General features: G+C 37.2%; 3 protein-coding genes across 9 annotated transcripts; 2 read left to right on the forward strand and 1 right to left on the reverse strand.

Moving 5' to 3' along the window:
• Positions 1-5,559: 5,559 nt before the first annotated feature.
• BDP1 (B double prime 1, subunit of RNA polymerase III transcription initiation factor IIIB) lies at positions 5,560-101,617 on the reverse strand. Of its 7 annotated transcripts, none has more exons than XM_045075236.1 (40): positions 101,174-101,617; positions 97,582-97,858; positions 94,782-94,891; positions 93,724-93,783; positions 91,835-91,963; positions 90,589-90,722; positions 89,375-89,469; positions 81,101-81,155; positions 76,849-76,992; positions 73,876-74,160; positions 71,539-71,683; positions 67,334-67,492; positions 64,266-64,425; positions 62,635-62,726; positions 61,553-61,751; positions 60,640-60,749; positions 57,746-58,484; positions 56,873-57,685; positions 55,678-55,862; positions 54,724-54,922; positions 52,748-52,926; positions 51,357-51,561; positions 50,007-50,146; positions 46,288-46,489; positions 45,839-46,029; positions 44,449-44,836; positions 40,671-40,790; positions 33,256-33,292; positions 32,689-32,781; positions 30,894-31,119; positions 29,730-29,887; positions 21,137-21,287; positions 20,723-20,900; positions 18,293-18,356; positions 17,749-17,935; positions 16,509-16,716; positions 13,110-13,149; positions 12,243-12,510; positions 11,502-11,748; positions 5,560-8,254 (listed from the first exon to the last, which is right to left on the reverse strand). In XM_045075236.1, the coding sequence occupies exons 1-40, from the start codon at positions 101,383-101,385 to the stop codon at positions 8,123-8,125; spliced, it is 7,716 nt and encodes a 2,571-aa protein (XP_044931171.1). In that variant the 5' UTR covers positions 101,386-101,617; the 3' UTR covers positions 5,560-8,122. The 7 variants fall into 7 exon arrangements, with proteins under 7 accessions (XP_044931171.1, XP_044931174.1, XP_044931173.1 ...); XM_045075239.1 differs by having other exon boundaries at positions 57,908-58,484; positions 101,174-101,616; XM_045075238.1 differs by having other exon boundaries at positions 56,873-57,700; positions 57,842-58,484; positions 101,174-101,616.
• Positions 24,817-30,231, forward strand: LOC101677619 (ubiquitin-like-conjugating enzyme ATG3). Its single transcript, XM_013062468.2, is given in 3 exon segments — positions 24,817-25,944; positions 26,155-26,326; positions 29,983-30,231. Coding segments are annotated over 3 exon segments (993 nt in total). The 5' UTR covers positions 24,817-25,225; the 3' UTR covers positions 30,085-30,231.
• Positions 101,618-105,905: 4,288 nt separating the features above from the next.
• LOC101677903 (small EDRK-rich factor 1) lies at positions 105,906-110,455 on the forward strand. The gene is made up of 3 exons (XM_004764488.3): positions 105,906-106,075; positions 106,868-106,976; positions 110,196-110,455. The coding sequence occupies exons 1-3, from the start codon at positions 106,069-106,071 to the stop codon at positions 110,266-110,268; spliced, it is 189 nt and encodes a 62-aa protein (XP_004764545.1). The 5' UTR covers positions 105,906-106,068; the 3' UTR covers positions 110,269-110,455.
• Positions 110,456-112,572: the final 2,117 nt, after the last annotated feature.

Consider the following 112,572-nt stretch of genomic DNA (forward strand, 5'->3'; position numbering starts at 1 on the left):
TCACTAGGGTTTTGATAGGGATTGTATTGAATCTGTTGCTCATCCTTGTATAGTATTGACATTGTAACAGTATTAAGTTTTACAATCCATGGACATGGGATGTGTTCCCATGTATGTGTGTCTCCTTTCTTTTAGCAGTGTTTCGTAGTTTTCATCGTACAAGTCTTTCACCTCCTTGGTTAATTCCTATTTTATTCTTTTTGTATTTTATTCTTTTTAATACTATTGTAAATGGAATTGTCTTTGTAGTTTCCTTTTCAACTGTTCGTTATTACTGTGTAAAAGTGCAACTAACTGATTTTTTAGTGTTGACTTTGTATCCTGCTAGTTTGTTGAATTCATTTATTAGTTCTAACAGGTTATTTTTTTTTGCGGGGGGGGGGGTGTCTTTAGAGTTTTCTACATATCCATCATCTGCAAAGTGATCGTTTTACTTCTTTCCTTCGGTTTGAGTGCCTTTTATTTCTCATTCTTTCCTAATTGCCCTGGCTAGGACTTCCAGGACTATGTTGAATAGCGGTGACAAGAGTGAGCATTCTTGCCTTGTTTCTGACCTTCGAAGGAAATGCTTTCAGTCTTTCATCACCAAGTATGGTGTTTGCTGAGCATTTTTCATGTGTGGCCTTTATGATGTTAAGGTAGTTTTCTTCTATTCCTAGTTGGTTGTTTTTATCATGAAAGAGTGTTGAATTTTGTGAAATGCTTTTTCTGCATTAACTGAGACAATCATGTGTGCCTTTTTCTTTCTTGTTAATGTAGCATATTTCAGTGATCATTCAGCATTTAATATGCCGCCTAATTCATTTCACCAGTATTTTATTGAGGATTTTTGCACCAATATGCATAAGGAATATTGGTCTATAAGGTTGTTGTATCTTTGGTATCAGGATTATGATGGCCTCAGAATGGGTCAGGAAGTGTTACCAACTTTTTGTAAAAGTTTGAGGAAAATTGGTATTAGTTCTTTAAATGTTTGGTAGAATTTACCAGTGAAGCCATAAAGTCCAGGGCTTTTCTTTGTCTGGAGGATTTTGTTTTGTTTTAGTTCTGGGTTTTTTTTAAATTACTGATTCAGTCCTCTCACTATAGATCAGTACAAGTTTTCTGTTTCTTTGAGATTAAGTCTTGGTAGGTTTTGTGTGGTAGGAATTTGTTTCATTGAGTTATCCAGTTTGTTGGTGCACATTGTTCCTAATGTTCAGTTTACTTTTTACTTTAGGGAATACAATATTTCAACTTTCGTGGTGGAAATAAAGATGTTTTTACTTGTTTCTGTCATAAATGATCCCAAGGCCACAAAAAAGAATTCATGTCCCACCTTCAATTCCAGTAGGAGAAATGGGGCATCTGGATGGCTCAGTTAGTTAAGCCACCGACAGACTCTTGATTTTAGCTCAGGTTACCACCCTTATTACCTCAGGATGGTAAAATTAAGCTCCACATCATGCTCTGCCCTGGGTGTGGAACATGCTTGGGATTTGCCCTCCTTCTCTCTCTGCACCCCTCCCCTAGCATGTGCACCCCATCTCTCTAAAAAAAAAAAAAAGGCAGAAAATATATGATAGACAGTAGGCAAAAATAGAAATAATAAATTTAGAAGAAAAAAAGGAAGCTGAAATCTAAGTGCTTGCAGTGGAAGATAAAAACAAGTAACAAGGGGTGCCTGGGTGGCTCAGTCATTAAGTGTCTGCCTTCAGCTCAGGTCATGATCCCAGGGTGCTGGTATCGAGCCCCACATCGGGCTCCCTGCTCAGTGGGGAGTCTGCTTCTCCCTATCTGTCTACCCTTTGCCCTGCTCATGCTCTCTCAAAGAAATAAAAGTCTTAAAACAAACAAACAAACAAAAGACTAGACTATGAATGGATGTTATGGAAAATGCCGTTATTAAAATTTTAATTGTAATACAAAAGCAGTTGCCTATTTCAGCAATAAACAATTAGAAAATGAACATTTTAAAAACCATATATAATGGTATCAAAGAACACCAAGTACTGGGGTACCTTTGTGTTTCAGTCAGGAAAGCATGCAACTTTTGATCCTTGGGTTGTGAGTTTGAGCCCCATGTTGCATGTAGAAATTACTTAAAATCTTTTTTAAAAAAGTACTTAAAAGTATATCTAACAAATGAGGTGACACTACTATGTATTTAAACATAGTATTTGTACAAGAATATTTACATAGCTTTATTGAAAACACCAAAATTTGCAAACACTCCTGTAGGAAAATGGACAGAAAATTAGGATGTATTCATATAATGTGGTATCCTCATAAAATGGAATAAAATTCAGCAACAAAAGCAAACAACTACTAACAGGGATGAATCCCAAAAACACGTTGAACAAAAATTACCAAACACAAAAAAAAAGAAAAAAGAAAAAAGCACAGTATGTGATTCCACAAAGTTTAAGGAACAGGCTAAACTACTCTTTGTGGATGAGAGAGGGGAAGGGGCTTAAGCGAACTTCCTAGGGTGATGGAAACGTTTTGTGGGGTTGTTACAGAGGCGTATGTATTGTCAGTCCTCAAACTGAATATATAAGATCTATTTATTTTATTAAATGCATACTATGCCTTAAAAACATTAACTGAAGAAAACAGTGTTGACTCAAAATTAGGAACCAAATCAAAGGATGATGGTTTTACATGATGACTCACATTCTGTGATTTGATTCTATCAATTTGTTAGAAGCATTAAAATTATCTAGGCCTTCCCTCTGCCAATCTTGTGACTAACAAAAGTCGCTTCTAAAAAGAAATAGATGCTTCAGTTTTTCTCCCCAAGTCAAAATTGAGACAATCTCCCTCTTCCCAAAACAAGAACAAAACAACAAAAGTGAAGAAAAGAAAGAGAAGGAGGGAGGAACAAAGAAATGGAAAGCAGTAGAGAAAAGGTAACTTAGGGAACCAATAAAAGTGGTAAAAAAATAAAATGATTAATAGAAGTTGCAGATATGAGAACAATGAAATCGGAAGGAACAAAATTATCAAAACAATAATACAAAAACATTTCCCAAAAGGGAAGTAGATGATGTTCCCTATTAAAAAGGTCCATTAAGTGTCCAGCAACATGAATGCAGGGGCAGGAAAGGAGGGCGGGCTTATACCAAAGTTCATTATTGTGCAGAATACCAGGTCAAAAAACTGTAAGTAGGTAAGCCACATCCAAAGGATAGAGAATCAGAAGGGCACCAAACTTTTAAACACTGAAAACTGGAAGACAATGGAGCATGCCTTCAAAATGATGTAAAAATTATTTTCAAATTATTCAGGAAATTCTATTCATAGCCCAACTGAGAGTAGAATAAAGAAATTTCAGACACATGAAGTTTTAAACAATGCTATCAGCCATGTATTCTTGCAGTAAACAGTGGAAGATATGCCAAAACAATCAAGAAAGGCAATGGCATGGGCTCAAGAAACAGAATCTAAACCAAGAAAGAGAGGTAGGAAATTCACAGAGTAATAGACAAGGGAAGTCTCATGACGACAGCTGTACTGCACACAGATATCTGTAAAGTCCCTGGTCCACTTTAAAGTAGGAAGAATGAGCTCCAGAAAGTGTTCCAGGAAAAAAAAAAAGAAAAGAAGAAAACAGTTTACCTTATAGTTTGACCATGTGGAAAATTATATGCAGAGGCATTTTAAACACTTGCTGGAGAGTGTGGAAAGTTAAGTCACAGGTTCAAAAACAAAACCCAAAGCAAATGAAAAAAGTGCAGCAATTATTAACTCCAAGAAAAACAAAAGCTTGTACCATGTCACCTTAGTACATAAAGAGATACAGCACTGAATAATTACAATTAATACAGTAACAATACTAAATATGGACTAAACCTTATGATTAACATAAGGGAAGATTAACAAGAGGGAAGCAAGGAGGGGAGTTTTAAGAAAGCTATTTAAGATTTTATTTAATTGGGGCGCCTGGGTGGCTCAGTGGGTTAAGCCGCTGCCTTCGGCTCAGGTCATGATCTCAAGGTCCTGGGATCGAGTCCCACATCAGGCTCTCTACTCAGCAGGGGGCCTGCTTCCCTTCCCCTCTCTGCCTGCTTCTCTGTCTACTTGTAATCTCTGTCTGTCAAATAAATAAATAAAATCTTAAAAAAAAAAAAAGATTTTATTTAATTTACTTGACAAAGAGAGAGAAAGAACACAAAGTGGGGGAACAGCAGGCAGAGGGAGAGGGAGAACCAGGTTCCTTGCTGAACAGGAAGCCCAATGGAGGACTCAGTTCCAGGACTCTGGGATCATGACCTGAGCTGAAGGCAGATGCTTAACTGAGTGAATCACCCAGGTGCCCAAAGAAAGCTAAAATTCTTAAGTACCAAGATGGAATGTCAGTTATCAATGTCTATCATTGTAAATTCTATAAATAACAATAACAATAGCAGAAGACACAGCTTGTTTGAAATGTAGCACTACTTGACTTTTTCAGCCATGTATAAATATTTTTTAAAATATGATATAATGCATACTAAAAGGTTAGTACCATGTCTAGCATAATAAATGGTAGCCTGTTGTTTTAAAAAAGTGAAAGTTTTAAAAATCTGCGGTGGTGGGGGGGGATGAGGGTAAAAAGGGTCAGAATGAGTTTAGTACAAAACTTGTGTGAATTACTGACCCCAAATTTAGCTTTGCATTGAAAAAGAAAATAATACAAGGGTTCACACAGCACATATACAAAAACAAAACAACAACAACAAAATCAAACCAGTCGAACAGAAGCCCAATTATTCCTGGTACTGAAGCCAAAGAGAAATTATCCTAAATAGGATTCTCATAGGTAGGATATTGGATGATATAACTATTTAAAACTCTCTAACACCATTACAGTAAAAATATCAATTTCTTTAGGCTTTTATTCGATTTCACATAATGTCTCTACACACAACCAGACCAAAAAATATAGGCAGCTCATATATAAAGCTCTTTGATAGTATGAGTAAATTCAAGATAAAAATTCCATCCTGGGCTTTAGATTATATGTCCAGGGTTATATTATGGCCAGGACAAAAGTTTCTCTACAAAGAAAACAAAGTGGGAAGAAAAAACAGTAAAAGAAACTGAGTTCTGATACCTAAAAATTCATTATATAAGGAATAAATAAACAAGAAAGCAACTCTTCACATGTCCTAAATGGGAGGAAGGGAGAAGTCTATACTTTAATCTTAAAAGATCAAAAAAATATCCTTCACAGCATACTTATAAGACAAAAGATTAATTATTCCACTTACATTTTTATGGATGTAAGAAAGTATATGCTGTAGGTGAAAAACTGACAAGTTTTGGTTAAACAATATCTTTAAGTCATGTGAAAAGAGGGATGCCTGGGTGTCTCAGTGGGTTGAGCCTCTGCTTTCGGCTCAGGTCATGATCTCAGGGTCCTGGGATCAAGCCCCATATTGGGCTCTCTGCTCAGCGGGGAGCTTGCTTCCCCCTCTCTCTCTGCCTGTCTCTCTGCCTACTTGTGATCTCTCTCTGTCAAATAAATAAAATATTAAAAAAAAAAAAAGACATCCTTTAAAAAAAAAGTCATGTGAAAAGAAAAAACAATAGAAGTAGTATAAAATAACTTTTATTTACATAATTTATATCTATAGAACATAACTGCTTTCTTTAGAACAAGAAAATTTACAAATGACAGGTATTGCTTTTTTGTCAAAAACTCCTTCAAGCAAGAGAGTATATATGGTCACTTCTAATTTGAATAACATGGTGGTAAGCAGCAGATACTCATATTTTTAACTGTGCCTCAATCATTTACCAACAGTTAGGCTTTTAAAATCATCATGTTGACCACTTGCTAAAATATAAGTATTCAGGAGGAAAAGTCAAGAAAATAAAGACCATTATTCATACCTCCTTTCAGATTTACAAAATAATTCTTCACAACATCATCTTTACAAGAATATAAACAAAGGGTGTGACTAATTCTTCCCACCTTGTAAGGTAAATACAATGATTAAGTTTCTTATTTTCCCAGATAAGTTTGAAGGATATTATAGTAGGACAATTTATCTTGGCTGACTTGATTCTCTTACACAATGAATACCCAAAGATAAAATTATTTTTTTATATAGTAAGAAGTTACACCTTCCATAAAATGAATTCATTATAGATGAACAAGAGACAGATGTTAACAAAGTTAAAAAATAAATATTACACAAGGGATAGAATAATAGTTTAACTGTGACAACCTAACATCCAAACTAAGATTAAATGAAAGAAACTGTTTCAAAATATGAGACTTTAAAAATTTTATAAAAACAGGGCATTAAAATAGCTATGTGATTGACAACCATGATTTTTGTGACATATTAATCACATGAAATAAATTAATGCATACCTACTGAGAATTTCCACTCAGATTTATAGATCCCCCTTGATGACACAAAAGTTAAATTATAAATTTCACTATAAAGCAATGAATAAGAAATGCTCTAATAGCAATTTTAGGATTACTGTTACATTTGCTGAACCACATCCTATTTTACTAATGAAGTTGAAAATTCGCCACTATTTTTTTCAATATACAACACAATTATCTAGACATTAAAATATCTTCCCAGTTGAAATACTGATCATTTTGTAATGCAATCATCACAGTTTTAATTGTGATGCACAACTAATAACTTCAATGAGAGATATGTCAAAGATAAAATGTCAGCACCTTAAGGTAAGAAAATTACTATCTAATATAGGGGTCAAATGAAAAGCCCATTACAGCCATGTCAATCCCTTCAGTATTGTCTGTGGCTGTTTTCACACTGAAACAGCTGCCACCGAATATTTTGCAAAAATGTTTTGCAGAAAATGTTTCTAACTCCTGCTCTGAGGCTTTTCAAGTAAAAGAACAAATTTGTTTTTGAGAAATTTGATTTGAACCACCGAAGATTTGCTTGGGTAGATAATGGAATTACATGTATAAAAAGCAAAATTTCAAAATCAAAAACAACCCTTAAATTAATACTGATGATAATCACTGACTAAATAAAGTCTTATTATCTTATTTTCTGTTTTAATATCACAATTATGTTCTGTGCTTAAAGGCCTAAGAGCCCCTTAAGCAAAATTTAATGGGGGGAAAAAGCTATCAAGAAATTAGTTTTTAAAAAAAGGAATGTATGTGAGTGTGTGTGTGTGTGTGTGTGTGTGTAAAAGGGACTGAATTTTGTAGGCAAATCTCCCTCATAAATTAAGGGTTTTTTCCCCATACAAATCCTGAGATTATCCAAAAAAATAAGAAAAACAAAAACTTCACAGTACAAATTCAATATACTAAACTATGAGAAAAAAATGTATTCAAAACATATATACTATCCAAATACTTTTAGTGATATAACTATAAATATCTTTAAAAATTAAAGGGAAAAGGGACAAACACAAATTTGTCAATGTTGTCTTTACCCATAATCTGAGTGGTGAAAATAATTAAAACTCAATATTCCTTTAAATAAAAAATTTAAAAATAAATAAACTTTTTGATGTTTCATTTTTATAAATAAGTTTAAATACTACTTGTTCAATTAGGACTAATGTTACATCAACATGAATTAGAAAAATACATATTTTCCAGTCAAATAGCTGATAATAGAAAAGTTTTTAAGATTTACCATACTAAAGTGGAGATTTCACAAGATGCTTTCATATACTCAGAGGCAACTGTAAAGGCCTTCAGCAAAACAAATAAAACACAAAAACAAACAAACAAATAAAAAAAAAAAAACAGAAAAAAGCCTTTACAAAATAAGTTCACTAAATGCTAAATACAATCTACCTCCAAATAAGTCGGCACTGTGATTTATACAGAGAGTTTACCCACAGCACTCCAAAATGTCCACGTGTGTTCAGCACAGTAAGAGTCAAAACGTGAACAAGAGAAGCTATTTCTGTCTCAGAAGCAGTCTTAATTGCTTTGTATTTCCAAAATGCTGAATCAATCAGAATGAAAGGAACCTCAGCTATGTTTTCCACTGATTATAAAAGCTTCAAATCAAGCTCTTAAATATTCAAAATCAATCTAAAGAAAAAAAGCCAGTGATGCTTTTTTCTAAATACTGCTTAGTTGATATTTGACTCTGGAAATCCTAGACTTAAAAAAATTAAAAAAAAAAAAAGACTTTTATTCTGTTTCATCTACTTCGATAAAGATATCACCGAAGAAATATTCTGAGACTGTGGTTGGCTCCTCCTCAGGTACCCGGTTTTGGCTACTTTTACATTCTTCTTTTGGTAAGGGACGATCACAAGAAGCCTAAAAAGATAATAAAAATAAGTATGCAATATAACATTTATATATTGGTAGTGGTCATCCAAATTGCCATCTCTTTGAAAAGCAATATAGTAATAAATATTAAGAGCTTTAAATATGTTCATACTCTTTGACCCAAAAGTTTCGTTTCTGTGCTGTTTTATTAGGGAAATAATACTAAACATAGTAAGAATTTTATGAGTAAGATAACCTTTGAAGTAGTTAAAATAATAAAATTGGACTCAACAAACACAACAGTGGGTATGATTAATTACAGTGTACATACGATCCATTATTTTACCGTAATTTCCATGAAAAAAGTTAATACAGAAAAGCATAACATCAAATCTATAATGAAACATTTTGATAACCTGCATAAGAATACAGATCCACAAAATAGAATAGTATTCCAAGGCAACTACAAATTAAAGCAATCCTATCAAAAGTTAGCATACTTACGAACTTACAAAAAATTAAGACATCGTATTGTCATTGAACAGACTTATATATCAACAAAAAGACTAGAAATATCCCCAACACATACTGCAAATTTAGTATGAGAAAAGTTGGATTATTTAATAAATGATGTTGGACAACTATATAACCATATTAGGAAAAAAAGAAGTCAAACCAAAATAAATTCAAGATAAATCAAATGATTTAAATGTGAAAATATTTTTTAAAACATCTATTCTAGGGACGCTTGGGTGGGTTAGTGTGTTAAACATCTGCCTTTAGCTCAGGCCATGATCTCAGGATCCTGAGACTGAGCCCCAAGTCAGCCCCCTGCTGCGCAGCCTCCTCCCCCCACTCCCCCACCCCCGCCACCTCCTGCTCATGCTCCCTCAAATAAATAAATAAAATCTTAAAAAACAATCTACTCTAAAATATCATGGGAAAACAATTTTTAATAATCCTGGATTGGGGGAGAGGGAGTTATCTTTTTAAATGACTCGAAATGCAGAAGTCATAAAAGAAAAGATTGATAAATTCACCTATGTAAAAATTTTTTAAATGTCCACATGGCAAAAACTACTGTACACAAAATCAAAAAACAAATGACATATAGGTTTTTTAAAATTAACAAATATACACATATAACCTTTATCCCAAAGGGTTTTCGTTAATGGAAGATCTTCTACAAATCAACATGAAAAATACTAATGATGCAATTTTTTTTAAAAACCAAACATGGAGTGCTTGGATGGCTTAGTCGGTTAAGCGTCTGCCTTCAGTGCATCATGATCCCAGAGTCCTGGGATTGAGTCCCTCAATCGGGCTCCCTGCTCAGTGGGGAGCCTGCTTCTCCCTCTCCCTCAGCTGCTCCCCCTGCTTGTGCTCACTCTCTCTCTGTGTCAATTAAATAAATAAATAAATAAAATCTTTTTTAAAAAATCAAACATGATTAGATGGTTCACAGAGAAAGCATAAATGATTCAAATACATGAAGAAGTGCTCAACCTCACTCATATGCTCATTAAATCTACAAAGAATTCCAAAAGTGAAAAAAATGATGACATCTAGTGTGAGGAAAAAGAACCTAGTCTCCTACACTGCTGCTAAAAACGGAAACTAATACGTTCCGTATGGAAGACACTCAAGCAATCTCTATCAAAAGAATAACCCCCTTTTGATCCAACAATTCTATTTCTTTTTTTTTTTTTTTTAAGATTTTATTTATTTATTTGACAGACAGAGATCACAAGTAGGCAGAGAGGCAGGCAGAGAGAGAGAGAGAGAGAGGGAAGCATGCTTCCTGCGGAGCAGAGAGCCCAATGCGGGGCTCGATCCCAGGACCCTGAGATCATGACCTGAGCCGAAGGCAGCAGCCCAAACCACTGAGCCACCCAGGTGCCCCCCAACAATTCTATTTCTAGGAATTCAACCTGTAGATAAATGTGTAAAATCACTCATTTATAAGTTAGCTATTACCCTATTATTTGAAGCAGCAAATCCATTAGGAATAACCTAAATGACTACCAGTGTGAGACCACTATTACTCTATGGTACATCAAAACAGTGGGACATGATCTAGTCATTAAAAATAATGGGGGCATGGGGCGCCTGGGTGGCTCAGTGGGTTGAGGCCTCTGCCTTTGGCTCAGGTCATGATCCTAGGGTCCTGTGATGGAGCCCCACACTGGGCTCTCTGCTAAGCAGGGAGCCTGCTTCCTCCTCTCTCTCTGCCTGCTTCTCTCTCTGTTCAGCAGGGAGCATGCTTCACTAATAACAAAAGAAATGCTAATTAAACAGATTAAATTACATTTCTACCCTCTACTGTCATATTAAATGAGAAAAAAATTTATTTTCAAGAGGTAATATCTAAAGCTGGCAAGACTAGGACCTTCACTGGCACAGTTACACTGCTGATAATTTTAACAACTGTTCTCCACAGTCATTTGGCTACAATAAAGATTCATAACATACTGGTTCCAGAAAATAATTCTAGGAAATATGAAGTATTTTTAAAAATTTTAAAGACAGTCTTTGCAAAAGTACTCCTTTTGAGACTCATGCTATCTAATAGGTCACCAGCCTTTTCTGTGTTGAAATCCTAAGTAACCAATCCCAATACTCTTCCAAAGTTTCTGATGTAAATTCATATATGTTTCCATCCCAGGACTTGCCATATGAACATCAATAGCATGAAGAGAAATGAAACATGCAAATAAATTCTAATTTTACTATTCCTTGAATTCTTATGGATTTCAGGACATTTCCCCCAAAACAAATAAAACACCAGCAACATTTTGTTTTGCTTCCACAGATCAAAAAGTTCTCTGCATTAAAGGAATGACAATTAAAGGGTCCATGTACAGCTGGCTTAAATGCCTCTGTACTAAAGGAGTTGTAACTTCTTAGTTTAATACCTTATCTTCCTTTCTTATAGTGAGGTATGATGGGGAGAAGACAGACAAGAGATGCTCTGAAACAATTTCTAATATCCAAATGAAAATAGCAATTGCCATGTTTTTCCTAGTTGAGTCTGATTTCTAACCCATTCTTTTTTTTTTTTTTTTTTAAGATTTTATTTGTTTATTTGACAGACAGAGATTACAAGTAGGCAGAGAGGCAGGCAGAGAGAGAGAGAGGAGGAAGCAGGCTCCCCGATGAGCAGAGAGCCTGATGCGGGACTCAATCCCAGGACCCAGGAATCATGATCCAAGCAGAGGTTTTAACCCACTGAGCCACCCAGGCACCTCTCTAACCCATTCTATACAAACAATAAAATATAACAGTTATCACATACCTGAGTTGCTGAACTGCCAGTATTCTCAGATTGAGTATCAACAACACTTGGAGATGGAGGCTGATCAGAGGACTCTTGGATTTTTTTCTGGCTTTCAGTGAGTAGATTTGATCTTTTCAGATTCTTTCTTGATACAGGTATAAGAGGTTTTAGACGTTTCTTATTATAAACCTGAGTAGGTTCATCAGACTCCAAACTATTCTTTGAACATATTAAAGACAAAAATCCCAGGGGTCTTCTGCCAGGTCTAGAAACGCAAATGTAAAGATATTCAAGAATATGCAAGAAGAGAAATTCCTAATACCAACTTCTTTCCATGAATACGAAAATGGCACATGCGATACCACATTAGTGGTATCAGCATATCTACTAAATATCTTTATTATTTTGATCATTATATACCAGTAGCTGGTATACCATCATACCATCGGGTGCCAATGCAGATTTTCTACCTAAAAAGTTAGTTTCAGCATTTAAAGTTAAGCTCCTGTTATATGGAATGTAACAAATTCCTACAATTCCATACTTATCTGAAGAGTCCTACAAAATGTTGACTACCGAACTTCCTTTGATAAAACTCCTTCCCTTTACATTACTGATAGAGAGATATGTTTATAAAACAGCATCCTTAGTAGTGAACTTAGTCTTTACATATATATCATATCTGTTGCATACAGGTTACATTTACCCTTTGAGAAAGAGAAATGGAGAGAATTTCTGTTAAAGAGCATCTCGTAGTACCTGGATAATGGGGTTTTTGAAGATGATGCAATGTTTTTCATTTGTTCAGACTTCGAAGCAGCACAAATTCCCTCCTCCTTAGCAGACACAATCCTCTCATCCTGAGGTAACTGAGATGTACTTTTTTCTATATGTGTATCTGTTATTTTATCAAGAGACCCAGATTCTATACTCTGAAAAGTTGGTTCAAGTTGCTCTTTCTGAGGTTCTGGAGTTGTATGTGTGCCTCCTGAGGTAGGGAAGATACCTTGTTCCTTGTAAGACTCTCCTTCAAAATATGAAGACAAATGATAAACACAGAGAACACATATTGAAATCTGTATATACAACATACCATTAACTTACTCTAATAAGAATAAACTAAATTATAAATTAATGTGTAAGTCATCTGGACTATTAAGAACTTTGTAGCTGGTTTAAAAAAAAAAGTATGAAAAAAAAAAGTATGGTTAGAATTTTTTCATTCAGATACAAAATAGTCCTACCAACATATTTTGACCTAGAAAATCTTTCTCCATAAATCTATCTTCAACTAACAAAATAAGAGTTAGTACCTGCTAATCCCTGGGTAGTAAACCAAAGAAACTATAAAAACTCTTTTATGCTCAGCTTCCTAATTCCTAAAATATAACTGTTCAGCTTTTATAGGACATCCTGTAGCCACATAGTTTTCTATTAATTACAGGATTAAAGCAGCTTTGTATGGCTATGAAAGTGCCAAATCCAAGATCTCAGCTGGGGAGAAAAACATAAGAATCAAAGCAAGATTCTTAGAGAAAGTGAGCAAGATCTCTTCTTCAATTCCAAATTTTAACAGATGCATTAAAAATAGCCAATTGTAATCATATTAAAATTTATTTCACTCACCTGTTTCCTCAGAAGCATTTATCATTTCCTTTGAACACACCTGTTTTAAGAAAATTAAGAAAAAAAAATTTATCAAGTAAAACGTCGTTCTTTTTTTTTTTTTAAATGAAGTAAGCATGTATCTCCCAGAAATCTTATGGAAATGCTACCAACATTTATGAAAAAGACATTGCTACTGTTACTAAATCTATTCCAGAGCACAGTAAAAGAGAAGTTTTCCAATGCTTTTAATAAACCAGTGTTAATATTAATTCAAATTCTGATTATAACCAGTACAAAAATATCAAATATAATAGTACAAACATAATTCAGCAACATATCAAAAGACTAACACAACATAATCAAGCAGAGTTTGTCTCAGGAATGCAAAGATGTTTGAGTATGTGAAATTTAGTATAAATCAACTGAACTGAGAAGAAAAATAATACCCCCATCTGTATGTTTACGGGGAAAGTATCCAATATTATTCATACTTTAAAAAAAGACATTTTCTTAACACCATAAACTGTAATTACTGCAATTCAAAACCAGCATCCCATTCATAAACACTGGAAATATTCTCATTTAAATCAGGAATAAGAAAAAGATGTCTACTATCAGGACTGTTTTCTGATATTTTTTGAGTTTTGTTAGCCTATATAGAAAAGAGAAAGAAATTAAGTGTATATGAAGTGTATGAGAAGAATGAGAAAACCCAACAGAATCAAGTGAAAAATTACTGTAGGTGGTAAGGGAAATTCAGTAAGTTCTCTAACGTTTTGTTGTCAATGATAATGACAACAAAAAAGATAAAATTCTTAGGGGATGATCTAATAAGAAACGGACCAGAATTTAAATGAAGAACTAAAAATACCACTGAGACATAAAAGAGTAATTAAACAAGTGGAAAGACATACTATGTTTTTGAATTAAAAAAAAAAAATCCAACGTAACAAAAATTCTGACACCAATTTTCCCTATGTTAACTGGTCCTATGATCCTAATTTAAGTATCAATAGTTTCTTTTTTTTTTTTTTTTTTTTTAAGCTCTAAACAAGTAAATTCTAAAATTAACATCAACTTTAGGACATATACCCAGCTAGGAAAAACTTGAAAAAAATAAAATAATGTGCAGGGGAGAGAGAAACTTTCCATTTAAGATAGCAAAGCATTTAAAAACTACAGTAATTTAAAACAGTGGGACACTGTTGCTCTAGAACAAACAGGTGGATCTCAAAGTAGAAGAAAATTCAGGGAGTACACTCAAATACATATGGGACTTCATACCCAGTAAGTGGAATTTTAAGTCAGTGGAGAAAAAATGAATTATTCAACAAATGGTGCTGGTACAACTAAGTAGGCACCTGGAAAACACTCTTCTAACACCAAAATAAATTCTAAACAAATCATCAATGTTAACTCTAAGAATTTATACTAAATCTCAAGGTAGACTTTCAATGTGTAACACAATCCCCAGAAGCCATACATAAAAAGACTGATAAATGGATTACATAAAAAAATGTCTACATGTCTCTGTGACTGCAGTATGTGTGCATTCTAAAATTTACAATTATAACTTCAACATTTTATAAGCATTTTTTTATTGTCAGAATGTTTTAAGTTTAAAAAATAAAAATCACAAATAAGATCAAAGAGGGGTCTGGCTGGCTCAGTCAGTTAAATATGTGCCTTTGGCTCAGGTCATGATCCCAGAGTCCTAGGACTGAGCCCCACACTGGGCTCCCTGCTCAGTGGGGAGCCTGTTTCTCACTATGCCTCAACTGCAACTCCCCCTGCTTGCGTGATGCTCTTCCTTTCTCTGTCAAATAAGTAAAATCTTATAATAAATAAGTAAAAAATTTTTTTAAAAACCACAATGTTTGAAAGGAATGCTAATGAACTAATGAAACTGGGTGACTGATACACAGGGATACATTATACTTCCTTACGTTTTTAAAGTCTTAAAAATTTTCGTATTAAAAAAAACTGGGGCACCTGGCTGGCTCAGTGTATAGAGCATGTGACTCCTGATCTTGGAGCTGTACATTTAAGCCCTGCATTGGGTGTAGAGATTATTTAAAAATAAAATCTTACCCCATACCCAAAAAATCAACCAAAAAGAGGTCTGCAAGAAAAAAAGAACACACACAAAAAGTAGAGTCAAAAGACAAAAAGTAGGGGAAAATATATGCAACTCCCTCAAAGACATAAACAACACAGAGTTCCTCCAAATCTCTAGGAAAAAGATCAACAACACAACCACAAAAATGGCTAAATAATACAAAGTCATTTCACAGAGAAAGGAATACAAAAGGCTTCTAAGTATATGAAAGATATTCAACCTTACTTGTCATAAGAGAAATTAAAACCATTCAGGGTGGTTGGGTTATGGACATTGGGGAGGGTATGTGCTATGGTGAATGCTGTGAAATGTGTAAGCCTGATGATTCATAGACCTGTACCCCTGGGGCAAATAATACATTATATGTTAATAAAAAAAAAATTCTGTGATACCATCTTCCACCCATAAGATATACAAGAATCCACTGCCAAAAAAAAAAAAAAAGAAGAAGAAATAGAATCCACTGCCTCTGTTGTCTGCCCTCACCTAAGGACTACTGGTCTTCAACTATCCCTTTGAGAAAAGAGATTCTATATCAACTTTCCCAAAAATAAATAAATTAACTCTTCCACAGTGTAGCTACACAGTTGAGATAAATTATCATGAGTATTGGAAACATAAACAAGTGGGTGCTAAGAAACCTTTAACATAGTGGCTGGTGATCAAATCCACATAGTATCTTCAGGCTTCCCAAAGACAGTGATGACTGAGCTAAAGAAGTTTCTATGTTTGGCAAGAAAATGTTTCATAAAAAGGTAATAAAAGAAATGCCCTGGGATGTGAAGAAAGATGGTGCTTTCTAGAAACTGAAAGATGGCCAATATAGTAACAGAGTGAGGCACACAGTGAGATCAGAGACAGAAATGGGCCAGACTAATAGAGGGCCTTTAAGGTTCTGGTTCTCTTCCTAAAAGCAATGGATAGCTTTATGCGTTATGGTAATACTGATGATGATACTACTATTACTATTTTACACAACGGGAAACTCATTCACAGAAATAAAAAATCCTAACTCGGGTCCCAAAACTGTTAAAGGGTACAGCCGGGATCCAAATCTGTAGGACAATTTTGGCTTATTTTTTTTAAGCCATTTACAAAGAACTATGAATGGGCTTCCTGACTAATGTCCATCAATTTTCATCTAGAACAGCTGAAAATGAGAATCCAAAACCAGTTTTAGCTGGATTGTTAATGGTGAAAAGTATTAGCACTATCTTTATATAAAGAGTCTAAAGAAAGAAACAGAAATGGATCTGTTGTAATATGGCCATCTTACTTGCTTGATGATTCTATCTTACCTCGGAAGTATAATTTTGACAATCATCTCCTGAAGTGAGCAAACTTTTTTTGGGAGGAGGAACCTGGTCACTTTCATCAAGCATACAGTGAAATCTCTTCCTAGATATAAGATCCAAATTAGCAGGAGGAAGCTTTTCAGAATCATCTTTTCCAGGATCAGATAAACAGATGGTATTCTGACCAACTGAAGTTACTGGAAAACTCACACTGTATAGAAAATGCATACATATGAAATTAGCAAATTAGAAGCTACTTAATGAGGTAAAAGGCTGAAATATTCCAGTGAAAACTGCCAAAAAACTTCCAAGTAACTAATATATATATAATATATATTATATATATATATATATAAAACATAAAAATGTTAGTTCTGAGATCCATTCATACTCAAAAACTCACAACTTAAATCCATAATACTAAATTAAATCCAAGGTATAAAAATAGTGTTTTCCTTATCTATAAAGTTAAAATTTTAATCTAAAATGCCTTTTACTTATATAAAAGGCTAACATCTAATGCTACTTGACAGAGAACTAAGCATCTTAACCAGTGACTGTTAAAATACATCAATTCTCTAGTAAGGAATTTAAAAAGCAGTATTAAAATATATAGAAATGGGGCGCCTAGGTGGCTCAGTTGGTTAAGTGTCTGACTCTGGATCTCAGCTCAGGTCTTGATCTCAGGGTTGTGAGTTCCAACCCCATGTTGAGCTCCACACTGGGCATGGAAGCCTACTTGAAAAAAAAATACACATACACACACAGAAACGTTATCCTTCTTGCAATTTCTGTGAATGTGTATTTATTTCAGAATTTAAAATATATAAGCTTACAAAGTAACCACACATCTTTGATAGACAACATTTTACAATCTGAACAGCTAAATTTTTTTAGCTTTCAAAACGCTTAGGATACCAAATAAGTTTCACACAAAAGTATTATACATTTAAATGGCAGCTTTATCAGGCATAAAATCAACAATTTCTTCTCTAACTTAACACATAATTATTAAATAAGAGCTTTGAGACAATTATAAATAATGCTGGTGAACAATTTACTCAGTTAATACTATTCAACTCATAAAGCACCTTTCCTCCTGGCAAAAAGAGTTCAGTTCCCAGGTGATGTATGGAAGTGTTGAATCACCATATTGTACACCAGAAACTAACACTGCACTGTATGATAAGTAACTGGAATTTAAATAAAAAGTAAAAAATAAATAGTTTAGCTTATTCATTACCTCATGTCACTCCTTTCTTCTGTATTCACGGATTTGATCAATATGGGTGCTGGCAGTAAAGGGTTTGGCATTAACTGTGCACTGGTATCACTAAATTCTTCTACAGCATTGGTTGGGATTTCCACCAGAGTTAAAATGAATGCTTGTTCATCCTCACCATCTTGATGTACATTAGCAACTAGATTCACTATCAAAGTTTGAAAGTTAATCATGAAAAGCTGAACTATGAAAATCATTAATTTATTAATTTATTACATGTCTTAAAAAGTCTCACTATAACTTATCCCATGAATAAAAAGCAAATTATACCCACAAAAATAAAAAGTAATTTCATAAAGGATAAAAAGACAGTTCACTATAGAGAAGATTTTTAATTTGGAATAACAAAACTTATACACAAAATACTTCAAGTTTTTCATTTGTTTTTAATTTAAGACTGTCATAGACTAAAAAACTATTTTGTTTTTCCCTAGTCAAATGGGGTAGGGGGATAAAAGCTATACTATTAGGTTTGGTGATACTTTATCGAAGAAGATTATCATACCTGTTAAGTCTTGAGAACTGATTACATTCTCTTGTTGGACTTCTGGCATACTAGTTAGTGTACCCTAAAAAAATTTAAAAAGTTAAAATACAAGAATGAAGTTAACCAAATTTTCATTTATTTATTTATTTATTAAGATTTTATTCATTTGACAGAGAGAGACAGACAATGAGAAAGGCAACAAAAGCAGGGGTAGTGGGAGAGAGAAACAGGTTTCTCGCTGAGCAGGGAGCCCAATGCAGGGCTTGTTCCCAGGGATCATGACCAGGGCTTGTTCCCTGGGATCATGACCTAAGCCCAAGGCATACAACTGAGCCACCAAGGCACCCCTAATTCTAGTTTTAAAAAGTTTTCCAGACAATTGGATATAAGAGTTACTGCTTCAAAACTCAACTTTTTAACCATAAACAATTTTTCAAATGTTCTGAAACTTTCAGTTATACAAATAACTTTTGATTATTTAAATAAATATATATGCACAAATGAATTCAGACTAAATTGTTAAATACATGAATTTTATAAAATTATTTTTTTTATAAAATTATTTTTAAAGTAACAGGAAAGGGAGACTCAAACCCCTCAACCTTCCCTCTATCCCCATTACAGCAGCTCTTGTCCTATCTGAATGGAAGCAAACTGCCTGTCTCCTCGCCACCAGCACAGCTCCTTCCAATCTGTTCTCCAGAAAACTGCCAACACTGTATTCTCTAAAATGCAATTCTTATTGTAATTCTTTACTGCTTAAAATTTTCAAACTCTCATTTTGTAACCAACGTCAGTAATCGATTCAGGCAAGCATCACCAATGGATACTAAAACTACTGGGGAGAAGGTGGCTGAGTCTGAAAATACTAACACAATGTACAGAAGATGCTGTTTAATGTAGAAATCTAGCAGACACCATGCTACCCAAGTAATTAGTCCACATCTCCAACAATGAAACAAGCTGACAGCACATGCCTGCTGAGGGGATACAAAAGGAAGAACACAACAACACCTAAGTAGTAATTGTGCCAAACACTGTTCAATCTGTATCTAAAATGAGGAACAAAGCACAAAAATCCAGATTATGAATTAGCTTGCAATGTCAAGCTCACGAAAGAGGGAAGAGTGCAGGGTCCAGATGAAAAGAGAGTAAAGAGAATGACAACTAAACGCAGTATGAGAGCCCTGGTTGAAACTATGTATTACATATAATTTTAGTATCAGTATTAGATAATATGGTAATACTGACTGTGACAACAGTATCATCATTTCTCTATTAAAAACATCCTTGATGGTATCGAATAAAAGCTGGAATATGCATGAATGAAGGCTCCTGTCTGCTCTCAAATGGTTCAGTTTCTTGAAAGTATCTATCTACAGAGATGGAGAGCATGACAGAAAAAGCAAATAAGCAAAATGTTATTAATTAATTAATCTAAGTAAAAGTTATATGAGAATTCTATTTAAGATCTTTACAACTCTTCAATGAGTTTGAAATTATTTCAAAATAAAAAGTAAAACAAGTTGGGGGCTAGGGAAAGTCCCATACATTTGGATATACTCCAAATCCTTGCAAGTCATAAAAACCCCTTTTATGATCCGCTCCCAGGTTGCCTACCTCACTCATCTTTAACTACTTCATTTATATCCTACTCATAACTACTTATCCCTGAACATGAAATGCTGTTTCATACTTATTCTTAACACACGTTCTTCTCCCTTCAACTGGCTAATTCATATCTGTTCTTCTAGATCAAGGGCTTTTTCAGTCCTGGCTACACATCAGAATAACCTGAGGAATTTTAACAACAGCAACAGAAAGCAAATGTCTAAACCCTATTTCCGAAGACTGGGTTGAGGACCACCCCTTTAGTGTCTTGTGCAACTTGCTTTCACAGCACCTACCAGAGTTTAACCATTCTTATCCTCAATGATTTCTCACAACTCTGTCCCTCCAGTATCTTACACGATACCAAACATGTAGTAATAACACCTCAAAAAAATACCTGCAACGTGAAAGTAGTTCTCAGATTCAGTGGCCCACAAGCAAGAGGTAAATACTCTGTACAAAACCCTTTTTCAAAACTTTCACAGCAAAGCTACGTATTGGCTGTTTTATCTGTGCTCAAAAGACTAAAAACACACTCAATAAAAAATTCTATCACAATACATTCTTGCAAAGGCAAAACTAAGGAAAGAAAACAGATAAGGGATCACCAAGTAGCCAGGGTGCTAAGGGGTGGGGGGGGTGTAAAAAAGGGCCCTGGGGAATCTGGGGGATGATGGAAATGCTCATATGTTGTTTACATGACTATATATGTTTGTCACAACTTGTACACGTACACACTTAAGAAGGTGAAGTCTATTGTATGTAAATTATACCTTATTTTTTTTTAATGGGGAATAAACACCCTGCCACCCCATGTTTTATTTTATCTTCTTTTACCTCTAACATATGAAGAGCAAGCACATTGTCTCCATTAGAGTCCTTCCCTTGGGGCTCTTCAACAGAACTCTCAGGGAGAACCACATCTGAACCAAGTATATGGGGCCTTGTCTCAAAGGAAACTGGAGCAACTGATGATATCTGAACCTTTTGAGATTCCTCTTCCTGATCATCATTTCTGAAAAAGAGATTAGTACATATTTGAATTTCAGAGTATGTATTAAAGTTCTGTACTGAAACCAAGTGGACAATTACAGAGTAATGTCTAGAGCTGTGAGTCAAAGATTTAATGGTGTTCAAGTTCTAAAATATATTTAATGCAACAGAACCCTCCTTTTCCAATCAGTTATAGCTATAGCTAATGACTATAGTTGAAACAGAATTTAAACTAAATCCCAGAATTTCTCTTTTTACCTTTCAGTTAGATTTGCTTCTTGAGAAATAGCAGTCTCTTCAATACCATGTTCACAAGCCAATTTGCACTGCTCCTTACTCTCTGCTGTTCTAAATGATCCAAAGTTTTCATCTTGTAATTCCGTTGCTTCAGAAATATTTTTCTCAGTTTCTTAAACAAAAAATACACTTAAGATATAGTCCAAAACAGCTAAAACCTCCATATTAGTTAGAAATATGTTCTCTCTTTAAAGACTGATCACTATATAGTAGCTCTTCCAAATTTCTCTTAATCCAAAAATCAAACTTACATGCAGCAGTAAGAGTGGTCTTGGCCAATGCGATTTTTGAGGCAGATGATTAACGAATCCTACACTATACATATTTCACTCATGGCTGCCATAGCAATTTTATGTCCACTCCATGGTGACAGCAGTGTAATTACAAACCCACATATAAAAGAATTTTAGAAGTGGGTACACATGAGGTCTGGCTAGTTCCACCTTGGGCAAAGTTGTTAGGGAGGGAGCTATTCTAAAAGCAATGTCACAAAGAAGAAGAAAATGACTTCTACATAAAAGAGTTACCTTCAAATCGCTATCAAAATACCAACAGCATTTATCACAAAACTACACCAAATAATACTAAAATTTGTATGGGACCACAAAAAAACTCTGAAGAATATACAATGTGTAAAAGACGTGTCTCTTCAATAAATGGTGCTTGGAAAACTAGACAGCTACCAAAGACTGAAATTGGACCACTTTCTAACTCCATAAACGAAATATAAACTCAAAATGGATTAGAGAGCTAAACATGAGACCAAACCATAAAAATCCTAGAAAAAAAACACGGGCAATAATTTCTCTGACATCAGCTGTAGCAACATTTTTCTAGATATGTCTCCAGAAGCAAGGGAAACAGAAGCAAAAATAAACTATTGGGACTGACAGCGAAGGAAACCATCCACAAAATGAAAAGGCAACCTACCAATTCAGAGAAAATATTTGCAAATGATACATCTGATAAGGGGTTTGTATCCAAAATATATACAGAACTTATACAACTCAACACCAAAAAACAAAACAATCTAATTAAAAAATTGCCACAGATGGGGCTCCTGGGTGGCTCAGTTAGTTAAATGTCTGAATCCTGATCTCGGGTCTTGATCTCAGAGTCATGAGTTCAAGCCCTGTACTGAGCTCCATGCTGGACATGGAACCTATTTAAAAACAAACAAACAACAACAACAAAAACAAAAAAAGGGGTCTTCCAAAGAAGATATACAGATGGGTAACAGACATGAAAAGATGCTCAACATAACTAATAACTAACTAACTAACTCAGGGAAATGCAAATCCAAGCTACAAGATATCACAACCAGAATGGCTAAATACAAAAACAAAAACAAAAACCCAAGAAATAACAAGTGTTAATGAGGATATAGAGAAAAAGGAACACTTGTGCACTAATGGTGGGAATGTAAATTGGTGTAGCCACTGTGGAAAACAGTAAGGATGTTTTTCCAAAAATCACAAATAAAAATACGTATGATAGGGCGCCTGGGTGGCTCAGTGGGTTAAGCCGCTGCCTTCGGCTCAGGTCATGATCCCAGGGTCCTGGGATGGAGCCCGGAGGGCTCTCTGCTCAGCAGGGAGTCTGCTTCCCTTCCTCTCTCTCTGCCTGCCTCTCTGCCTACTTGTGATCTCTCGCTGTCAAATAAATAAATAAAATCTTAAAAAAAAAAAATACGTATGATAAATTCTAGTACTAAGTATTTACACAAAGAAAATGAAAAGACCAAGATTCCAAGGATATATGTACCACCCCAAAATTTACTGCAGCATTATTTACAAGAGCCAAGATATGGAAGAAACCTAAGTGCCCATCGGTACATGAATGGATAAGGAAAATGTGTATGTATACACAATGGGATATTAAAAAGCCATTAAAAAAGTTGTAATTGGGCTGTTTGTGAACTGGATGGACCAAGAAGGTATTATGGTAAGTGAGCTAAGTCAAACTGAGAGAGACAAATACCATATGATTTCCCTCATATATGGAATCATAAGAAAGCAAATATACAAATGAAGAGAATAATCGATCTATAAATACAGAGAACAAACTAATGGTTTCCATAGCGGAGGGAGTAGGAAGACAGACAAAATAGGAGGACAGACAAAATAAGAAGACAGACAAAATGGGAGATACATGGTTCCAGTTATGGAATGAATAAATCACGGGAATAAAAGGCACAGCATAAGGAATAGTCAATGGTACTAGAATAGCATCATATAGTGAGAAATGGTAGCTCTACTTGTGGTGAGCACGGCACAATGAACAAACTTCTTGAATCACTATGTTGCACACCTGAAACTAATATAATACTGTGTGGGGACGCCTGGGTGGCTCAGTTGGTTAAGCAGCTGCCTTCAGCTCAGGTCATGATCCCAGCGTCCTGGGATCGAGTCCCACATCGGGCTCCTTGCTCAGCAGGGAGCCTGCTTCTCCCTCTGCCTCTGTCTGCCATTCTGTCTGCCTGTGCTCGCTCTCTCCCCTTCTCTCTCTCTGATAAATAAATAAAATCTTTTTAAAAAAAAAAAATATATATATATATATAAAATACTATGTGTCAACCACACTCAAATCAAAACAAATTTTTAATAAAAATAAAAAAGGTAACTTCAGCCTACACACTGAATTATCTTTTGGGTACTTCTGAACTCAAAGTAAGTAACAGAATTAACTAACTGAATCATTAAGCACTGCTGGCTGAAAGGAAATCCCAGAAATCAGGAACCCCAAAACAGGGCAAAGATGATGCTAACTATCCAGATCTTCTACCTACAGGGCTTAAGACAATCTAGACAGCCTACTATATACACTGTTTTCCTGCTCTTACTAGCATGTGAAGCAGATGGGCCCTTGGCAGGGAGGGAAGGTAGAAAAGGAAGTAGGAGTAGGATTCAACATGTACACCACAATCTAATGAGGCCATTAAAAAAAAAAAGGAAGAGAACACTAGGTAATCATATAGAAAGATTTTTTTCAATATACTAATCTTTAAAAAACAGAGTGCTACTGGGGGACCTGGGTGGTTTAGTCCATTATGTGTCTGCCTTTGGCTCAAGTCATGATCTCAGAGTCCTGGGATCGAGCCCTATATCAGGCTCCCTGCTTGGCAGGGAGTCTGCTTCTCCCTCTGCCTCTGCTCCTTCCCCCTGTTCATTCTCTCTCTCTCAAATAAATAAATAAAATCTTTAAAAACTCGGGGCATCTGGGTGGCTCAATGTGGTTAAAGCCTCTGCCTTTGGCTCAAGTCATGATCCCAGGATCCTGTACTCGAGCCCCGCATCAGGCTCTCTGCTCAGCAGGGAGCCTTCCCCTCTCTCTCTGCCTGCCTCTCCACCTACTTGTGATCTCTGTCAAATAAATAAATAAAATCTTCTAAAAAATAAAAATACATAAATAAAAACAGAGTGCTACAATATAAAGAACTCAGTAATAAAACAAGTTTCCCAATACAAAAATGAGCACAAATTTAGAGCACCTGGGTGGCTCAGTTGGTTAAGCATCCAACTCTTGATCTCAGCTCACGTCTTGATCTCAGGGTCATAAGCCCCGTGTTAAATTAAAAAAAAAAAAAAAATGAGCACAGATGTGAACACGTGTCTCTAAAGAAAATATAAAAATAAGCACATAAAAAGATATTCAGTATCAATGGTCATAAAAGAAATTCAAATCAAAACCAGGAGATACTTCAAACTGAGTAGACTATATAATAACAAGTGTCTGAGAGGATAAAGAGAAAGCAAAATCCTCACAAAATGTTGATGAAAGACACAATATTGGGCCGCCTGGCTGGCTCATTCAGTAGAACATGTGACTCTTGATCTCACGGTTATAAATTCAAGCCCCACATTGGGTACAGAGATTACTTAAAAATAGCCCCTCATCCGGTCCGTCCCATCACATCCTGTCTTGTCCCGTCCCCTCGGGTGCCAGTGCCGATGCGCACTGGTGGCAGCAGGGCTTTTTTCTGACTCCTGGTCCCTTCCCTGGCTGCCCTTCCTGACCTGTCGCAGGGCTGGCCACTTCTCTGGCCCCAGGATGCAGAATGTGATTAACACAGTGAAGGGAAAGGCACTGGAAGTAGCTGAGTACCTGACCCCAGTCTTCAAGGAATCAAAGTTTAAGGAAACAGGTGTTATCACCCCAGAAGAGTTTGTAGCGGATGGAGATCACTTAGTCCACCACTATCCAACATGGCAATGGGCTACAGGGGAAGAATTGAAAGTGAAGGCATACCTACCAACAGGCAAACAATTGTTGGTTACCAAAAATGTGCGATGCTACAACCAGTGCAAACAGATGGAATATTCAGATGAATTGGAAGCTATCATTGAAGATGAATATGGTGATGGGGGATGGGTAGATACTTATCATAACACAGGTATTGCAGGAATAACTGAAGCAGTTAAGGAGATTACATTGGAAAGCAAGGACAGAATAAAACATCAAGACTGCGCAGCAATATGTGAGGAGGAGGAAGAAGATGATGAAGGAGAACCTGCAGATATGGAAGAACATGAAGAAAGTGGATTGTTGGAAACAGATGAGGCTACCCTAAACACAAGAGAAACAGGAGAAGCTTGTAAAACTAAAACTGATGCTGGAAGTGAAGATGCTATTTTGCAAACAAGAACTTATGACCTTTATATCACCTATGATAAATACTACCAGACACCACAATTATGGTTGTTCAGCTATGATGAGCAAAGGCAGCCTTTAACAGTTGAACACATGTATGAAGACATCAGTCAAGATAAGTGAAGAGGGGCGCCTGGGTGGCTCAGTGGGTTAAAGCCTCTGCCTTCAGCTCGGGTCATGGTCTCAGGGTCCTGGGATTGAGCCCCACATCGGGCTCTCTGCTCAGCGGGGAGCCTGCTTCCCTTCCTCTCTCTCTGCCTGCCTCTCTGCCTACTTGTGATCTCTCTCTGTCAAATAAATAAATAAAAATCTTTAAAAAAAAAAAAAAGATATGTGAAGAAAACAGTGACCACTGAAAATCATCGTCATCTCCCACCGCCTCCTATGTGTTCAGTTCACCCATGCAGGCATGCTGAGGTGATGAAGAAAATCACTGAAACTATTGCAGAAGGAGGAGGAGAACTTGGTGTTCACACGTATCTCCTAATTTTCTTCAAGTTTGTAAAGCTGTCATTCCAACAATAGAGTATTACTACACAAGATACTTCACAATGTAACAAAGAGAGCATAGAATCTATCAAATTATTGTTTCTATTTAAACAATTAACCCAGGGACGCCTGGGTGGCTCAGTTGGTTGAGCCGCTGCCTTCAGCTCGGGTCATGATCCCCACATCCTGGGATTGAGTCCAACATTGGGCTCCTTGCTTGGCGGGAGCCTGCTTCTCTGTCTGCCTCTGCCTGCCACTCTGTCTGCCTGCGCTCACTCTGACAAATAAATAAATAAATAAGTCTTTTGAAATAAATAAATAAATAAAATAAACAATTAGCCCATAGATGTCACCACTGACCACATTCACCAATATGTATAATTTCTCTAATAAAGGGACTTATATATGTTTATGCATTAAATACAAAAGTTCCACTACCAGACTATTTGTTTAATAAAAATGAGTGTAAAGAAAAAAAATTTTCTTTAAAAAAAAAAAGGAAAAAAACAAAAGAAAATACAAAACGTTGCTACCACTTTTGAAACATTTTGGCAGTTTCTCAAAGGTTAAACATGGAATTACCGTATGTTCCAGCAATGCCACTTGTTAAGTATAAATCCAAGACAAATGAAAACTTATGTCCACACAAAAACTTACACATGAATGTTCTTAGCAGCATTCCTTACAATAGCTAACAAACAGAAAACCACCTAAACGCCCTGAATGGATAAACAAAATGTAGTATGATGGAATATTTGGTAAGCAAAAGAAATATCTGATACATGCTACAACACAAATGAGCCTTGAAAACATGCTAAGTAAAAGAAACCAGACACAAAAGACCACACATTATATGATTCCTTCAATATGAAACATCCAAAACAGGAAAAGCTACAGAGACAAAGTAGATTAGTGGTTGCCTAGGGCTGGGAAGGGTTGAAGGATATAAGGAGTGGCTATTAATGAACAAGATTACACAACTTGGGCAATATACTAAATGCCACTGCAGTAAACATTTCATATGGTTTAACTGTATGATATAGAATTATCTCAGTGAAACTGTTATTTTCAAAAGTACTGAACAGGGGCACCTGGGTGGCTCAGTCCTTAAGCGTCTGCCTTCAGCTCAGGTCATGATCCCAGGGTCATGCAGGAAGCTTGCTTCTCCCTCTCCCACTCCCCCTGCTTGTGTTCCCTCTCTCGCTGTGTGTGTGTGTGTCTCTCTCTCTCTGTGTCAAATAAATTTTAAAAATCTTAAAAAAAAAAAAGTACTGAACAAAGGGCATCCGCTTAATGCAGTGGGTTAAGCATCCAACTCTTGGTTTCAGCTCAGGTCATGATCTCAGGGTCAAGGAATTGATCCCTGAGTAGAGCTCCAGGCTCAGCCAGGGTCTGCTTGGGACTCCCCATTCCCCTCCCTCTGCCTCTCCACCAGGCACTCTCTCTCAAATAAATAATCTTAAAAAATAAGTAAATAAATAAATGTGCTAAACAGTATATACAATATAGTATTCTCATAATTTTGTTCTTTCTGAAAGGAATGACATATATTTAAATATGTTATATTTAATATATTAGATATTAAATAATATGTGTGCTATTATTTAAATATATTGATAAATATATTAATATTTATATATTAATATTTAAATACATGTGTTTATGTATATACTGATGTATCTATCTATGTACCCACACAGTCCCACATTTAGATGCTTATGTCTATAAAATAATGGAAGTCCATGAAAAAAACTTAATGGCAATTTACCACTAGAGATGAGATTGGGGACTGGGAACCAAAGAAGTTTATTAAATTTTATAACTTGGGGACAATGTCTTACTTTTTGCCACATGCATGTATAGCTTTCTAAAAACTGTTTGCTTGAATATTCACGTATATACACACACACACACACATACACACACACAAAATATGACAAAAACGTTAAGTAAATATAGTTAACTCTTATACAACATGGGGGTTAAGGGCACAAAGCTCCCATGCGGTAGAAATTCTGCATATCTGAATCTCAAAAAACCTGACAACTAATAGTCTGCTGTTGACCAGATGCCTTAACTGATGATTTAAGTCGATTAACATATATTTTCTAAGTTTTATGTATTAGATATTATATTCTTACAATAAAGTAAGCTCAAACAAATAAAATGTTATTAAGAAAATCCTAAGGAAGAGATGCCTGGGTGGCTCAGTTGGTTAAGCATCTGCCTTTGGCTCAGGTGATGATCTCAGGGTCCTGGGATCAAGCCCCACACAGGGCTACCTGCTCGGCAGGGAGTCTGCTTCTCCCTCTCACTCTCCCTCTGTGCTCTCCTCTCTCTCAAATAAATAAATAAAATTTAATTTAAAAAAAGAAAATCATAAGAAAAAGAAAATACACTGATAGTACTGTACTGTCAAAAAAACTCCATGTATAATTAAGTGTAAGCTTACATACAAGAGGTATCTGGATGTTCTTTGTTCCTTTTTTTTTTTTTAAGATTTTTATTTATTTATTTGACAGACAGAGATCACAAGTAGGCAGAGAGGCAGGCAGAGAGAGAGGAGGAAGCAGGCTCCCCACTGAGCAGAGAGCCCGATGCGGGCCTCAATCCCAGGACCCTGGGATCATGACCTGAGCTGAAGGCAGAGGCTTCAACCCACTGAGCGACCCAAGCGCCCTCTTTGTACTATTCCTTATTCTTGTAAGTTTTCTCTAAGTTTGAAATTATTTCCAAATAAAACATATTTTAAAGATTTTTATTTATTTATTTGACAGAAATCACAAGCAGGCAGAAAGGCAGGCAGAGAGAGAGGAGGAAGCAGGCTCCCTGCTGAGCAGAGAGCCTGATGTGGGGCTCGATCCCAGGACCCTGAGATCATGACCTGAGCTGAAGGCAGAGATTTTAACCCGCTGAGCCACCCAGGTGCCCCAATAAAACTTTTAAAATAAAAGTTAAAAAAAAAAAATCCATGTATAGGGGCACCTGGGTGGCTCAAGCAGCTAAGCATCTAACTCTTGATTTCAGCTCAGGTCATGCTCTCGGGGTCAAGATCAAGCCCCGCATCAGGCTCCATGCTCAGCACGGACTCTGCTTGGGATTCTCTCTCTCCTTCTTCCCTCTCCTCCCTGCTATATATAAATAAATAAAATCTTTTTTTTTAAATCCATGTATTGTGGACCCATAGGGTTCAAACCCATGTTATTTTGGGCTTTGGGTAAACTAAACAGAAAAACTATAATAATGACTGAAGCTAGTTAATGGATTTATTGGGTTTTTTTTTATAGTTCATTCTACTTTTTGAAACATTTTAATAATAAATTAAAATAATTTTAAATGAATATTCCATTTGAAATACTAATGCAATTTCTCTTGTAAATATAATTTTGTAGCTTTTTAAGGGAAAAAAATTTACCTCTTTGACTTTCTACCACTTCTCCTTTGTTTACAAACAAATTGGGAACTTCCTGATGAACACCAAACCTGCTGGTCCCTGAAGTCTTAAGATTTGGTTTAGGCTTGGGAAATCTACTTCTTATTCTCAAATTACTGGTCACTTCAGAAGTTGTATTCCTAGAAGAAAGATGGGAAGAGAGAAATCCATCAACCATGTAATAACTATCTCTCTCACCTTCATACATTCTGATAGTTATGTGCTACCTTCTCAGGTGCCACAATATCTGTAAGTGTTCATTTTTTAATACAGAAAATATACAGTGGCAATTTTACTGCAAGTCTGGAGAAGGGAAGAGAATCTGGACCATGTTTAAAAAACAGAGACCATATTTACAGAAAACTATTTCATTAAAGCTTCAAAGATGTACATATTACATTTACTTTAATATGCACACCATTAAGGGAGCCCAGCTGGCTCAGTGAGTAGAGCATGTGGCTCTTGATCTCCTGAGTTCAAGCCCCATGTTGGGTGTGGGGTCTACTTAAAAAAATTTATTAGGGAAAAAAAAAAAAAATGCAAGCCAGAGGTGCCTGGGTGGTTCATCCAGTTAAGTATCTGCCTTTGGCCCAGGTCATAATCCCAGGGTCCTAGGATGGAGCCCCGTGTCAGGCTCCCTGTTCAGGAAGGAGTCTGCTTATAACTCTTCCTCTGCCTCTTTCCCCTGCTCATGCTCTCTCTCTCTCTCTTTCTCTCTCACAAATAAAATCTTAAGGGAAAAAAAAGCAAACCATGAAACTAAAACCAAACCAACCTATCCTCTCACTTTAAAGGCTAAGAAACTGGGGCACCTGGGTGGCTTAGTTGGTTAAGTGTCTGCCCTATGCTGAGGTCATAATCCCGGAGTCCCAGGCTCGATCCCCAAATCAGGCTCCCTGCCCAGTGAGGAGTCTGTTTCTCCCTCTCTCCTGCCTCTCCCCTTGCTCCTTCTGTCTCTCTCGTTCACACTCCCTCTCTCTCAAATAAATAAATAAAATACTTAAAAGAATAAAGGCTGAGAAATCAGCAATGCCTACTTTACACTTACACAAGTATTACTCAAAAGCTATTAACTAAAATGATAGTTTAAATATATTTATTAATTGAATACTGTAAAACTCAAGAGTTTAATAAAGCAAAATAAACCTGGTTGATACAGCGTTTTCCTTTACTTTCTCCACTAAACCAATTTCTTCTTTAGTACTTTGCTCTTCCAATACAATCTTGTTTTCTTCTAATGAAGAAGGAGATGTACTATTGACAGGTGAAGAAAGCTCCTGACATTCACGAACAATTTTGTGATTTACATTATCTGGGCTAAAAGGAACACAGCTTTTATCCTTTGAATGAACATCAAGAAGTACACATACTCCTATTACAGAAAAGAACAGAAAATTAAAATTGACCCAATACAAGTAGACATCCAAAGAAAATAAATCCCTCAACATTAAGCAACTGTAAAATTCTGTATTACTTTTAAAGTTTATTCTTTTTCGTTCTGAATTTAAATACGTGATCAGGGCGCTTGGGTAGCTTAGTCAGTTAAAAGTCTGCCTCTGGCTCAGGTCATGATCTCAGGGTCCTGGGATCTTCTCCCTCTTCCCTTCTCCCTTGCTTCTCCCTCTGCCTTTCCCCCCTATACATATGCTCTCTCTCTCTCTCTCAAAAATAAATACAATCTTAAAAAAATAATAAAAGTGATTACATATTTTATGCCAGAGATTTGACTTGTTCTAGGCCAAATCATTCTTACAGACTAGAATTCTTGTGCTATTAGAAGTAAAAATGAGGGAGGCCTGGGTGGCTCAGTTGGAGGTCTGCCTTCAGCTCAAGTCATGATCCCAGAGTCCCAGGATCATGTCTCACTTCAGGCTCCTTGCTCAGCAGGGAGCCTGCTTCTCCCTTTATCTGTGCTCCCCGTGCTGTGCTCTCTCTCTCTCTGACAAATAAATAATAAAATCTTAAGGGGAAAAAAAGGAAGTAAAAATGAATCTGTTATCTTGACTAACTACACAGCCTCAAATGAGTTTCAAGATAGGATCACCTTCATTCACAAATTTTTAAAACCTGTTTTTATGTTCTAGAGATTTGTGACAGGTCCTGTCACAAAAGCAATACTCTGCCGTTGAGAAAGGAGCTGACCTGCCTGGCTAAGTCAGTAGAATATGTGACTCTTGATCCTGGGGTCATGAGTTCAAGCCCCAACTGGGTATACAGTTTACTCAAAAAAAAAAAAAAAAGAGAGAGAGAGAGAGAGAGAGAAATGAGACTGTGTAAGGAACACAGACCAGAAATTTTCCTGATAAATGTATAGTTATGGGGCTAGAAGTCTAACACCTAAAACAAATGGCAGGCCACTAATCTCCAGACAAAATAATTAACAGGACTATAGTTAACTATCCATTTAGTAGACTTAAAATAGAAGGTACTCCATAAGCTCAGCCTAAAATACTGTGAAAATCTGAGTTGACATATCTTTTGGCTCAGTCCAAACGAACAGAATAGTTGCAATTAAATTATTTCAGTGACTGCTACTGTCCCTTCATACTATATGTGATTATAGATTCACAGTTAACTGTGAAGACAATCCAAAGCAGAAGTCCCTTTGCTAAGGAAATGTGTGTTAAATGATCAGTGATCAATGGGTTCACTTAATCAACGTTTATGATGAGAAAAGTAAAGGACTCACTAGATTATTCCAGGAATACAAAGTTTTCTTAATAAAGCAAGTGCACTATTTTGAAATGGTGGCCACTACATCTAAAGGAACTAAGTTAGACGGATCAATGTACACAGTATTACCTTTTTCTGGGGAAAAAAAAAAAGACCAACTTCAAATGTAAAAGGCAGGTACTGACTGACTACTCAGTTGTGGGTATAATTTCTTAAAAGCTGTACATTAAAAGGCTTTTCTCAGTTAAGACTTAACTTTCATTCTTACCATCACTCTGTTCTGCCCCGATCTCTGACTGCAACACTAGATCTCCCATTGCAAGTAACGTTATAGCAGCTTCAGTGCTTCCATCACTGGTACCTTGTGAAATACACCAACATTAAAACAGAAAAATGAAGCTGAAAATTGAAGTTTATTTACTTAGAAAATATTTTTAATTCAAGCATTTACTCTCTAGTAACAAGTTTCAATATCCTGCATACCATTAATTCCTTACAGCAGTACTGGTTACTACAAAACAAGAAATAATTAACTGTTAGCTTTTACTCACTGAAAATTCCTCCCTCCTACTAAATAACTTAATACCTTCAAAGAAAATACATCTGGGCAGAATAGAAGAAGTAAGTAATATTTCTTTATTAAACATTTAACTCTTAACTCACTTCATAAAGTAATTATTCCAAGAATCCAAGTTTCTCTAAGGGTAACATATACAAAAGTTAAAATTTTGTTCAACTCTCCAGTGAAATTACTTACTTGCTAACTAACACCAATACTAAATCACTTTGTTAGTGTTAACCAAGTAGTTTTATCAGTTTCCTTATTAACAGTTACCTGTTTCATCTTGGGTATGTTCATCTGTGTTCATTTCCTAAAAGAGGAAAAGATAAACAATGTCTTACATATTTTCCCAAATATATGTTCTATGTCTCAAAATCCATATGTTTTACAGAACTTCAATGCTTCTGATTACAAAGGAATGCAAACTGTTTTCTCCCTACACAATTATTTATTAACATTTCATACAGAAGTAATTTAAAAGCCAAGTTATTTTGTCTCTTGCTCCTTATTTTACCTTTTCCTTGTATTACATGCAAATTTTTTCTTTTTTTTTTTTTAAAGATTTTATTTATTTGACAGAGAGAGATCACAAGTGGGCAGAGAGGCAGGCAGAGAGAGAGGAGGAAGCAGGCTTCCTGCAGAGCAGAGAGCCCGATGTGGGACTCGATCCCAGGACCCTGAGATCATGACCTGAGCCAAAGGCAGGGGCTCAACCCACTGAGCCACCCAGGTGCCCCTACATGCAAATTTTTAAAAAGATTTTATTTATTTATTTGACAGATCACAAGTAGACAGAGACGCAGGCAGAGAAAGAGAGAGGGAAGCAGGCTCCCCACTGAGTAAAGAGCCCAATGCAGGACTCGATATCAAGACCCTGAGATCATGACCTGAGCTGAAGGCAGAAGCTTAACCCACCGAGCCACCCAGGAGCCCCACATGCAAATTTTTAACTCTAATCATATTGCATTTACCATGTGCACCTACTATTCTTAATTTACTCCTTCACTTTCATAATCCTTGAGCTTCAGTCGTATCTGTCACTAGTTTTAAACCAGTAGAAACCAAAAACTAAAGAACCTGACAATTTTTCACACTAGGTGGCTTAAAACTTAAATGAATTTTAACATATTAAAAAGTTACATGATTTATGTCCAATATGATATCATAAGGAGCTCTGCTAACCCTCTCTCCAGTGAAACTGATGAAATTTATTAAAAACAAACATTTAAAGCCTCTGAAAATGTTCCGAGGGCAAAAGACACATCTTTCTGAGAAAATTGATGAAAATACAATAACAAAATAGAGAGCCCGTGCTTTTGAACTAAGACTGCTCTCTCCCCGTCGTTCTTCCCAGCTCAGTGAAGCAGAGACCCCACGTCAGAACCTGCAACCAAGAAAACAGGGTCTTTTCTCCTTGCAGGTCCCAGCTGGAAAGCTTTCTTTCTAGAAAGAACAGGACTTCAGCTCCTGACACCACAAGAATCTGGTGTCAGATTCGTAATAGAAAACAGAATTATTTAGTATGAACTTGCACACAAAAAATCAATAAAATACCAGAAAACCAAACACAGCAACATATAAAACTTGGATGCAATTTTTTTAAAGACAATTTATTTGACAGATATCACAAGTAGGCAGAGTGGCAGACGGGGTGGGGAGGGGAAGGAGGCTCCCCGCTGAGTAAAGAGCCCAAGTGGGCCTCGATCCCAGGACCCTGAGATCATGACCTGAGCTGAAGGCAGAGGCTTAACCCACTGAGCCACCCAGGTGCCCCCAAAATTTATTATTTAATATCAAAATTCAATGTAATACATGACATCAATACAATAAAAAGGTAAAATCAGACGATCATCTCAATAGATGTAGAAAAAGCACATGACAACATCCAACACCCTTTCATGGTAATACTGTTATGCAAACTAGGAAAAGACTAGAACATCTTCAGTTTGATCAAAAAAAATAAAACATGAAAAGTCCACAACTAACATCAAACTTAATGGTGAAAGGCTCAATACTCTCCTCTCAGACCAGTAATGAGACAAAAATGCTCACTCTCGCCATTTTTGTTCACCACTATACTGGAGGTTCTAGCAAGGGCAATTAGGTACGCAGAAATAAAAGACATGCTGGGGCACCTGGGTGGCTCAGTCAGTTAAGCAGTTCCCTTTGGCTCAGGTCATGATTCCAGGGTCCTGGGATCAAGTCCCTCATCAGGCTCCCTGCTCAGGGAGAACCTGTTTCTCCCTCTCCCTCTGTCTGCCTCCTGCCTACTTGTGTTCTCTCTGTCAAATAAATAAATAAAATCTTAAAAAAAAAAAAAGAAAGAAAAGAAATAAAAGACATGCTGAGTGAAAAACATTATAAGATGGGGCATGTGGGTGGCTAAGGTGGTCAAACATCTGCCTTCTGCTCAGGTCATGATCCCAGGGTCCTGGGATCGAGCCCCGCACTGGGTTCCCTGCTCAGCGGGCAGCCTACTTCTCCCTCTCCCTCTGCCTGCTACCTTCCCCCCCACGCTTGTGCTCTCTGTCAGTATATGAATAAAATCTTTAAAACAGAGAAAAAAGAAAAAAAGTGTTATGAACTGAATTCTTTCACCCAGAAAGATATGTTGAAGTCCTAACCCCAGTAACATGAATGTAACCTTATTTGGAAATAAGACCTTTCTAGATGTAATAAAGTTAGAGGAGGTCATACTGGATTAGGGTTGGCCCTATCCAATATGAGAGGTGTCGTTAGAAGAAAAAAGTCATAGAGATGCACATACAGGGAGACTACCATGTGGCACTGGAGGCAAAAATTAGAAATGTGCTGCCACAAGCCAAGGAAATGACAAGGTCTGGTGGCAACTGTTAGAAAGTAGGAGAAAGGCCAAAATGGTTTTCCCTCAGAGCCTCCAGAAGGTGGCACCTCGATTTTTGGACCAGCCACCAGAACGATAAAAAAATAACCTCCTGCAATTTTGAGCTACCTTGTTCATGGCATTTTGTTATAGCAGCACTGAGAAATCAATACAGAAAGGCAGAACTAAAAACCATCTCTAGTCACATGTCATGATCTCATATGTAGAAAATCCTATGGAATCCACTTAAAAAATAAAAAAGGAAAGTAAAAACTATTAGAACTAAAGAGCTCATAATTCAGTACCAGTTAGTTTGTACATTTTAGGAGGCTTTTCACACTAACTATCCATCTATATAATTTATAGTTTGACATGATATGTTTGTTTAAAGAATTACATAGTATAAACTCATTAAGGTTACAGAGTATAAATTCACTAAGGATCTGGGGAAAAGAAGCAGCTTAATGTAGAACTAAGCTTTTAAAGTATGTGTATTTTTTAATTCTGGTCTTGGTACAAATGTTAGTTATGCCTTATTCATTTCACAATTAGATCACTATGCTGTGACATGGTTTATATTCATGCTGCCCTGGGTACTTTTATAATTATTTGTTGCAAACTTGTGACTGTCCCTATTAACTTTCTTTTCTGTAAGTACTTTGTGAACATTTCTTAAACTTTTGCTTATTTAATTCTGAATAAGAGCTATTCATTAAAAAAGAAAAAACTAAAGAGTTCAGCAAAGTTGCAGTACGTAAGACCATTATACAAAAACCAATTATATTTCTAGACACTTGCAATAAAGAACCTGAAAGTGAGGGGCACCTGGGTGGCTCAGTGGGTTAAGCCTCTGCCTTCAGCTCAGGTCATGATCTCAGGGTCCTGGGATCAAGCCCCCGCATCAGGCTCTCTGCTCGGCGGGGAGCCTGCTTCCTCCTCTCTCTCTCTCTCTGCCTACTTGTGATCTCTCTCTCTCTCTGTCAAATAAATAAATAAAATATTAAAAGAAAAAAAAAATTTTTTAAAGAACCTGAAAGTGAGACTGAGAAAACAGTTCTATTCACAACAGCATCAAAAATAACAACATACTTGATAATAAATTTAACAAAGGAAGTGCACTGCAAAGTATGAAACACTGCTGAAAAAAATCAAAGACAACCTACGTAAATGGACAAATACGCATGTTCTTGGATTGGGAGACTCAGTAGTAAGATGGGACTAGCTCCCCCCAAGTGATATACAGATTCAATGCAATCCCAATCAGAATCTTAGATAATGTCCAGAAACTGACAATTTTTTAAAATTCATATGGAATGCAAGAGTCCCTCAAAAGCCAAAGCAATTCTAAACAAAGAATCAAGTAGTATGACTCACACTTTCCCAATTCCAAAACTTACACAAAGAAACTGCAGTCAATGGAGCATCACTGGTATAAGGACAGACATATGAATCAATGGAATAGAGACAAGAATTCAGAAATAAATTCACTCATGCACAGCTGATTTATTTTTTACAAAAATGCAAGGTAATTCAATGAGGGAAAAATAGTCTTTTCAAAGAAATACTGCAACAACTGTACAGTCATATGTAAAGAATGAAGGACTGTAACATCACCCCACATACAAAAATCAACTCAAAGTTGATTAATCAAGACCTAAATGTACAACTTTAGTGAAATCTATAAAACTATTAGAAGTGGGATGCCTGGGTGGGTGCCTGGGTGGTTCAGTGGGTTAAAGCCTCTGCCTTCAGCTCAGATCATGATCCCAGGGTCCTGGGATGGAGCCCTGCATCAGGTTTTCTGCTCAGCAGGGAGCCTGCTTCCTCTTTTCTCTGCCTGCGTCTCTGCGTACTTGTGATCTCTGTCAAATAAATAAAATCTTAAAAAAAAAAAAAAGTGGGACGCCTGAGTGGCTCAGTCAGTTGAGTGTCTGACCCTTGATTGCGGCTCAGGTCATGATCCCATGGTCATGAGATTGAGCCCCCGTGTCAGGCTTCACGTCTGGCTAAATATTCTCTCCCTCTCCCTGTGCCTCTTCCCCCAACCCCTGCTTGTGTGCACACTCTCTCTCTCAAAAAATAAGAAATAAATAAAACTATTAGAAGAAAAATTGGAGTAAATCTTGAGGACCTTGGCTTTCACAAAGAAATCTTAGATATTACAAAAAAGCATGAATAACAAAAGAAAAAAGATAAATTGGACTTCATCACAATTAAAAACTTTTGTACTTTAAAGTGAACCATCGGGCGCCTGGGTGGCTCAGTGGTTAAGCCGCTGCCTTCGGCTCAGGTCATGATCTCAGGGTCCTGGGATCGAGCCCCACATCGGGCTCTTTGCTCGGCAGGGATCCTGCTTCCTCCTCTCTATCTCTCTCTGCCTGCCTCTCTGCCTACTTGTGATTTCTCCCTGTCAAATAAATAAATAAAATCTTAAAAAAAAAAATTAAAGTGAACCATCAAGAAAATTAAAATACAACTTACAGAAGAAAATATTTGCAAATCATATATGTGATAAGAGATTTGTATCCAGACAATATAAAAAATTCTTATAACTTAATAATAAAAAGACAAATAAACCAGTAATGTTAAAAAATGGGAAAAGGGGGGCGCCTGGGTGGCTCAGTGGGTTAAAACCTCTGCCTTCGGCTCGGGTCGTTATCACAGGGTCCTGGGATCGAGCCCCACATTGGGCTCTTTGCTCATTGGGGAGCCTGCTTCCTCCTCTCTCTCTCTGACTGCCTCTGTGCCTACTTGTGATCTCTGTCAAATAAATAAATAAAAATCTTTAAAAAAAAATGGGAAAAGGTTCTGAATAGACATTTCTGCAAAGATGATATAAAAATGGCCAATAACCACATGAAAACATGCTTGATGACATGAGTCATTAGGGAACCCAAATCAAAATCATAACAAGGTGCCATTTCGAATCCACTAAGTATAGCTAGATCCAAAAAATCAAGTAACAAATGTTTGTAAGGATATAAAATTAGAACCCTCATACGCTGCTGGTAGGAATGTTAAAATGGTACAGCAGCTTTGGAAAACATTTTGCTAATTCCTCAAATGATTAAACATACAGTTACCATATAAGCCAGCAATTGTTCTCCTAAGAAGGTATCTAACAGAAAAGAAAACGTAATGTCAGAGGCCCCTGGGTGGCTCAGTGGGTTAAGCCTCTGCTTCCGGCTCCAGGTCAGGGTCCTGGATCGAGCCCCGCATCGGGCTCTCTGCTCGGCGGGGATCCTGCTTCTCCCTCTCTCTCTACCTGCCTCTCTGCCTACTTGTGATCTCTCTCTGTCAAATAAATAAAATCTTTAAAAAAAAAAAAAAGAAAGAAAGAAAACGTAATGTCAGTATAAAATCTTGCACGTGAATGTTTACAGCAGCATTATTTATAAAAGCCAAAAAATGGAAACAACCTAAATGTCCATGAACACATGAACAGATAGACAAAATGCAGTACTGTCTACAGGGAGAGTTATATGACCACAAAAAGGAATGAAGTACTGATACATGCTAGAACATGGATGAACCTGAATGCTAAGTGAAAATGTCAGGCATAAAAGATCATATTGTAGGAGTCAATCGGTATGAAACATCCAGAATAGAAAATCTATAGAGATGGGACGCCTGGGTGGCTCAGTTGGTTGAGCAGCTGCCTTCGGCTCGGGTCATGATCCCAGCGTCCTGGGATCAAGTCCCGCATCGGGCTCCTTGCTCGGCGGGGAGCCTGCTTCTCCCTGTGCCTTTGCCTGCCATTCTGTCTGCCTGTGCTCGCTCTCTCCCCCTCTCTCTCTGATAAGTAAATAAAATTAAAAAAAAAAAAGAAAATCTATAGAGACAAAAAGTAGATTATTAGTTACCTAAGCCTGGGGAGGGTCGAGAGGAAATGGGGAACAACTGCTTTGAGACCTAAGGTATCTTTCTGAGGTGATGAAAATGCTCTAAAATTGACTATTACAATATTTACACCTACCTATAAATATACCAGAAAACAATGAATTATACTTCAGTGGGTGACTTATTTGGCGTGTGACATTAACAACTTAATGAAGTTGTTTAAAAGGGTGCCACACCTGGGTGGCTCAGTCGGTTGAGCGTCTGCCTTCGACTGAGGTCATAATCCCAGAGTCCTGGGATCAAGGCCTGCATTGGGCTCTCTGCTCAGGGGGAGTCTCTCTCTCCTTCTGTGCTTTCTCTACCTCCCTCTCTTTCTCAAATAAATAAATAAATAAAATCTTTAAAAACTAAAAAAATTTTAAAAATAAAGTTGTTAAAAAAGTAGAATTTGCTGTCTTCTCCAAAAACAAGAGAAGTACTAACCAAATAGGGAAGAGTACCAAACAAAATGCAACTAAATATATTTTAAGTAATTTATATTTAATATAGATTTTTTAAGACTTTATTTATTTGACACATAGAGAGAGATCACAAGTAGGCAGAGAGGCAGGTAGAGAGAGAGGGAGAAACAGACTCCCCAGCAAGCAGAGAACCCGACACGAGGCTTGATCCAGGACTCTGAGACCATGACCTGAGCCGAAGGCAGAAGCTTAACCTTCTGAACCACCCAGGTGCCCCCATAATATAGATTTTATGCAACAGACCCTTAACGTAAATTTATGAGGCTCTTAAGAGTTCTTCAGGCACATACACAAAATCAATGCTTTCCAACTGAAACACAAAATCTATGGATTATTCACCAGTTTCTCCTATTCATACTCACAGCTCCCTACATGATAGAAATTAGCAAGAATGGCTCATAAACTTAAAGCTTTCAAAATAAACCTCCATTCTTTTGAAAGTAAACAAAAAATTAAAAACAAAACATAATAAAATGGGTGCTTACGACAGATAATGCCTTCAAATTTTCTTCTTGTCTCATCTCCTGAGTAGTCACATCTGTGTTTGACAGTGGATTTTCAACAACAGCTATGCCTATATCTGGTACATTCACAGTTATTTCAAGCTGTCAAAATGAGAAGTTTCATTATTTCATTTTGGGATACTAGTCAGTATAACAAAATGACTAAGTAAAATAAAGTATTAAACTGAATGAACAACTCACATTCATACACAATTAAAAACTGAAGTATAATAACTCGACAGCAACTTGGCAAAGTAAAACATTTAAGGTTTTGGAGGGGTCTGTGATCCTTACAAACAGTAAACAAAATTTCCAAGGTAATCTCCTTAGTACCTAGCATTTCCCTGTCTATGATCCCCACTTTGTCTCTATGTTCCCATAATTTCTCTCACCAATCTGTGAACATTTATGCAGCGCTTCCTAAAAGCTAGAAGGCTACAGTACAGATACAAGGGTATAAAGCTGAGTAACTCAAGTGTAGTCCCTACCTTCAAGGAACTCACAATCTGAGAAAAAAGGACATGCAATTATTTAACTATATACCATCTTCAGTGCTGTAATAAAGATGAGTTGAAAGCACTTGGAAAAATTTACCATGCATCCGCCTCTGCACCAAAGCAACTATGCTCTCCAACAACCCCATGATAGCCATGGCCATGGACATGTGAAAAAATTGAATTCATTCACATTTGCTCACATAATAGTCTTTTTGGTCATCGATCCCTATAATCTGGGGACTAAAGGACTAAGATTTCTCTCCTAGACTGTATACAAAACAATCTGGCTTCTAGTCCCTTATTTATAGAAAGGTAAGTATAAAAAACTATGATTCAACAGAAAGTAAATAAAGAGTCAAGTATGAAAATCTGCCTTCATGATATAATTAAAATAGTAACACTTATGCGTTCTGTATCTGTTTTCTCAGAAGCAAATATTAGAGAAAAATCTTTGCTACTATCCAGGATGAATGAGAAAGCTAATGTGACTTGAATAAACAAAATATTTTCTCAAGAGTTGGGAATGGATGACAAATGGAAATACTATAGAATCTGAAAGTTGGTTCTTTAAGGCACTGTCTAGTTTTAAAGCTTTATTTTTTTAAACAGCTTTACGGAGATACGATGTACATACTAAGAATTCACCCACGTAAAAAGTATATAATTTGATGTTTCTGTAATATGCAGTTATGAACAACCATCACCACAGTCACTTTTAGAACATTTTTATCACTTCAAAAAAGAATCCAATATCCATTAGTTATCACTCTCTTAACCCCTCATCTCCAAAACCCTAAGGCAAACCACTAATCTATATTCTGTCTCTACAGATTTTTCTGTTTGAGACATTTCATACGAATAGATAATTATGTGATTATATGATTCTTCTGCAACTGACTTCTTTCACTTAAAACGTGCCTTTCAGAGGCACCTGGGTGGCATCTGCCGTCAGCTCATGTTGTAATCCCAGGACGCTGGGATCAGGACCCCTCCTTGGGGCTCCCTGCTCAGTGGGAAGTCTGCTTCTCCCTCTCCCTCTCTAGCTCTCTCCCTCTCTCACCAAATAAATAAATAGATAGATAGATAAATCTTTAAAACAAAAAACAAAACAATGTGCCTTTCAACCAATGAAAATAGTAAAATACAAAACATAAAACTAAATGAATTCTCATGCTATGTTAACCGGCTGTCCTTGCACAAAAATTAACTTTCCGGGGGGGCGCCTGGGTGGCTCAGTGGGTTAAAGCCTCTGCTTTTGGCTCAGGTCATGATCCCAGGGTCCTGGGATCGAGCCCCACATCAGGCTCTCTGCTCAGCTGGGAGCCTGCTTCCCCCTCTCTCTCTGCCTGCCTCTCTGCCTACTTGTGATCTCTGTCAAATAAATAAATCTTAAAAAAAAAAAAAAAAACTAACTTTCCTTTTGTATTTTCTTGGTTTCAAATAAAACATAAATTCATTATCTTCATCTTAGAACTTTCAGTTTTAAGAAATTTCATTTTGCATCATTTTTATTTAGTTTCAACCATTCTAATTCATGAACTTTATAATATCTAGTATGTGATTATTAACAGTGAATAAATAAAGGTAGTTGTGGACTTCCATTCATCATAAATGTGAAGCTACAGATTCAATAGTCCATTAATTCTGGATTTAACATTACTTGAATTGGTTTGAGTTTCCTACTTCTTTTGTTATCATCATCACTACTACCTCAGTTAATTCCTAAATTCTGTTGCAAATGACTCAGAAACAATCACAAATGATTAATACAAAAGAGATGTGGTTGTGCTGCTCTTTAAGCCAAGTAAATTACTAAAAATTGAAGGAAAAACAAAGATGGAATACTAGACCAAGAGGCAAAACAGGAGCGCTTATAACAAAGTAAGTCGAAATATTATGTTCCTCTATCATCTACTCATTAGGATGGCTATTCTGAAAAATAGCCATAATATAAAAATAGCCATAAATAAATAAAAGGGCTGGTGAGAATATAGAGAAATCAGAAGCGTTGTATACTACCAACAGGAAGGAGAAATGATACAACTGTTATGCTATGTATGAAAGTTTTTCAAGGGCACCTGGGTGGCTCAGTGGGTTAAGCCACTGCCTTCGGCTCAGGTCATGATCTCAGGGTCCTGGTATCGAGTCCCGCATTGGGCTTTCTGCTCAGCAGGGAGCCTGCTTCCCCCTCTCTCTCTGCCTGCCTCTCTGTCTGCTGTGATCTCTCTCTGTCAAATTAATAAATAAAATCTTTAAAAAAAAAAAAAAAAAAAGAAAGTTTTTCAAAAGAGTAAAAACTGGTGTATAATTTACCATATAATTATGACTCTGCTTCTAGGTATAGCCCCAAAAGAATTGAGAACAGGACTTAGAAGAGATATTTGTATACCCATGTTCATAGCAGCACTCTCTACAGTAACAGCCAAAAGGTGAAGGCAACCAACCATCCACTGACAGATAAAAAGATAAACAAATGTGGTACAGATACATGATGAAATACTATCAACCTTAAAAAAAGAACACTCTAATTCAAGATGGATGAACACAAAAAGAACACATGCTTCAATATAGATGAACTCTAAAAACTTTATACTCAATGAAATAAGCCAGTCACAATGAGGACACACTGTATGATTTCAGTTACCTGAAGTACCTAGAGTAATGTCATAAAGATGAAAGCAGAATGGTGTTTGCCACAAGCAAGAGGGGAGGAGGTAATGGGAAATTATCGTTTAATGGGTATAGTTTCAGTTCTGCAAGATGAAAAAGTTCTGTGGATGGATAGTGGTGATGGTGTAGCACAATATGAATGCACTTAATGCCACTGAACTACACACTTAAAATGGCTAAGAGGATACATTTTACGTATATTTTGCCAAAATTTTTAACAAGAAAAAAATAAAAAGAAGTACGTCCCTTCTACACTCTCTACCAACCAGCCCCAGAAAACACCTGCCAAAATGAAAAAGAAAAAACTAATCAGAAAATAGATTAAGCAGTCTCCACATACAAATGAAATTAGATTTCGATACTTATTATTATAATAAACTACCTCGTGGTGGACCTGGGTCACAGAGGTTATGTAATCACAGGAGGCTCCAACTGATTCCTTCAGATATTCCCCAGGCCTCAAACAAATTACATTTGGTAGCGGCTATTTAGAAAATGAACTTTTCAAATCTTAATAATCACTAAGAAGAAACAATGATACGCTAAAAGAAAAAAAACAAGGCAAAGTTCTAAGAATTAAAAAAACAAACTACCTCTTCCATTGTTTCCTCGATCTGAGCAGGAACAGGTTCGGGAGACCTAAGACCAATGGGAACAAACACTGGAGCTTTGTTTACTTCTTCTGGAGCAAGATGGTAACTTTCATCTTCATAATCTGGCTCAAAATCTTCATCATCATCTTCATCTTCTTCCTGTGAAGCCCGAAGAGTCACCAGCGTGGCCTTGGAAGCACGAGGTTCCTTCCTAGAGGTCTTACTTCGAACTCGTTTTGATCCACGCCCTCTGGTGACACTTGGTTTCATCCTGCGATGCATTCTCCTTCCACCATGATCTACCTCACACTCAGAAGTAGAAGAGGCAGTTGTTCTTCGATCCAGACCAATTTTAGAGTAATTTGATTCTTTTAACAGCTGTGGAGAGCTGGATGTTTAATCAAAATAACAACAGTCATTATATGCACATGGAGGACATTTTAATGAAACCAAAATTTCAGAATGATATCCCATTTCAAGCATTTAAATTGAAAATGACCACAATCCATTAAGTCAAAAACTTACTCTGTGAAATGAAGAAGGAAATGTACTATTACTACCAGTTCCTTTTTCATTCTTAGTTACCTACCCTCAAATTTTTCATATTAAGTTTTTAACTCTGGGCCATTTTTTCCTTGCTATTTAAGTGAAGAGGGGATATAAGACTGGAAATTATTAGAAGAAAATGAGAAAAGGAAAATGGTCCAATAAAACAAAATGAGCTCAAAAAGAAGTGATACTCTGAGGGTTGCTGGGGGGGAGAAGGGGTGGGGAGAGGGTAGCTGGGTTATAAACTTTGGGGAGGGTATGTGCTATGGTGAATGCTGGGAAGTGTGTAAGCCTGATGATCCATAGACATGTACCCTGGGGCTATTAATACATTATATATTAATAAAAAATTTAAAAATTTTTTTAAAAAGTGATACTGGTGTATCCTACTGGGTAAACAGACTAGGTTAAAATAAAGAAGGAAAGGCAAAAAATCCACCAGAACAGTTGTTTTTTAGAACTTAAGTTCTTTTCCACTATTCTTAAAACCTATAGAACATGAGCACCCTTCAGGTGTATTTGTGACCCCACCTGAACTAGCACTTTAATTATTTAAGTAACAGATACTGCTACTTTGGTCAGGCTTCCACTCATGTCTAATACGCTCAATATCCAGAAATTTTAACTGTAGGAAAGAAAAATCTTCCTAAGAACACCAGAAAAAGGTAAACTTTAATAAATAAAAATCCTAAGCAGGAAAGGAGAAGACCTGTAATTATCAACCAATCTACACTTTTCTTAACAAACCATGTTTTTACTCTACCAATAAGTTATGGCAAGACATCCATAAAAAGTTACTTTTATTTCTTATTCTGAAAGTATTTGTTAAATAAAACCTTACCTTGATAGTTTACTGAGACATGGCTCTTCAGCAACTGAAGACACAGAATTATCCCCTACGGTTTTTCCTCCAGCACTTCCTGATGGTCCAACTTCTAAATGAGCACTGCTTTTGGCCAAAGTAGCCTCCGTGGAATCTACACAATCTTTTCTTGCTGAAACCTCCAAAGATGTCAGAAACTCAGCCTTTTCCTTAAGTTTAAGAAGAAATAGCTCATATTACCAAGGAAACAATATTTACGATCATTTGGTTCAGTGGCTAGGCCTAAAGCTTTAAGTTTACACACATACAAGTGACTGGTTTCTAACTTTTTATAATATTAGAAGGTCACTCAATTTTTATAAAATTAGTTATAATACAAAAGACAAAACTATATTTTTAAAAATTATCTCCTTCATGATTTTGACAAAACAGAGCCCACCGACAAAAAGTATTTTTTTCAAACTTACTTTTTGAAGGAGGTGGGTGTCAGAATCTCGGGGCTGCAGCAAATTATCTTCTGGCTTCCTTGCCTCACTCTCATCTGCTCTGTCTTTTTCTATGCCTGGCTCATCTTTCTTACCATGTGCTCGTCCCAAATTTGGCTTAACCTTTCGGAACTGCCTTCTTACCAAATGTGCTGGACTAGGAACAGACCTTTTAGGTTCATGTCTAGAATGAAGTACAAATTATGATGAAAAAACAAAATCAGAATCCCATATCGACAAGAGAGCTGTTATATCAAACAATTTGGAACACAAAACAATACTGTGTTCAAAGAGCTGTTATATCAAACAATTTGGAACACAAACCAATACTGTGTTCAAAGCTTTTATAATTTCCATTTTCTGTATAGTCTGGAAAATAGTTTTCAGTAATAATCTTTTTTTACTTCACTCAGATTCTGGTGTGTAGTGTCAAGGTACATTAAGTAATCTTCAGAGAGATAACTAGATACAAAAAAAAAAAACCTGCCAGTAGTTGAACATGAATTTCACAATGGTATTTTTTTTTTTTAAGATTTTATTTATCTGACAGAAAAAAAGAGAAAGAGAGAGCACAAATAGGCAGAGCGGAAGGCACGGGAAAGGGAGAAGCAGGCTCTCCACTTAGCAGGGAGCTCAATGTGGGATTTGATCCTGGGACTCCAGGATCATGACCTGAGCCGCAGGCATCAGCTTAACCAACTGAGCCACCCTGGTGCCCCCACAATGGTACTTTAAACAAATATCAACTGGGCTCCGACGCATGAACAAATATATAATGTCACAACATCCTTGGAAACTTCTGGTTCGAGACCAGGCTTGAAAGCCAGAGTCCATTCTCCCATCACAGACCTATCAGTTTATGGAAAAAGGTTTACTAATAGCCACTGTCACAGGATCTCAAAATAATCATTTTGTGTCTGCCAAATCAGAAAAAGACAAGGTTTAATATTCAACAGAGTAGGTATAGTTCCCAAAACAACCCCTGAAGAGCTATCTTAAGTTCTCCTGGAAAATATTTTAATACCTGGCAAGGATCTGAATTCTGAATTAGAGAAGCTTTAAACTAATATAAACCTGGATATTATAAAGAAAATTAGGCATATAAGTATCTATCAGGAGTTCTCTGAAAAAATCTATATTAAAGAACTAATTATTTTTTTTTAAGATTTTATTTATTTATTTGACAGACAGGGATCACAAGTAGGCAGAGAGGCAGGCAGAGAGAGAGGAAGGGAAGCAGGCTCCCTGCTGAGCAGAGAGCCCGATGTGGGGCTCCATCCCAGGACCCTGAGACCATGACCTGAGCTGAAGGCAGAGGCTTTAACCCACTGAGCCATCCAGGTGCCCCTTAAAGACTAATCTTAAGTAATATTTCTAACAAATTACCTAGCAAAGAAGTACTCAGTTACATTACCCAATGTTCCAACTCTGCCAAGCTCTTCTGGCAGCAAAACACCAAGGAAGTTCACTGGAAATTCTAACAAGGTTATGATGCTGGCTAAATACATTCCAATGTAGGCTAATGAATTTAGGAAAACAGATTATATTTAAAGTAAGTTATTTACAGTCACCTGTGATTCTACAAAGGCAAGTAAAAGTAAAATAAATATATAAACCTAACACACTACTTAAGTCAAAAGGGACAATAAGATAATACTGGACTTAGGAACAACCTAATTTAAAAACTATAAAGATTTTTACTCTAAAGAAAGCATCAGTCATGATAAAGTGAACAGCTGGAATAAATTTCATGAATAGAAAAAGGGTTTCAAGAGGAAAAAAAAAAGGGGGTGGGGTGAGCTGGAGCATGGGTTTCCATAAAAAAATTAAAAGTTTGATTTCTCTCATTAAAAAACACAAAAGTTGAGCATAAAATCTCTTGAAACATGTAAAGTTTCTTCCAGGAAAGTCTGCTTATGTAACTACAAGAATCTGCTAGTCTGAAAGTCACAAATCCTGAAAACTTAAGTTTAAAAACTAATTTGCCAGTGTTTATTTTGAACAAGCCATTCAAATCCTCTTGGTCTAGCCAGTTAATGACAAATGAGAGCATTAGGAAAGGCTGAACTTGAAGGTCACTAACCTTTAAAGGCTCAGTAAGTCACAATCAAATACTTACAATGGTTTGTATTCCTTACAGTATAATCTGCCATTCTCCCTAGTCTGCCTTTACCCTTTCCTAAATCTACTACTCTCCTTCTTTTTCCCCATTTCACACAGCTCCCTTCACCATTCCTCAAACAAGCCAGGCATGCTCTCGCCTTAAGTACTGCGAAGCTGCTGTTCCCTCTCCCCTTCGACAACCCCTGGACTTGCTGTTCCTTCACTTCTTTTGGGTCTTCCTTCTAGTGGTACCCTTACAATGAAGCATCCTTTGATCATTGCTAATCATAATATAGTATTAAGGTGCCTGGGTGGCTCAGTGGTTAAAAGTCCAACTCCTGATTTTGGCTCAGGTCATTTCAGGGCCATGAGATTGAGGCCTGCATGGGGTTCAGCGCTCAGTGGGGAGAATGCTTGAGATTTTCTCTCTCTCTCCCTCTGCCCCCTCCCTGCTCACTCACACGCATGCACATATATGCTCACCTGCACTTTAAAATAAATAATCTTTTTTTTAAAAAAGTAGTATCAGAGGGGCGCCTGGGTGGCTCAGTGGGTTAAAGCCTCTGCCTACAGCTCTGGTCACGATCTCAGGGTCCTGGAATCAAGCCCTGCATCAGGCTCTCTGCTCAGCGGGAGCCTGCTTCCTCCTCTCTCTCTCTCTGCCTGCTCTCTGCCTACTTGTGATCTCTGTCTGTCAAATAAATAAATGAAATCTTAAAAAAAAAAAGTAGTATCAGTAATAATAAAGCAGATTTTAAGTAATAAATAAAAATGGTAGTACTGAAATATCTTCACCTTTCTGGTCTAACTCATTTAAAAGATACCATTCTTAACATTTGGTTTGGGATATTCTAGGATATAGCATTTCCTATGTATGAATTTAGTCAGTAGGATATAAATTTCCAAATATACCAGGAACTTAAGAACTTATCTACTATTAAATTTAGTTTTAAAATAAAATATGAGGAGGCTCGCCAAACTTTGTGGAGAAATCATAAATGAAGAGAATATCAATCATGCAATTCTCATAGTATTTGAAGAAGCATATTTAAAATATTCAATTTCAGGGCGCCTGGGTGGCTCAGTGGGTTAAGCCGCTGCCTTCGGCTCAGGTCATGATCTCAGGGTCCTCGGATCGAGTCCCGCATCGGGCTCTCTGCTCAGCGGGGAGCCTGCTTCCTCCACTCTCTCTCTCTCTGCCTACTTGTGATCTCTCTGTCAAATAAATAAATAAAATCTTTTAAAAAATAAAAATAAATAAAATAAAATAAAATATTCTATTTCAGACACATGGGTGGCCCAGTCATTAAGCATCTGCCTTCAGCTCAGGTTGTGATCCCAGGGTTCTGGGATCAAGGCTCACATCAGGCTCCCTGCACATCGGGAAGCCTGACTCTCCCTCTCCCACTCCCCCGCTTGTTTTCCTTCTCTCTCTATGTCTCTGTCAAATAAATAAAATTTTTAAAAAATAAAAATTTAAAAAAATTTCATTTCATAATTAAGTATTGCTTTAACCTTTCACAAAATTTTCTTGATGTCAAGTTCTCCAACCTTTATCTTCAGAAGTTTTATGTTTTTCTGATTAAAAGCAAACTCACCTCATCTTTTCATCTAAAACATTTATTTTGTTAAGATGAAGAGTTTCTGCAAGGACCATGTGACTCTGGTTTTCACACGTTATACCTTCTGAAACTTTGGAGGATACAACTTCAATTTCAGTTCCAACTGGAGAGCTTGGCTAAAATGACAAAAGAATGGTAGCATTTTTTTTTTTCTAATACCTCCCAAAATATTTCAATCATTAGGTATTGAGTTTTTCAAAATGAAGAGTCAAACTAGGTATGCAATGTTCACTTTTTGTCCAAAATAAAACTATCTAATTCAGAGAGAAGCTTCAATTACTGCAATTATTATGTTTACAGGACACTTTAAAAACTAAATAATTATCTGTTGTAAACACCTACCACCCCCCACCTCACCCCCAAAATTTTTCCAAAAAAGTTCAATGATTTCTTCTGGGGATAGAGAGGTTTCAAACAAGATTACAATGGCTTTAAATCTAGATTTCCCCTTGGTAGACAGAGAAAAAGAAGGACAAAGAAATAAGATCTGTTGAAAAGTACATTACACTACTCAGATTTATACCAAAAGATAGATCAAAAAAAGATTGGTTAAACTGTCAAACAGCAGAATGTTATGCAGCAATGAAAAACGATATACCTCTATACTTCTTGACATGAAAAGTCACTTAATATATTAAATAAAATATAAGTCACAAAAATAACGTGTACAGGGTGCCTGGGTGGCTCAGTGGGTTAAAGCTTCTGCCTTCAGCTCGGTCATGATCTCAGGTCCTGGGATCAAGCCCCACATTGGGCTCTCTGCTCAGCGGGGAGCCTGCTTCCTCCTCTCTCTCTGCCTGCCTCTCTACCTGCTTGTGATCTCTATCAAATAAATAAATAAAATATTTTTTTTTAAAAAATGTACGCAGTGACTTTACTATTTTAAAAAATTATCTTATGTTTCAGTAATCTCTATACCTGATGTGGGGCTTAAATTTACAACCCAAAGATCAAGAGCTGCATTTTCTACCACCTGAACCAGCCAGGTGCCCCAGAGATTGTATTATTTAAATTTACATAAGTATACACACATGCATGCATGGAGATACACCCAGTAAGATACGTCAGAAGGTTTTCAGTGGTTACCTCAATATTATTATAATATTTTGTATTAATTGAATATTTTTATAATGAATAGGTTCATTAATTAGGGGAAAAATCTGTTTTCATTTAAAAAAAATCTAGAATGGTAAATCTAGAACAGAACTAGATATATTATATATTCATTAATGAGAGTGTCACATGCCTATATTCTAAACCTAGTCTGAGATGCCATTTCGTATTTTAACATGCATTAGAAGGCTCAATTACATAACAATAACTTACCACAGTCAAGAACTTTTTAGTTTCATCTTTTTGTACTACTGTTCTTTCTTCCTTAATTATGCCTTCAGCTTCACCTTTTTCTATTTGCCTCGGTCCAGCCTTTTTTATGTTTGGTCTGGGTCTCTGAAGTCGGCTCCTTACTATTCGAGCAGTTGGAATAATGCTTTCCTTCACTTCTTGCTGAAAAGTGTTTGTTCTATGAGCCCTAGAAGAGAGGACAGGGAGAAAGAGAGAGAGCTGGACTGTAAGATGAAAACTACTGTAAAAACATAAAATTTGAATCTTCTCTAACTATAAAATCAAATTACTTCAATGATATATATTCTTTTATTTAAAAAAAAATAGTTATTTTAATCCTGAAAAGGTAATGAATTTATGTAATGTAGAAAATTCAAATTCATGGAGCCAGCAAGTATAAAGGTAGTTGCCAGGGAATGGAAGAAGGGGAATGGGGTATTCTTGTTAACGGGTTAAGTTTCAGGTTGGAAAAATGAAAAAGTTCTGGAGATATATGTGGTAACTGTTGCAAAACAACATGAATGTGCATTTTTGTGAATGTGCATTAATAACACTAGACCATCTATATAAAAAATGGTTAAAACTGTAAATAAGTCTTCTACTACAATTTTTTTGGTCAAGATTTTATTTATTTATTTGACAAAGAGAGAGAGCATAAGCAGGGAGAAGCAGGGAGAGGGAAGCAGGCAGAGGGAGAGGGAAAAGCAGGCACTCACTAAGCAAGGAACTCAAAGTGGAACTTGATCCCAGGACCCCAGGATCATGCCCTAACTTAATTCAAATGCTTAACCAACTGAGCCATCCAGGCATCTTTCTACTACAGTTTTTAAGAAGATAATGAATATAATCCTTATATGCATGTATTTTTAAATGCAGTGTTTTGCATAAAACCCTAAGTAGCTAATAGTGAATACAGGCAGGTAAGCATCAAAAGGTGTTAACTCAGTGTGATTTTCTATTTTAGACAGTCTGACACATGAATAAAAATAAACCAAGTATTCTTGGAGAGCCTGGGTGGTGCAGTCAGTTAAGCATCCAACTATTGGTTTTGGCTTAGGTCATTATGTCAGGGTCATAAGATCAAACCCCACAGAGGGCTGTGTGCTCAGTATGGCATCTGGTTAAGACTCTCTTTCCCTCTCCTTCTGCCCCTCCTCCCTGAGTACTCTCTGTCTCTCAAATAATCTTTTTAAAAATAATAAATAAATAAAAATAAACCAAGTATTCTTGATATTCACTTTTAAAATACATTAACACATCTTAGTAACAATGAAGAAATACTTGAAGAATTCTCTCATATTTTAGATTTTCCTTTGCTTTTTTTTTTTTAATATACATATATTTTAGATTTTCAAAGAAGTATCACTGTTTACCCCAGAGAAACAACTAATTCCTTTTCCTGGGTCTGTACAGGCTGAGACATGGCTTCAGGATCACAAGAACTTGAAGGTGAAAGGTCCTTTTCACTGTGTATACACGGTAATATTACAGTCTCCTCCTCCCTGTGACCTGATTTGTCTTTTTCTCTTGATGTCATTAGGGAAGCCACACCCTAGAAGGCAGGTAAGGAAAATTTCATTGAGGGCTGAAACAGGAACTTTCATACACTACGAGCAAAATAAATTAGTAGAGTCTCTGCAGAGGACAACAGAAAGGTACCTACTAAAATTTTAATTCTCAGCAAATTTACTTCTAGAAATGTATCTTACAAACATCTTCAAGTAAGTATATGGAAAAGTACATAAAAGATGTTTACTATACCCATTTAATAGCCCCCCAAAAAAGCAATGAACAAAATCAAAACACTGGGAACAAGACAAACCTATCAGTAAGGTATTGAATAAATTATAATTTGCTTATAGTAGAACAATCCAGAACAATTTAGAAGATAAATCTGTATATACTGATCCAGAAATATGTTCATAATATTAAGTGAAAAATACGAGAAGGCAAGTTATAACACCATTTTTGGAAAACAAAGAAAATATCCACATATTTTATTTTTTATGTAAATAAGTATATATACAGAAAAGAATGGGTGGACATACTCAAAATAGTTACATGACTGATTAACCTGGGAGGAAGAAATGGGACATCACAATGGACTCTCACTTTTAGATGATGTATTTTTTCAATCTGCAATTCCTATCATCAGATAAAATAATCAATAAAAAAGATACACCTTTTTAAAATTTAAGAACAGGAAGAAAAAATACAAATTTTCAAGCATTTTAAGAACTGTTTTACTTTTTTAACGATTTTTTAAAATTTATTTATTTGAGAGAGCATGAGGGTGAGAGAGAGGATGGGACGGGAGAGGATCAGAGGGAGGAGGAGACTCCCTGCTGAGCGGGCAACCCGATGGGCACTCAATCACAGGACTCCAGGATCGTGATGTGAGCCGAAGGCAGTTGTTTAACCAACTGAGCCATCCAGGCGCCCTCTTTATTTATTTTTTAAATAGGCTCCACACTGGGCTTGAACTCACACCCCTGATATCAAAATCTAAGCCGAAATCAAGAGTTGGACACTTAACCAACTGAGCCACCCAGGCACCCCAGAACTAAGCCATTTTAAAACACTTGGGGCACCTGGGTGGCTCAGTTGGTTAAGCATCTGCCTTCGGCTCAGGTCATGATCCCAGAGTCCTGGAATGGAGCCCTACATGGGGAAATCCCCGCTAGCAGGGAGTCTGCTTCTCCCTCTGACCTTCCCCCTGTCATGCTTTCTCTCTCTCTCTCGAATAAATAGTTAAAAATAAATAAAAATAAAACAAAAAGAATTTTAATCCAAAATTGCACTTTTTAAAAAATACATCATTTTATTATCTTTTTAATGAACTGGGATTTTTTATTATTATTAAAGTACAGTTGACAATGTTTTATTAGTTTTAGATGCACAACACAGTGATTCAACAATTCTATACAGTACTCAATATTCACCACAGTAATTATAGTCACTATATATAACCATATGTTACTATATTACTACATATGTTACTATATTATTAAGTATATTCCCTATACCGTGCTTATCTGTTACTTATTTCATGACTGAAAATTTGTGCTTCTTAAAAGATTTATATTTTTAAGTAATCTTTATACCCAACATGAGGTTCAACCTCACAACGCCAAGATCAAGAGTTTGCCTATCTACCAACTAAGCCAGCCAGCGGCCCTGGGAAGTCTGGACCTCTTAATCCCCCTTTCCTATTTCACATGCAATAGAAATTATATGAGAAAATATCTGTTAAATGTTAACCCCAGCTGTTTTACTTTAGTAGCAATAGCTAAGACAAAAAACATCCACCTTGAATAGCACTCACATGTTGAGAAGGGAGTGTGCTCACCTGTTCACTGGTCTGCTGCACCACAACAGTCTCAGTTTTATCAGTTTCCAATTTCTTCCCATGTACATATTTTTCTGCTTCTGTAGTCTCTCTCTTTAAAGTTGCTCTTGCTAAGTTCGGTTTTGGTCTCTTGAATCGACTTCTCATAAAAGGTGCTGGTTTAATTTCTAGTGGCTTCTGCTCTTGAGGAAGAGATTTGCTTTTGGAAAAAGGATTATCAAACTTTAGAATGAGTTTAAGGGGCAATGAGAACAGAGTCTTAGGACAACTTGAGAAACTGGCAATAAATATTAAATCTAATTCTTATTTTTAATTTTTTTAAAATATTTTTATTAACATATGTATTTTTTGCCCCAGGGGAACAGGTCTGTGAATCATCAGTCTTAACATTTCACAGCACTCACCATTAACACACACCCTCCCCAATGTCTCTTTAAATCTAATTCTTAACAGGTAAACAAATTGGGCTATTTGGCAGATCCTGAAAAATACAAGGAGTACAACTGAAATATATGCCTATCATCTTTGCAAAGAGAAAACAGTGGCTCTCACACCCATACTGACTTAGGATTATATGTTACATACAATTCTCTTGTTAGTAATTCTCTCAATCTAGTGTCATAATGACCTCAAAATTCTCTCCCTATCATTCCAGAGCTTAGAAGCAGTTTAACACTATGCTATAGATACACCTTGAAATCTTACTGATAATCTGAAAATGTCTCCTTAGATGCTTTGTCTTGGGCACATGGGTGGCTCAGTCAATTAAGCATCTGCCTCTGGCTTGGGTCATGATCCCAGGGTCCTGGGATCAAGCTCCCTGCTCAGTGGAGGGCCTGCTTCTCCCTCTCCTTACCCTCTCCCTGCTCTTGCTCTCTCCCTCCAAAAAATATTTTTTAAATAAAAAACAAAGATGATTTGTCTTTAAAAGCACACAGACCAATATGTTTATACCTTAAATTAGTATTTGAAAACTGCTCTGGAACATCTGGAGATAGCATCCCCTTGTCATTTGTTTTATCAGGTTCAGAAGTCTGTAAAGAAGTCTCCAAACAACTCAAGTGACCTGACAGTTCCTTTTCAGAATTTTTTTCTTCTTCAGGTGTCTGCACCACGGATAGTACTTCACTGCTAACATTCTAGAGGAATAGTCACAGGAAATCAGCACAAATGGAAAATGTCACAATCATGTGAACTTCAAGTAAACTTTTGAGGTTTTTTGAAGATTTTATTTTTAAGTAATCTTTACACCTCACATGCAGCTCAAACCTATAACCCCATGATCAAGAGTCACCTGCTTTAAAAAAAGGTCACATGATCCACCTACTGAGCCAGCCAAGCAGCCCCACTGGAAACAAGCAGCTGGATGGCTCAGTCAGTTGGGCGTCCAACTCTCATTTTCAACTCAAGTCATGATCTCAGGGGTGTGGAATCAAGCCCCACAAAGCGCTTCATGCTGAGTGCGGAGCGTGCCTTAGATTCTCTGACTCTCTCCAAGGCCCACCCCATAATTGCTCTCTCTCCCTTTCTAAAATAAAGTAAAATTTTAAAAATATTTTTTAAAAAGGAAGAAAAAGGAAAATTTAAAAGTGGAGGGAAGGTGGGGGGCACCTGGATGGCTCAGTCACTCAAGCATCCGACTGTTGGTTTCAGGTCAGGTCATGGTCTCAGGGTTCTAAGATCGAGCCCTATGTTGGGCTCCATGCTCAGAGCAGTCTGCTTAGTCCACCCCTCCTACTTGCTCTCCTTAAATAATTTAAAAAATAAAAAAATAAAAGTGGAATGGGACAGGAAATAAAAAAAGAAAGACATTTGGTCACAAGAAATAATTCTACTCTATGTTCATATTACAGTTAGCACTAATCCAGTCTAATTCCCTACACTCCTTTTAGCTAAGAGTAACTTCAAACTGACATTAAGAACAGTAACTTAACCACATTTAAATATATTTTTAAGTTACTTTTTTAAAAGATACATAGTTTCTTTAAGGTCCTAAAACACAGAATTTAGGGCTGGGAAAGACTTCAAAGCTTTTAGAGATTTTAAATTTTGTGGGATTTAAGAGCAATAATCACCGTTTTTATTTTGATAATTTTTCCCTGAAAAAGTGTTCAAAAATAGGTTTGCTAAAGAACAGAAAAATACATACTTTGATAGTTAGTGAAGACACAGTGTTGCAGCAACTACTACTGCTCTGCATTAAATCTGTGTCATTTTGTCTTGAGGTCCTGGTCTCCTCTGCTCCATATTTCCTTAAAGAAATGTCTATTTTTCCAGTTTTTTCCAAATCTGCAGCCATTTCTTCAGGAGCACTAATTTCTTCTGATCTGCTTTTCTTTGAGGAAACGTCTCCAGTTTCTTTTGATTCTGCCTCTGTTTCTTCAATAGCAGTCGTCTTTCCTGATACCTTTTCCATCAGGGAAAGATCTCCTTCTCCAGTTTCTTTCAAATCAATCTCCCTTTCCCCAGTGGCACTGATCCCCAGTAGTACCTTTTCCCCCAGGGAAGTTCCCTTTTCAATTTCTTTCCAATCTGTCTCTATTTCACCTTGAGTCTTAGCCTCTGGGGCCTTTTCTTCTCTTCTTTCAGCTTCTTCCAAATGTGTTTCTCTCTCCTTAATGGCATCAACAATCTCTGGTACATTTTCCCTTACAGAAACCTCACTTCCAGTTTCTTCTAAATGTGTTTCTACTTCATCTATAGTGCTGACCTCTGGGGCATTTTCCTGTAGGGGTATTTTTCTTCTTCCAGTTTCTTCCAAATCTGTCACTATTTCTTCAGTGATATCAGACACCTCTGATACAGTATCCCTTGGGGAAACCTCTCTTCCAGTTTCCTCCAAATTTATCACTCTTTCCTCAGTGACATCAGACACCTCTGATACAATATCCCTTGGGGAAACCTCTCTTCCAGTTTCCTCAGTGACATCAGACACCTCTGATACAATATCCCTTGGGGAAACCTCTCTTCCAGTTTCCTCAGTGACATCAGACACCTCTGATACAATATCCCTTGGGGAAACCTCTCTTCCAGTTTCCTCCAAATTTATCACTCTTTCCTCAGTGACATCAGATACTTCTGATACAGTATCACTTGGGGAAACCTCTCTTCCTGTTTCCTCCAAATTTATCACTCTTTCCTCAGTGACATCAAACACCGCTGATACAGTATCCTTTGGGGAAACCTCTCTTCCAGTTTCCTCCAAATTTATCACACTTTCCTCAGTGACATCAGACACGTCTGATACAGTATCCCTTGGGGAAACCTTTCTTGCAGTTTCCTCCAAATTTATCACACTTTGCTCAGTGACATCAGACATGTCTGATACAGTATCCCTTGGGGAAACCTCTCTTCCAGTTTCTTCCAAATTCTTCACTCTTTCCTCAGTGATATCAGACACCTCTGATACAGTGTCCCCTGGGGAAACCTCTCCTCCTGTTTCGTTCAAATCTGTCTCCATTTCCACAGTGCTGGTCATCATTTCTGGTATCTTCTCTCTGGAAGACTTGTCTCTTTCAGTTTTCCCTAAAACTGACTCCATTTCCTTAGTAGAATTAGCCTCCACTGATATGCTCTCCCTTGGTAAGGTTTCTTCCATTCTTGTAATTTCTCTCAAAGGTGCTGCAAATTGCCCAGATTCAATCTCCTCTGACACCTCTTTCTTTGAGAAAATTTCTCTTCTTCTAGCTCCTCTTCCTATATTTGGCTTTGGTTTCTGAAATCGAGTCTTTAGAACTGGGACCTTCTTATCCTCTTGAATACTATATATGTATATATAAAAAAAAAAACATACAATCAAATTTTAAACCACACTGCCAGCTAAAGAAAGGATGGTTGAGAAAATACTACTAAAAGACGAGGAATTATCAACTAAAAAATAAATTAAGAAAGCCTCAGGCATCTCAGGATAAAACCTAAAAATTAAAGGAGAGGGAAAAAACCATGTTTTGAAATAATGAATTTTTAAAATGTCTACTCACATAGAGACATGTATAAAGAGAAATCTATCAATAAGGTCAATTAGAGTAGTAGTCAACTGGCTCTGAACCGTACCTAATTGTCAACCACACAATCGTTCTCAAATACTGGCTAAGAGTCTCCAGTCCTCTGCAATGGAGCTAGACCAAATTATGTCTACTATTCCTACCTCTTGGCCCCTCCTATCTTTTATCCAGCATATGCATTGCCTTAAGAGTTAAGCAATGCATTTATATGGCCAGATTTGAACAGCATCTCAAATAGCCATATTGAAGTATGACCTGAACAAAAAAGTATAAGAAAGGCTAGACTTTAAATGTGAAGATTGAAAAAACACTAGTAATTGTTGAAACTAAAAGGGCACCTGGGTGGCTCAGTTGTTAGGCATCTGCCTTCACCTTGGGTCATGATCCCAGAGTCCTGGGATCAAGCCCCCACATTGGGCTCTCTGCTCAGCAGGGAGCCTGCTCCCCCCCCCCTTCTCTCTATGCCTATTTGTGATCTCTGTCTGTCAAATAAATAAATTAAATATTTAAAAGGAAAACAAAAGAAAACAAATAATAAACAGTGGGGTGCCCTGGGTGACTCAGTCGTGGAGCGGCTGCCTTTGGTTCAGGTCATGATCCTGGGGTGCTGTGATCGAGCCCCGCATCAGGCTCTCTGCTCAGTGAGAAGCCTGTTTCTCCCTCTCCCCCGGCTTGTGTTCCCTCTGTAGCTGTATCTCTCTCTGACGAAATAAATGAATAAAATCTTAAACACACACACACACACACACACACACACACACAAACTACATATAGTAGTGCCAAGGAGTCCACTATTCTGTTCTCACTACTTCTGTGCACACTGAATATTTCCAAAGGAAAAACATTTTCCAAAGTATACTAGTAATTCCATAGATTTTGTTTGGTACCCTCCAGAGGGGACATAACAAATAAAAAAAAACGCATGTGGCTAAAAGAAGTATGGGTTTCCATGTATGGGTTTTTCATAAAATTTATGTGAATAAAGGTCATATGTGGATCAATCTAATCCCAAAGAAACAATGAGAAGAAAGTAAGTTACATTTCATGTTTGAACATAGACATTTAATCTAATATGCATATTAATCAGGTCTAATTTGTGAGGAGTAAATCAACTCATCAAATCACTAGTAACTAAGAAATTAAGAAGAAAGCTATGGGATGCCTGGGTGGCTCAGTTGCTTAAACGGCTGCTTTCAACTCAGTATGATCTCAAGGTCCTGTAATCAAGTTCCACATCAGGCTCCTTGCTCAGTAGGGAGCCTACTTCTCCCTCTGCCCCTGCCTGTCACTCTGCTTGCTTGTGTTCTCTCTCTCTGACAAATAAATAACAAAATCTTAAAAAAAAAAAAAAAAAAAAAAAAAGCTATGACATAAATTGCCCTGAAAAGTCTAGGTATATAGTGAATATTATGTAATCTTAATCATAAAAAATCTATCTGATTTGCTTTTGTTTTAAAAAATTGATTAAACAGGGGCGCCTGGGTGGCTCAGTGGGTTAAGCCGCTGCCTTCGGGGGGGGGGGGGGGGGGGGGGGGGGGGGGGGGGGGGGGGGGGGGGGGGGGGGGGGGGGGGGGGGGGGGGGGGGGGGGGGGGGGGGGGGGGGGGGGGGGGGGGGGGGGGGGGGGGGGGGGGGGGGGGGGGGGGGGGGGGGGGGGGGGGGGGGGGGGGGGGGGGGGGGGGGGGGGCTCAGGTCATGATCTCGGGGTCCTGGGATCGAGTCCCGCATCAGGCTCTCTGCTCAGCGGGGAGCCTGCTTCCCTATCTCTCTCTCTCTCTCTGGCTGCCTCTCCGTCTACTTGTGATTTCTCTCTGTCAAATTAATAAATAAAAGCTTTTAAAAAAAAATTGATTAAACATTTCTAAAACCTCATACAAAATTCAAAGATTACATAACCATTAAGATGATGCTTACCTTACACATTCATTAACATTCATTTGGAAAAAATTATCTTCTTTCTCAGATTGTAATGGGATGTCTTCAAAGTCATTTTTACATGACTGATCTTCTACTTGCTCAGGACTCTTAACAACAAAAGACATTTTTAAGGTTTCACAATGAAACACTCATTTATAAAAAATTGCATTGAAAAGTTTGTCCAATTTGAGTATAAAGAAAATGGTAAACATTTCACAATTATAAAATGATACTCAAAGGACACTCTCAAAAGACACTTTTCAAAATGTTATTTAAATATCTTTTAAAAATCTCATAAGCTACATCTTCTACCTAATCTCAAATCCCCCATTCTTTTCCTCTTAATCAGAAAGCAAGTTATAGCGCTTCAGTCTTGTCTCTTAGAATTATTCCCAGGGGTCTGTCTTCTGCTTAGTACCATTACTGTATAGACCTTGAGAATTTTAACAAAAGAAATTCATATGTAACTATGATCTGAACTCTTACCCTTATCACAAAGACTAGTTATTATGTAAATAACCTAAAATTCATCATCTTTGCTCTTGGAATTCTATTTTAATAGGAAGCTTTTAACATTTTACTGTGTTTAAGCCAGAGCTAAAATTCACATATCTAGCTATATTTTCAAAAAGGAGGCATAATTTAAACACCTAAATAATGTGGAGGGGGGAGGCAAGTAAACATGAAGTAGTAAGAGCAAAGCAGATGCTCCATTATGCAAATGCTCAAAATCTAGATTGCTCAGAGTTAAACTGCTTTACAAGTAGCAAAGTTGCTGGCTCTTAAGATTTTGGCTTTAAATTTAATATACAATGTATACAATGGTACAGTCTTGCTGTTTAAAGAGGGGGGTAAAAGAAGGCTGAAGTACTTGTTTAACAAAAAAATCGGAAAGAATCAGAGTACTTACATCTCTAGCAACACAGGATTCACTTTCATTCTTTTTTACATTGGCCTCAATTTTTTCCTGTGATGCTAGAATTTTTCTTTCAGCAGCTTTACCTACATTTGGCTTTGGCCTTTGCAATCGGCTCCTCATTAGTCGTGCTGGTCTGACAGTCTTTGTTTGATCATCTTCCTGCAGACCAATTTTTTCACTCAACCCAGAACTACAAAAGAATAGAACTATGGTTATTCTGAAGTTACATGTTTGTTTTCAGTATTGCTTCTCCACGATACAAATAAGTAAACCATTTGGAATATAAAAATAATTACAAGTGTCCTCAAAAACATCCTCAAAGGGGCACCTGGGTGGCTCGGTGGGTTAAGCCTCTGCCTTAGACTCAGGTCATAATCCCAGGGTCCTGGGATCGAGCCCCACATCGGGGCTCTCTGCTCAGCAGGGAGCCTGCTTCCCCCTCTCTTTCTGTCTGCCTCTCTGCCTACTTGTGATCTCTGTCAAATAAATAAATAAAATCTTTAAAAAAAAAAATCCTCAAAGATACCAACCCTGTTTCTAAACCTTAACGTTTTGGGACAGACATTATCCTGGAACCCGAACTTTAAGTAATTTCATCACAAAACTGAAAAACATCTATATTTGACATACACTTAATACCATTCTCCACTAAGAATACTAGTTTGTAATGTATACCTCCAGGGCCCTAAACAAAGATTATAGCATAAATATACAGTCCAGAATCCAATGGTTCAAATTCATATTAGAATAAGACCTACTCTGAATTTGCATTCCTAGTTAAATATTCCCTTTGAAACCACCTGCTATCCAGAAACATGTACCTTAACCATTAATTAATCTAGTAAGACTTTGGTAAAATCCTGTTAGTAAGTTGAGGAAGAAATGTAACTGCATACCCAATGGATCCATATCATAATTTATTTCTCCAGCAGCATAAAGAGCACTACTGAAATGTTTCAATACACCTACAGTTAAAAGAAGACTTAAGCACACTAAATGGAAGTAAAATTCAGACATTATCCAGTACAGAACTTATTACAGTCACTCTTGAATTCTACTTCCTAAATACTTACATAGATACAGTCTCAGCTTCTGAGTTCTCTCTCTCTGTATTCTCCATTCCAGAAATGTCCAATGTATTCACTTTATCCTTTTCCATATCATTCTATAAATTCAATTTTTTACATTTTATTGACTTAACATTAAAAAGTCCAAACTTGGTAATAAATGGAAATTAAAACAATGACTTTTCATTTTTTGTTCTTCTAATAATAATAGTTCTATAAATCATCGATGCAGCTGTGAACACTATAAAACATATAATTCTACCTACTACTGACAGGAACAAAATTGGTATATCCTTTCTGGAAAGCCTTTTGCCCATATGAAATCAAAAGCCTAAAAAACGTTCATAATCAGGGCACTTGGGTGGCTCAGTTGGCTAGTATCTGCCTCCGACTGCTGTCATGACCTCAGGGTCCTGGGATCAAGGCCCGTGTTGGGCTCCCTGCTCAGAAAAGAGTCTCCTTCACCCTCTCCCTCTGCCCCTTGCTCCTATTACTGGTGCACGCTCGCGCTCTCTCCCTCTCTCTCTCTCAAATAAATAAAATCTACTAAAAAAATGTTCATATTATAATAACATTTCTGATTCTAAGTAAATATTTAGACAAACTACAAGAATGTTCACTAGAATATTATATAAAATGTCAAACACCATGAACAGACTAAATATTCTATAATGAGTAAATGGTTAAATTCAGTTTTACCCATTGACAGAATATTATGAAGTCACTAAAAACCATGTTTTCAAAGGATATTTAATAATATGGAAAAATATTTATGAAATGTTAAGAACTGAAGAAAGAGATAAAACTGAATACTACTAAATTCTGTAATAGAAAAATTGGAAGGATATATGCTAAAATGTTGGTTGCAGCTGGATAATGAGATCACAAGTACTTTTTGTCTTGATTTTTAAAATAATCTGTACTTTCCCAATTTTCCTGAATTTTACAAGATTATAATAACCTGGGGCAACTCGGTGGCTCAGTCGGTTAAGAGTCTGCCTTCTAGCTCAGATGATCCCAGGGTCCTAGGATAGAGCCCTGAGTCAGACTCCCTGCCTAGCAGGGAGAATGCTTCTCCCTCTACCTCTGCCGCTCCCCCTGCTTATCCTCTCTCACTCTCATTCAAATGGATAAATAAAAATCTTAAAAAATATTTTTTAAATTTTGAAAATTTATATATGTTAAACAAAAGAGATATGCTGCTAATGAGTATGTTTGCAAAAGTATGTCCTAGGTTCTAAATGCATAAACAGGAGATAAGATACATTTCATATTCATGTGTAAGTTCTCGCACCTTTGTTTTAGTATCAGTTACATTATCATGTAATTATCAACTAAACAATTTATTCCCAACTACTTAGGGAAAATTTTTGTAATCTTATTTTCTATAAAGAGTCTTATTCCAGGGACGCCTGGGTGGCTCAGTTGGTTAAGCAGCTGCCTTCGGCTCGGGTCATGATCCCAGGATCCTGGGATCGAGTCCCACATCGGGCTCCTTGCTCGGCAGGGAGCCTGCTTATCCCTCTGCCTCTGCCTGCCTCTTTGTCTGCCTGTGCTCGCTCTCTCTCCCTCTGTCTCTGGCAAATAAATAAATAAAGTCTTTTTTTAAAAAAAAAAAAAAGAGTCTTATTCCATACCTTTTCAAATGAAGTTTCTGCATGTAAACTCTTGCTCTCTGCATCTGTTTTACCTTGTGAAAGAACAGATTTCTTCCCAACTGCCCTTGATAAATTGGGTTTAGGTCTCTGCAGTTGTCTTCTTCCCATTAGTTTAACATTTCCTGACTGATCTGTTTCCCTAAGAAATGAAAATTATTTTTTATTTTTTTAAATGAACATTATTTAAATCGCACCAACACAGAGGCACAGTCAAATGAAATTTGGAAAAATTCTTTAAAAATCCACTCAGAGGCAGAAAAGAAGTCCTGTAGGTTTACTCAAAGAGTAGCAAAGAAAACTGAAAAACGGGACGCCTGGGTGGCTCAGTTGGTTAAGCAGCTGCCTTCGGCTCAGGTCATGATCCCAGCGTCCTGGGATCGAGTCCCACATCGGGCTCCTTGCTCCGCAGGGAGCCTGCTTCTCCCTCTGACTCTGCCTGCCTCTCTGCCTGTGCTCGCTCTTGCTCTCTCTCTCTCTCTGACAAATAAATAAATAAAATCTTTAAAAAAAAAAAAAATTAAAAAAAAATTAAAAAAATAAAAAAAAAAGAAAACTGAAAAACAAGAGTTGTGAGGAGGTAACTTATTTTACCAGATGCTAAAAAGCAACTATGCAGCATTAATAACTAAAACACTGGTACTGATAACATGAATAAACAGATAAATGAAACACAAAAGAAAACTTAGAAGATGACTTCAAAACACATGAAAGAGCAGCGGCCTGGGTGGCTGAGTGGGTTAAAGCCTTTGCCTTCGGCTCAAGTCATGATCTCAGGGTCCTGGGATCAATCAGGTTCTGTGCTCCACAGGGAGCCTGCTTTCCTCCCCTCTCTCTCTGCCTGCCTCTCTGCCTACTTGTGATCTCTGTCTGTCAAAAAAATAAATAAAATCTTAAAAAAAAAATCTTTAAAAAAAATAAATAAAATCTTTAAAAAAAAATCTTTAAAAAAAAACACACAAAAGAAGTACATTTAAAAAGGCAGCATTTAAAATAGCAAGAATGAGATACAAAATAATGTATTGTTACAAACAATATCAAAAGCAATGGTGATGGGAAAACTAACACTGGGGACTAAAATAAGATTAGCTCCATTTCTCGCACTGTACTTGTAGTATATTCCAACATATCAGAGTTAAATAAAGCCATACAGTCAACAAGGATGAATTCTTTTATAACCCTAAGTTGGGGTAAGCCTTTATAAAGTTTAACTAAAAATTCAAGAGCCATAAAAGAAAAAAAGAAAGAAAATTCAGAAATTTAACTACATAAAAATCAAAAACTTCTACATGACTAAGTCAAAAGTCAAACTACCAACCAAGAAAGGATGTTTTGCAAATCACAGAACAAGGCTAATCTCCCTAAAATAAAAAGAGCTCCTACAAATAATAGCATCAAAAACTCATTTTAAAACTGAACAAAAAAAAAAAAAACTGAACAAAGAGAGGCTCCTGAGTTGCTCAATCAGTTGAGTGCTGGCCTGCTCAGTACACTACTACAAATGTTATTTTGTCATTTTTAGGATTTTGTTTTTCTACCTTACTTTAATTGCAAGATTACAGCAAATAATATATATAACATACAAAATATGTGTTAATCATCCAATTATGTCATCAGGCTTCTGGTTAACAGGAGACCATTAGTAGTTAAGTTTGGAAGAGTCAAAGTTATTTGTGGATTTGCAACTGCCAAGGGGTCAGTATCCCTAACCACTGTGTTGTTCCTAAGGGTCCATTGTACTTACTTGCAGGTTAAAGGACAGAGGTTTAAGATTTTAAGCACTCTTTGAAAAAATAACCTACATAACCATCAGTTGAGCTTTGATTATATAAACTCTAATCCATCTATATATACTAGAACACTATGAAGTGCTCTCTTCAGTAGCACACAAACACCAGAACACTATGCACTAGGCAGCTATTCAAAAATAATAAGGAATATCTTCATGCAAAGGTATCAAGATATAAAACAAATAAATTGCAAATGGTGTCTGTGTAAGTCTAGGGTGTGTGTGTGTGTGTGTGTGTGTCTATACACACATACATTATCATCATTAGGGCTTTAAGAAGAGCAAAAAAATATAAAGAACATGTATTTGCATTAGCTTTAAAATACTTTTTGTTAAATCTCAGAAAGAAAATCAGAAATAAATTACACACGGGGCTCCTGGGTGGCTCAGTGGGTTAAAGCCTCTGCCTTTGGCTCAGATCATGGTCTCAGAGTCCAGGGATCAAGCCCCGCATCGGGCTCTCTGCTCAGAAGGAAAGAAGCCCTCTCTCTCTGCCTGCCTCTCTGCCTACTTGTGATCTCTCTCTCTGTCAAATAAATAAATAAAATCTTTTTAAAAAAAAAGAAAGAAAGAAATTACACAAGTTACTTAGAGTGAATGCAGACATAGAAGAAGGGATATTTTACTCTTTTTATACTTTTAGGTGTTTGTGCCATAAGACCATTTTGCCTATCCCAAAGAGTAAACTTTTGTTTAAAAAAAAAAAAAAAGTTTCATTTTCAGTGTGACTGTGCTTTACTGAAAATAAATAAGAATTCATAAACTAAAGAGCGTGTAAGCCTATATGAGGAGTTTAGGAGGGACTCAAGGAAGTCTGAATTTCTGAGCTATCTCTTTTCAAAGGCAGATTCTTATAGTGTTTTTATTGTGTTTTTAGTGCAAATATTAATCAATATTTACACACTAGGAAACATAATTTCTTTAAAGTCATCAATATCAAAAATCTACTACTTTGAAAAATGATTCAAACCAAGTAAAAGTATCTCACAGCAAATGTTTAGGCTTCCAAATTATTTTAGAATTTCAGCATAAGTCACCACTGTGCATAAAATTCCTATCATGGTTATAAAAGAGCATCTTTCTATAATGAAATATAAAGTGATAAGCCCTTATGTCACAATCAGACCACAGTACAATTATATATTAAATGGTGTACCACCCCTTTCTAATCCCTAAAGAAAGAAACATTAACCTTTCTTAAATAAGAAATCATCACAGTTTTGAAAATAAATTTTAAAATCCTAACATATAAAATACTTACAATGATTTATTTTTTAGGTCAACACTGCTTTCTTCTGTATAATTCCTTTCAACATTATTCACCTCACACAGTGCACTAATTCCAGCTTCTGATAAAGGCAAACCTGAAGGGCTTGATTCTGAAGCTTCAGTTCCTAGTGATGTGGCATCTTGTTGACCACTAAGCAAATGAAAATACAGGAGGAAAAGAATTCTTAGTAATATGTGTTTTATAATAACTACTTATAATAATTATAATAACTACTTAAAATATTTCTTAATATATAAAACAACCTGGAAAAATGATACTTTGTATTTTGGTATTATCAATATAAATATTTTGGCTTTTCTATGATCCTTCTTGTACCATATTGCTAAAAACTGTATCTTCAGGGGTGCCTGGGTTGCTCGGTCGGTTGAGCATTCAACTCTTGATTTTTGACTCAGGTCATGACCTCAGGATGGTGAGATCAAGTCCCAAGTCAAGCTCCACAATGAAAGTGGAGGCTGCTTAAGATTCTTAACTCTAGGGAACAACCTGAGGACTGCTGAAGGGGAGGAGGTTGGGGGATGGGATAACTGGGTGATAGCCATTAAGGAGGGCGCTTGATATAATGAGCACTGGGTGTTACATGCAAGTGACAAATCACTAAAATCTATCCCTGAAATTAATAATATACTATATGTTAACTAACATGAATTTAAATAAAATCTTAAGAAAGAAAGTTTTCTATCAAAAAAAGAATCAATCTTTCCCCCTTCCTCTTCCCCTCTCTCCCTACTCACACATACTCCCTCTCTCTCAGAAACAACCAACCAACCAACCAAAAAAAACCTGTACCTACAGAGAAAGTAACAGCCACAAATTAAAAGGCATAGGAAAACACTCAAGTCAAAATGAAAAATTCTTAATTATATGGGGTTGACAAATCAAATCTATGTGCAAACCAGAGCAATATTAAGGAATAATCTCTCATTTCAATCTTATACAGGCAGGCCCTGCTTTGCATGGTAGTCTGTTAACCAAAAGTTTTATAAATCCGAGGACACAGTGCCAATATGCATAAGCTGCACTTAGCACTGTATGCCAAAGCAAGACTGCCATATTATGAAATACTCCAACTAATAATGATATAAATGATGGCCATGTACTAACTGGCACCCAGAAGCAACACATACAACATTCACCTCATTCTTCCTACTGGGTGTTTTTCTTTTCCCAACTAATCAATAAGAACTCTTTATATGTTATTTGCTGGTTACATAAAACCTCCCCAATACTATGCTTGCCTTTCACTTTCCTTGTGAAACCTTTTGTCAAAAGAAATAGTTTACTGTGGTCAAATTCGTCAATTTTATCTTTTAAAGTTTTGTTTTTCATACCTTAAGAAATCCTTGACATGCCAAAGGTATTTCCAAATACCTTTGTCTAAAAGTTTTCAAGATTTGCTTTACACATGATTCTATTTATTTATTTATTTATTTAAGGGGAGGGGGGCAGGAGCACACACAAGCAGGGGGAGTGGCAGGCAAACGGAAAGGCAGGCTCCATGCTGAGCAAGGAACCCAACACGAGACTCAAGACTCGATCCTAGGACCCTGGGATCCTAATCAGGCCAAACACTAACCAGTGTCTGCCAACTGACCCACTGACTAAGTGGCTCAGTTGGCAGACACTAACTAACTGACCCACTCAGCATCCTTGTAGCCCTAAATCTATCAGAAATTTAGCATACAGGGTGAAATAAGGATCCAATACTATCTAATATTAGATATATCTAAACATCTAGTGAATATTTCATTCAATCTTCACCCACAAATTTCTAATGTTACCTCTGCCCCATTTATCAGATTCCTAAATTTTTCCCCCTAGGCTTTATATTCACTTCTGCTGAGACAATTTGTCCTTGTGCCAATAACACACTACTTTAATTACTCCAGCTTTAGATTTATTAATACATTTTCACCCCAGAAATAAATTTCAAATTGTCTTTACCACTCATGACACTTTGCTCTTGTATAATTGATAATTTAAGTATCAGCTGTTTTTACAAAACCAGCTAGAATCTTAGCAGTCATTACAGGGTTGTTTCTCCCCTAAAATGTGCCACAGTATCTTTTAGGTGTAGTTTATTAAATTAGTTATATCTCTGAAGTCACAATATAAATGTCTGTCACCGGGCGCCTGGGTGGCTCAGTGCGTTAAAGCCTCTGCCTTCCGCTCAGGTCATGATCCCAGGGTCCTGGGATTGAGAACCGCCTCTGGCTCTCTGCTCAGCAGGGAGCCTGCTTCCCTTTCTCTCTCTCTGCCTGCCTCTCTGTCTACTTGTAATCTGTCAAATAAATAAATAAAATCTTTTTATAAATAAATAAATAGTCTGTCACCTAGCAAATTAAGGATCCAAGGTCCATAGGCCCAGCTTCAAAGAAACTATTAATCTTCCAAATTGTATGAACTAGCACAGACAGACAAGTTGGACAGTATCAAATGAAAAAGCTTCAGCACAGCAAAGGAAATAATCAAACGAAAAAGCTTCAGCACAGCAAAGGAAATAATCAACAAGATCAAAAGACAACCTATGGAATGGGAGAAAAAAAATCTGTAAACCATTAATCTGACACAAGCTTAATATCCAAAATATAACAGATATACCTATAATTCAATTTAAATAACGTAATTAAAAAATATGAAAGGGGACACCACTGCACTGTAAAATGTTGGGTTTGTGGGTCACAGACAGAAGTGGGTTTTTTAGTTGAAATTTTTTTAACATTCCTCATGAATGTAAATTTGTACTATTTAACTGACTATTCTTGGTGTAAAATCTTGTCATGTGTATAAAAATAAAAAAGATCCCAAATTAAAAAAAAAATATGAAAGGGGAATGAATAGATATTTCTCCAAAGAAGACATACAAATGGCCAATAAACATATGTTAAGCTCCTCAATCACTAATTGGGGAAATGGAAATCAAAACCATAATGAAGTATCATCTCCCCTATGTCTGAATAACCACCTTCAAAACACAAAGAAAACAGAAAATAGTAAGTGTTGGTGAGAATATGGAAAACTGGTAACTTTGTGCACTGCTGATGGGAAGGTAAAATAGCACAACCACTGTGAAGAACAGTGGGGAGGCTCCTCAAAAAGTTAAAAATAAAAAAGTGCCTGGCTGGCTCATTCAGTACAGCATGTGACTTTTGATCTTGGTTGTAAGTTTGAGCCCCACATTGGGGTTAAACTATTTTTTAGGTAAAAAAATAAAATAAAATAAAATGTAAAAAAAATTAACAGAACAATCATAGGATTCAGTAATCCCTGTTCTGGGTCTTTATCTAAAAGAAATTAAGAAATGGAAACAGAACCTCAAAGAGATATCTGCATTCCAATGTTTGTTACAGCAATATTTAAAATAGCCAAGAGATGAAAACAGCCTAAATGTTCACTGAGAGATGCATGAATAAAGAAATATATTTTAAAAAGGAAATACTGTCAAATGCTGTAATACAGATGAAACCTGAAAACAGTATGCTAAGTGAAATAAGCCACTCAGGGGCGCCTGGGTGGCTCAGTTGGTTAAGTGTCAGGTCATGAGATCGAGCCTTACATGGGCTCCACACTGAGAGTAGAGCTGCTGTGGCTTCTCTCTCTCTCTCTTTCTCTGCCCCTACCCTGCCCAACCCACCCTCGTGCTTGCTCTCTCCCAACAAAAAAAGAAAGAAAAGGAAAAAAGAAACCCATGCAAACACCAACCACAAGACAGCTGTAGCAAAGTAAACATCAGAACAAAAAGCAGTATCAGTGGAGCGCCTGGATGACTCAGTGGGTCAGGCCTCTGCCTTCGGCTCAGGTTATGATCTCAGTATCCTGGACTGAGCCCCCACATTGGGCTCTCTGCTCCTTGGGGAGCCTGCTTCCCCACCCTCTCTGCCTGCCTCTCTGCCTAGTTGTGATCTCTTGTCTGTCAAATAAATAAATAAAATCTTAAAAAAAAAAAAAAAGAGTAATATCAGAATGATACACACAAATGATAAAAGGGTGATTTCACCAAAATACAACAACTCTAGTTACGCATGCACCTAACAAGAGCTTCAAAAGAATTGAAGAAAAACAAGTACGACTGAAAAGAATAACAGGCAAGTTCACAATTACAGCTGGAGACTTCACTCCCCTCTCAGTAACTGATAGGAGATGTAAACAAAGTCAGTAAAGGTATAGAAAAATACCTTGATGAAAGGATAGGGTCAGTTCTTTTCTCAGCTTTTTCACTGGAGGATAAATCCACAATGTCATCCATATTCTGTATGCGAGAAAGCTTCTGTTCCTTATTGACTTCATCTTCATTTATCTCCCTTAAAGACTGACCTTTATCTATGAATACAAAATGCACGTTATTCTAAAAACATCAACTTTTTAAGCACAAAGGAATTTACATAAAACAGCATTTTTCCTACCAATCATAAAAGCATTCCACATCCAAGTTCCTCTATGTAAGGCAGAGATCTTAATTTTAGAACATTAATGAAAAGGTAATTAAAAAAAACAAATAAAAACTTTAAAAATCTAAAAAATTTTAAAAATTAGGAAAAAGTGGGGTTTTTTGTTTTTTTAGAAAAAAGTTTTTTAAAAAATTTTTTAAAAAGATAATCAACTTACAACTGTTTAAGTTGTAACTGTGTTTTGAGGATCACCCCAAAGTTTTTGGGTAGTTTGTAGCATTCTTTTATCTTGCTTAATTTATTATTTTTTTTTTTTTTAATTTGACAGAGATCACAAGTAGGCAGAAAGAGAGGAAGGGAAGCAGGCTTCCTGCTGAGCAGAGAGCCCGAAGCGGGGCTCAATCCCAGGACCCCGGGATCATGATCTGAGCCGATGACAGAGGCTTTAACCCCCTGAGCCACCCAGGCGCCCCTATCTTGCTTAAATTTTAAATGGTTAAATAACTTGTTACAGGTAGACTCATCTATTCTGCTCCTTCAGAAAAATCATAATTAATAACATAGTAACAGCTATCATTTACTTAGTATTTACTAAGTGACAGAAACTTTAAGCCCATCAAACGCATTATCTCCTTTAATACTGAAAACAATCCTATTAGAAGGTGGTAAACCCATCAAAGAGAAAAAGAACCTGGGTTCAAGATCTTAGGTGACCTATCCAAGGTCATAATTAGCAAACAAAAAAGCTGGAATCTAAACTAAGGTCTGTTTGATTTCCAAAGTCCAACTTCTTAATTACTGAGCTATTCTGCATTTTATGTAGTATCTTTACTAGAAAACCACAAATGAGTATAATACTGTGATGCCTAAAATTACACTACGCTACAACCAAGACTCATTTATTAAAATCATATTGCTAAAACTGAATTACATAAAATTTAAATTCTATAGAAATATTTTTCTGATTTGCTACTATCTTCTTCTTCTCTATTTACTTGATCATTTACTTTAAGTAATCCACATATGAATTCTTAAGAGACTAAATATGCCCAAATCTCTTAGCCCTCATACCTTAGCAAATCCTGAGTATCAAAATGCCTGCATTCTAACAGAGCTAAAAAAAAAAAAAAAAAGTAAGAAAGAAAGAAAGAATGAGAAAGAAGAAAAATGAAAAAAGGGAGGGAGGAAGAAAGGAAGGAAGTAGTAGGAAGGAAGGAAGGAAACATTTCAGTAGCTCTTGTATAAAAATTAAACAACTTATTGTGGATTCAAAGGTGCTCTGTAGACATAGATCATGAACACTTGTGATTTATTAAGAGACACAAGCAATAGGGGGGCCTGGCTGGCTCAGTGGGTTAACCCTCTGCCTTTGGCTCGGGTCATGATCTCAGGGTCCTGGGATAGAGCCCTGCGTTGGACTCTCTGCTCGGTGGAGAGCCTGCTTCCCTTCCTCTCTCTCTCTGCCTGATTCTGTCTGCTTATGATCTATGCCTGTCAAATAAATAAATAAAATCTTCAAAAAAAAAAAAAAAAGAGAGACACAAGCAATATACAGTTAACTATATACATTGTAATGACTCCTAATCACTGTTTGGTTTTAAGTAAAAAAGATCAAGACCTGAGCTGAAATCAAGAGTTGGATAGTTAACCAGGGCGCCTGAGTGGCTCAGTGGGTTAAAGCCTCTGCCTTTGGCTCAGGTCATGATCCCAGGTCCTGGAATCAAGCCCCGCATCGAGCTCTCTGCTCAGCAGGGAGCCTGCTTCCTCCTCTCTCTCTGTCTGCTTCTCTGCCTACTTGTGATCTCTGTCTGTCAAATAAATAAATAAAATATTAAAAAGAAAAAAAAAATAAGAGTTAGATGCTTAACCAAATGAGCTACCCAAGTGCCCCAGAAACATCCGAGAAAAATCTCCACAGGTCACTTTCGTTTCTTTACCCCTCAACAATAAACTTCTTTCCTTTAAATTGAAAACAAAAGGATTTAACACAGTAACATGAATGCAAACTACAAAACTTAAGTGCTACTAGTTGGTGCTACTCAGAATTATTTAAATTACACATCATACTACAATACAAGTTTTCTCTAGTAATACAGGAACTATTAATGTATATAAGAAACTTACTTTCGTATGTTTCTCCTTTAGAATGACCTAACTGAACAGTGGCATTTTCTGAAAGATTTTTTACTTCTTGTTGACCAACTTCATCCTGATTCTTTCTTCTTCTTTTCTTTTGATTTAGGTCTGTTTCTAATGCAATCTGTTCTGAATCCTGTGCTGTTAAAGTCTGAGAGTGCTGTTCTTCTTCAACTATCTGAGCATCCTTTTGAGATGGTTCTGTGTCTGAAATTCTGGTGCTTGGAGATACATCTGGATCATCATTTCCTCCTTCACTGGCAACTTTTTTCACTTTGAAAATAAAAGATATTGTCATAAACATATAAATAACCTAAAGAAAAATTCTTAAAAGATGGAGAAGATAAATACTGAAGGATATCTGGGCAAAAGTTTGAAGCCAACTTAACACATCCAACTGGGAATGACTAAAGAAGTTGTAATACGCTTATGCTATAAAAATCCACACAAAAGGGCTGCCTGGGTGGCTGTCATTGAGCGTCTGCCTTTGGCTCAGGTCATGATCCCAGGGTCCTGGGATTCAGCCAGCGTTGGGCTCCATGCTCAGCAGAAGGCCTGCTTCTCCCTCTCCCACTCCCCCTGCTCGTATTCCCTCTCTCACTGTCTCTCTCTCAGTAAAATAAATAAATAAAGTCTTTAAAAAAAATCTACACAGGGACGCCTGGGTGGCTCAGTTGGTTGGACGACTGCCTTCGGCTCAGGTCATGATCCTGGAGTCCCGGGATCGAGTCCCGCATCGGACTCCTGGCTCCATGGGGAGTCTGCTTCTCCCTCTGACCTTCTCCTCATTCATGCTCTCTCTCACTGTCTCTCTCTCAAGTAAATAAAAATAAAATCTTTAAAAAAAAAAAAAAAAAAAAAAAAAATCTACACAACAAATAATAATGAGGTAGGTTTGTGAGCAGTAATATGAAAGATTTAAAAAAAATTGTTGCCCAAAAAACTCAAGTTGCAGAAAATATATACAATATGATCTCATTTTTATTAAGCAAAGACAATTACATATCCTCTAAGACACACATACACTTGAACAGAAAAGTTTACTAATAGTTGTCCCTAGAAAATCTGGACAATTTGATTTCAGGGCAGGGTACAAAAGATAATTCAACAAACTTATTTTCTGCACCATTTATTTTTCAATGAACAATCTTTTTAACAAATATTTTTAAACAGTTTCTAGTGCCTTTTTTATGAAGGCATATTCACAGTTAACTGTATCAAAAGATGAAAACAATAAATCACTTTTAGAAAACCAAACAAGAGATCACCATGGAGACATCAACCAAAAACAAACTTAACTTCACAACCATAGTCGATCAAGACATCTTCTCTAAAAATATCTAATCTTTAAAAAATAATAAAATTCAGTGTCATTTACGTTGGTTCAAAAAAAAAAAAAGTCGTAACAAGATTTTAAAACTGGGAAGACAAGTGGATTCTCTAACAGAATAATAAACAGTAATTTTTCAATTCTGAGACTTGTAATAATATATCTGAAAAGTTCTCCCATTAAGTAGGATACAATGATTTACTCATGCTTTCACTTATAACATAATAATCATGTTAATATACCTATTTTAATCTCCAAGGGCCATGTATAGTTACTAAAAGAAATGACGAAAGAATGAAATGATTTTGTAGTTACCAATACGATGTTTAAAGTGATACAGACATGCTCCAGAAAAAGAAATGCAAAATTGCTCTGTGCAGAGGAGAGTTAATGTGGCAGGCCTCACTGCTATCCCTTCAAAGGCCTGCTTAAAAGGTTGGCCTTTGGGCTGTGTCTGGAAACTTGCTCTTAGGGAGAATTCACACCAGCCTGACAAAAGTGGCCTAAAATGTTTGTACAAACAATGTGGTTTATGCTGAAAAACTATTTTCGTTTTGGGAGTTCTGAATTCTAATATGTGCCAGGCAGAGGGTGTCTATATGACCAACTTCCAATAAAAACCTCAGATACTGAGTTTCTAACAAGCTTTGCTGGTAGACAATTTGTTACGTATCTCTTCACGACGTGTTGCTATGGGAATGAAGCAGCATATACTGGGTAACTCTAGGTGAGAGGACTCATAAGCTTGCACCTAAATTCCCCTCAACTTGGAGCCACATGTATTTCCCTCTGCTGATTTTATTCCATATCCTTTTACTGTAACAAATCTCAACTGTTTATATAACTATATGCTGGATCTTGTGACTCTCCAAGCCAATAATCAAACCTAGCAGTAGTCTTGCAGACCCCCAAAGCAGACTCTTATGGCCCTAGGCTCAAGTCCTGCCTCTTCCACTACTAAAACTGTGAGACCTAAGGAAAAAGGAACAAGATCTCCAAGGCTGTTTCCAAGTGACTAAAACAAACAGAAAGGGTCTAGGATGTGGACTACCTAACATACAAAGATCGCCATAGTTCCATGATTCTTTAAAGTACTGGAATGTTTAAACATTGTCCTCCTAGAGGTAAACATTGTCCTCCTAAACCAAAATTCATATGATTAAGAAAGTATCTGCCTAAAAATACAAATACCTACATACAAACAAGTTTCTACCCAGTACAAGTCAACATTAACCCTAAGAAATAAACTGTGCTCAAACAATACAATCCAGTCACAAGGAAAAGTATCAAGAGTTCCACTTTTTAAATATTATAACTTACTGCCAGGTTATACAAAGGAAAATCATGATAAGTAACCAAACACGACACCCCCAAATTCCAATGCTCTTTTATTAGCCACAACTATGCCCTAGATGCAATAAAGATGTCAAAGAGACCAGCTATGCCGATTATAAAATTTACAAGGAAGTACTACTTTGGGCAAGATAACTAAAAGATTAGAGAAAAACCAGTTCTCCCCAATTGATGCCCTGATGATCTCAACTACCTGAACTACAAAGGAATGCTCAAAGACTTAAGGGACAACATTCCAAGTTTATTATTATTAAATAATAGAACACACTTCCTTTTACCTTTTACATTTTTCCTTGGCTTAGAGGATTTCTTCTCCTTTAAACTCTGATTTTTAACAGATTTTTGTTTTCTTTTCTCTTCTTCAGCAAGAACTTTCTGAAGCAAATGAGCAAAAAAATCGAAGTCAAAAGGGCGCTTTTCCTCTGTTTAAAAAAAAAAAAGAAAAAGAACCTTCAAATTTTTATTTTAAAAAGAGAAAGAATTTTCAAGTATCATGATGTCAAAAGCAAATGGACCTATTAGCAGGAGAATGCACAACCAACTCTAGTCACTGTAGTATTCAAAGGAAAACCGAGCAATAAAAAGGAATAAGCTGCATTAGTTTAAAAAAAAAAAAAGTAAAAAGGAACTACGTACTGATATAAGTAATACTACAGGAAAAATCTCAAAAATGCTGCCTAAAAGAAGGCAGACATAAAAGAATATATACTGTATGATGCCATGAATAAGAAGTTCTAGTACAAAGCTAAACTAACCTATGAAAACCGCGGTGGTCCTGCATCAAGACAGCCATGGAAACGGACTAGAAAGGGACACAAGGGGCCTTTCCAAAGTGATGAAAATGTTCCATACCTTATTTTGAGTGGTGGTTATACAGGTATACTCTTTGTCACAACTCAAACTATAAATTGCACTGTAAGTAAATTATCAACCAACTTTAAGAAAAGACTAAAGAATGCAGAATTGCTCAGAATTAGTATGACTAATTCCTCAAAAGCCTCCCCACCACGATATGTCCTCTCTTCAACACAACCCTTTCACTGTTTACTCTTCCAAGTATCAGCAAAAAAGGAAGCAAATGAATTTTGATCAGGACCACGCTCACTAAATAGCCAACAACAACATTACATCAGAAAAAACCATGAACAGGGTGCTTTGCAGGGTCAGTAGGCAGACTGAGTCACAGGACTCTTGATCTTTAAAACCTCTTTAAAACCTACTTTAGGGCACCTGGGTGGCTCAGTGGGTTAAGCCGCTGCCTTCGGCTCAGGTCATGATCTCAGGGTCCTGGGATCAAGTCCCACATCGGGCTCTCTGCTCAGCAGGGAGCCTGCTTCCCTTCCTCTCTCTCTGCCTGCCTCTCTACCTACTTGTAATCTCTCTCTGTCAAATAAATAAATAAAATCTTTAAAAAAAATAAAAAATAAAAAATAAAACCTACTTTAAAAAAGAAAGAGAAAAAGAAAAAGAGCAAGCCATGAACAAACCAGGAATGAATCCATTACAGGAGTCAAATCCTTGCCTAGTATCTATATCCAACAATACAGTGAATGTAGAAGAAATTGTGCTTTATATACATAAGCCCCAAGATTGGTTTAATTGCAAGATGACTACAACATGGCCTCAGAAAAAGAGGTATATAGGGGCGCCTGGGTGGCAGTCAGTTAACTATCTGCCTTCAGCTCAGGTCATGATCCCAGAGTTCTGGGATTGAACCCCGCAGTGGGCTCCCTGCTCAGCAAGAAGCCTGCTTCTCTCTCACCCTCGGCTGCTCACCTACTTGTGCTCGTTTGCTCTCTCTGTCAAGTAGATAAAGAAAATCTTCAAGAAAGAAATAGAGGCATATACCATAACAAAAACAAATCAGCCTCAAAAAACCAAGCCCAAACCTGGAATTCCTGAAGGCCCTGTCTATTGTGGACCCAGTCTTTTTCTGTTCTGACCACCCACAAAAATGATTCTGAAAAATACACCATTAAAATCATTCTCTCTGGGCACCTGGGTGGTTCAGTGGGTTAAGCCGCTGCCTTCGGCTCAGGTCATGATCTCAGGGTCCTGGGATCGAGTCCGGCATCGGGCTCTCTGCTCAGCAGAGAGCCTGCTTCCTCCTCTCTCTCTCTCTCTGCCTGCCTCTCTGCCTACTTGTGATTTCTCTCTGTCAAATAAATAAATAAAATAAAATCTTAAAAAAAAAAAAAATCATTCTCTGATGATGGGGCCCATGGCTGGCTCAGCTGGTAGAACATGCAACTCTTAATCTTGGAGTTGTGAGTTAAAGCCCCAAGCTAGACCTAGAAAATGCTTAAATTAATAAATTTTTTTTTAAGATTTTATTATTTTTCTTTTAATTTGACAGAGAGAAATCACAAGGAGATGGAGAGGCAGGCAGAGAGAGAAGGGGAAGCAGGCTCCCTGCGGAGCAGAGAGCCCGATGCGGGACTTGATCCCAGGACCCTGAGATCATGACCTGAGCCGAAGGCAGCAGCTTAACCCACAGAGCCACCCAGGCGCCCTAAATAAATAAATTAAAAAAAAAAAAAAAAATTCTCAAAGGAATTGAAAATGTTATAAAAGAAAAAAATTGAGGGGCGCCTGGGTGGCTCAGTGGGTTAAGCCGCTGCCTTCGGCTCAGGTCATGATCTCAGGGTCCTGGGATCAAGTCCCGCATCGGGCTCTCTGCTCAGCGGGGAGCCTGCTTCCCTCTCTCTCTCTCTCTGCCTGCCTCTCCATCTACTTGTGATTTCTCTCTGTCAAATAAATAAATAAAATCTTTAAAAAAAAAAAAAAGAAAAAAAAAAAAGAAAAAAATTGAGGTTTTAAATTTTTTTTAATTTTCCACTATAAAGCACCCAAATCAGTGAATTTAACAGTTTTCTATTATAATGATTTTAACAATGCCTCTACACCCCCATAAAAACTGCAGATCTATAGATTCTTTTCTTATTATAATGCACTAAATGTAATACGATTTCAGGACTACCTCTCCAAAATGGAGGAGGCTGAGGACCAAAAAAATCCAGATATTCCAGGAGTCATTCCTGGAAGTCATAAGGGCCCAACACAACATTGGGTGTAGAGTCCAGTCACCTGCCTTAGTGCCTACTCATAAAGTAAACACATTATCAGTTCTCACTTGAGATTTTGTTCTGAGATTAGCACTCCAGCAAATGGATACTGAATACATTTACTTATCATGAAACATTGATAACTGTCTTCCAGACAAAGAATACAGGTACTACTTTATTTTTTTTAAAGTACTGAACCTTTTTTTAAAAAAAGATTAATTCATTTGACAGAGAGAAACACAGCAAGAGAGGGAACACAAGCAGGGAGAATAGGGGAGACAGAAGCAGGCTTCCCACCGAGCAGGGAGCCCAATGGCAGGGCTCAATCCCCTAACCCTGGAATCAGGACCTGAGCAAAAGGCAGACCCTTAACGACTGACCCACCCACCCAAAGCGCCTGGTATCAAATCTTTATCTGTCTTTAAATTTTTTTTTTTTTTTAAGTAATCTCTACACCCAACATGGGGCTCTAATTCATGATCCCGAAATCAAGAGTTGCAAGCTCTTACTGACTGAGCTAGCCAGGAGTTACTACAGGCACTATTTTTAACAATGCATTCAAATTTGTTTTTCGGTCAGATCCCTTGATGTTTTCCTCCAGACTTAAAAATAAAAAATGTTCATTTCAATGAGGTTATTACTTAAAAGCTAAAAAATATGTATCATTGTTTCAAATCAGGTATAAATTCACATGCCATCTTTTCGAACAAAACTTTCCTGACAACTTGATCTACACATCCACTCTTCACCCACTCTTTTCTTTTTCTTAGAAATTACTCACTTTCTGCAATTAATGATGCTTACTGACTTTATCCTTTCCCCCACTCAATTAGACTTATGGCTCTAACAACAACCTTCTCATCCGCCCTGTTCACCATCATATCCCCAATGCCTAGAATACTAACTAGCACACAGGAAATATTCAGTATTGTTTACTGAATGTCCACAAGAATGAATCATCTATAGTGTAAGCTCTTCTAGAAATTTCTTGAATACAGTTTCCTCAAAACAAAAAACATTTAGAAATGGTGTCTTCGGGGGGCACCTGGGTGGCTCAGCTAGTTGAGTATACAACTCCTGATTTTGGCTCAGGTCTTGATCTCTGGGTTCTGGGATCGAGCCCTGCGTCAGGTGCTCAGGGGGGAGTCAGCATTAGATTCTCTCTCTCCCTCCTTCTCTGCCCCTCCCCAGCATGAGATCTCTCTATCTCAGTTCCTCTATAACTTCTGGAACTCAGAGCTCTGCTTTCTTGCTTCTTGATGTTTTCGCTTATCCACTCCCTTCGCTACAGATCTGTTATCAGTTCCCAGACCTGCACTCCTCAAGAGAAAAAGCTCCAGTCTTGTTCTTCCTATGACAATAAAGAGACAAAACAAATCTAAAACACAATGGAACTAAACACAAAAGACTGGTCATTTTTTACGATCTCCAAGTGATATGTTGTAAAAGAGATATTAATACTTACGAAAGGCTTTGTCTATTCTCCATCCATTTGTTTTCTCCTCACGTTTAAATTTGTTCTGTTAATAAAAGAAAAAAAAAAACCTATAGTAATTTTCTCCCATTAAAAAAGTGACGATTACAGGGGTGCCTGAGTGGCTCATTAGTTAGGAATCCAACTCTAGATTTCAGCTCAGATCATGATCTCAGGGTCATGAGATGAAGCCCTGATCAGGCTCAGCACCGGGCATAAATGAAGTCTGCTTGAAAGTCTCTCTCACACACATTCCCTCTGCCCATCCCCCTTGCTCACATGTACATTTGTGTGCGTGTGTGTGTGTGTTTGTGTGTCTCTCTCTAAAAAAATTAAAAAGTGGGGCACCTGGATGGCTCAGTCAGTTAAGCATCTGCCTTCGGCTCAGGTCACAATCCCAGGGTTGTGGGATCAAGCCCCATGTCAGGCTCCCTGCTCAGTGGGGAGCCTGCTTCTCCCACTCCCTCTGCAGCTCCCTGTGCCTGTGCTCTCTCTCTCTCTCTCAAATAAATAAATAAAATCTTAAATAGAAAAGAGTATCTGAAAAGAGTATCAAAAAAAGTAAAGATTACATTTAAAAATAAACATTAAAATAAAATTCTTATAATAACAAATGATTCTATCCTAAATAATGTCTTTGCCCAGGGGCGCCTGCATGGTTCAGTGGGTTAAAGCCTCTGCCTTCCGCTCCAGTCATGATCCCATGATCCTATGGTCCTGGGATCAAGCCCCACATCAGGCTCTCTGCTCAGCAGGGAGCCTGCTCCCCACCACCCCGCCTGTCTCTCTATCTACTTGTGATCTCTGTCTGTCAAATAAATAAATAAAATCTTTAAAAAAATAATAATAATAATGTCTTTGCCCAGAGGCAAGCAGCTTAAGCCTCCAGCTTTAAATAATGAAAGGAGTGCCCAGGTGGCTCAAATGGTTAGACATCTGCTTTCAGCTCAGGTCATCATCTCCAGGTCATGATCTCCAGGTCCTGGGTTTGAGCCACACGTCAGGTTCTAAAGCTCAGTGAGAGGTCTGCTTCTCCCTCTTCCTCTGCCTCTCCCCCTGCTTGTGTTCTGTCTCTCTCTCTCTCAAATGAAAAAATTTTTTAAAATAACTTCTGAACCTCCTGAACCTCCTTATAATCTGAACCTCCTTGTAATCAACAGCATAAATCAGCAATAGAAGTGAAGTTTATAGATAATACAAATAAATAAAGTCAATTAGCCTGGTAATAGATCAAACTATAATCAATTAAGCTAACTACTATTAGTTTTTTAAAAACTAATATATTTGCATCAAGTTAAAATCTTGTTATTATTTTAATGTTCTTTATGACATGGAAGAGAGACTGTAAAGAAACAACTAAGCAATTTTTGAATCAGGCAGTTTATCTTTAGAACCATCTTTATATTAAGGAACATTTCTTGATTATCTGAGCACTAAAGATTGCATCATTCTCAGCTGCACTCCAGATTACTTTAAGATGGAGATAGTTAAAGTTTAAGATTCCATCCAAAAGGGGCACCTGGGTGGCTCAGTGGGTTAAGCCGCTGCCTTCGGCTCGGGTCATGATCTCGGGGTCCTGGGATCGAGTCCCGAATCGGGCTCCCTGCTCAGCAGGGAGCCTGCTTCCCTTTCTCTCTCTCTCTGCCTGCCTCTGTCTGCTTGTGATTTCTCTCTGTCAAATAAATAAATAAAATTAAAAAAAAAAAAAAAGATTCCATCCAAAAGTCATTAAAGTCTGTGTTTGAGAATGTCAAAAAATGCACACATACCCTGGAGGAGTAAATAATCACTAATCTCTCCCTTCTACAGATCAGCAGTCTAAAAGTTTTTACTGAAAATATAAAAATCAAAGTTTTTACTGGACAAAAACAGAGAACAATTAGAAGCAGCACTTCGTGGCCCCCTTCTTCCCTCTGAAAAAACCTAACCACTAACCTGTCTTTTAAAAAACACACTTTCTTGCGTTTCCTTACTGTTTATCACTCAAGGGCACATCTTTAAACTCTTCAGTTTAACCTGGCCCACTTTTTTAAAACTTCATAGAACTTCAACATCTTTTCATCTATAGGTTACCCTTCTTTTCCAATCTTTATCTTCTTCATAAAACTTATTACCAAGTAACACAGAACTTTTCAAAGATCATCATCTTTCTCCTATGAAGATTATTTTATTCTTTAAACATCTCCTCAACAGGCTATCATCACTAAATTAAACATCCTAAAAGAAATGCAAATAGGCTTTAGGCATTATTCAATTTTAAAACAACACCACCATATTTTACCTAAATGGGAATATAACTGAGAACAATTTAAAAAAATTTTTAAATGTTTTAAATGTTTAAATTGTTATTCCATTGAATTTATAGGCAAGAACTATTCCAGACTAAATGAATCAACTATTTCCAAACACTGAACAATGGTAAGAGCGAAGAAAACCACAATCCCACATTTCCAGAGAGAATGGAAACACGTAAGATGTACCAGTGTTCACCCTGGCTCTCTGACTGGGCTACATTTCCTAAGCAATGAAAAGGAAATAAAGGCCAAAGGGAGCAGAACTTTCACTGAGCTAAGGAGATAGAGAATCTTCAGGGGTTCTAGAGAAAAGACAGCTATTTAAAAGGGAAGCCTCCAAGGGGTGCCTGGGTGGCTCAGTGGGTTAAAGCCTCTGCCTTCAGCTTAGGTCATGATCCCAGGGAGCCTGCTTCCCTCTTTCTCTCTGCCTGCTTCTCTGCCTGCTTCTCTGCCTGCTTGTGATCTCTGTCTGTCAAATGAATAAATAAAACCTTTTAAAAAAAAGGAGGGGAGGGAGCCTCCCAAGCCCAGTAGAAGTATCCCACAGGTCCTTATTCTACATCTGGGTTCCACGTGCCCAAATCATAAGGCCTAGTAGAGAACAACCCCTCCATGAAGGGGTTGTTCTCTACTAGGAAGGAGAACAGAAGAAAGATAGTAGCAGCCAGACAACACAATGAGGTGAGAGAATCTTAGCCCACACAAATGGGAAGTTCATACCTGTTTACTTCAGACACCAGAATAGCCACAGTCCTTAGAGATAAGGACCACAGTCTTACAGCAGCCTTTCTCAATTGTGGTTCTAGCAAAATTAAATCCTAATGCCCTAAAACATCCCCTATACATAATGAATTACCTTCTCTCCTGTGCATCTAGAACAGTACTAATATGGTAGTCCTTGGAGAACATAGAAAACAGTAATTCAAATTATTTTCTATGATTCAGATGAGAAACCTAGAATAGGGACCAGTCTAGATTTGCCATATTAAAGCCTAAAACCAAGCCTTGAAAGGAACAAGGAGAGTTGGGAGAACATTAGCTACCCTTTAGAATAAAACAACACTCTTCAAAGGAAAAAAACAAACATAATCTAGACATTATCAAACATACCATCCACAATGTCTAGTACTCAATTAAAAAAAACTCCGTAAGACATGACAAAAGATAGAAAAATGTGATACACAAGGAAATAAAAAGAGACTCAACAGAAATAGATCAACATGACATAGACATTGAAATTAGTAGACAAGAAAGTTTAAGCACCTGTTATAAATATGTTCAATAATTTAAAGGCAAATAAAGAATAGATAGGGAAATCCCAGCAGAAGAAAGGAAACTAAGAAAAATAACCAAGTATTAATTACAGAAATGAAAACTATAACATGAGAAATGAAGCATTCACTGAATGGGCTTATATGCAGACTGAAGAAAGAAGACAGGTTAGTCAACTTGTGAACACAGTAACGGAAACCAATATAAAAAAAATCAGAAAAACACAAACAGAGCTTTAGTAACCAAACACATATAAATGGAGTCCCAGAGAGCAAGAACAAAGTGGAAAAAATATAGAAAAGACACTATCCCTGGGCAAATCATAACCATACTGCTAAACACCAGAGTTAAAGAAAAAAAATCTCAAAAATAGCCACAGAAAACAATTTATTACATACGAGGAAAGAATAACATAAATATGACTGATTGAAATACTAGAAGCCAATGGACAATGGAACGACAATTTTAGAACACTGAAAGCAATAACTTTCAAACCACCTACATATCCAGTAAAAATATCCTGCAAAAGTGAAGCTGAAACAGAGAACTTCAGATAAATCAAAACTGAGAGAAATTTTCAACAACTGACCTGACATTCAGACCTACAAAAAGAAATGCAAAGCATCAAAATTGGTGGCTAAATATTAAACATGGCTACAAATTAGAACTAGTTTCTCTTTTGTGCTCAACTCCCTTTAAAGATAAAAGACTGTAAGCCAAAATAAGTTGGACATAAAATTGGGTAATGTAAAAATGAAACGCATAATAGCACAAAAGATGAAAGATAAATAGAATGTACTCTTAAGAGCTTAATTCTTGTGGAGTATGAAGTATAAAGAGTAAAATGGGGGGCACCTGGGTGGCTCAGTGGGTTAAAGCCTCTGCCTTCAGCTCAGGTCATGATCCCAGGGTCCTGGGATCGAGCCCCGCATCGGGCTCTCTGCGCTGCAGGGAGCCTGTTTCCTCCTCTCTCTCTGCCTGCCTCTCTGCCTACTTGTGATCTCTGTCTGTCAAATAAATAAACAAAATCTTAAAAAAAAAAAAAAAAGTAAAATGGTACAAGAGAGAAAATTACACTAAATTATCTGAATAACCCAAAAGGAGGCAGCAAATGAGAACTGAAAAACAGATGGGTTAAGTGGGAAATAGTGAGATGGTAGACTTAAGTCCAATCATATCAATTATCACATTACAGTAAATCAATTATTACCTGGAAATGTACAACAGACATTTTGTCTTATTTTTATCAAAGGTCAAATAAGAATTCAATGAATACTTCCTCATCTCAGTCAGAAATGCAATTTATAATTAGATTAAATTAAAAGGTAGAGTGTCAGACTGGATAAATCGCTGGAGCCACCACAGAAAACAGCGTGGGTACTCCTCAAAAAAACTAAAAATAAAATGATCATATGATACAGCAATTCTACTTCTGGATCTTGACCTGAAAGGATAAAATCACTATAGTAAAAAGATAATAGTATCCTCGTGTTCACTGCAGCATTATTTACAACAGCCAACACAATCCAGTGACAAATGAATAAAGAAAATGTGGCACATACGTGTGTGTATAGGAATATTATTCAGCCATCAAGAAAAAAATTCTGCTATTTGCAACATCACAAATGGACATTGAAAGCATTGTGCTAAATAAAATAAGGGAAAGACAAATGATGTATCATCAGTTCAACAACATAGTAAAAATGAGCACACCAAATAAAAGAACTTCATATATATCAAAAAGTAATAGATGTAAGCATAGAAACAGGCCAATCTATCTATAATCATGGTGCAGATGTCAATTCTCTGTTAACTGACAGAACTAAATAACACATGCAACAACTACAGAGTACACACACATTTCAAGTGAGTGCACCAGGAATACTAAGTATGAAAGGTTTTAAAATAAACCTCATTAAATTCCAGAAAGATGGAAATTTTACAGATTATGTTATTTGACATTCACAATGGAATGAAGTTAAAAAACGGTAAGACATTTAGCAATGTCCCAAATATTTGGAAATTAAACAACACACTTCTAAATAACTGATCTGTAAAGTAAGAAATCAAAGAAAACTAGACCATATTTTTAACTGAACAATGGAAACAAACTATCAAAACTTATGAAATGCAACTAAAGCAATGCTCAGATAAAAATGTATAGATTTAAATGTCTAATTAGGAAAGAAAAAGAGCTTATAATCAATCTAACTTTTTTAAGATTTTATTTATTTGACAGAGAGAGAGAGAGACAGCAAGAGAGGGAACACAAGTAAGGGGAGAGGGAGAGGGAGAATCAGGCTTCTCACTGAGCAGGGAGCCGAACAGAGCCGAAGGCAGATGCTTAATGAATGAGCCACCCAGGGGCCCCTAAAATTTCATCTTAAGAAGCTAGCAAAAGAGAAAATTAAAAGCAGAGTAAACAGAAGAAAGGAAATATTAAAGAGTTAAAAACTGGGAATACACAAAAAACTGAAAACTTACAGCTACAAAGTGGTTCATTAAAAAGATTTTGGAAGTCAAAATACCGTTAGCAAGACAAAGGTAAAAAAAAGAGAAAAGAAAAACATCAATTATTGATCAAAGAAGACTATCCACCACACATTAAAAATTTCAGTAAACAGTATGAAAACGTCACACCTATAAATTAAAAAGCTTAGCATCAAAACTGACACAAGACAAAACTGAAAATCTGAGTATACCTATAGGTATTAAAGAAATTGAATTTATAATCAAAACTCTTCCTGCAAAGAAAATTACAGGCCCAGATGGTTTCACTGTTGAATTCTATCAACCATTAAAGGGGAAACACCACTAATCTTAAATCCATTCAAAGAAGGAACACTTTCCAATTCATTTTCTATGACCAGCATAATCCTAGTACCAAAACATTTTGGACAAAGAATTTTTAAAAATTGCAGAATATCCCTTGTGAACAAAAATGAAAAAAGAAATTTAAGGGCGCCTGGGTGGCTCAGTGGGTAAGCCTCTGCCTTTGGCTCAGGTCATGATATCAGGGTCCTGGGATCGAGCCCCACATCGGGCTCTCTGCTCAGCGGGGAGCCTGCTTCCCCTCTCTCTCTGCCTGCCTCTCTGCCTACTTGTGATCTCTATCTGTCAAATAAATGAATAAAATCTTTTAAAAAAATAAATAAATAAAAATTAAAATTAAAAAACCCTCAAGGAAATAAAGTAAAATTCAACATACAAAAAGATAATACAAGTCTGGTTCAACACTTGAAAATCAATATGACTGACTAGTCTATTTTCACTTTTCTATACTTTACCCAAAGACCTGTAGGGACTATACTAAACTTAGGGGAGAAATCTAAATAATTTTTGAGAGAAATAGTCTAGTGACAAATTTATCAGTCAGATTAGAAAGTTCCCCTAGACAATTTCTAGCTTTAACATTTTGTTCTTTACAAAGATCATTAGAAAAGGAACATAAATAATATGAACAATTCTTCGTCTTTTGCAGAAACAGAATAACCATTACACTGTACATAGTCCAAATGCAAAGGATCCATGCCCAGTCTAGTTCAAAAAAAAAAAAAATTTCCTAATATTCTTTTAATTAATGAAGGAAAAAACCCATGGTTGAATAAAGATCTCACTATAAATTGGAAATGAGGGGCACCTGGGTGGCTCAGTGGGTTAAGCTGCTGCCTTCGGCTCAGGTCATGATCTCAGGGTCCTGGGATCGAGTCCCGCATCGGGCTCTCTGCTCAGCAGGGAGCCTGCTTCCCTTCCTCTCTCTCTCTGCCTGCCTCTCCATCTACTTGTGATTTCTCTCTGTCAAATAAACAAATAAAATCTTTAAAAAAAAAAAAAAATAAAAAAAATAAATTGGAAATGAATTGGAAACTGAAAATTCAATTGGAAATTGAAAATTACAGGGGCACCTGGGTGGCTCAGTGGGTTAAGCCTCTGCCTTCGGCTTAAGTCATGATCTCAGGGTCCTGGGATCAAGTCCTGCATTGGGCTCTTTGCTCAGCAGGGAGCCTGCTTCTTTCTCTCTCTCTCTCTCTGCCTGCCTGTCTACTTATGATCTCTCTCTGTTAAATAAATAAATAAAATCTTAAAAAAAAAAGAGAGAGAGAGAAAATTACAGCAACATAGTGCACTCAAATGCACTCTATCCCAGGAAACCTGTAATTCAGTTTCTCACAAAATGAACAATAAAACAGAGAATGCTTATTCTTTCAGGCATATTAAAGCACTAATTTACACCACTGTTGTTGTTAATAGTGTCCCCAACTGTCCAGAAAGTTAAGGTAGCCTAGGAAAACAATGGTTAATTCAGATTGAGAATTATTTAACTTAATATGTTTCTCTCCATGCCTTCTGAGGAATTCAGAAACACATTGTGTTCAGAAGCTAACCCAAATATTCTGGTATATTTATTCTCCCTCCTCATTACTTAGTTCTTCTTTTATCTTAATTTCTTTGGTTTTATTGGTACTCCCTCAAATCCATTTCCGAAGTGGGCAACACCTAAATAAGATAATGTGCTAAAACTAAGGAGGATGTACTCATATTAGAATTGAGGAACATTTCATTACTTTCTGAGCTATAAAGGGGAAAGTTCTACCCAAAACACTGTAGTGAACAAGGATGGACTGAGATTTAAATAAAGTTAAAAAAAATAGTAATTTTTGGACCTTTCCAATCAGTGAATGTAATGAGTTTACTTTACCTTAATTTCTATCCTTGCTCTGTGAGGAAAAAGCTGTCCGATCATAGAAAAGTCAGTTCCTACCATGCTGATGGCTAAAAAAAACATATCTGTTTCTGTAAAAATAAAAGATTTAGAAAGAATGAAAATTAATATAAGTATGTCAGAGGAAAAAAATCTTAGATTAAGTATATATTTTGAGTTAATAAATTTGAGAGTACTTAAATATTATTTAAGAAATCTTCAATTTTGTTGCAAAGAACTTGATGAATCTCAAATACCTCTAAACTTTTATACAGAAACATGATAAAAGAAATTTGCATGTTCATACCAAAGCAGCTGGAATTAAAAAAAAAAAAAAAAAAGACGACAACATTCTGGTCTCCAAGTGACCAAAACTGTCAGTCACAGCCAATAAATTATCGCTTTAATGGAAGCAAATGAGATGCACTAATTAGTATAGGAAAGAAAGTAGCTTAAAAAAAACACAGAAGAAACTACTAATAGAAGTAACTTCAACAGAATAGGATTGAGGAAGTCAGAGGAGGGAAGTATAGAATCTTTCTTGTTGCCCTGTATCAGTCTGTTGTTTTTTACTTTTTTCCCAAAACAACCTGCATTATTTTTATAAGAATAAGCAATATCATTCAATAGGTATTACGAGCTTTTTTAACAGCCTAATTTTTACAAACTTTATTATACAACGAAGGTATAACATTATTATGAGTATTAAAAACACTAATAATTTTCCATAAAAATGTTATTTTTTATACAGGGATTTGACAGGAAAATTCCGGCCCAGATGACCACAATGCTAATTCCTAAAATACTAAGATAAAGCCAGAAATACAGTTCTATAATATTGGGAGAGGGAGCCTCACTGGAAGGTGCCAATAAAAGTAGCTATAGAGAAAATAATACAGTTTGTGTTTTATTTACTTACAGAAAATAATTCACTTTATTTCAAATAAATAACCTATACAATTTAAAATGAAAATTAGTGGGGCGCCTGGGTGGCTCAGTGGGTTAAGCCTCTGCTTTCGGCCCAGGTCATGATCTCAGGGTCCTGGGATGGAGCCCCGCCTTGGGCTCTCTGCTCAGTAGAGACCCCACTTCCCCCTCTCTCTGCCTGCCTCTCTGCCTACTTGTGATCTCTCTGTCAAATAAATAAATAAAATCTTCTTTAAAAAATAAATAAATAAATAAATAAATTAAATAAAATGAAAATTAGTTACCTTTATTTGACCATGGTTTAGAATAATAGTTTTTCCTAAAGCTGGAATATGTAGTTGTAGAACCACGTTCAAATATGGGATCATTTTCCTCAACCACACAGGGACCTTTTGTCCTTAAAACTTCTACAGTTAAACTGAAAAAGACACATTTTTAAATAGATCTGCTCTAAAAGCAAAAAAAAGAAAAGAAATGATATCTGAATAGTTATCTTTTGAAGCCATGTCAGAATCATATCAAAAAAGTATAATTATGAGATATGCATATTTTCTAAGAATCTATTAATTTTCACTTGAAATGTGATTGCCCAGGAATAAATATAAATGCTAACATTTTTCCAAAATCCTTATCAGCAATATAAAATTTATACATTATCTTTGAGCCACCAAAAAATTATGTTTTATTAACCTCTGAATGTCTCCTATATTTAATATCCATTTTCTTATACTAGACCCATCAGAAAATATCAAGAAATATAAGTTTTTGATAATAATGTTCTATGTTCCTATACACAAAGCAGTTAAATGCTTTTAACTATTTAATGGCCAGTAAAATCATTATCACAATAAAAACACACAAAAACAATTACTAATAGTATTGCATTAATGTTTAATTATCATAGAATTTTATATGCTATAAAAAGACTTTTTAACTAACTAAACTGTTGGAAGACTATCACCCTTTTCCTATTTATTTACTACCTATGAATTTATTTTCTTTTTTAAAAAACATACTTTGGACAAACAACAAAGTCCACAATGTCAAATTTGAAAAATTTAATGTTATAATTGAAAAATTAAACTACAAGGTGAATTAAACATTGTCAAAACAGAAATCATAGAATATTAAACCTATGATTTGTTCCATTTTCATTACTTATCAGACAATAAGACATGGTAGTCTTGAATTTTGACTTCAAGACAATTTTTGAAATCTATCATCAGTAGAGGCCAGCATATGATTAGTTCAGTAGCTCATCCCAATTACCAGTAAAGATAGTAAACAATGGATGGTAGGCTAATGGATGATAGATCAAGAGTACTATCTTCTCATGTAAAACATAGCATAAAAATTCCTAAAAATTATAAATGAATCTAACTCACTTTTCCATTTACAACATCTGTTACAAAAATTTAAAAAATCAGTGTCTAAGTGACAATGACTGATGCGGAAACACTCTCTCTCATTAAACAAAGCACATTTGTTCTCAGGTTTGAAACCACAGTCTTTTTTGATTTTTAAACTTACCTTTCTTCATCCAAAATAATGGAACCATCTTCTGCCACTTTTACTCGAGGAACCAGCAATGGCCCATCATCCACCTCTTCTTCTAGTTCTTCATTATCTGCAGTATCAGGAGTACTCTTACCTTCTTGCCTACCAAATGGAAAGACAGGATAATTCATATATCCATGAGAAGTATTTTCTGAATACTATGAACTTGTGAAATAAATTACTTCAAATTCTACCTTCTATTTCCAACTTTCCCTATAACCTAAATGAAAAAATTCATGTTAAGGACAGGGCTATAAGATTTTTCTAATTCTATCCAGTAGCATTTATTAAAAAGCCTCACTTTTTGAAAATAAAGAAACTCACTTTTGAAAATAAAGAAAAAAAACTCTCATCTTCTCTGTTCCAACAGAGTATCAGATAAACCAAATAGATACTGGGGAATTCACACACATACACTCACACACACACACACCCCCCTTACAGTTATAAAGCATTAGTTTGCAGATCATTCTATTAACTCTTCATAACAATCCTTGGGGATTAGTATTTTCTTTTTTTTTTTTTAAGATTTTTAAAAATTTATTTGAGAGAGAAAGCAAGCAAACGAGCATGAGAGGAAGGGAGGGAGAGGGAGAAGCAAGCTCTCCACTGAGCAGGGAGCCCAATGTGGGGCTGGAAACCAGGACACCAGGATCATGACCTAAGCTGAACGCAGATACTTAACCAACTGAGCCACCCAGGCCCCCATGCATTAGTATTTTCAAACCCATTTGAGGTTTGTAGTAGATAAATAATCTTTGCTTTAGATTTCACAACAATAAAGGCAGACCAAGAAGCTAAACACAGTTTCCCAAATAATAATTCTGAATACCATATACCTTACATTCAACTACATGGTCTTCTTAAGGTTTTACATAAGCAAACATAACCCATAAATCTATAAAAATATAGCCTATTATAAAGTCTAAGACTTTTGCTTTAAAACAATATAAATTCTAAGCAAAACATCAATCATTACTTAATAACCTTTGAAATAACAACCAGAAAATCCCAATGTTTCTGGCAATTTTCCATAATCCCCCCATCCTGAATTTCAAAACTACATTAACTTCCCAGGAAGCCTCTTGGAGACATTTCCTAGTAGTAAGGGAACATTACAGTGCAGCGTAGAAGGCAACAACAGACTCTCTACTGGCATCAAAACTATAAAAAGAAAGGAAAGAGGGGTGCCTGGTTGGCTCATTGGGTTAAGCCTCTGCCTTCGGCTCAGGTCAGGATCTCAGGGTCCTGGAATCAAGCCCCACATCAGGCTCTCTGCTCAACAAGGAGCATTCTTCCCCCTCTCTCTCTGCCTGCCTCTCTGCCTACTTGTGACCTCTGTCTCTCTGTCAAATAAATAAATAAAATCTTTAAAAAAAAAAAAAAGAAAGAAAGAAAGGAAAGAAAAGGAAAAAGAAAAATATATGCATGCTTATTTGGAGATACACAGAATGGAACTAGAAAGATACATTAAAAAAACAGTAACATTTGTTGCCTCCACAGAAGAACAAGACAGAAAAACAGATTTGGAAGATTTTTCTCAGTATACTTTTGTTCCCTGTGGTTTTTGTACAACTGTATTATATCATTATTCTAAAACAAAACAAAATCCTTTTTAATTCTGAAAGCTTTAACTGAAATCATACCACTGACCATTTCCATATATAATACACAAACAGTGTGGACCTTTCATTTTGATTTAAATCAAGCATTAACTTTTATTTTTGTTATTCTACTTAAACATTCCTATCCCATGTGACTTGACTATAACAAAAAGCATTATTTGATTTCATTTTTTAAAAACTCTACCCCCCAAAGAATTTATTTAAAAAAAAAAACAAAACAGTACGATAAATGCTTACTCTCTTGTCTGGACTGGTGTCAAAGATTTTTCAGTTTTCTTTTCTTGCTCCAGGGAAGAACTAACAAATAAATAACACTTGTTTTTAAATATGTAAAAAGATTTAATATTTAATATAAAAAATTCTTTTAAGTAATTCACACATCATGTCTATTCTATCCATCACCAAGAAAGAAATTATTTTAACTTGTTTTTTTTAATGATACATCATAACATCATTATTAATGACAGTGTGTGGTCCAAGAGTCAATTTCTCAGTCAAAAACTTTTGTCATCAAGTATAAATAATCTGATGATTCACAGACCTGTACCCCTGAAGCAAGTAATACATTATACTTTAACAAAAAAAAAAAAAGGATAAATAATTTGCTACACTCTAAGTAGAGAATGTTTTTACTCTCTAATTCCTTAGCAAAAGGAGGCTCTCTTAGTCCTAAGGACTAAAGCTACTCAGCCGTGGCTTTTCTCCCAACCCTTAGATGTAAAATAATGCAAAACCTAGGTCTTTGGCCCTTCCTTCACTGGGCCAAAGACCCTGCTGAACCTGAAAAAGGCTATACTGAAAACATGGCACTATTCCTATATCCACCGGCTAAACCATGAAGAACATACACTGAAATTTATTATAAACCATCTCCTTCTCCAGGCTAACTTGATTAAAGAAGCTTTGTTCTTGGAGAACTTGTTAATCAAATGCCACTATATTTAATTAGGAGGTAGGGCATATAAATCAGACCATTCCTTTAGATTCAGGTTATAGTGTACAAGAAATAGAATCCGTAATATCTATTAGAGAAAAGCTGTTTAGTTGGTTTTACAACAACTTAGTAATATAGGAAAAGAAACTTACTTTTTAATCTCAGAAGTAAAGGATACCATCCCAAGAAAGCAGTTACGTGAAATACCACTAAGTTTTGTTAAAAAATTCTCTCTAAAAGAACATTGTATGTGCTATAAATCTTATCAACATGCTTTTGGAAAACACTGAAACTCTACTCTAAAAGTGATACTTAAGTCACTATACACTCTAAGAAAGGAAAACAAGTAAAGTTTACTTACGTCATTGGATTATTATCTGGCAGGTAATATATGAAATCTCTCATAGTCATTTTTGAACGATCTGGTGGCTTCTGACTTTCATTTATGGCATACTTGTTTTTCCATTGCCTCTATTACACGCAAACACATACAAAGATCCACTTTTATTTTACAAATACGGAAGAATTTCACATGTACTATACTCCTAGGTATAGCTCACTGCTGCATTCATTCCAAGTGATTTAATATTATTCCTACCACAATTATTCCTAATTTAAGGAAAAATTTCTTCAAGTGAATGTTAAAAAGTTGTAGTGCATCAAGGAACCTTAAAAACAAAAGTCTCCAGGACTGGACAAAAGCTCAATGTATAAATCATACAAATGTCTTCTAACTATAGGAGTTTACTAAGAATTTATAAACATACAGCCTTTTTTTTTAACATTACAGTGAATTGGATTTCTGTGAATTTCATAAAATTCTTGAAGCAAATGTTTAATTTTTTAGTTCCCCTACCTAAGCAGATTCAATAAACATAGAACATCTGGAAAGACTTCAATTTTAGGGGAACAGATTCAAATCCCACTGGTGTTTGACACAAAGCAAGTAACATCTATGAGCCTATTTCCATCTGTGTAAAACAGTGATGTGTACTTCACAAATGTAATAGAATAAAAAGCACCATGTTAAGCGCCTTCCTCTTAATTAAAAAGGGCATTCTGGGCTAAAATTAATAAGTCAGGAAATGACAGATGTTCGCGAGGATGCAGAGAAAGGAAAATGAATCCTCCTACCCTGTTGGTGGGAATGCAAGCTGGTGCAGCCACTCTGGAACACAGTATGGAGCCTCCTCAAAAAATTGAAAATAGGGGCTCCTGGGTGGCTCAGTGGGTTAAGCCTCTGCCTTTGGCTCAGGTCATGGTCTCAGGGTCCTGGGATCAAGCCCCTCATTGGGCTCTCTGCTCAGCAGGGAGCCTGCTTCCCCCTCTCTCTCTGCCTGCCTCTCTGCCTGCTTGTGATCTCTCTCTCTGTGTCAAATAAATAAATAAAATCTTTAAAAAAAAAAAAAAGTTGAAAATAGAGCTACCCTACAACCCAGCAATCGCACTACTGGGTATTTAACCTGAAGATACAAATGTAGTGATCCGAAGGGGCATGTGCACCCAAATGTTTATAGCAGCAATGTCCACAATAGCCAAACTATGGAAAGAGCCTACATGTCCATCAACAGATGAACAGATAAAGATGTGGTATGTATATACATACATATATACATAAACACACACACACACACACACACACACACACACACACCATGGAATACTATGCAGCCATCAAAAAAGGAACCCAAATCCTGCCATTTGTAATGACGTGGATCAAACTAGAGGGTATGATCCTAAGCGAAAAAAGTCAATCAGAGGAGTGCCTGGGTGGGTCAGTGGGTTAAAGCCTCTGCCTTCGGCTTGGGTCATGATCCCAGGGTCCTGGGTTCAAGCCCTGAATCAGGCTCTCTTCTCAACAGAGAGCTTGCTTCCCCCTCTCTCTCTGCCTGCCTCTCTGCCTACTTGTGATTTCTCTCTCTGTCAAAAAATAAATAAAATCTTTAAAAAAAAATAAAGTCAATCAGAGAAAGACAACTATCATATAGTATCTCTGATGTAAGGAATTTGAGAGGCAGGGCGGGGAGTCGTGGAGGGTAGGAAAAAATGAAACAAGATGGGACCAGGAAGGACACAAACCATAAGAGACTCTTAATCTCAGTAAACAAACTGAAGGTTGCTGGGGGATTGGGGAGGAAGGATAAGGTAATTGGGTTGTGGACACTGATGAGGGTATGTGCTATCATGAGTGCTGTGAAACGTATAAGCCTAATGATTCACAAACCTGTACCCTTGAAGCAAATAATACATTATGTGCTAATAAAAAATTTAAAAATTTTTAAAATAAATAAATAAATAAAAAGGGCATTCTGTATTTAAGAATAAGAGCTAACATGTTTTGGGCTCTTACTATCAGCAGAAAAGTAGTCTAAATGTGTTTTACACGTATAAGCTCATCTAATCTTTACAACCTCCAATGAGATACATACTATCATCAGTCTTATTTTACAGATGAGGACACAGAAAAATTAATTAAATTTTGCAAGGTTACATAGTAAGCAACGACTCTAAGATTCAAATCTTAAGTATCTAACTGCAGATTTATATGCTTCTCTATTGGTACAGTGCCCTTTTCAAAAAATAACCTATCTTTAAGATTAAAAGATAGTCTTAAAAAAAAAAAGGAAGAAGACGGACTCTACACATACGTGCAAATTTTTCCCATTTATAATTTCCATATTGTCAACTTAGAAAATATTACCAATTCATTTTGCTCAAGTATATTTGTCTTAATTAAAACAAATAGAACTCATGTCACTTGGACATCATGAAAAACCAGACTGAAGATTTATTTTATAAATATACTTGCTATACTTTTTATGTATGTAAATGTACAGAACTTCTATTTGTGGCCTTCACCAAAAACAATGAAAGATACAGATGAATATATAAAAATTAACATAGTGGGGGGAAAAGTTTATTAAGTCCACTGTGCTTATTAATCAATCAGTTAACAAAAGGGATATTGACTGATGAATTACAGACCTGTACCCCTGAAACAAGTAATACATTATATGTTAATAATAAAAACAAAAACAAAAGGGATATGAATTGATTATGTTCCATTAAATGCTGTAGATACTTTTACTCCAAATGATGCCTAACAGAAAAACAGAATTCTAGCAGGGACTGGTCAAAATGTGATTTTTTGTCTCCCTTACCTTCTCTTTCCTCAATTCTTCTTTTAACATTTCTCTTAGTTTCTGGGCTTTATATAATCGATATCTGTCTGAACATGGCTGTTTCTCTTTTGTTGAAACAGGGTTCGGCTGTGCAACTTCTTGATTAACTGTAGATAAGGGATGAGATTCTGAAGGAACAGTGACACCAGGCTTAACCAGAGTAGGAGTACTTGATATTCTCTTTCTTCTCTGTGAAACAGTAGAGGAAGATTTACTGGATTCTTCAACATAATTCTCACTGTCAGTCTTTTCATCACTGTTGAAATTTTTAAAAAAGAAAAAAAAAAAAGAGTACCATGGATCTTTTATATTCTAGTTTTAAAAAACTAGCCTGGTGAAAATCTAAAACAATAGAACCTCATTATTAAAAAACTCAATGACTTGAGATATACAGTAATCATGACAGCAACTGCAATAAAAATTTTATTTAGTAAATGTTTTTAATAGATATATTAATTCTAAAAAGACTACTGATCTTTTTCAAACTTCAAATCCCATAGGACAATAGAACATATTGTTTCATGCTCACGCTAACTCTTTCAAGGAAAACAAAAGGCCAAGTTAAAAATTAAAGTTTAATTACCCTATTTTGAACCACTAGATAACTGACAAATGTTTTTCTTGATAATCTATACTAACATCCTCCTGAATTGACCTAAATTACTGAAATTTTACTCTATCAACCTAAGATCAGCCAAACCAAACATACAAAACTTCAAACTTCTAAAATACCTTTACTGCAGTACTTGAGAATATTCATTTAGCTTCATTAATCAAACCAAGTATTATATGGAGCAGAAATCATTTATCTTTTGTTGGGTAACTAGTTACACAGCTATCAAACTCCTTTTTCTTTGAGTAAGTAAGTAAGTGACTGAGTACTCCAAATTACATAGTAGGTATATAGCTCAGACTGGATATACGTATTTCAGGAATGGCCTGAAAGGAAATTAAGTCAAAAAGATACAAGGGTTAGGGACACCTGGGTGGCTCAGTGGGTTAAAGCCTCTGCCTTTGGCTCAGATCATGATCTGGGGGTCCTGGGATGGAGCCCCACTTTAGGCTCTCTGCTCAGCAGGGAGCCTGCTTCCCCCCACCCTCTCTCTGTCTGCCTCTCTGCCTACTTGGATCTCTGTCAAATAAATAAATAAAATCTTAAAAAAAAAAAAAAAAAGATAAGAGGATTTAAAATTAAAAGCAGATGAGGCGTCTGGGTGGTTCAGCAGGTTAAGTGCCTGCCTTGGGCTCAGGTCATGATCCCAGTCCCAAATGAAGTTCCCTTCTCAGCAGGGAGTCTGCTTCTCCCTCTCCCTCCATGTGCTGTCTCTCTCTCTCTCTCTGTAGAATAAATAAATAAATAAAATCTTTAAAAATATATTAAAAGTAGTCCACACTTGCAGCACCTGTGTGGCTCAGTTGGTAAAGAATCTGCCTTCCTCTCAGGTCATGATCCCCAGGTCTGGGATCAAGTCCCATGTCGGGCTAGCTGCTCAGTGGGGAGTCTGCTTCTCCTCTCCCCCCCTCCCTTCTCCTCTCCTCCCGCTTGTGTACGCTCTCTCGGGTGGCTCAGTTGGTTAAACAACTGCTTTCAGCTCAGGTCACGGTCCTGGAGTCCCAAGATCGAGTCCCGCATCGGGCTCCCAGCTCCATGGGGAGTCTGCTTCTCCCTCTGACCTTCTCACCTCTCATGCTCTCTCTCACTGTCTCTCTCTCAAATAAATAAATAAAATCTTTAAAAATAAATAAATAAATAAATAAAACCTTCAAAAGGGAAAAAAAAAGTAGTCCACACTTTCATGTTATGATTAGTTGTGTATAAAAGTGGAAAACAGGGATGCCTGCATGGCTCAGTGGTTAAGCATCTGCCTTGGGCTCAGGTCATGATTCCAGGGTCCTGGGATAGAGCCCGGAATCTGGCTCTTTGCTCAGCAGGGAGCCTGCCTTTCCCTCTGCCTGCTGCTCCCCCTATCTGTGCAAGCGCTCTCTCTCTCTCTCTGACAAATAAATATATAAACTCTTAAATATAAATAAATACAAGTGGAAAACGCCTTAACCTATAGAATAATCGTCCCAAGAAATCTCCATTTTTTTGAAGTTTTCTTTTTTTTTTTTTAAATAATCTCTACACTCAACATAGGGCCCAAACTTACAGTCCCAAGATTAAGAGTTGCATGCTCTTCTGAGTAAGTTAGCCAAGTACCCAAAAATTGTCCAATTTAAATTCATATCTCAGCCTTTATAACGTGATACATGCACCATGTACATTTCACCCAATTATGCTGAAACCACAAGGACAAAATATACATCCTATATTTTTATCACGTATTTTTACAACTGCAAAGACCCACCAAAATAAAGGTTAAAAAAATATATACTCCCCATATGCCAACTCCAAGAAACCAAATATCCTCAACCTCAAATGTCTCAAGACTACAGAACCTGAGTAATTTATTAAATTATCAAACCTCACACACTTATATGTAATTAACAGGATCTCTTCAAACTTCATTAACAGTGACTAATATTTGTATTTCCTTTTTTAGAGAAATTTTGAAAAAGTATTCACACAAAAAACTTGTAAGCTACTAATCATCACTAAGCTGGCAAAATAACACCTTATAACCAGCACCAGTACAGGCCAAAAGTTTGGCCAAAAAGAAAGGGAGTAAAATTTCCACCTTCCTGTCAGAGCATATAGAGAATTTATACCATCTCATTGTCATTTAATAGGGTCAGGTTTTATTGCTTTCCTCACATTCACATTACAGAAACAGGGGTTATTAGCAGCCCAACATGTCTTAACTTTAATTACTTTCTTAATTACTACCATCGCATTTATTTTTTTTCATCGCATTTATTTTAAACAAACATCTTTTTGTACGCAACTATTCTGCCATGTCCTATGCAAGACAGTTTATGTCAGTTTTTTCTAAACTCCACAATAACTCTCCAAAGCACGTTAGTATTATCTCCATTTTAGAGTAAGTAAATTCTGCCTGGCCAAGTCTGACAAACTGTTAAATTAAGAAAAAAATCCTAAATCCAAATGTGGCACTGGCACATGCTTTTCCCTTCAGAAAACATGACCACTATAAAAGGGCACGCCCTCAAAGAAAAGCAAATAACCACATCTCCTTTCCACTGACACAAATTAGCAGAACCAAAGTAACATTGGTCTTTTAAAAATAATGTTTTTAAAATTTTAAAAACTACTTAACCTCCTCCGTGTACTCCGGAAGAATAAAAACTACGGTAAAGTAATCTAAGCTAATGAACATTACCAAGTGTGGATACTTTTCACTTCAAAACTGTTACATGTGGATTCTTCCCACCACGTTTTGAAGACATGGTCCTCACCCCGGGAATCTACAAACCTTAACAAAATCCACATTTGCCACACCTTGTGGACAGAACGACAAACTGCAGTTGGGAGTAGGTTCATAGGGCCTCAACTCTTAAGGCTTAAAGCAGGCGACGGAAGACTCCTACGGTAAATTCATCTGGTCAGCTTCCAGGTGACAGCCCCATAGAGGCGGGGCAGAGGAAAATGCTCCCCACCGCATGCACTTACCTGCTCTTGGGAGCCTTTTCTTGGGGTTCAGATCCCCCGCAATCCACCGGGGGCACATCTGTAGACTCCGCTGGCTTCGGGGAGGAGGCCGCTGCAGGATCCTGGGGCCTGGGCGCCTCTTGTCCACGCTGGGGGTTGGGGGCGGTGGAACCCCTGGCGCCTACACCAGGCCTGACATTCGGCTTCACGCTAAGGCGTGCCCTGCGGAACATGGCGGAGCCAGGGGGCCCGGGGAGGCGGCCCCAAGGCCGCTCTCAGCCCCGAGCCCCGGCCGCTGCCCGGAGAAGGGATTAAGAACTACGCCCTTTCCACACAGCCACGCCACCAGTCCAGCCGGGAGCTACCGCAGTTTCTCACCCCCGCCGCCTCCTCCTTCCTCCCGCCGCCGCCTCTTCTTCATGACCCTGCTGCACTAATAGCTAAGTTTCCCCCCAGTACCTTGCTTCCCCGCCCTCGTAGGGCGCCGGAACTGATGACGCCATCAGCCAGCGCCGCGGAAGAACGTAAGACGCACAGCTCCCGGAGCCATGGTAACTGTCAAACTATAGAGTCTCCTGTAAACCGGAAATTGGGATGCACGGTGAACCCCTCTCACCTCATCAGGAATCCTTAGATGTTACTGAAAGGAGGGGAAGGAGGTAGTCAAGCCCCTCAACCCAAACCTTTCGGAGACTATGAAAATCATGGGGCGCCTGACTGGCTCAATCAGAAAAAGTGTGGGACTCTCGTGCAAGCCCCACATTGGGGGTAGAGATTACTAAAAACAATTTAAAAAAAAAAACTTTTTTTTAGGGGCGCCTGGATGGCTCAGTGGGTTAAAGCCTCTGCTTTCAGCTCAGGTCATGATCTCAGGGTTCTGGGATCCACTCCCCATCGGTCTGTCTGCTCCGCGAGGAGCCTGTTTTCCCCCTTTCTCTCCGCCTGCCTCTCCGCCTACTTGTGATATCTCTCTCTCTCTTTCTGTCAAATAAATAAATCTTAAAAAAAAAAAAACTTGAAAAAAAAGGTGTTGTATAGTAGTTCCTGTTCACCAGCACATCCCCAGAACTTAGAAATTCTAAACTGAGTAGAACATAAATTACAAATTCAGGTATGAAGAAACTGGTAAATTACTTCCTAGAAGGGGAGCTAGATTTCTGGACCATGTTGTGGGAGAAAGACCACTCACTGTATACCTTTGTGTACTTTTTAATATATCTGTTCAAAAATTATTATAGTTAAAACTATATAGTTAGAATAAATTAGCATAAGTATTCCTAATCTGCTTCAGAAAATAGAAATAGAGCAATAAACAAGACACTCTGAGTTGGGGAGAAAAAAATACAACAAAAGAACAAGATAATTTAAGAATTTATTAAATGCTATGAAACAAATTTAAAGGGTACTATGACAGGCACACCTGGGTGGCTCAGTCGCTTAAGCACCTGCCTTCCTGGTGGGTCATGATCTCAGGATCCTGGGATAGAGCCCTGCATCCAGCTCCCTGCTCAGTAGGGAACCTGTCAATCCCCCTACTTGTGCTGTCTCTCTCTCTCTGTCAAACAAATAAATAAAATGTTTAAATAAGTAAAGTGTACTATGACAGAGATTAATGGAAGCCTGGCTTATTGTAGGTAGGATGGTTAGGCTTCTAGAATGTCAGGAAAAATGGCCATAGATGAGATTGGCCTTACACACTATGAGCCAGTTTTCGAACTTGCAGTATAAATTCTCTGACTCGTTGCAACAGAGAGGCCGGACATCCTTCATGGAAGGACAAGATTTTTTTTTTTAAGATTTTATTTATTTGTCAGAGAGAGAGCGAGCGAGAGCGAGCACAGGCAGACAGAGTGGAAGGCAGAGTCAGAGGGAGAAGCAGGCTCCCTGCGGAGCAAGGAGCCCGATGTGGGACTCGATCCCAGGACGCTGGGATCATGACCTGAGCCAAAGGCAGCTGCTTAACCAACTAAGCCACCCAGGCGTCCCTGGAAGGACAAGATTTAACAAAAAATCCTACTACATTAATAACAAAATGTCAAAGGAATTAAATCCTTTATTAATTAATCCTTGCTATGTCATCAAGAAGGAGAAAGAAAGGCAAGTGTTTTTGAGAGTAAGATAACAAGGATGGAAAGCACAGAAGAGAGAAGAGATTCCTTTCAAACTGGAAAGAAACTGGAGGTCTGTAGATTCTGTGGGCTCCCTCCGGGACCCCGGGGGAGGGAACAGGGCTTCAGATACACCTAGAGAAGCTCCAGAACTTAACAAAGAAACCCCTACTAAAGATGTTTCAGGAATGTTGGAGCCACTACCAGGACCACAGGGCTTTGCACAATATATTCTGGTACAAGGGCACATTGCCTTTCCCCAAATGTTCTGTTGCACCTCAGAATCTAGGGCATTCCCACAATTCTGTATGTAAGGCAATCAATAATGACAATGATTTAATTTCTCACTAGTATAAAGAAGGGAACAAAGTCAGATTTAATTTTATTATTAAATATAAAGTCAAGCACACCTGGATGGCGCCACTGTTTAAGCTTCTGACTCTTGATTTCAGCTCTGGTCATGATTCCCAGGACCTGAAATTGAGCCCCAGTGGGGGCTCTGCCCTCAGCTTGGAGTCTTACTTGTCCCCCTCCCTCTGTTCCTCCTTCGGCAAGCTCGCTCTCTACCCACCCCTTCTCTCTTTCAAATAAATAAATAAATAAAATATTTAAAAATAAATAAGTGGGTGCCTGAGTGGGTCAGTCTGTTAAGCGACTGCTATCAGCTCAGGTGATGATTCCAGGATCCTGGAATCGAATCCTATATCTGGCTCCCTGGAGCCTGCTTCTCCCTCTGTCTCTGCCTCTCTGTCTCTCATGAATGGATAAATAAAATCTTTTTTAAAAAATAAAATAAAAAATAAAAATAAATAAGTAAATATTAAGTCCTAAGATATTTGTTACAGAACGAAGTTTGTGCAGTAAATTCATAAGGGTAGCACAGTAATTTCAAAAATATTCCGTTTTCTCTGGCAGATACACCCAGCATTTCTTGTGTACATCATTACGTAACCCTACAACTCACAAAGTATATTTGCAGCCCCAAAGATAAAGCTCAATTAGACTGCAAATTAAGACCACAGACAGAAACAACTCTACTACTTACCTTCCAATCCCAAACTGCTTCGTTTCCTTCTTTATGAGCCTGGCCAGAAAGTCAGTCTTTTCCCCCTACTCCTTACTCCAGAAGAAGTTGCTTAAATGGAATCAGACTCTTGGCCCATAAGAACTATTGAAGAGAGGTGGGGCTTAAGAAGTGTGACAAGTACACAAGGCCCTCTGAGTTTAAAAGAATGACAATAATAGCTAATTTATTGAGGGCTACCATGTTTTGGGCACTTAGTACTTCACGTACATTAATTCAGTTAATTAAGGAGGAACATCTGCCTTCCCATTTTACTGGCAATGAAGCTTTACTGCAATGAAGTAACGTGCCCAAGTTCACATATCTACTCCATGGTAAAGCTGGGCTTTCAACCAAGATATTCCAGTGCTCTAAGTCTTCACCATTTTCTCCTACCTTCTCTAAAATAGGTGATTCTTCAGAGTTAAAATAAATATTATTGAATCTTGGTCATATATACTTGAGAGTGCATTATAGTATTTTCTATACTTTTGTTTATGTTTGAAATTTTCCAAAATAAAATTATTCTAGAAACAGGGCGATTTAGGGGAGCACTTAGGTGGCTCAGTAGGTTAAGCAGCCAACCCATGGTTTGGGCTCAGGTCATGATCTCAGGGTGCTGGGATGGAGCACCGCAACTGGCTTCCCGCTCAGAGGGGAAGCTGCCTCTCTCCTTCCCCTTCTCCCTCCTCTTGTGCTGTCTATTCCTCTCTGTCTCTCTCTCAAATAAATCTTTTCTTTAAAAAACAGGGCAATTTTAGGGTGTACAGAATTCCACACATTTATCAGTTTGTAATCATTAACGGGATAGATGAAGAATATAACTATTGCATTGACCAACAGGCATCTTTCCACGTCTGTTTCTAGCAATGGCAAACGCACCACGGCTTTTACCCAGGTTCCAAGGTTATCCTGGGCTATTATGAATGTGTGATAAAACTGCATTCCCTGCCATTCCCTTCCCATCACACAACCCCAGCACAAAGCCATTAACCTACAACTCCTAAAGTACTGTCGACCATGACAAAGGCACTGGGATTAAACGGGAAATGATGAGATTTAAGAGTCTGTCTTAAATTGTCATCTCCCTTCTACAAGTCCCTACCTGTTAGGTCAGTCGCTCCTGGTCTCAGTCTCAATATCCTCTTCTGTATAATGAGAACAATGAAGCCTGCGTTACAGCATTGGCGCAGGAATAAAGGAAGAAAATATGTAAAGAGCCATACTGACTTTTGCAGAGTTAACCCTCAATCTGTTTTGTCCCCTTCCTTCTTTTCCTACTTCTGCAAGGGATGAATAAAAGTTAATATTCTTTGTTGGAAAATGAGATATAGTAGCATTTATTGTTTTTGTCGTTACCAAAAAATAGAGGCTGGCCAGGGCCCAGTGTTGGGTACACAGTGCGTAAAATCCACAGACTCAGGACCTGGTTTGTAAACTCGACCATACTCGCGTGGCGGAAAGACCCCAGAGAATGGATTAATCTCAAGACGCTCTCGGTCCGGGACCCTTGGCCGGGGTTCCCCGCCTCCCCCCGGCAGCGCACGCGCAGTCGCTCGCCCGGCTTGCGGGCGGCCGCGGTCCAGCCTCGGTGGGCGGGGCCATGGGAGGTGCGGAGGCGTTGCCCGGCAGAGGGCCCGCGCGGGCTCAGCCTTCAAGGGCCGCCGGTGGGGACGGCTGCTCAGCGTGCTAAGAGGCCGTTGCTTTCTGTGGCGGCTTTCTCCCAGGCTCGGTCCGGTGTCGGCATGGCCCGTGAGTGTGCGGACGGGTGCGGGAACGCGGCGGGGAGCGTCCGCTGAGAGAGCCTAGCTCCGAGGCGCGGCCGGACGGGAGGCGGGGACTGGCTGGTGTAGCCCCTTCGGTCCGGCGGCGCGGGGACCCTGTCCTCAGTCCGCAGAGGGAGAGGGATGGTTAGCTTCGGGTCCGCTTGAGAAATCGGGCATGCACCTGCTGTTCAGGTGTGAGTTTACACGGTAAAAAACACCTTTCCAGAGGTGAGGTGTGAGGATCGCGGCCCCGGGAGGGGTCCTGGTCTGAAAGGGGTTTCTGTCTGGTACTTAAAAGATCCTAAGGCCTGTTGAGGACTAGAAGCTCCGACTGAGTCTCCTCCGTCGTTCTTTTGTTTGGCTCCTACAGGTACTGTTCTCGAACAGCCGCATTTGTTCGCCTAACAGTCGAGTTGTGATGGGCCAACTTGTGGAGCTGTGTTCTCTGTGTATCTATTCTTCTTTTCGTACACGGTTTTCAAAAGCTAGACTTTAATCTGGAATACTAACCGGTATAGACAGAGGAGTGGAATGCCTGTTGTAAGAGACCTGGTATTCACAGCCAGTGAACACGTTCATTGGTATGATAGTATTAAGACCTTGTGTGTTTACCTCTGTGCTTCCTCCTCGTCAGATACGGGAACAGTGTTCAGTGTAATTCCTCTGCTGGAGTGTCTGTTAAAAAGCCAGCTTCAGATGCATTTAAATAAGAGCGTTTTTGCGGAATTCGTGATTATTTTTGAGATGGGGGAAAGAGCATGACTGTTTGGCTTTGTAGGAGGAAATCAGCGAGAACTTGCCCGCCAGAAAAACATGAAGAAATCCCAGGAAATCAGCAAGGGAAAAAGAAAAGAGGATAGCTTGACCACCTCTCAGAGAAAGCAGAGGTAAGCAATACTAAAGGAATTTTCAAGTCCCTGAAGTTTGTGTTTTGGAGAACGGGGAGAACTTTTTAAGTTCTTGGTAGAACTAGAACTGCATAGGGGGTAACAGCTGAACATTTGTTACATGCACACTGAAACTATAAGGTAGCAATTATCCCCCATACGTGAATGAGAAATTTCCAGCTCTCAAGCAATAGTCTTGATGAGAATCTCAGGCTTCAGTCACCACAACCATAGAAATTTCATCTAGCAAAATATCTGAATGCCTTCCGCGTGGTAGGCACTGTTCTGTGCTAGGGATACAGCATTTTCAAAGGAGGCATCCTACCCAAACTAGTCGAGATGACAGGTGACTCAATTACAGGGATTAAGGTTCTGAAGGAGACGCAAAAAAGTATATGTAGCTATATGGACTTTTAAAGATCCTTTGGGGGCGCCTGGGTGGCTCAGTGGTTTAAGCCTCTGCTTCCGGCTCAGGTCATGATCTCAGGGTCCTGGGATCGAGCCCCGCATTGGGCTCTCTGCTCAGCGGGGAGCCTGCTTCCCCCTCTCTCTCTCTGCCTGCCTCTCTGCCTACTTGTGATCTCTCTCTGTCTATCAAATAAATAAATTTAAAAAATATTTTAAAAAAAAATAAAATAAAGATCCTTTGCGTTGGAAAAACTGCAGGTGCACAGCCTTGATATATGATTATATATGTGAGAAATAATACAAAATTGCTACAGACATATTTGGATTGCAGCTTAAATTTTTTAAAAAGCATTCATATTTATAAACAAGCTCAATGTTATTCTAAAAACAAATTTTGTCTGGGTATAACTTGGAGGGCAGGTGGAGAATTGCCTACACATGCTTCAGTGGGGCTTCTCTGTGGTCCTCTAGCCTGCACATTAGAAACACCTGGGAAACCCTAAAGGCTACTCAAGCCTGTACCTTAAATTCAGTCCTGATTTAATTGGTCTGGGGCTGGGCATAGTAGGTGCTCTAGGTAAATTTTATTGTGACTAAGTTAAACCTGCTTTTAAAAAATGTCCCCAGCTGATTCCAATGTGCAACTAGAGTTAAGAACAATCGTCTGAGGGGCGCCTGGGTGGCTCAGTGGGTTAAAGCCTCTGCCTTCGGCGCAGATCATGATCTCGGGGTCCTCGGATCGAGCCCCGAGTCGGGCTCTCTGCTCCACGGCGAGCCTGCTTCCTCCTCTCTGCCCGCCCCTCTGCCCACTTGTGATCTCTGTTTGTCAAACAAATAAATAAAATCTTTAAAAAAAATAATAATCGTTTGGGGCTGTCTGGCTAGCTCAGTCAGTGGAGAATGTGACTCTTGAGTCATCACTTCAAGTACACATTGGGTTAATTATCACCTCACGCTTTTTTTCTGTGATATTAAAGTGATAAGGTTTGCCTTAAATTTTCTGTTTACCCACGTTGCAATAAAAGTGAACATGGTACAAATCAGTGACCTTGAAATTTTTAGTGGGGAACCCTAGTCTAGCTCAGTAATAGTCCTTGTTAAATGAATATCCATTTGTTAGAAAGCTCTGCGCTAGATACTCTATACTTAGTATCTCTATTCGTTACCCTGAAAAGTGATATTAGCCTCGATGTATAGGATAGGAAACTGAGGTTCTGAATTTCAGTAACATTACTAAGGGTAAAGCAAGTGCAATAGAGTTCAGTTTCAAACAGAAAAGTTACTATCCTATTCCATGATACTTCATTTCTTTTTTTTTCTTTTAAATATTTTATTTATTTATTTGACAGAGACACAGCTAGAGAGGGAACAGAAATAGGGAGAGTGGGAGAGAGAAAAGCAGGCTTCCTACGGAGCAGGGAGCCTGATGCGGGACTCAATCCTGGGACTCCAGGATCATGACCTGAGTCAAAGGCAGACACTCAACGACTGAGCCACCCAGGCGTCCAATACTTCATTTCTTTATAGCCATCCTGGTTTTCCTTCATCCTCATTCCTCATCTTTGCTATTGGCTTTACAGAAATGTCTATTATAATGGACAGAGCTACTCACCTGTATTAAAATCTCACACTAAATCTATGTGATAACAGGAAAGAGCCTGAACTTTGAAATTAGACAAACTTGGGTTTTAAATGATTTAAGGTAAATTATTTAGTTCTAAACTTTTTTAATTTGAATCATGGGGGTAGTCTACGGCCATACCACCCTGAACGCGCCCGATCTCGTCTGAATCATGGGGGTAATAACAGTTGCTATTAGACTTAACCCAGAACCAGCAAATTGGCACACAGCCAGGTGTCGATTACAAAGCCATTTAATGTATTTTTTAAAATAAGGACTTTCTGAACCATCTAGCCCATCTAGCCCAGGTAGTCTGGTTGTAGTTCACCATTAATATGATATAGAGGTTCAGCCAGAGACACAGTGTTAAGGAAACGCCTGAATATCCTGTTGTTTTTTAGGGTAATCCATTTTTAATCACTAGCTATTGGGCTTTCAGGCTTGTAAGAAACTGAATTGCTTCATAACATCTATGTCCTAATGCTAGGGCCATTTTGGGTATCTAGAAGACGACTTCTTCTTCTTTTCTTTTTTTTTTTTTTTTTTTTAATTTTTAAAATTTATTTTCAGTGTTCCAGAGTTCATTGTGTATGCACCACACCCAGTGCTCCATGCAATACATGCCCTCCACAATACCCACCACCAGGCTTACCTAACCCCCCACTCCTCTCCCCTCCAAAACCCTCAGTTCCTCAGAGTCCACAGTCTCTCATGGTTTGTCTCCTCCTCCAATTTCCCCCAACACCCTTCTCCTCTCCATCTCCCCATGACCTCCGTGTTATTTCTTATGCTTTAGGAGACTTCTTAAATGCCCCTTCTCTGAGAGAAAAATAGAGTATATTAACCTTGTTGAAAACAAAAGTAATTGCCATTATTTATGTACATAGCTGCCTGATGTCAGATAGATATATTCATAGCTATGCCACAAAACAACCCTAGTGACTACTTTTCTGATTTTGAAAGGTCGTTATTTGCCCAAGATCATAACAATAGAGATGGTTTTCAAAATAAGATGTGACTTCAAAGTCCTTCCATACTTTGTTTTCCCATTCTGTTGCCATGAAAACAGAAACACTTGAATCTTTATATCTTTTAGTTTGTTTTCTAATATGTTTAATGGGTTATGTATACAAAACAGAACATGTAATCAGTTTTTCTGTAACAACTTACAGCCTTTTCCCCCATTATAGGGACTCTGAGATAATGCAACAAAAGCAGAAGGCAGCTAATGAGAAGAAGTCTATGCAGACAAGAGAAAAATGATGACTATTTGGAAAAACCTGGGTGCTGCTGCCGACTAGGTGTATCATAAGCTCGAAGGGTCAAAAATTTGTGGAGCTAACAGTTATATGTTATATCCTTATAAAACTATTTTAAACTTTACCTTTCAGCCTTAGTGTAATGTTTCAGAACCATTCTTCAAAGAATAAAACACTAACCATTCATGTGATATATTGGTGGATGTTATTTTTTTTATCAGCATTGAGCATTTATATAATTGCTAGAGACATAATGTGATGAGATAATAAAATCTATAAATCTAGAATATTTGTCATAAACTTTGTTAAAGTAGATCTTATTTACAATCAACTTGATTGTATAATAGAATTTACGATACATTTATCTTAAACAATCTATGTTGTTTTGTGATTAACTGGTTTGTTTGAAGAATTTAACATAGCACAGACCCACCTGGAATGGCAACTAAATGAATACAAATTAAATGAAGAGTAACTTACTGAGAACATTCTGAGTTTTGCTTACAGCTTTAAAATTTTTAGTGAGTGCCTTTCTTCTAATAGACTATGTTCTTTAGAACAGAATTAGGTTCACAATAAAATTGATTTCTCATGTATACCCTGCTTCTATTTATACATAGCCTCCTCCATTATGAATATGCCCCACCAGAGTGGTAAGCCTGTTGTAATTGATAAATCTATAGTAGCATATCATAATCACCCAAAGTACGAGGTTACTAGTCCAAAGTTCAAAGGATTCAGTCTTGGTGTCGTTTTTTAAGTCAATTCTGAAACTGAAAACCTTGTGACTTGACAGTGATAAATAATGGAAATACATTAATCTAGAGAAGGATTTATGACTATACTACTCTGAAGCAAATAGGCATAATTGCTGCAAAGAGAGTCTACCACTGAGGAAATGGACAGTCAGTGGACAGTTCTTTAAGATTTGGCCTCCTATTTTAACAAAGGTTCTGATAATCTTGAGATAAGTCACTTGGCCATGGTACCACCTGTTAATGGGGTGGAATCCTCAGTGTCTCTAATACTGGAAGAGGCAAATGGGAAGTTCTTATCTTCGTATTACTATAGCTTTTCAGTTAAAATAAAACTTTGTCTTAGGTTAACTTAAGTCTTCAAACTTTATATGGGGAGTAATAAGGGCAAAAGGATTACAACAGCTTAAGTTACTTTCTAATAAAAAGGATGATGAAGTCTGATTGTACTGCAAAGCTTCTTTATGGGTTTGATTTCTATAATCCTATCTCCAGAATTTTACATAGTGATAAGTCATGAATACAAAGAACTTGTTATGCTTTCTTCAGCTGTATACTTTGTTTTTTGTTTTTAAGTAATGAATAAGGTAGTGGAATAACTTTAGCTTTTCAGAAGTTAATCCTTAATCGTCTGGGGAAAACCGCGTTTTCCAAAAGAACATGGGTATTAGGATAAGGAAGATCTCTGTGTTATAATTAATCATTAAGAAGACTTAAATCCAGAGGGGTGCCTGGGTGGCTCAGTGGGTTAAAGCCTCTGCCTTCAGCTCAGGTCATGATCCCAGGGTCTTGGGATCGAGCCCCGCATGGGGCTCTCTGTTCAGCAGGGAGCCTGCTTCCCCTCTCTCTCTGCCCACTTGTGATCTCTGTCAAATAAATAAAATATTTTTTTAAAAAAAGACTTAAATCCAGAACTGCATCTTAAAAAAAAATTACGGGGACGCCTGGGTGGCTCAGTTGGTTAAGCAGCTGTCTTCGGCTCAGGTCATGATCCCAGCGTCCTGGGATCGAGTCCCACATCCGGCTCCTTGCTCTGCAGGGAGCCTGCTTCTCCCTCTGACTCTGCCTTCCACTCTGTCTGCCTATGCTCGCTCTCGCTCGCTCTCTCTCTGACAAATAAATAAAATCTTAAAAAAAAAAAAAATTACGACACTTGAATGAGTTGAATGAGTTCATTGTTAAGATAAAGGGTTTGGTTTTTAACTAAAACATGACCACGTTTCCTCAAGGCAGACAGAAAAGTTACCCAAGAGGAAGAAAATTAACTGTAATTGCTGTAATTTATTGACACTTCAGTTTCTTTCCTTGTACTGTAGTTAAGCAACATAACTAAAATAGCTAAACTTCTAAAGATGGTAACAGGCCAAGATACTTTTTAATTTCTCAATCACAAGATATTAAGGGAAAATACGTGTGAATAATTACATCCAATCAGTAAAGTTAATTTATGCACTAACTTTAGATTATTGTTTTGGTATGTTGCTAAGGCAAGATAAAATTACTTAAATGAAGTAGTGCCAACTCTAAAATGTAATTTAGAAAATCCTGAACTC

Source organism: Mustela putorius, unplaced genomic scaffold (genome assembly GCF_011764305.1).
Source record: "Mustela putorius furo isolate JIRA1106 unplaced genomic scaffold, ASM1176430v1.1 tig00000145_pilon_pilon_pilon, whole genome shotgun sequence".
Lineage (NCBI taxonomy): Eukaryota > Metazoa > Chordata > Mammalia > Carnivora > Mustelidae > Mustela > Mustela putorius.

Excerpts from the sequence above, each read along its gene's own strand:
- LOC101677903 (XM_004764488.3), top strand. Across the intron at positions 106,977-110,195 it reads ACCTCTCAGAGAAAGCAGAG|GGACTCTGAGATAATGCAAC; the intron begins GTAAGCAATACT and ends CCCCCATTATAG.
- BDP1 (XM_045075235.1), bottom strand. The coding sequence starts at position 101,385 with ATGTTCCGCAGGGCACGCCTTAGCGTGAAGCCGAATGTCAGGCCTGGT. Across the intron at positions 46,490-50,006 it reads GTTTTAGATGAAAAGATGAG|ACATGAACCTAAAAGGTCTG; the intron begins GTGAGTTTGCTT and ends ACTTCATTCTAG. Across the intron at positions 29,888-30,893 it reads GAAAACGCTGTATCAACCAG|GAATACAACTTCTGAAGTGA; the intron begins GTTTATTTTGCT and ends TCTTTCTTCTAG.